The following is a 121,896-nucleotide window of genomic DNA, read 5'->3' on the forward strand; positions in this document are numbered from 1 at the left end:
AGAGAAATCCTTTCTTGAGAAAAATGTATTTGTAGACGACGACAACTCGACGTCAACCGACTTCGAGGGATCCGGTGGTTCAAAACAGCAGCAGCGAATCTAAGTGTCTGGACGGCAACGATGGCGAGAAACGATCCGCAGACGAGGCTCGGACAGAATACCATTACCTCGTGTCATGCAAAATCAAGAAAAAAAATACTCTCGCCACCGAGGGACCAGACAGGCGCGCCAGTCGACCCTATGAGCTGTTTGTATAAACTTGTATGTATATATTTAGTTCAGCACCTCTGTGAATTGATATCGAGAGGACATTCGATAGGAGAGAGCAACGCGGAAACATCCGAGCGATTGAGAGCAGTGCAGAATACGATCGAAGATTCCATAACGAGACGACATGAATCAAAAAAAAGCTTACAAACTATACGAAGGAGCCACAGTCTGAAGCGAAACTGACCGAGAGAGACGAGGAAAGAGAAGAATGTGTGTAGAGGAGAGAGTAGTAGAATATTTAATAATTAGGTATTACCCACTTTAGTATCAGTTGGCATGGCTCCGTGAAACGATCCACAACCTTCCTCCCCGAGGCAAACACGTCCGATTGAGAGCTCCCATCTCCTCGTAGAGTATCGGTGAAGAAATCAAACCGAAATTCTCAGAAAAATCTCGAGGCGCCTTCCTGCAGTTTCGATCACATCGTTCCTCCTTCCCTTGCGGAGATTCGCATCTGAAGGTATGATTTGATGTCGAGATTCCCTCTTGCCTCTGGAACTGGAAGACGATCGGATCTCTCGCCAGCAGTCTCTTCGTCGGACACTCCGAGAGCTGATAGTATTGGACGGCCGTCTCCCGTCGTCGACCAAGAGATACGCTTGACTTGCAAGGAATAAGGAAACGAAGTGTATTTATTGGAGTTGGTCATTCCGTACAAAGTTGTCGACGCCGCCGAAAACTGTCCATGCGATGAACACGCCGAGAGAGCACGAATGTAAGTTTTGAGACGGATCCCCAGAACAAAATTCCCAAAGCAGAAATCTCTGACCCCTGTCCCGATGATCAAACTCTGCCTGCATTTGACGCCGTCGATCCCGTCCATTTTCCACCGGTGAAGTTTCCAATTGTAATATCTGCGAATGTGTTATCAGTTATGGAGGAGCGATCGACGAACATCGATGAACCAATCAAACCATCAATGGAATAATAAATGCATATCTCTGTATTGTCCTCTAGGAAAGCAACTCCTGGTTTTCTTATCCGGCGGGGTCGACTTCAGTGATTCCCCGATCCTGCCCAAAGTTCGGAAACTCAAAATGAATCTATGTAACGGTACACGAATACGCATTGCTCAGAGTGCCGGATATTTTTCAAGCAATCGGCCGCTCCGTAAAGGACTGCCACGGGAGCAGCAACAGAGACGGCTAATGTAGGGACCGAACGAATAAGGTACGAGAGGGGACCGAAAGAGGGCGCGGACGGGGCAACGTAGGGTTGGGGGTACGCTCGTACGTACGAACGTACGCTGCGTGGAGAGGACTTTGTTGATGTCAATTCGTCAACGAACGGCTGCCGCTACGACGTCAACATGAGTGGCATGCAGCGGATGGCACTGGAGAGGAACTTGTTCCTGGGCTGTCATCCGCTAGTTCCTCGAGCCAATCTTGCGAGTGGGAATCAATCAGGCAGTCAGCCGCTCGGTCTGTCGATACGTCCGTCTGTCTTTCGGTGGCTCGGTGGGCCCGTCCGTCGGCCAGCCCGTCTACCGCGAAGGCAAACGCGCTCATCGACGAAGGTACAATGGCAGGTGGGCACCCAGCTCATCAGAAATGTCGCGGGGCGAGAGAGCACACTCATAAGCATCCTGGGCGTGGCAGTTCCCTTTCGCTCATACCCCGAAACGCCATCGTCGTCAGCGAGTCGACGAGCTCGACGCTCCGGTCAGAACTTCGGGGTTTGTTGCGACCAGCTAACACATAGAAAACAATGGAAAACTTTGCTGTCGAGAGAGTGGGCCGAAAGTGCGGGCCGCGTGATCCGATCGAGGAGCCGCGAGATGAGCTCCTTCGAGGCTATACACCGGGCCAGGGCGCACAGGAGGCCAAAAACAAACTCTCAAGCAACGATGTTCGCAGCCGGCGGCCCACACGGGAACGGTCGCATAAATGGCCATCCAGAGTGAGGGACGGCCGCCTCAGCGGGTCAAGACTCGGGAATCGATCCTCTCTTCCTCCAGAGAGGCTTCATGGTAGCTCTGCAACGCATGGGGGCTTTAACAGAGGGTCTCGAGCGGGATTTTCCGCCCCCGGTGTCAACATCGTCGTCTGGATCGCAAATCGGTGGAAGCTCGGCCGGACGGAGTGAGTAGCGGTGGCTTACGGATAGCGAGAGGGAACAATGCGTCATGAATCCGCACAACGACGTGTTCCGAAGTCCAAAAGCAAGACCGATGGATCTGTGAAAACTTATGAGACACAACGACAGCCTGCGAGGTCTCTCTAGCTGGTAAATTCCGCTTCATGTTCTATCGATAGAACTCCGTTCGACCGTCGGAATTGATGGCGGTTCGACGGGGAGCTCCTCTTACGAATGCAAACGCTTCAGGGATGATTCGTAATCGCCGCGGGTTTGAGAGCATCTCTCCATAACGGCGCTCACATGGTCCACGACGACTTGGACAAGATCGTAATCACTGCTTGATCATGTTTTGATTCCGTGTCCATCCTGTATCCTGTCGGCCGAGCACCGGATGACGCTACACGAGGGAAAAGGAAAGCGAATTTCCAGACCACGATAATGGCGCATCGTGGGCAAATCACCAGTGAGTGATACGAATGCTCGCGACGCGAAAATAATGACTCCCAGCCGCTAGCTCTCAAATTCATGTCTTGCTGCTGCCGGGGCGCGAATTCCGACGCCTGTTCTGATTAACTATGTTTACGTGTAATTGACGATAACGGTCGCATTTCCCGCCGCGTCGAACGCATTATTGGAGCGCGATGACTATCGCGGACACTGATGTTTTTTTTTGTTGCTGATGCGTCAACAGTGATGCCATCGTCCAGTGAAGGAGTGAGTGCCGAAGTTGACGTAGCTCAATTTCAATTGATATCCGACCAAGCCCTGTCCACCTATCTGTGTCCGCGTGCCTGTCCATTCGCTTGTTGGTTCGCGTCCACGTGTGCGGTCGATCGGGCAAGATTGACTTCTCCATTTCGGATGTCCCGTTGGTCGCCGTCGTCGTCTTCTCTTTAGCGGCACGCAGTGAGTTCACCAGAGCCGAAGCACCGATCGTTCTTTCTGCTCTTGCTTCTTTGCCGTCGACGCTGCCGCTGCGGTTTTTGTTGTCGTTGTTGTTGTGGCTGGCTCGCTTTTGTCTCCAACATTCCACAGATGGTCGCCACCATTTTTGGAATATTTCCTCTGCGTTTTCGTTTGGTGATTTTGACTTGCCATTCAGGTCGGCGGCTCCTGTTATGTAGCCGAGAGCTCGGTAATGGCCACCGCCGTGAGGCCGATTCGCAAGGCAGGCATTCACGGCGCAAGAGAGCGATTGAGGCGGCGAAGACAAGCGGACCTCAGTGTGAAAACGTGAGAAGTTTTCACTAGCGCAGCGTTTGTTCGAGGCTCGACGGAGGAGTTGTTGCGTATTATTCCGCAGGTCCGGTGTGAAGATCTGCGGCTCGTGGCTACATAGTTACCAAAAGATCGGAATCATCAACAACAACGATGACGAAGAAGATTGCCACCAAGTTGATATCGATGAGGACCACAAATGACGGCTGTCAACCCATCACTCCGATCAATGCCTCGTCTACGGATCTTGAAGCTAAGCCAAAAATGTTCTTGCCTGGAATCTTCACACTGACGAGACGGATCGATCGAGCATCGATTATTATCGAGGCTCGATCGCGAAGGAAAATAATATTCATACTTCATTCGTTCCGTTCCGGGACTGCTTTTCACATTGAAAATACTTAATTCAACGGTAATTGTCCGAAGCATCTGAAACTTCTCATTTTACACTAGACCTCGATGTGATCTGTTCGATTCGCTTATTCCTTCCCAGACTGGCTATTCCGAATCGTCGACACCGTCCCCACTGGCGTCGAATATCGAGTGAATCCGCCGGAATCGGTAGGTTGGTGCCCTCCGTTCCTGATAGAGCCATTAGGAAAGAATCGTCTCACTCCCTTTGTGAGCCGATCGGGAGAGTTGGCGAGTGAATTGTCGGGTATGATTGAAAGATTTCACGAACTCGATCTTGCCTTGTGCGCACGGCACGGGTCCACCCTCCAGAAATCGCTGAGAGGGAACCTGGCTGCTCGTTCTCTCGAGAGGAACTCGGCGGGGAGGGACTCGGGGCAATCAGAGGATGTCACGGAGGAACACCGATAGAAGCCCACTGTCGGGAGCCTAGCGTGCCGATAGGAGTTTGGATCTGAACACGGAAGAGCATATCAGAGTCAGAAGGCCAATCTTTTCTTTCATCCGGCAGCCGCGAGTTTCAATTCGATAACTGGAGCATATTTCAAAAAGTTACGGCATTAGAGGGAGAAGCTCCACGGATCGACGGCCGGCGTTCGCGTTCCCACCGGCGAATGAGAGGAATGAAACAGCAGCAGCCGCGGCGGGGGAGAGCCTCCTTCCATTGAATTTCTCACAGCGCCGCGAATGGAGTGTGCGTCGTGTGCGGTGTGTCCGCGGTTCCGTTGCTGCTAAGGAGAGCCATTACCTAATGAGGTGAGGTAACCAGCCGGCCAAGCAAACATCCAGCGCACCCACCAAAGCTTCCTCCGAAGGCATATCAGTAGAGCACGTTGGAACCCACGGCGCCGGCGTGGACCATGACAAATGAGCTGAGCGCGGTCATGTCTACGACTGCCCCGCCCTGACGGTCTCCGCCGCCGCAGCAGTCGGACCTTCTTCGTGACATCTGTGGCACGATATGACGTTGCAAAGTTTCATGCCGACGGCTTCACGACCGTCTCCTCAGGGCGAAAGTTGCGCCGCCGGCGCTCATCATATAGCGGAGCGTCGACGAGAGCGCACGAGGGGAACCCCGTCGGTATCGCATCCTCAGAGGAATTGGAAAGATCCGATCGCGGTGCGAAATCAAGGCTTGATTTCTAACCTGCTGGACCGGCGGGGGCAGGGGTAGGGGGACGGTTTGGGCTAAGTCAGTGTTTTCTGCTCCACGGTCGCGGTTCGATCAACAGGAGCTTTCGTGTGTTGGCCTTCCGGGGTGGGTCTCACGAACAAGCAGCCTGTTAACGTTAAGCCTAACGCCCCTCTCGCATTAAGACACTATTACGCGAACACGCCAGTTCGCTGGGCCAACTTGGTTTTTACCCCTTCACAGGTGGACCTACCCCTTTACTGTTCTGCGACTACTCTCATGCTCTCCGGCACTGGCCTGAGGCCCTACCGATTTTCGGCTCGGACGTCCCTTTCTAGCAAGGAATTTCTTCTCATCATCGTTCCCCCGACGCCACCTACCCTTACCCATTTCCCCGAAACAGAAAATTCCTCCTGAGCCATGCAGCGATTGCTAGCTCATGTAAACTTTCTCCAGAATCGCACGTGTCTTGCACCATCGGAGCGAACGTGCGAGAGATAAGGACTATTAGGTCGGAGAGAAAACACAAGTTCCGGGCTGACTTCGAAGCACAATGTTTCGTTACGCATGCTCAGCGTTGACTTTCGTGCTGTGTGCACGACCGACTCTCCACTCTGTTGACACGATCCGTCATCCGGTGTGACGGCGCGTGGGTCTGCATACAAAAAACGCGGACTCGGTACCTCACAGTGAGCTTACGATGTATCATTGAGGACTCCAATAAGTGCCCTTCCGCGAATGCTCCACACTCGAGTCGAGCCGTTCCTGCGGAATCCCCTTGAATTATGCCAATCATTGTGAGCCCGGGAAAAAATCAAATCGGCATAGGTGCGTCATTCAGCTCGCGATAGGCGATACGGTGTGCGAGGGTTCCCAGAGCTCGATTGTATTACGCCCTCACAAAGTTGAATGATGGCGTAGATACGACTCCAGAGGCGAAGAAGGTCCGTGGGGTCCGTAGTGCAACTGCGTGACCCCATCGACGATCGAATGCTGAGCGCGCATGCGCGCTCACCATGCTTACTTCTCTCTGGCTTGCATGGCCCTCCTGAGACCTCCATTCATGTCCACTCTTTGGTCGGTCAATCTATTGCACCGTTTCGTTCGGCTCGGGCTACTCTGTTGATAGACTTCAACTCGGTGGCCACACGATACCACAAGCACGCGCGCGCGACTCCACAACCGAAAACTCTGGTCGAGCGGGGCCACGGGAGAGAATTGGAGAACGTCGACCGGATCGACTGGTTTGTGGAGCCCTCAATCCCGCTGGGGTCGAGTGGCTATTTTTCCCGCGATCGTTTTAGCCAACCAATCTCGGCAATGATGGCAGCTCGCTCCTGGTGGCGGTCGCGTTGGTGGCCCCGTCTTCACGAGATTATAGCTTGTGGTCGTGGCCTGCCCGGTAAGCCGACTTCATCTGGATGGAAGTGAGCAGACACCGAAAGTGATGAGCTGCTCAGGGTGACGTTATACGACCAGCTGCATCGCTCTCACAATACCACAGAATCAACCATAGAGACCACTGGATGGGGGAGAGACAGGGAGCGAATGTGCCGAGCGAGGTTATTGCTGTAATCCGTACACCGCAGTTGTGAACTCGACTGAGTTCTCCGAATGGAGGAATAATTCTACCAAGACGTTCCGTGGTCTTTTTCAGTTTTTTCCCAATTCTGGTTCACGCATAGATAATTCTCCAGGCGCGGCTGCATCGGCAGATCAGCGGTCCAATGTTCCGTGCTCGCTCGAAGCGATTTCGTTTGTTTTGTTGTATATCCCAATAATCATGATCATCTTCACGTGTGTAAGCCGTGATCCGTCCAGGGTACACGAGAAGTAGAGAGAAGAACGACGCCGACTCCTTGCCTTCGGAGCAGCTGGTTTAGGATCCCTGGCTGGCTGGATAGAGAGGAGGCAGTCGGGCAGCTCAGGATAGCCGGGCTCAACTCATCACGATCCACCGGCAGAGCTCACCTCTTATTCTATTAGCCTCGATAGCGCCGACACAGCCTCCGATAAAAACGCTGGAGCATTCGTTCTTCGTTCCTGCCATCATTATGATAGTCATGATACTTTCCATCATGACTCTCATTCCGATCATTCTGAGCAGCACAATCGACAATAGACGCAGCCCCAGCAGAGTCGAATCTTGGAGATCCCTCGGAGATCTGCGCGCGGACTCCATCTCGATATTCGGGTTTCTGAGTGCGCGACTTCGCCCGGCATAGTCGTATGGGGCACCCGCGGTAGTCAGATTCACCAGAAGGGGGTCCCGACAAACCCATAAAAAAATCATAGGTATACATCCGAAGCTAGCTTTTTGAGTCTGTAACCGGTCTGGATCCTTTCAATTTCGATATATTAATTTTTTTTCCTCATAAGCGAAGCTCTCGACTCCCAGTTGTGTTCGCAGACAGACGGCTTCCCTCCCGTCATCAGTTCTCCGAATTCACTTGAGCGAGTCGGCGCGTGCCATGAGCTCAGTTCACAGGTGGGATGTCATGACAGCGACAGACTCGTCTCGGACGCTCCATATTGTTGCCGCTGCCTGACGGCCGCTGCTCTCTCAGCCAGCCAGCCAGCTAGTTCGAGTCAGTCTAATAGCTTTAATGCAAAGCTGAGTTTTCTCAATTGAAGAGAGAATAGGAGAGTCGATCGGCGGAGAAACTCAGCTAGCAAGGAATTCCATCTGATGCGTTAACGACTGTACCGAGGCAGGTCCCACTCTGCTTGATGGAGGCGTCATGTTCCTACAGCAGCTCAAACCTATGAATGGAGTCAATTGCTGTAGAACTGCGCGAGGAACAGCCATGGGTCGGATGAGTTGATGCATAGTCGATTGACTGTGCGCTCGACAAACTGCTGTAAGTCGAGTTCGGAATGAATGCTTTCTACGAATAGTAAGCTGTGATCGGCTCATCGGGACTCCACGCGCGAGCGAGATGTACCACATTCTCTCGAGCTGCCCATTTTTCGTAGCTATACTCGGATCCAAACTGTTCCGACAGCAGTGCTGGAGTTCCATCTTTGAAACATTGTCATCACCGGCACGCAATTCTACGACCGCGCTACTAATTTACGACATGACTCTTGTACGAGTCCTACAAGAGTCACTTTCACCGCCGGCATTGCAGGGAGTTCTTCAGATGCGAGGTCGTTTAGCGTAGACGTCCCTGTGCGGTTCCGAGAACTCCCCACACTTAGGAGTCACTGTGAACTAGTGACTGGTTGCCGTCGCCGCCGCCGTCGATGCTGCTGCTTGTGTAAATCTTAGCTGTTAACGTTACTCACATCTACAAGCTTTATGGCGCTGAGTTCGTCGTCGAAAAGAAGAAAATCACTCCTCTGTTCAATCGAGAATTGAAAGCTGGCGGAGAGAGGAACGAGAGGAGAAAAAGAAAAACCGCCGACTAACCGATCGCTTTCCCAGCATGTTAGCCGGAGAATAACGTCGTCCGTCTTTATGACCAGTCCTTTTTCAACAGACGACCGCGGTTTTCTGCTCGGCTGTCGGTTGCCGCGACGATCGGTCAGTCAGTCGGTTGAGAAGTCTGAAACTGACAGCTCCTTCGTGTTGACGTAGTTCAAGGGTCTCACTCGCTTCGAACTGCATTCATGAACATCACTTAGGCCACGAAAACAGCGCGCGAAAGTTTGGCGGGGGATGCCCCGTGTATCAGGCCCGCCTGTCGGTGGTGGGTATCCTCAGATTCTGTAACTATAATTTCAGAATTCACGCATTCATCCTGATCGAAAACGCTCGTTCACACAAAGGAACATCTATGTTGAGATTTTAATCGAATAAATTGGTGTTAGTCAAGCGTATCTCTCTCGCCTGGAGTTCCCCTGGGAGGAATCGTCCGCTCACGAGGCTGAGTATCTGGGCCGCCGAGCATCTATATCTAAGGTATGCCTCCGGAGCTGAATTTCGAGCGCCGAGGTATCCGGTCGCCTTCCCGTCGAAGTTTCTGTCAGGAAGGAGGCAGCCCGGATACGCCTTCACCCTAGTCACGGTCAGTCGGAGTAGTGCCGAGAAGAAGAGTCCCGAGAGAGTACCAAACTCTGAAATTCAGCGCTAGTCCAACGAGCTTATTTCGGTGAGGATGCGCGCTTGGGACTGGATGAAAGAGCATCGACTGGCTCGCGCGAATGGCGGCGCGATTTCAAGGGTATCCTCGTTCCCCCAGGACGGAAAGCCAGTGCTGTGACTGAAAGTCCGCCTGATTTTACAAGATGAACGTCCTCTACAACTTGTGGATCGATGGCAGAAACCGGCACGAATGACTCCGACACATCGTTGATTTCGCATCTAGGATCTGATCCCGGCATTACCGCCGCAGCAGTGTCGCAATCTGCCGACCTTTCGAGTGGAGCAAGCGGCCGTACTCGATCGCTCGCTCGGGGAGAGCTCCTAGAAACGGAGTCTCGCAAGTCGACTCGCGCTTCTCCTCCCTATGGATCGGTATTTCCGGTTCCTCTAATATCCCGCTTGTCACGGCAAACGGGACCCGTCGTGGAAGATGCCTTGAAGTTGCGAAAATTTCTTCCCCATCATTACGGGGGGGTTCGAGACGCTTCACTCTGGTTTCGCTTAGACGTTGGGCTAGGTGCTGCTGCAAGCCGTAACATGAAGTGGAACAAGTTTGTCACCGGTGCAACTTCCTCTCTTTTCATTGCAGCCTCCGCTCATTTGAGAAGGTAGCGCGACGATTTTGGCACTTAGCATCGGCATCACTAGCGGACGCCGCTGCGGCAGCAGTCATGACAATGCTTCCGTCGCATTCAGAGCGTTTCGACAACGACGCCGGCCCCGTCACGCGGAATTATGTTTCAAAGAAGACCAGCGACGACCGGAATGGAGGAAATGGCCAACAGCCGAACTCGCACTTACTCTCTACCGCGCACACACACAAGTTCACACGCCGCGAATAAACACGCGCAGCAGCAGCAAAAAGAGAAGTGGCCAGCAGCCCGGTCTACTCGCTCCTCCCAGCGCGTCCGAACCCGGAGCTAGTCTTCGGAGGTTTCGCCGCAGAAGACGGTGGGGAAGACCATCGCTACCCCATCACGACTCGGCAGTACCGCTTCAGGATTCCTTGAGATGAGATTTGTGACCATCTCAACTCAATTTTATCTTCTCTCCGTCGAGAGAGGAAAACTTCTGCCTCTCTGTCACGTCCTAGAAGCTCTGCTCCCATCGATACGTGCTCCGGTTGATCCGAGAGGATCGAATTTAATATTTTCCTCTTTTTCTGAGACTTTTTCTGAGTTTTCGTGCTCAACTCGAATGCCTTGGCGGCGACCGTCGCTGAGTACAAACGAGCAGTGGCACGAGTTTTCAGAAATGCCTCAAGACAGTGATTGTGGAACGCTCGTGCGGAACGGCACGCGAGTTCCGATTAAGAAAACGAATCGTGGCGATAACTCCGTTGGCCAAATAATTAGCAACACTTGAGAGCTTAAGCGGTGTCTAGGTTAGGTTGGGCTACGCCGGAACAAGTCGGAAGTCGGATTTTATCGTCGACAGAGGGAGAAATAGCTGAATTGCTTGACAGAAGCCATAAGTCAATCGAGGCCTCATTGTGGAAAACGCATGGACTACTACTACCGGCACCGCTGTCGGTTGGCTGGCTGGCTGGCCGGCCAGCCAGTCGGTCGACGGCAAACGTCAACGCAGCCGACGACGCTGTCGTTGGCGTTGAGGCACGCCCGGCTGAACACATCGGATCCCGATCGTGCCGCAGATTCATCCAGTGACTCCTCGAGAGAAAACAAGAAGAACGAAGCCGAAGACGAAGTTCGAACGCTCCGGAGGAACTTCGGAAAGTGGTCGCGTGCCACCATCGACAGTGACCGCAGTGAACTCGCGTTCAGAGAACTACACACATGAGCACCCCGCTATCGAATGAGTGGTCATTCCTTTCTGTTTCGGGCATCGATGCGTGAAGCCGTCTGGAATCCCTGCCTCATAGATACTCATTCCGGAATCCAGAGCGTTCCTCTAGGGGTCGTTCATTGTGTCCCGACAAGATTCACGGCACGATGATCCTCCTTCCGGATGCTCGAGGCCGGTAATCGCTTGATGTTAATCGATTATCATTCATGGAATGTGTCGGAAGGTATTTGGACTTTCAGGAGCCGTGACTTACACCAACAAGCGTTATCAGGACGGAGCTTTCGAGAGGCTCAAATTGTGCGCTATGTTCTCGCTCATAACCTCAACGAACGTTGTACCGCGTCACACGGAGGGACTCCGTCCAGCATCGATCTTCGCCTTCGCTTTTAACGATCGACGGTCAGAGTGAGCGTTCCCGAAAATGCTGGAGATAGACAGTTGAGCGGAGGAAAATGTGGAACCACTCAATCGACATCATTCTTCACTCCGACTCATGAAGCTAGGGTTGCCTTCTTCGCAGTCTGAGATTCTGGCAACGAGCAATAGCTTCGTCTCCGAAAAGGGCAAACGTTTTTGTGTTGATTACCGGGTAGGGCTTCTTTCGCCGCTGGTCTCGCGTGCGGTTCGTGTGTCGCCGAAGCAACAATGGCGGTCGCCACCGCCGCGGACGTCGCCGCGCGCTCTTACTGCTCGAATAATAACGACAACACAAAACAACAACAACGACGACGACTACGGCGCAGGCAACGTCGAATCATAAAAATTGAAGAAAATCCAACAAACGGACGCCTACGCAGCCAGTCAATCTGACTGTCCGTCCTTCCATCCGTCAGTCACTCATCCACTCATTCACTCTGTCCCTCCGCTCACCGAGTCGCTGCTCAAAGGAAACGGCGAGGATTAGTTGAGGTGGATGACGCTCAGTTTTCGCTTGTCGTGGGAAATTTTCCCACGAGGAGCAGCGGATCGCACTGTGCACTCGGCCATTGAGAAGTATCACCGTAGCCCCCGCCGTCACAGCTACACGTACCACCAACAGCTACGCGAGGCAGTCAGCCATACGTGTCGAGCCTGGGGCAAGGCACTCGCCTACGAAATAAGCATTGTCCCTCCATTCACCTACACACAAAATGTGTCCACCATCTGTCTTCCGAACAACTCATTCAACTGGCTCTAATTTCATCATGCTTAAATTCACTTCAATTTCTCGGAAGGAACCCGAACCGAGACTGAAGAAAACGTGGGAAAACTCTGTCGGGCTAAGGTTGAAGCCGCGCCCGAGAAGAGAGAGAGCTCGTCGAAAATCATGTCGATGTGACGGAGGTCCTGATCGTCCCCGCTTCCGGTAATGCATTAGATAACACATTTGCAGAGCCCAAGTATCCTTCATCACATTCCTCTCGTATCACGTTGCTGAGTCCGGCTCGTGAGCGGGTGCTGTACGTGCTCTATGTCGCATCCGGGAACCAAGTGTGGAGCAGCCGAAGACCGACACGCTTCCGCGGAAATCACAACTAGGCGAAGCGCTGTACCAGGTGAGAGTTTGGTGGAGGGTCGGTAAAGCCACGAGGAAGCTCAGTGACTTTCGCCCATTCATCAAACACTCCTTGTCGGTTCCGTCACTTCAAAAAATTAATCGGCTCTCCTCCCAGTTCCTCTCCATGGTCTAGGAAGGCTCAATTTTCCCCCTCCGTCCCACTTCAGTCTATGCCAGAGTTTCTCAATCAGTACGATGTCTGATTGTAGTCCCGACTCGGGCCCTCCGAATCACCGTTCATTCCTGCTCTCGAATCTCTCTGCCTGGATGGACCCCCACTGGAGACTCGATCCTTCCCTGCGTTCGCTCTGTCTGAACGAAGGGCGAAGCTGCAGCTACCTTTCAGCAGGTTCTCTGCACGAAATGCGGCATACGAGCCTGCGGGAGCCAGGCACCCCAATCTATTAGAAACGAATGCGATAAGATGAAATGCTCGAGGAATATCCGAGGTGCTCAAGTCTACATCGAGTTGATCAATGGAGCCCCAGTCGAGCCCGGACCTCATATTCTCTTGCTATGATCATGGAAGCGCCGATCTTGAGCTCCCCGTGTCCTCTGTGCGGTGCGTCTCCTCACGTTCCTCATATTCTCGAGGATGCTCTACGAGCCCCCTGGAAATTCCATGAACGGTGAAAGTCCGCCAGTGATCGAGACTGAATGGCTTCCAGAGAGACGCGTCCGTTGAAGAGCCGGTTCGCTTTTCTGGAACGATTCGAACCGGAATCGGCGATGACTTGAATCGGAAAATACTTTTGAGAAGATCTAGGTGAAGAGTTGGCTAGGATTCTGTTCCAAAGCGGTCAGACAACAAAAGAGACTCGATGTTTGCCGTGATTCTTCCAACTCAAAAGCCGTTTATCCGAATGAACGATGCCTAACGGGCTAGACCATCGAGCTTCTCGAGTCAAGTTTTCAGTCCAGTGCGCCTTTTCAAAGTTGTTTCCTATGTTCAAAAACTACTGCTGCTTCTTCTGCGCTCGTCTCTGCTGCTGCTAGCGGAGCGGCGCTTGAATTTTGTGCTCTCATAAAGAACGTCGGTTCGGTAATTCTATTCCGACGGGCAGTTGGGGCCTCCCCCGCTTCTCGGGGAACAAGTCTGAATCGGGACGAGACAGGTTCACCTCAAGAAAACGACAGGAAATCCACCCCATTTGACGTACGAACACGGCAGAAGCAGCGCACGTGCGATCCTCACCGACGATCGGCGACGATCGAAGATGTCTTTCGCTCAACGGTTGCTCATTTTTGGCTGTCGTTGTGGGACACGAATTTCGTCGCTGGCAATCGAAATCAAGTCCGAGTTGAAACATGAGGGATCGGGATCTTCGTGTGCTCTGCTAAAAAACGCTTCAATATTAGTAGGTATTCACTGACGAGCACTGAGGGTTCCATGATACTGCTCTGTTCTTGGGCTGTGTCATTCCTTGAGAGGGAGGAGGGGGTTTTTCTCGAGAATTCATCCCACTGGGTGAGTCCGTTGAAGACGCTACGTACATTCAATTCTCGGCTTCTAAAATGAGTCCTCCTCTGGACCTGCGCGGCGCAGTATCTCTAATCCTCCGAGGCTCTGCCACCGAGGAATTCTCTTACAGGCGAAGGAGCATGTTCAGACTTATGGTCCGGTCATGGATATCGCCATCCGGAGGCATCCCGTTCTCAGCCACTATCATCGCTTCAGATGCGTCTCATTGCGAAGAGTCTCAAAGAAAATCCAATCTCCGGCCGACTCAGGTCCCCTTACATGCCACCTTGAACAGCTCCTGCCGTGTCTCACTATGGCACCGCGCGCTGAACTCGACAAAGCACGGCCGGAACGCTCATTCCCCCTTCCCCGCACGTCGGCTCAGGTACCTGGACTAGAAGGAATTATTTGCAGATGGGAATGAGGATCAAAGCCCCTTTTCAGCAAGGTCTTCACTCTGAGGGGAGATCCGGAAGGAGTCTGGAGCTGATATTATGTGCACGACGTTCCCGGACACGCAAGTCGCCTACGCTAGGAGAATCAGATGACAAGCCCCTGCGTGATGGAAAGCTAGAATCACTGGAAACGGTAGTCTAATATGATGGATTCACAAGCTCATCGATTAGGAATCATGACGGACTCGGACTAATCCTGAAGATTCGAATTCCGAACACGGCCTGGAGACTCAATTACATTGCGCATCGAAGGCGGAGCTCAGGAGGAATCGGAAGGTCACAGATTGAGACTGGGTTTTCAGCCTCCGAGATATCCTCAGGATCCTGGAGGATCTTCGTCTAAAACTTGCGTTGGGGATCATCGCTCCGAGGTGAAATGCCCCCATGGTGCAGGTTGGAATCGGATCATGGGCGATTCGGACGCCGTCTGCTCGTTCCACATGGGAGTAATAGGTAGATCGAGGCATTATAGGGTTGCGGAAGGCTACTGCACACAGATACGCATGAATCTCCGGTCGACGCGCTAAGCATCTGTAATGGTAAGGGAGTGACACCAAAGGATAAAATCAGGGGCTGAATAAAAATATCAGCCCCCATCCGAGACATTGTGGAAGGACCACATCGCCTACATGAGTCGAGTCCGCGCTTCGGACCGCTTGCGATGGGGTCCAGATTCAGCGAGAATCTCTCATCAGCCTGAACTTCATGCGAGGTGCGAATTTCAGCTCAGCTGCAACGAGGGCTGACGTTGAGGATCTTCGCGAGGTCCCTCTCGTCTCCGCCCCGGGACTCTCGAGTCTCGCAGAAATCGTCGGAGTCGGTCAGCGACTCCGACGCGGCGCCGCATTGACGTCGAGGGATCGTGTATCTGCCTGACTCGACCCGTCATCCCGAGCAGGGACTCACATGCGACGCACACCAAACTCGCCACCGATAGAGTTGCGCAGATCAAAAGGGAGGGTACGATGTCCTCGAAGGGCATGGCGAGCTCTTTCCCGGGTTGGAGATCTTCGAGCGTGAAACACTTGTAGTAGGTGGCAGGCTCTGTGGAGTAATCGACGTTCTCGCAATTCTGGCCGTTATACGAGGGCGATAGCTCGAGGCTCAATGTCTTATTCAGCATCTTGAAGAACTCGTTCGATTTGACGCTCCACCGCTGAATCAGATACCTCCGATGCAGCAGGTAACGCGACAGGAACAGCTGAGCGAGCCGGAAAAACGACAGTCCCTGTGGATCCAGGAGAGAGCACGGTATCATTTTCTGATCGTCAATAACCGTCCCGATCAGCTGTAGGATCGTGGCGGGAACTGTCTCATAGGCCGATTCCAGGGAATACATCCGGATATCTCTCAAAAGGAATTCTTGGAGCGGTCCGAAGCCATTCACATTTTTACAGAAGATATCGCCGCGCAGAATGATACCGAGATTTTCGGTAAGAGATGTTCTCATATCGTCAGAGACCGTGTAACCCACCGTCTCATTCGACGTAGCCTCGATGTTCCCTATCGCGCATCTTCGTATCGATCTCGGGATGCCCTCTGGCAGGGCTCGCATTGATGCCAAAAAATTCCCTTGGAAGGCAGACTTGATGACTTGAAGCAAGAGGATCCAAACTCCTACGACTAGGAAGAACTGTTTGGTCTTTGTTCGGGTGGGAAAACTCACTGGGTTGAGTGCCGCGAGCAACAGGCGGAAGAACATGATCCCAGGATCTTCTTTCGCGAATCGCAAGGTTATCGCTGCTATCAGAGCAATCGAGATCATGGGGAGCCAGATATCAGGTTGGAAAATTGAGAGAGCCACCTGTCTATTTTTGCTGAGCGATGGTATTCGTGCCCAAGCTTCGTAGTTATAGGACGATGAGAATCGGATCTTGTTCGCGATTGAAGAGGCCACTCTAGGATTCGAATGCCAAAATATGAGATCAGCGGAATAATTTGAATTCTGTGGATCACAAAGTCTAATAGATGTCATCCATTGTTGAGAACTAGACGTGGCAACATCGTATACGTCGAAACTCTCAATACGGAGCTCTCGCATGGATCTCCGCCCGAACTTTAGGCGTCCGAGCTTGACACGGGTGGGATATCCGAATCCATCCACGAAAAAGTTTAGAAAATGGTTGTACCGTTTCTCGATGCCGTGATCGCTAGTGTAGAGTTCGAGCTCTAGGCTCCGTCTATTCCATTGAGCGTAGATCTGCGTAAACGACGCGGGCATCCGCTGGAATGTTCTCAGAAACGACAGGAAACTCTCTTTGAGACCGATCCAAACGAACGCGAAGCTGTGGCTGGGTATCAATTTATTCGTGAATAATGCCCGGACCCGCTCATTGAGCGCCGGTTTCGCGTTGCAGCAGAGGCCAAGGTGGAAACGGTCCTCATCAGATCTGGATAGGAATGCTTTCGCGTAGGAAGCCATTCCGTCCACGTAATCATCAGGGAAAAGACCTTGCGACGCACCTAACTCCTTGGGTTCCTCAAGACCCAGAGAGACCAGTGAAGCGATTAGAGAGCGGATGAATTCCGGTTCCAAGACGCAATTCAAATCGAACAGGAGTGGGGCCCCAGTGCTCGAGAATTCTGAAAAAATGTCGACCACCAATCTCTGTAAGGCCCGGTCGAAGTCGCCGTCAGAGGCCGTCACGTGTAGCAGGCTCGCGAAGAGGACAACTGTCAAACGAAACACTTTCAGCATGCCGAGAAGAACTTTGAGCGGTCGCTCGAAACTCGAAGCTCAAGACAGTTTGAGGCTTACTGAGTGTGATTGGGCTGATGTCCAAAGACTCGACTTCTGGCATCTTTCTCACCCACTGGAGCAGGCAAGGACAGTCGGTGGTCGAAGGCCGGCGGAGATATCTGAGCACTGGACCGACGAGGCTCAGCTACGACGCCTGCCATCACGACAGAAGATCGCACAGTCGAAGTTCTCACTCTTACCGAGAGTCGCTGCAGTGACTTCGATCCCTATGCATTTTGATCAACGATCACAGAGGAATGAATGGTCCGACGAATCGATTTAGAGGCGTCGGCATGAACGGGTTCCGGCACACAATGGCAGACTTTCATTCCTTTTGGTGCTGGAGTCATGAGTTGACAATCATGTGAAAGGAATAGCCTCGACTCCGTATTCTGTCTCATACTCTTCAGGCAGTCTACGAGTCGAGTTCAAGGAGATACGTGATTCCAGCCGAAGACCAACGGCACATGAGAAGTCAGTCGTCGCGTAAGACGAAAAGGAAGATGAGAAAATACTGTGTCCCATCAGTGGAGCTTGGCTGGGTAGTTCGGGGATGGGCTAAAGGGGCTCGAGCCGCTGATGAGGCCTTTCGCAGGATCATACGAGTTGCGATGTGAGAGAACACGTCCTTCTTTGTCCGCTCCTCTGATGTTTCCTAGAAGAAGTCCGCTTTCGATGTCCGCTCGCCGTCGACCCGATTCCCACGCGGACATTGTCTTTTTTTCGGGGAAAACATGTCCTTTCATATCGCAACTCTGATTATACCTGAATCTGTTGACCATCGTCCGAAGGAATTGGATACTGGAATTCGAGTACTCTTCTAGAACCGAGCCAAGCGAGAGGATTTTTGCTCCCGCCAGCGGACTCTCTCTATGGAAGACCGCGCAAGAGCGGATCAGACAGATCACATCAGACAAAAATTATATGCTTCGCCCGTAGAGTGGCTCTGCCGAACCATTGCCATGACGGCGAATATTCGGCAGTCCGGATATACGAGCCTATCGCTGCCAGGGAGTTGAAAGGGACTGCCATAAATGATTGAGCCTGCGTCGCTACGCCTCGCCGAGATCGATCACGAGGTTCACCAACGAAAGCCCCATTCGAGAAGAGAATATCGCCGATTTCCGAGCTCCAGAGACGAGGGTCCGATTGACTCGAATTCTCCGAGTGATTCATGATGATAAACAATAATCACGAATCAATAGATCAATTGACCTAGAATCAAGTCAGGCATTGGAAACTTGGAGACCCTTTCTCCGCAGCTGGAAGAGTGAAAGGAGTCTCCCTGGACTCCAGCGTTCGAAGCCGAACGATTCTCGAGAGTGAGTTTTTTCGAGAGGGAATGGGCGGCGGAGTGAAGCTCCGAGGAGGATCGATCCTCCCCGGCAGCGATCCGGGGAATTCAGAAACTCGCCGGGAGACCATCGATGCAAGACAGGAATCGGCGGGAAATGGTCTCACCCGAATAATATCGAGAGTACGGCATTATTCCAGGAATTGCGGCTCGGTTCCCGCTCAGATATTCCTGGTTCGACCATCCCAGCCAGATCATCCTCTCACGGTTTACGGTCGTGATTCTCAACTTTTCCCTGCCCGTGCAAGCCTTAGAGCTGTCGAAAAAATCCGTGCACTCCAGAAACCGACAGCCGGCAAAGCGAGACATGCAATAGGTACTATTCACCGGCGAAAAATTGTACTTTATTAAGTGAAACCTCACACAGAGTACTCTGATAGGTGCAGTTCGGCATGGCGCATGTCAGAGCCTCGAGCTCGAGGAGATTACTGAACTCGGATTAGACTCGTTTCCCTACACTACGACGCCGACGTTGGTTTCGATTCCCAGCATCCTATCAGCTCTCTCCCGTGGCTGAGATTATCCTCGCAAGCTCGGATAGCTATGGACGTACACTCCAAAAACTTCCCGGGCACACCTGGAAGTCCCCTCACTTGCAACCGGTCGAGGACCTCTGGTCTACGGCGGCCAATGTTGCAGAGCCGTCGATTCCCTGCCATACTCTACCAATAGAAGACGGGAAATCCCGCCAGAACCCTCGGAGACGCTGAAGAATTGGATGATTCGTGGTGACGACTATCGCCAGTGATCGACAATCCATACACAGCCTTCAAGATTTCGAATCGTCGTTCAGATTCTCTCCCTGAACACGAGAGACGCCGCACACTCGGACAACCTCAGTCCGCTTTCAGGCCGGTCTTGATGAACTGATGCAAGCTTTGATAGTTCCACGGTCTGTCGACTTCGTTGAGATCCGAAACTGTTTCCAGGATTCGTGTCAACAAGTTCGTGTCGATGTGAGAGCCGACGGCGGCACTTATTTTCTTCTCGAGACCTCCGTTCGAGTCGAGGCTCTGTTTCATTATTCGCGAAACAGGCACAAGTGGGGCATCTGCGACTTGATGGGCGAGCGACTCGTTCTCGATTTCACTGAGATCCGGTATGTGATCCATGCCGGATTGGAGGGGACATTCGGTTGATGATCACCAGCCGATTTCCTGACTTTTGTTATTCACCGTCGTCGGGGTAACGACAGAGTTCTGCCGGCGCGAAATCTATGGAGGCACACATATGTGCGCCTCGTTCACGCTCCGAATCTAAGACTCTCCGTGGGATATGTCCAAGCAGACCTCAGCATTGAGCCATACCCTCGGAATACCCGACGATGAGGAGCTTTGGTCGGCTGCTTCGATCTTTCCGAGGCCTTGGCTTGTCTGATCATACGTTTCTCGGCGAGGGCTTTGCCAACCCTGTGGTCTGCAGAACGAGCGACACAGCATGCTTGATGAGAGCTATTCTTAAGAGCAGATCGAGGGAACGTTGCATAATGCCTCGATTATCGCCCTCCAAGCGCTTTCACGCTCCACCTGCATCTACGATCGGACTTCCGAGCTGGGGGCCGACCCTCACCCACAGAATTGATATTTATTTCGCATGTAGTCTACGGACGAGCCAATCCGTCGCCGAAGCTTCGCCTTACAAGTCGTGTCATGTGAAAGGATCACATGATCTCACGATCTCAACTTCGGAGAGCCATACTCAAAGTTGAGGCTGCAGAGCGCTCCTTGTCGCTTTTAGAGAGCCTGACAGTAAGTGGGTCGTCTACTTCCGTAATCCCCACGCAGAAAGCGGTGGAGAGCCACTCAGTGAGCGCCCGTCACTCGAGATGCCCTGTTCCCAGGAGGGGCTCACCCTCAAGTCGCAGCGTCGCGACTCGCGACGCAGTCTGACCCGTCGCTGCCGTTGTCGGAATTTCGAATGTTGGCGGCTCGTCTCAGTCAGTTCGCGCTATGCTTGCCTCCTCTCGAAAACTTCCTCTTCGGTGCCTCGCATTCGTCTGCTACGCATTCGCTCCTGTGGGAAACAAAATCACGAAGAGCGCTCCGTCCCGGTCTCGACAGATAGACTCGGTAGACAGCACGAAGACAGCTGATGGTCCGACACACGGGTGTAAGGACTCCGAAAGTGGGCAGGGATCCGCGTGAACATCACCATCGTAGACACTACGGCATCGTCGCCGCGCAAATTTCGAAATAATGGTGAGTGCGTTTTTCGTTCGGGGCCCGACGGGGCTCTGTCTCTGGAACTTCCCGGCATCTCTCCGCTCCCGATCGATAACATTAGCTCCCCTCGCAGAATTCCCAACTCAGATGTGAGCCCTGTGACAAAAGGTTCGACGGCGTCATACCCTATCAACAACATCTCGCGTCTGAGAAGCATTTGAAAAAACTTCGTGCTCTGGAGTCTCCGAGCCTGGTCAGTCAAAGCGCACAAGTGAGTCATCCTCTACCTCAGCTTGTAGAATTCAACAAAGCTTCCTTTCGGAAATCCCGTGAGGTGGATAATTGCAACAGGGAGGACAAGGGAAAAAAATTGAAGTATAGCTATTGTGTCGGGACTCCGATTTTAGTATCCGCTTTTGTTCTCCGATATCACCCGTTGATCATTGGTGAAATGTGTCTTTCGTCTCAGTGAACGATGATATGGCATGCCCCTGAATCTTCCGACACGTCAGGGGAGAAATTTCGATTCATAGCTTATTATCCCCTCTCCTTTTGAATACCCCCCCAACCTAATGCCAGTATTTCGATTCCGAAGGATGTGAACTTTCTCCATTGTGAACCTTGTGGGAAAAAGTTCGCTGGACAAGTTCCGTACAATCAACACATAATATCGGAGAGACATCTCAAGAAAATGAGAGAGTCGGTATCCGTGCCGTCGAGCAGTATCTCGGTGAGTGTTCCACTTCGGATATCGCAAGCCCTTGTCCCCTTCTACTCCTTATTAGTCATAAAGTAATAAGTAAGGTGGTCAGCCCAAGCTGCGGGACGCGCGAATGAAGAGAGATGAAATTTCCTTGGGCTGAGTCGATTCGAATTCCAACAGACCCAATCTACTGCGGAGTCGAGCTGCCCTCTCTGTAATGTCACATTCGAGAAGTCTGCCGATCTGTACCAGCATTTTGGCACGAACGAGCATCGAGTCCGGTCGGTGCAGAAGGCCACGCAAAACGCAAGGTAAGGAGAGAGATCGACAGAGGATGCCTCCGGCCACTATCGCCGGTTCCGAGGTTCCCGCGGAGACACACCGCCTTCTACTATTCTTGCATGATATCACAGATGCCTGCAATATGAGAACTTCGCTCTGATGATCTCTTCTCTTCCAGTCCCTCGGGGCTCACAGCCGAACAAAAAGAGGACAGAGATCTCCTGATACGCGTTATCGCAAACCACAATCGTGATTTTCTCGTTTGTCCGGCTGATATGCCATTCATGGATTTCGTGGCGAAACACAACATATTTTCTTGAGCGGAGACCGAGAATTCGGCTCTGATGAAAAGGAAACTCATCCGAAGTGAACCGAGGAGTTTCCAAGATCACAGTGGAGCCTCGGTTGTACAAGCTCTTAAGAAATTCAGCTCCATTGTGGCAATTTTTTCGAGGGAGAACTCTGTCATCGATCAAGCTTTTAATGCTTCTTCATGGATCCTCGGTGGTTTCAATGTTGATTTTATTGACGATTCTTAAAATTAGGATGTCTATCGTCGGGGTGAATCTTTGCGAAGTTGATATGAGCGAGCTTGTTTCGTGATAAGAAAAATTCTGTACGAAGCTTCAAGCATTAATGAAATGACACAAGCAAGGTTCTACTGTATCCCCGTCGATTCCGGCATTGAGCGATCATCATCGACGGCTCTTGTCATTGGAGCCGGAGCTGGACCGCCGGGTGACTTCCAACCCCGCGATACGCATCCTGCGTCGTGGGAGGAACAAAAGTTCAAGTAGGCACGGGCTCTTTCCAAACCCATGGAACGGCTCTTCGCGGTATACTTTCCAACGACTTGCTCTGAAGCTAGAATGAGGTGCCATGGATTCCTTCATCTTCCCCTCCGTATGGATATGAGGTAACGTTGTTCAAGAAGAAAGTCTTCCTGTTATCATGATGATCCGATGGAATCACGGGTGAGGCGCTCAATAAGTAATCGTTCGACATGAAACGACGCCTCGAGTATTTTCCAAAAATAAAGATACAATGGACTTCAAAAATTATTAATGCTCGCGTTCGTTTCTCACGTCCAACTCGTGTCGATTTATTCGTCAAACATTGCGTATGTACAAAACATATTAATTAAGTAACATTGAACATGACACCCTTCGAGGTGAAATTCAAGAGCAACTGTAGAAAATCATCGACATCCAACTGACGAGCTCGTTTTTCCGCGTATTCTCCGAGACAATCCTTGACGAGTTGTTTCATGTCAAAGCTTGCCGGGAGACTGCGATTCTTCACCGAGGCCAAACTCCGGTAGTTTTTCTCGAGCATTTGCAGAACTGAGCCCTGCGTGAATTCTGCCGCCAAAGTTTTGTTCTTCCGAACGAAACACACCCGGAGTAGGCCGTCCCAAGACGTGTAATCGATATTAGGAGGGGGATTCCTAGGCTCGAGTCGGATCACTGCTGATTCGACTTTGGGCGGCGGTCGGAAATTATTCTTGCCCACCTTCATTATGATGTCTACTCGAGCCAGGAGCTGAGTGTTGACGGATAGTCTGGAGAATGACAGTCGACGTTACGGTTGAGCGAAAATCTTTAGAACAGCACCCCGGAGCTTTCTCGCAGGCTCTGCGTGCGATCTCCGCCGAACATATAAATCCTGACCGGGAGCTCACCTAGAGTAGAATTTATCACCGGGCTTCGCGACAAGGCGCTGAGCGAATTCCTTCTGGAACATCAAGATTGCACAACGGAAGAAGGGTCGATGGAGAAGGAGCTTGAAAACGAAGGGTGAAGATATCTGGTAAGGCATATTCGCCACGCATAGATCGAAGAAGGGCAAATCATTCCTTATGACATCCCCGACGATAATCTGCAGTTTCTGCTGCAATGGTGTGCATTGCACACGCTTCTGTAGTTCGGCGACCATTCGGGGGTCGACTTCAAAAGCTACCACTTTCTTCGCTTTCTCCAGGAGTCGTACGGTCATGTTTCCTGTGAAAATTCCAAGACTGAACTTTTCGAACCCATTCAAGACAACTATGATGCAAGTTTCGAGCAGTAATCATACGGGGGGTGAATCGAGTGACTCATCGTTATCGTAGCCTTACCTGTTCCTGGACCGATTTCGAGAACCACGTCCGTACTACGCACAGCTGCTTTCTCGACCATTGACTGAATGACAAGAGGATTTTTCAATATATGCTGGCCCAGACCGGTATTGAATGTCAACTGCTGACTGTTGGTGACAGTAGAGCCGCTGCCAGTCGTGCTCTTCTTCATAGCACCCCCACCGGCCGAATTTTTCGAACTGCTTTTCAAACGACCCATCGTCGCAACGATTCTAGTCCGGCTAGAAATCAATCTCCACTCTGAACGTGGTGGAAGCTAGAGAAGAAACTACGGCGAAGACGAGCAATAATGCAGGCAGAGCATCCGTAGCCTTTCTCAATAGCACAACTAACAGCGAGCGCATGACCATCGTGGCGCCGTAACAGCGAGGCGCTCTCCGCTCAGAAACCAAAATAAAGCATGCGAAACATGGCGGCGGCGACCTCCCCATCAGGCGGAGAGCAGTAAACTTAACTGTTTGTTATATGCGGGAATCAGGCCCGAATCTAGCTCTCATCCGGGGTGTCCCTCATGCTCCATCGATCCGCCTGATTTCAGCGAGAGTAACGTTCGACTGTGAGAGCGGATCGGAACGTGAATGATTACGGGGCTGAAGTCCCTCGAGGGCTCCCCGCCGATTTAGCGGAATATTTTGTGTACATTCTCATCCCCGGAGCGCTTGAAAAAAATCCGTCGTCATCGTGAATCGTCAGCTGGTCCATTCTGCTCCATTGGAACGAGTTTCCTCGTATGAGTTGTAGTGCTCGTATCACTCGCTGATATGGGAACACCGTGAGGAATATTCGCCAGATGGCCGAAGAGTTCGAACAAACGGGTCTCCTCGGCCCGAAAGAGTGGCTCGCGATTCTAGCGGTCGCAATCGCAGTGTATATATACCGGAAATTCCAAAATGCTCTGGCTCCTTCATCCGGGAGTGTCGGGAACAATTCCGCTACCGCTCAAGCAATTTCCGACGATGACATCCGGCGGAGGAATATGCAAGAAGCTCGGAGGAGACTCATTGAGGAAAGCGAAAGGAAAATCGAAGAAAACCGCGAAAAGTTGAAGGTAGGCTCTTCCGATTCCCCTCAAGCGTTGAGCGGCAGTGTCCGCGAAGTTCCATATACAGGGAGTCCGAGGAAGGTGACGAATCTCGAAGGTTCTATGTCTATGCTTACAGGAGAAGGAAGAACAGAAGCGCCGTGAACAGATCGAACGCAACGAGAAGCTTCTCGATGTAACGAAAAAGAAGCCGCCCGGTGACTCGAAATCCTTCAGAAGGGAATACAACCCCCTGATGGGGGACGGTGGGTCCTGCTCTTGGCGACCAGCGAAAAAGAGCTCCGCTAGGGGAGGATGAGGTTAACCGAGGGTGGTCGGAAGAGCAGCCGTAGGTGATTCACTCGGGCAGAGATGAGGTGTACCCTTTGTTGCGACCAGATCTTGCTGCAAGCAGCATCGGTATTCTGCCAAGTGTGAATTTTCGATGGAGAGAACCCAACGAGCTGCAAATTCCCCCACCAACAATGCGACCCGTGGGTCGTTCCGGGGTGGAATATCCGCGAATGTTATGATGTCATTGCCGTAAAGGCGTAAAGTTCAGGCAATGATTGATGGTTCACGGTTCTCCGCCGCACATCTGTATATAACTTGAATTTCGAAATCTCTCTGTGGTCACGTAACGCCAAGGATCTGAAGGGTCGCTTCGTTCCGTCAGTTTTCTCGCGAGAGAAACTGATCGCTACCCGTCATTGGAATGAGCCTTGCTGTATATTAACGAAGGGTGGTAACTCCTTTCCATGCGGAATACACTGTTCTAATGCACAAAATCGCCGGAATCGTGGAACTTATTACGATCATACGATTATCGAAGACTCTGTGATTTACAATAAACAAGCTCTTCTATACTCTCTTGTGTATTCGGCTCGCCCGGAGCGAGAAATCTCGCAAATGACTTGAGATTTCCATCCGTCATTTCCTCGAGGATCATCCCATCAAATGATTTGAAGTCTTTACCCTGGACAACACACGGTCGATTATTGTGTACATTCGAATGCTAGAGGAAACCACAATCTTGTCTGCGAATTCTTTTGTAAAATTCCAAGACCTGCGGGTCTGCCCGCACGGTTGATGACTTGAAGTCGAGTACTCTGAGTCCTTGAAGGCTCGAGGCGCGAGAGAGCGCGACGTATGCTTGTCCGCATTCGAAAACCTTGCCCAGACTCACTTCAACAGCGTCCAAAGTGAGACCTTGACTCTTGTGAATGCTTATCGCCCAGGCGAGCTTCAAGGGGATCTGTTCTCTCGTTATCGACGAGCCAGCACCACCTTTGACTATCCATTTGACAGGCTCCACCGATGTGGTTATGCCCTTCTTGAACTTCACCAAGGGCAATTGATTCCTATCGAAACCTACGACGACTCCTCGGCTACCATTCGCTAAACCTTCGGAGACTTTGGTGTTTTTCACAAGCATGACTTGGGTGCCGACCTTGAGTTTGAGGGAACTGCTCACGGGAACACAACTATCTAGGAAAGTCTTCATGGACTCGGGCGAATCCACTGCTCTGTAGGTTTTGCTGGCGCCGGGGAGTCTACGGAAGAATTCTTCGTTTATAGCATCGACATCTATGTTGTGCGTCGAAAGCTTCGTTGCCAAGATCCCATCTGCGTCCACACGATTCTTGACGCTATCCGAGAGAACCTTCGCGCAATACTCCGAGCATCTGTGAGGGAAAACGATTATTGGCAAACACCATCCGACATCGATCCGGATCCTTCCGGAATGCATGAAACAGAATAGAATAGCATGCTCTCGATGCTCCCACGGGATCGTGGAAGTTTCCCTGTATAGAGACCTTCCTTGATACGTGCATGATGACTCACATTCCGAGCCGAATCTCCCGAAGAATCGAGACAAATTCTTTGTCTTTCTGCCGATGCACTTCTTTGAGCTCGTAGATTCTATTGATGACCTCGTCCCAACACGAGGCTTGGAAGACGAATTTACGTTTCCCCGTTTTATTAACAGGGGGAAGTTGCAAGAAATCTCCCGAGATGATCAATTGTATCCCCCCGAAGGGTTTCTCGTTATTCTTCACGGCGCGCGCGATCGCCTCCAGTTTATCGAAGTAGTCGCCATCCAGCAAGGAAATCTCATCTATGATGAGATGCCTACATTTTCTCCAATTCGAGAAAGCCGGACGCTTCTGAAGTTTTTCGACTAGAGTTCCGACTGGCGAATCCCCGACGCCGATTCCTGGAAGAGAAGATTATTGTAAGTCATCATGGGAGTTTCCTCTACTCGGGCTGAAGCCTGCCGTCCATCCGGTCCGATCTGCGAGCAGCTCACCGGCGAACGAATGTAGCGTCGATCCTCCGATGTGCGTCGCAGCAATTCCTGTGCTAGCAGTGACGAAGGTGGAGTCTGGGGGCAACATGTTGATTATTCGCTTCAAGAGAAAAGTTTTCCCCGTTCCAGCAGATCCAGTGAAGAAAAGAGAACCACCGGCTTTGACCAGATCGAGGACCTCACGTTGTTCCTTGGATAGCACTACCGTCTGTGCTGCGAGCATGCGACGTATTGGAGTTCCCTGAACAAGAAATGACTGTTGAGAGGATCTACAGCGATGGTAACAGAGCATCAGAACCACAGAACAATTACCTAATTACGGAATGGGCTCCGTGGCCCAAGTCGAACGTACCACTGGTATGTTTTCTTTATCGTCGGCCGAGACGGTTTTTCTCCGCTTCGAATTCGGTGTGACGCCGGACGAGTTCTTCACCTTTCTTATCAGGGCCCCGTCTTTCGAAACGACCAGAGGTGATATATCTTCCAGATCTTGTTTCCTCGATAGAAGTTTCTCCCGAAGCGATGCCTTCGGTCGATCCGGGGTTACGACCGAGCTCTTGATCGACAACATCTTGACGAATGTTGTCAGACTGTTGAGGAAAGTTCGAGAGAGTTAAGAGATCGTTGATCACAAGCCCAACCTCCCTGAGGGAACTGAAACAATATTCGATAGCTGTGCCGGCTCTGCAAATAAACCAACCTTGCTGCCGAGCAGTTCGCGAACAGGAATCGCAGAGATTCTTGTTTGAAAGAGAGAGTCATCTTCCCTTCACTGACGAACTTCTTATGAACGGTGAGATTATCACTGGTCCCACAAAGAACGAGGGCTTTCGGCAACTTCTGGGCCTCGATTCGGACCTAAGCATGGGCTCCGCTTGAGAATGGGATTTAAGCTAGCTACCATGGATTAGGGTGCAACGTATAAGGGGGCTCACCATGATGTCTCTCTGCGAATTCCTGCATATCGAAGCCGTAGCCTCTGGGAGAGGTTGACGCGAGGCAACCGACCCATTCGCGAGTAGGCGCTCCAGGACGCAAGTCCCCTTTATTGGACACGGCGTGATGGTCAGAGTCATCGCGACGAAGACTTCACGTCAGCATAAAATCACGATCTACTCTCAGACATTCATTTGCCCCGAACCGGTAAGCTACGCGCACAAGGATCTGTCAGTCAGAATAACAAGCAACTCGATTTCTCTTGAGGAGAACTCCGAAACACAAGCACTTCAGAACTCCTCTCTCAATTGGCATCGAAATGTAAAAACGCACTCTCGACCTAATCGAAAGGTCATGCGAACAATCATGGACCCCTCGGAAAACGATTTCGAACACCGAGTCAGCGAACCCGCCAACGGCCATTTAAAGTTTAAACATCCGCAGCGGATGGTGGATGGTGGCTCAGCTCCAGCAAGATGGCGGACCTTGGCGGTACGACCCGACCGCGGTGCGAGCTCGGAGAGAGGCCACAGTTCTTGATCCGCGATCAGTCAGAACACAGGAGACTCTTGAGAATACTGCGGGATATCGGAATGGTTGCATGGAGTCGTCAGCTGAAACAGAAGCTCGCTACGGTGCCGATGATCATCTATGTACCTAAAATACCACTTAATCGGAACGTCTCGCGCACAGCCTCCCCGATTCTCCTGCATAATTTGTTAGGTCCTCATCGTTCCGCAACCCCTACGTAAAGCTGTGCTCCACAAACTACACGTCGCGCATCCAGGTGTCCGGCGCATGAAAGCGCTCGCACGGGCTTACTTCTACTGGCCAGGAATGGGCAAAGATATCGAAGGGTTGGTGAAGAGTTGCAGGCACTGCATCCAACACGCCGCAAATCCGCGCAAGATACCGCTGCAGCCCTGGCCCGATCCAAAAAGTCCGTGGACTCGAATTCATTTGGATTACGCCGAACCTCAGAGAGGAAAAATTTTCCTGGTCATCGTTGACAGCTTCTCCAAATATCTCGATGCGGCGTGGATGACTCAAGCCACTAGTCAGACTCTGATTGCCTACATGAGAGTCGTGTTCCGACATTTCGGCCCACCACAAACGATTGTTTCGGACAACGGGCCGCAATTCGTTTCAGTGGAGTTCGCAAGATTCTGCGAGGAATTCGGAATCACCCACCTGCGTATCGCTCCTCGACATCCGCAAAGCAACGGCCAGGCGGAGAGGATGGTCGCAACGTTAAAGAACGCGATTTCTTCTGATCCGAAGTCTCTGGATGAAGCGGTGGCCGCTTACAATTATACTCCGTGTTCCGCTATCGGTGACTTAACACCGGCCGAACTGTTTTTCGGACGCAAGCTCCGAACGCCTCTCGATTCCTTCCGCAAGGAGCCGGTCTCGGATTTCTCTACCACCTCTTACCAACGACGTATGAAGGAGTATTTCGACACCCAGCATGGCGCGCTTCCACGTTCTCTATCATTGGGAGAGGAAATCACGATAGAGCTGGCCAATGGCTCCCGGGTCCGAGGTGAAATCAGCGGTTTCAGGGGCGACGCCTTGGTTTTGGTTTCGGTGGACGGGAAAGAGCACGTACGTCACAGGAACCAGGTCTGGAAAAGGGCTCAGGGCGCACCGGAACCTCTGAGCGTGGACAATGAGGAACTTCAATGAACAACAATCAGCGAAAATAGGCGGACTCTAGCCCAGACTCGGTTTTAAGAAGGTCTCCCCGTCTACTTCCCCCGGTCGATTACAGGCGACTTGCAGGACTCACTCCCTCGGGAGAAAGGGAGGAATGTTAGGTCCTCCTCGCCCTCTATCGATTCCGTTTCCAATAAAAAGGCTGATAACTTCGTTATAGAAGTTATTCAGTAGTCCAGACAGTTGATGCCACGTCGTTACTTCCCTACCTCTAAGGACAGAACTCAATATAAGGCTGATAACTTCGTTATAGAAGTTATTCAGTAGTCCAGACAGTTGATGCCACGTCGTTACTTCCCTACCTCTAAGGACAGAACTCAATATAATTCTCCGCAGCAATGATCTAACGATAGAGAAAATCCCAGGGGAGATGGGTTGGTAGAGAGAATCTTTCGGCAGCCTTTGGAATCCCCCGATCAGAGTATCACGATGCCCTCGTATTTTCGCGGGCTCTGTTGCGAGCCTCAATAGAGTGCGTTTTCGGACGAATTCGCTCCCCCGCGAACGTATTGAACAAAATTGCAGACGCTCGTCAATCGACCCGCGACAGACTTAAGCGATAGCTCCTCATGGCATCGATTCTCGGGAACAACAATCATTGCCGTCCGAGGTCGGCCCCAGCGAGGAGTCCACCCCGAGGATCATTGCTCCGCCGATTACCCCCAGAAGTTTGAACACCGCGGCTCAGGGCTCCCTCCTCTCCCATTCGACGGCCATATTTGTTTACTTCCTCGTACATCTGCGAATGCCGAGAAACGAAATCGCAGTCTAGGAATACTCTCGGTAGACCTGTGTGGATTGGATAATTCTCCGTTGAGTGAACCATGGAAACTTGCTGCGAAGTCTTCGTGAGGTTGCCGTCGAGTGGCGTGCTCAAGTCGGTATTGGTACCTCATGGCTCTTGTGTTTCGGACTTGCTCAGCTCGGTTTCAGCATCACCTGAGGGTGGTTCGGAATACTTCGTCCTGCAAAACGGTTTCGTCAAACATTGTGACGATGAAGTGCGAGGCAACGAAACCTTCGATCTATGCTGCCGCCTTCGAGGTGGCAAAGGTGGCTTCGGATCGATGCTCCGAGCCATTGGTGCGCAAATAGAGAAAACTACGAATCGTGAAGCTTGTCGTGATCTGTCTGGAAGGCGACTTCGAGCAATAAACGACGAGAGAAGGTAAGCCCGACCCGGACCGTCATAATCGACTCACCAATGTTCGGACCGAGAATTGTCAAATCTCTTGCGAAATCGTCAGTTTCCTGCATTCCGCTAACAATGCATATTCTTCCTCGTAGAGCTCGACACTACGCGAGGCTGAAAGCTCAGAGAGAGATTGAGCGAGAGCAGAAAAGGAGGAAGAAACTGGAAAGCCTCGCCACCTCCAAACCTCACCATGAGTTCAATGATGAGCAATATCTAAAAGATCGTGTAGAGATCCCCGACCGCGTCGAAGAGGCCGTCGAGCAAGCTTTCGCAGAGGTAAGTGAGAAGAGATTATGTCGAGGAGAAGAACCTCGCTCTCGATTCCGATACGCTTCATTCGAGTCCCGCCTAATTCGGAATTCTCCTCAGGCCTCACCTGGCCCGTCAGGAACTAAAAGAGCAGCAGATGAGGCGTGCGCCGCCGCCTCACCGAAGAAGATCAAAGGATGGATGGGTGACCTCGAAGGATTCGAAGATTCGGACTCGGAGTCTGAGAAAGCTGACAACGATTCACCTTCGTCTGGCTCTGAGGCGAGAGCGTCAGTTTGACGCTCGGCTGACGACGAGCGATAACCAGAAGACTCCCCCGGTATTCATATCGCTTCACAGAAATTGATGTACATTCATGAAAGGAACCTGACGGAGGTGCCAGCGAAACCACAACGTAATCTAATAAAAATATTTTTCCTGTATAAATCGTCTCCCCATGCGTCTGAAGGGCGTATTCTAGATCTATCTTGTTCTCCGAGAATTCAGGACGCTTATCTATTCCGAGCCTGGCTTACCGATCTCTCCATCCCCGGAGCCTGTGCTCCGATCTTTCTTCTTGAAATAGAGGAAGGTCCAACCGCCGACTCCCCTCGCTCACTTTATAGAAGACCGAGGGCTTATTAGCATATAACTGATTTATTAGTGATACTTCCATTTATAATGAGGGTCGTTTTCCGTTTAGGATCGTATAGAAATCGTCGCCGGTGGGGTTCAGTTCGTTTTTGCTGGTATAACTGTTGTCGCCACAGCTATGATTCAGACTGCAGACTTGTTTTTCAGTATTTTTTCAACTCGCGCCCCTTCCTTACTTTCTCAATCTTTCCCGTGGTTCTCGTCTGTCATCTTTCCATTGATCATCCGTAATAGGCCAAGCTTCGCAATATGGCGAGCTAATGATTTCTCGAAAATCGATGTCATTTAGTGTAATTAGTATAATCGAATAAACAGTAGTTTCCACGCTCTTTATCAAAGTACGACTATTCCAGAGCCAATGTATAGATCGGGAGGAAGGGAAATCGCACGTTGGCACAGATAGATTCGATTATGGAGTACTTGGGGAGGTTTCGGGCAGGAAGGGACTCAGGTCGAGAGAGCTAAAGAGACTTCGCATTATCAATGATTGTAAAAGACTGTAAGTCGAACAAGAGAGATCGTTCCAGCCAGGGGATTGCGGAATGAGACTCCTTGCGGAGGAATTGCTGCAAAAGCTTTCTGAGGAGAATCACGGCGAGTCTGTTCCCTTCCTATACACTTCGAGATCGAAATCAACTTCGACTCCCACTCGAGCTGTGACGACACGAGTTTTGACGGTGTTCGTAGTTCGGCATCTGCAGCCTAACCATGAATCGATAGATCCTTGTCGTTTGAAACTCTCGTCTGTAGTTTTAGCGCCAATCGGATATGCGAATGGTGGATTTCTCCCTGTTAGAATTCACTCACATGCATTCACGACCTTACACACACACTTTCACTTCCTTGCAATCATTCGTCGTCATACAGTCTTTTTGACTCGTACTCGATAACTTTGACTCCGCCTACGTCAATTTCGGTATTCGTCTCTCCGCTTCGAACATCAATCGTAGATAATAATAATAATAATTATTATTACACAGGAATCCACGTTCGCTCTCTAGACGGAAAAGCTGATAGACAGATTAAACACGCTGGTCGTTATATACAGAAGTCGGGGAATGTGAGCACAGGATGTCACCAGGAGTTCACAGATCGACGAACTTCAAGCCTGTAAGTGTCCTGCCCGTAGCTCCGATCGGTGCGACAGAATCGAAATGATCATTCGTTCGTCATCGTAGTTTTCCCTCCGCACGTATTGATTCCATCCGATCTTGACTACATCCGCACAGTGATTCGTTTGTCGACTCTCAGAAATTACATCGAGAAGAGAGCTGGGTCCGTCTGGATCAATAAAAATTCTATTCGGACTCGAGCCTATAGCAAGGACGATCTCGGTCTGGAGCCTGCGGATGATTGCCGCCAGTAATCCCAGGCTCAAGTTTTCTTCGAAGAATGAGGGTTTTCCCCTTCTTCGCTTTCGAGAAGAGCCGATTCGGCTATACCACTCGGCTGGTCCGCCGTCAGCTCAGCCTACCGCCGGATCTCTCAAGGATTTTTCGTAGCTCATCAATCGAGCGATTGCCAACTGCCGCGAGTGGTCCCAGCTAGTACAGTGTTTCCAATGAAAGAGCTCGAAATATTTGATTGGAACACATCATGGCATCAAGCCCGATCGAGTCTCTGAGCAGGGAGTCAAGCACTTTCCCTGGTCGGTTTGTGTTTCCACGGCCGGGGAAAAAGTTGATAAAGATTTCACAAAAAAAAGCTTCTCACTAGTCTCTGGAGTTTGAACCCAGGTCTTGATGGGGGAAGGCGGGAGATACAAACACCCGTCGCGGGCGTGGAAACTCGCTGGGAGCCGTTGCAATACGGGCTCCGCGAGAGGAGAAAACGATGTTTCAGACCACGCATACTCTGACTGAGTTCAGTCGCTTTTCTTTGTTTGATTTTGTTCCAACTTTCCTCATCCGAAAGAAAAATGGAAATGTTTGGGACGACAACGACGACACCGGACCTGGCCTCACACTACCACAGTATAATACACTGTACATGGAGAAATTACGGTAACCGCAGAACTTAAAGGATGGCCCAGCACAATCGGACAGCTCACCCTCACGCTTGACCGCGCATAGTTTCGCATGATCGCGTCAGACAATTACATCATCGATTCGTTTATGGCTACGGTCGGCTCCTATTTGTTGACGATGCCTTTTGATTGCTGCCTCTTCTACCGTTCCCTGTGTATTCCGTTCCTCGCGAGTTGTCTCCACCTCTTCTCGTCGGAAGCAGATTCCACGAATCAATCGATTGATGTGGTGATTGCACCATCCTACGATATTCGGTCGTGTTTTTTTTCAATTACGTTTGCGTAATTGGCTGCAGAAACAGCAGCCTCGGCGTTGGGAAGCGGCGGGAGGCAAGATGAAACGATCTCGAAACTAGATGACGATGGGGCGGCATTCATCCGAATGCACGCTCCCTGGCACGCTCTCTATGATTTGTCCCGCCCAAGCTCCAGGGCGTTGTTCCACAAGTTATTCGATCAGCATACGATCATTCATTCATCCAGTCAATCAATCAGTCAATCAATCGATCAATGTGAATATAATTCAAACAACCAAAGGTACGTCTACGGTATCGGTCGGTGGAGTTTCCACTCGGATGCGCTCCGTCGACATCCAATGAATCAATTAACCAATCGACCCTCGAGTCACGCAGACGCTCTTCCACACTATCTATTCCGACCGTATGTACAGCGTTTCTAATACTATCGTAGAGCTATTTGTTCGAGATACAGGCGACAGTTCTCTCGTATACGCAAAGAGATGATTGCTGTGGCACTCGAAATCCGCACTCCGAACCGTCGACTGCGTCGGAGCGCTTGCCCCATGAGCGTTGCCACGCTCGCAATAAATTAATGTTGTGCCCGACACGGTGGTCATCCCTGGTCGTACTCTCATCTGGGAACGATGGATGTCGCTGGACGCGGATATTCTCGATAGATTCCCGTCCGTGACTGATTAGGGCAGAAAAAAACGCTCGCTCGTCAGAGCTCCCGTCTTTCTCATACCCAGGAATCACCAGCAACAGGGCCTTCTCCGTTACTCGCTGTTACCACTTGCGGATGATGATAGCCGTTGGTACTCGGAGTTGGCGTTCCAGGAGGTATGAGTTGATGAGTGCTCTCACTCGTTGACGGGTGCGAATCTCGAGGCAACGTTCCTTGGCTCATGTTCATCATCATCATGGGGCTCATGTGGCCGCCCATGGGTCGATGTCTAAGTTTCTTCTCGCGATTCACTTGCGCGTAAACCGGCTCTCCCGGCAGCGGACCAGAATGCACTTCGGCGAGTTGATGCTGAAAGATATTCGTGAGTTACACATCTAGCTCTCAATGGGAGGGTAGGGTTGAAACCTTTTCTGTAGAAAATTATCAGGGCACGATGCAAGGGGAGATTTCCCCCGAGGGGGAATCAATCTCTTCAGGAGAGACACAAAATGGACAAAAAAGAAACGTTGCGGGGCGGGGACGACGGTCGCGAAGTTGAAAAGGAACGAAAAGTTCAAGGAAGGGATGGGTATTTCGGAACCCACCACAAGGATTGCGGATTTCACAGAAAACATTTTTTGTGGGTCCTCCATCTTGGGAAAGAAGAGCGTCTGTCTCGGCGGAGGAGTGGAGCGGTTCTCTTCGGAATCAGAGAGATAGGAGAGAATAGCTGGCAGCTCAATCTTAATTTTGTTTCGCGAATTTCCCTGGTTTCAGGGGGGTGAGATGTCCGGAGTGGATAGCGTTGACGATCAAAGTTGAGCATTGAGATAGATGCTGGACCAATACTCCTGGGTTAGCCTAGTTGTGTAAGACCAGGTCGGGAAGCTGTTAGAAGCCGGGTGGCTGTGGGTCCCCGGAGGTTAATATTTTTGACGTCCAGAGTTCCCCGATTTCATCGGTCAAGGTAAATCCAGAGCAGCGTGCGAGTTAGGAAACGGGGGTTAGCTCGAGATGCCTTTTTTCTCCGCCTGAAAGTTATCTACCACCCGACATACATGTCGGGAAACGGGCATATACACCTCCGTATATCAACGTTTCTACGTTTGAGGCGAACGTCGATTTCGTCGCCAAGCACAGGGACACGAGAGAATATTCACGACGTGCCCTTCGGCTTCAGCCGGTATTAATCTCCTTGATGGAATTGATACGTACCGGTCCTGGTGGGAAGATTTGAACTCCGCCTACCGGGGCCTGGCGATGACCGTCCTGGATGGAAAGGTTGTGCATTTCCGCCAGGGGCATCTCTTGTCCCTGGTGGTAGCCCACACCCTGTGGCTGCGGATGGCCTCCAGCATTGTTATTATTGTGATGTTGTTGCTGCTGAAGCTGTTGTTGCTGCTGGCGATTGAGTTCACGACCGGCTCCACGAGGAAGCGTACGATCCTCGTAACGGGTGCCACCCTGAGAACTGATCGGCCTCGACAGTGTGCTATAGTTGGCCCCACCCAAACCAGTGGAGGGCCCCGCAGCCCCATTGCCGCCGATGTTCCTAGTAAGAAAGTGGCTCTCCCGCCAACCTGCGCCTTTGTACGCTTCGCGCAACTCGACGTGTTGCCACATGTTGAACAGTAGCTGAGAGGAGAATTTCACCACGCGTGGAGAAAACCTCTGTTTCTGCTTGGTGATGTGAGTGAGCCTGGTGACTCCGCCGGCTTCCAGCAGCGATCTAGCAAAATCAGCGTTCTTAACAATCACTTCGTTCAACGTGGCCAGCACCGCAGCCACCGTGTCATCGGAAGTTCCCATGTCGTGCTGGGGATTGCCGTTCGGCAACTTCTGCACTAAATCGCTCATGGCGTATTTGCCTGCAACGAGGAATCGGATTCACTTGTAGGTAACCATGGGACTGCCGAGACTGTTCGCTGGATTTGGGAATCTGATCTGGATGATGAGTCATGAATACTTTTTCCGAGTAGGATATCATGTAAACTATGAGATATACATACATAATATATGATCGCATGATCATAGGTCCGTATATTGAATGCTTATAAGACCTATCTATGCATGTGTCACATGTATTTGTATACAAAACAACTGATGAAATATTCATGGAAGGAATCCTGATGGAATCAATTCAATCATATTTTTCTTGACAGAGAGAGGCAGAAATTATAATTATCTCGATCCTCAATTAATTAGGTCAGCAGAGAGATACGCACCAATTAGTTCTTTGTTCCTTTGATCCATGGCCAAGTTTCGGAGCGCTGTCGCAACAGCACAAACTACGCGATCGACTTCCATTCGGAGGAGTTCGACAAGGACGGGCAAACCACGGTCTTTGCGGACCGCAGCTCGGATGTCTATAGAAGGCTGCCAATAACAAGCGGCCAGGTTTTGAATAGCACCGGCCGCTGCTTCCAGTGTTTCGGGGTTCGAGCACTCGGATAGCAACGAAAGGTACGGTTGAACAACGTCCGGCTGCCACAAAAGTCCCATTCCTGTCGGATTCGATGATGACGTATGAGCCGCTATCTGTTCGCTGGAATTGCTCTGTTGAGATTTTTTCTTCTTCGCTCCAAAACAACCCAAGCTCTCTCCGACTTTGAAAGCAACGGACGAGGCTCCGGATCGACCCGTCGTCGCAGTCCCGTCTTGTAACTGAGGAGGCGGTTGTTTATCGTATTCAGGATCTTGAACTTCTTGGCACCTGAGATTGGGAGGGAATCGAAAGCGAGGTTAGAGCTCGAGTCAGTCACCACGAAACAGTATCGAATGACGTTGAATAAATTTCTCGCGCCCAGCGCCGTATCCTTACCGGTATGATAGATTTCTGAGTATACAAACACAGTTTTCCACGCTTTTATTATCCATGTCGTTTTTTCGAACTGCGGTTCGGACGAGATGCAGAAGGGCTTCGGGAAGTCCTTCGCATTCCCGGAGCTTGCGTCGCGCATACTCTCCTGCCGAACTGACATTACGCAATACCCCGGACGCGTTACGGAACACGATCGTCCAGTAAATCTCTTGAGCTGGCTTATCTCCGCCATTATGCGCAATGGTTGCTCTATCCCAGCCCGAGAGTGGGATGATGACGTGTTGAACGAGCACTTTGAGAGCATCATCGATTATCGGTCTCTTGAGTTCATCGCACGATGAAAGGTTCCACAACACGCACGTAACCAGTTCTCGGATCTCGTTATCTGGCGTCGATTGCAGTAATCGAACGAGTGCCGGAATACCACCGGCGTTTCGTATAGCCCGTTTGTTCTCGTCGTTTCGCCTCCCATAAGAGAGATTTCGTAGAGCTCCACAAGCGTTTCTTTGAATTTCGCCTATGGGTTGCGAGAGGAGTTCGATGAGCGGTGGAATGCCGCCCAGAGCACGGGTTTTCTGTTTCATGTTGTCGTCCATGTAACATAGATGTTGGAGGTACGCCGCTGCGTTCGAGCGTACGACATTGTTCGGATGATTGAGGAACTCAATCACTTCGTGAAGATCGGGGTCCCTGAATCTGACTCCTCCTTCGCCCGCCTGGGGAGCTGCAGGAGGTGGGGGTGGTTGGCCATCGAAAGGAGCTTGGCCATAGGGGTCATAAGAATTGCGCTGGTCAAGGTACCCGCCTGGATAACCTTGCTGATAGTACAAGGCCCTGTAAGGAACATTTCGTTCATCAGTTGCTGGAACCTCAGCAGTTCACCCGTACGGTGGGAACTCTTCTGTCCGTCACCATATGCATTGAGTTTCCAAGAGACATCACTGGCTTCAGTCGATGCTTGTGCTAGATCGGGCTGGATCGGATCAAGAGGGTGTGACTATATTCCGCTTCTTCTTTCCTCTACTGTCAAATCTATGTACCTCTGCTGAGGGGTAAGCAGAGTGGAATCGAGCTCGTCGTAGCCCGACGTTGGTTGTCCACTAGCGGTGGAGAACATTCCAGCGGAATGCGAATGAGGAGGAGACTCAGAAATCACCGATGTGGGCGACGATCTTCCGCCCACGGAAGGATAGTACTCGTACTCCTGAACAGCCGAAAAGAAATTGACGTCGTTTAGAGAGAACCAATCGGCAACGATAGATGAATGGATGGATGGATCGATCATATTCGAAGATACGCTCCGCCGTTCAGGAAGGAATTTCCTTTTCGAACCTGGAAATTCGTCCCGGGAGGGTAATTCGCGGAACTTGGAGGAGGTGGCGCCCGACCGTAGTAGTCATAGTTGGCAGGAGACGGTGGCTGTCCTTCGAAGTAGCTCATTCCGTCCGGAGCGCCCTCGATGAAGCCCGGATGAGACTGTGACGGATACTGAATGAAATCCGTCGGATTTCCCGCCGCAAACTCCAAATCTACAGCTTGACCATCGGGCCCAATGTGACGAACCTCTCGCGTCTTCACCAACTTGGTGACGGTTTTCACCTTTGGAAAGAGAAAAATCCGTATTTCCGAACGAACGATCTCATGGGTAACGTCCTAATGAAAATCCCCTGACAGCAGCAACGTAAGTGAGTCAAATCACAAGCCAGAGATCGGTCCCTGGCAGGAGGAAATCAGGACTGGGACCTGGGTCATGCTTGAAGCGTTTCGGATGAGAGACGGAGGGGAAAGGAAAAGGTTCAAACGCAACAAACTCAATCCACGTTTCCTGATACATGCGATCGGAGAATCGGAAATTCCTGGTCTTCCCCCAAAATAACGGAGCGAAATCAAGAGAATGCGAACAACCGAACGGCGAGACAGGATCCTGAGGCGGGAATACCTGTTGAGTTTTTATCTCTTGCTGAGTCCGGCTGATAAGTTGTTTCTCGTGACCGACAAGAGAAGCTGCAGTCAAGTGTTTCTCTTCGAGCTGCTGACCTCCACCGTTCGAAGAGGCCGTGGCCTGAGACGACTCATACGAGTAGCTGTGCTGGACCTGAGGAGGCTGCGACGGTCCGTCTTGCCTGGAGGATGATGTCACGGGGTGAGGCACGAACTCTTTGAAGTAGGGCACGCGCAAGTCAACACATCGACGCATCCCGATCGATCGAAGACTAGCGATCTACGAGCGTCCTAGCGAGCCTAAGAAGCACAGGTCCGACGGGGGTCGGGTTCGGTAGGTCGTCGGTCTGCCCGTCCGTCCTGCCGTTTTGTCAACTCGATTGCTCGATTCTCTCTTCCCGCTGATTGGGCCCGGGAGAAGAAACGCTCTGACCCGAAATCGGTAGGCAGACAGACGGATAGATCGACAGTATCGAGGATGGATCCATCCACGGATCGAAATGCGTGAGAGGACACGGAGATGAGCTCCGCTCTCACTGGGAGGCGTGTCTCCATCGAACATGGCGTGGAGACGGTGGAGGAGGATCGGAAGTTTCTCCACGCGATCTTTCATCAGACGATTTCCGCTAATAAGAGCGTTCGGCTTCAAAATATTCTCTCCAGTTGGCTCCGAGCAAGGACTGAATGCAGCGGACGACGGCACCGGCGTCGTGGAACACACCGGACGGATGCCCCATCGTTAATGGTGTTGATTCCTACGTTAGCCACGAACATAATAAGCACAACAACCTGAATAAACATCGTCATCTGCCAAATGATATACGCCCGAACATTGGTATATGAAGCGAGCTCGACAGCGAGCATGGCGTGATGTTGCGTCGCCACTCGATACAGTCATAAATAATCGAGGAGAGCAGAACAATAGCAGCACGTCCTTCGCTCGTATTTCAGCCGTTCCCTCGGAATCCGATTCGAGATTCTCAGCGTCGCCCCGAATGTGTTCGAGCCTCACGCTCAGTTTCCGGCGCCTCGCGGTCGGCCTTTTGCAAAGGTTGCTTTCTCCTATGGCCGCGGGTGACATTCGACGGAGGGAAATTTCACACTTCGTTCACGTGGAAGGCTTCTTCGGCTCCCGGTCAGCACTCGCCGGATCGCACCTCCTTCCTAAAAGGCATCGAGCCCTTCGGCCGAGGCGGTCTGAAAGGCGCTTACCAGATCTGCGGCCGCATCGGTTGCTATGGCCCATGAGTAAAAGAATCCATGATGGCAAAAACAGGCGTTGGAAGAAAGCAGCCGATCTCTTTCCTGGCCTCTGGCTAAGTCATGACAAATGGACAACGGTCCACATCTCGCGAACACACCTCCGAGAGAGACCGAAAAGACCGAAACTATTACGTCCGTGGCCGGTACCAACGTTATACTGTCGATGGGCATGTCCACGAACTTAATTGCAATTTCGTCGGTCATCATCTCAACTGCGGAGACACGATGACACGTCTCGATAACCGGTGAAAGCGTCGCGGGGAAGCAGCGCGTTCCAGCGGAGAGTCGACCGACCGACCACCCGCCCGCCTACTCACTCACTCAGAAAAAGAAATAGTGGTTCTAGCTATAAGCGACCGACTGAGGCTCGAACGTCCGTTCCTTCACAAATCCCACGAGACCATTCCATTAGTCAAAGCAACGGCTCCTCAACTTTCGTTCTTGGATTTTCTTTCCCCTTTTTTTCCATACGACACCGAGGGACGATCGCTTCTAAACCCAAACTGCGTCTCGCGAATCGTCGTCTAAACGCATAGTTCAATTGTGCTTAAAGGTGTCAAGTTTGCCATCAAGAGTCGACCCGCTCGGTTGCGGTGACTCGCGAGCTAAGTCATTCAATTGGGAAGAGAGTCCGACGCCTTCTTCCACGCCGAGCTCATCAAATTGACTGCTCCAGCGAAGCTTCAATATTCCCTCCACAACTCCCACCTCATTCAATCAACTTGACGAAGCCACCGAAAAGTTCTCTTCGTTTACCTCGGGAGAACGATGTTGATTACATGAATCTAAGCCGCTCGAACGGCTTAAATGCATCTTTCACTAAGTAAGTTTCGAACCGATTATCTGACGAGGGTTTTTCTGGGTAAAGAGTATAGACGGACGTCCATACTGGCGATCGAGCATTGGGGAGTTGCCACAATATAACTCCTTCTACGCTACAGCTAGAGTGATGAGACGAGGAATGCATGGCAACGCATACCGGATTCGAGGAGCACTAGAGGGGAAATATCGACAAGAAGACAATGCTGAGCTGTTTCGAACTTCCTAGCGATAGAGTTCCTAGCTAGTCGGGCTGAAACTTACACGAAGCGTTGAAATTCTTGCGTTTGATCGGGGTAGAACTTCCTACGGGGGAACATCCAAATATTAGAGTCTTGAGCCTCGAGACTCTAAAGTCGTTCGAAGCCAATCTCTTTCCGGATTCACGATAAAACAAACGGAAAAAACCGAGGAGCCAAATATCGTGATATTCCATCATACGCTTCCGAACAATCCGGTAGCTCATGCGATCATGCAGATCAACGGAAAAGAAGCAAAAAACGAGATCGTTCCGGGACCACGAACGTAAAATATGCGCCATTGGTCGAGCCGATGTGCTACGCGTCGGACGTCCGTTCGAAGGACTCCGTGCTCGTATAGTCCATCATTTGTGATAAGCCGCTCCCGTCTGTGCGCGAATGATACCTCCAACGAGAAAGTTCAGAGCGATGACAGCCGAAGCTGTTGCAGCAGGAGGCTAGCTCCGGTGCTGGTGGCCGCCATACAGAGGAGTAATTCTGTTCTCCCCTCAAACGTCCAATCTTCTTCTGAAGTTGACAAGCATACAGGGGGGCAAAGTTTGCGAGGATGATCGACATGGAGTTCCCGTTAATTTCGAAATTCAATCTAAATTCACCACACTACGCAATCATCAGTTCGAAAGGAGCCTCTTGGTCATTCTATATGAGGAGAGGCCCAGCGAAGAGCCAGGTAGGTCCGCCGACTTTCCGAGTAGGTAGTTTTATTCATATGTCCCACCGCGGTGGAGGGGACGGCGGAATCAGAGAAGTGCTTGGCCCGGACAACCTGATCCATGAAAGAGAGCCTCCACCGACCGCTCCCGACCCGCCTGGGAGGAATTCAGTGGGGAATTTTTTTCTTCGAGAGGAATTATCCAAAACTTTTCGGACATATCTCATCTGTTCGAATGACGCATCGAATCCTCCCGGTTAGAACTTCCTGTTGGAGTGGTGCGCTCGAAACTCGAAATTTTCGCTGCCGCGTCGATGGAGAGATCTTCCCTATCCATGTATTGCCGATATATTCGAACTCCCCCATTGTGTACTCGACGAACTCTCGAAGCGAAAACCCGATCAAAGCGACCCACCAACCGATTGACGGCATCCGGCACAACTCAGCAGGGATCCGAATGGAAGTATTTTCTCTCTCGGTATTCGGAGCTAACCAGAGCTGACCGAGGCGAAGAACTTATACTTGAAATGTCTTTGACAGGGGCCAAGGTGTGTCGAGCAAAACATGTTTGACGAAGCGGACGGCTCCGAATTGGAAATACAACAAATACAAACGTGACGTTGTTGGGCGTGTTCCATCGCCGATTTCGGCTCTTTCGACGGAACCAACATGTATTTTCTTTCATCGATACCTGTGATCATGACTCATCTCATATCCCATGGTGCCACATCTCAGAGACGAATTTCGGTCGGCATAGGGAAGTCTTGGCTGATAATGCGTGTGGAAGTCGCAAACTCGTTTCTCGGATCCCTAACGGGGAAAATGTCCGATCCGAACTCGCCCTGAAGAAACTCAAAGCTGCCGGAGCGTCGACAAAGCCTCAACATCGGGCGTACGGGTTCCATCCTGATTTTCAGCAGCATTGGAAGCTTGGGTTCCCAAGACAGCGGGGAAAGAGCCCGCTGAATCTTCTCCGAGACCCCACTGTCGCCGTTCAACTCCAGATCGGAGACAAGGGAGAGATCAGGGCAAGAAACGAATCCGGCTAGATCCGGAGAGATTACCGGACTCCCAGCCGGAATTCTGCCAGAGAATGAATGATCGAAGGATTTTTAGGGTCGCCCCTTCACTGGCGAAGAGAGAATATTTCCCTCTCAGTGACTTCAGAGGTGAGGAAAATCCATGGTGGAGTCTCCCGGAAAGCTCCACGGAAATCTAAAGTTGCCCTCCGAATTCGGGAATCACGAGCATCCTGGAGCCGAGCAATTCCCAACTCTGGTGGGGCTCGGCATCATTAGGTTTTCCCGTCGAGTCTGCCAATTTTTCTGCACTACCCTTGATCGATTGAGATCCCTCTGGATTCCACGAGCCCTAAATAGAACGCATCGCGTCTCGCAGAAACATTGCTCGTTTTCTGTCTGGAGTTTTTTCCACGCCACCAGCCAGGGCTCAAAGTCGCTCGAGGAGTTCGAACGATACAGAAGCAAAAATTGGCCGCTCGGAGAAAGGAACAGGATTTCGCAATACACCGCGAGAGATCTCCCAGGGCATCGGCACCTCTAACTGGAGTCACTGATATCGCGCGAATCGGCTCCTGGCTCCTTAGGAAGGCATCCGCGATAGCCATGAGCACGAGATCGTAAACTCAGTCAGCGTCAGAGTGAATACCGAAGCGCTCGGAGCGGGAGCCGGAATATGGACCACCGAACTAATGAGCAATAGATGCAAGAGACGTATATTTCTCCCTATACCGCTTCCACGCTAACGCCCACCCGTCCATCGAGCATCTATCCACCGCCAAACCCGCGTCCGCCATCACACTAGCTCACGGAGAGCTGCAGAGCTTTCTGTTGTGTGACGGGATTACGGCGATGCCTCGTTCGCTGCTCCACTTGGAGCGGTCCACAGCCCAGTCTCCACCCAACTCCTATTGCTCAGTCCGCTCGCTTCCTACCTAAAATCGAAGGGTCCAAGAACTCCTTTCTTCGTTTACAGATCGGTAGGCTGACTACATGACGGACGCGAGACGGACGGACGGGCGGGCGGGCGGTCTGACCATCGATCGATCCCATGTCGAGTGCAAAGGTACGCGTCTGTGTTTGTCGAATTCTCCCGGAATTCAATGCATAAAAAATCTCCCGTGGCATCAGCTGCAGCATCGGATAGGAATTCACGGATCCCTTGTCTTACTCGCTGAAGCGGAAAAAGGGTCTTCGCTCGTAAGGAGCTGCAGGTACTCCGCCGTAGGCCACTGGAGTTCGGGGCAGAAGTTTGTATTGACATGGACTGGCCCGGAATGCTAAGTGTCTTATCGGCTATGCAAGCATCCACCGAACCCGTTCCCCGGCGCTTCGGTAACGGCTCAGCTTCTATCTTCGGCTGACAAGCGAGAATCAGTGCCGAGTTTGGATGGGAGTCGAGCAGATGAGCTTGTTCTGGTTTTGGAGAGAAAAATAGACAGAGAATATTCTCCGCTCTGGGCTTCGGGTAGAAAAGAAACTCGTCGTGAAACAAGATCAATGGAGCAGAAACGATGGACAGCCCATCGCTCCGACGCGTATGCGCGTCACGAACAGATCCGTATTGTCGATACTGACGTTGTCTCGTGCGGCGGATCAACGGCTTAGATCCGACAGCGTGCTAATTCCTTCGGAAACCTCGTCAAAAATGTGAAAGGCTGAAAAACCGCCAGCCAACTCGGTCCATCGTAGGCGACAAGCGGATGCACGCATGACACTCAGCGACGTATTCGTGCCGGTCGACCACTCGATCTCAAAACATTATCCTTCCACTGAGAGTCCCTCGAGCAGACGGAAAGGGAGAGTTGTCAGGAGCGGGCAATCGTAGCAGGAAAACGGTCAAAGTTGGCTTCATGGTGCAGCGGGACAGAGGGACTGCTTCCCGGCATGGGTGTCCGAGCGTACCAGGCCGACCTTACTTATTCTTATGTCGACTGGGAACCTCAGCATCTGCTGACAGATGGGCGCGACGAAAGCACCACGAGCAGCAAATAATAAGGAAAGAGACCGGCGTATCGCCCGTATGACCCACGGCGGAGAATATCGTAAGAGGATCCACTCCGGAACATTCGCTCGTGAGCTTTCGAAAGGGATATGGTCGCGCCGCCTCCGCAAAAAGGTTCCAGCCAAGGTTCCCACGATGAGGGGGACCAAGCCTCCTTCTGAGGGATTTCTGATTTCCACAGGAATCCTTACGAACACAGTTCACCCCGAACACGAAAGGAGGTCTTCCTCCTCGAAGCTCCCGAGTTTTGTCAGAAACAGCGTGACCTCCGAACGAGAGGGAGCAGATCCCCATTGGAACACTATTGGAACACTGTATCTACTAACTTACAGACACGTCCTGAAATTGTCCTTAGGGACGCATTCAGAAGACGTTCGGGCGTGTTATCAATTTGCAGATGGCAAATTCCGGCTCCGATTCCTCGCTGAGAACGAACACACGCTCCAAGAATCGAAGTTGGCAGCCACCTCTTCGGTCCCGTCCCTGCTTGCCGCTTCTCGAAATGTCTAGTCTGCCCTAAATGCCTCTGTTCTCCTTCGGCGGAGTCTAAGCGGAGCCGATCCGCTACATCGCCCCGGCGCGATGACGACGCTTCGGAACCCCCTCCGACGGCCCCTGCCGGGTAGTCAGATCAGGAGACTGTTTTTCTACAATCAGCTCGCTAACTTTAGTCTCTCGACTTCCTCTGGAGGCAGACGCTTCGTTCGTCCCTCTATTTACGGATTCCTTTCAGACCTAGTCAGGCGTTGCGATTGAATTTTCCGCGGAGCATGACATGCACGCTCCGACGTTCATTGCAACGATTAGTACGCATTCGTTGGGAGCGGTCTCCCCGCCCGGAAGAGGTCCATCGGCACGTGCGGACGCTCTCCGAAGAACGTGATTTCAAACACGTGGTGATGACTGACGAGCGCCCTCAGAAAAAGTAACCGGTCGTTGCTCCTCTCCGCACTCGTTTGCAGGTGGCCAGCGATGGCTGCCTGTTCTGCTGTTGCCCCGCAGGAGCTCCTGGCTGCTTCATCCGAGAGCGAAAGTTGGAAGTTTTTCGGGGAAATAAGGTCGTCGTCATGACTTGCTCCAGACTTTGGCGAATGAGCGAGCGAACAGGAGTCAGGAAGGAAGAGGACGGGGACTTTTGATCCGATGATGCTCCAGCGCTAGCAACGACCAGGCGCGGAACTCCGTCGACGACCAGATGATGTCTTTGGGGTCTTTGGGTAGCGACGATCGTTCGTTTCGTCTGTCCCGTCTACCTCGTTTCCCTTCCATCGAAAGACTTGGTCCCGGGGGCGGAGGAGAGCTGGTTTGCAATGCAGATAACCCCCACAGGGCGTTTGACAATGCAGCGAGCCAGCCAGTGACCGTCCATTGATCTGGGCGTCCTCGCGCTCATTGCTGCGTCCGCGGGCAGCGTGTACTGGGACAAATCGCGATGAGGGAGGCTTCTGAAGTTGTCGAACTCATCGAGCTATCCGTTCTGGGAATGGAGCCGCTCCGCAGTTTCGACTCCGGATCCCTCCGTTTAACATCGGGGACCTCTGACCGAGTTCGCAGACAGCGATTCGTTCCATCGTCGAAACAAAATCGAGCGAGCTTCCCAAAGCTCACACGAAGTGGACGGAATAATCGGGAGCACGCGAAGACTCGGCGAAAAAACACTTTTGCGATGCAGACGCTTCCTCTAGGCGTGGAGGGTAGGAGTCTGCCTACGCACACTCGGGACTCGGTCACATTTCTTCCGGCGGAAAAAGTTCGTTGCCCAGCCGCTAGACCGATATCGGGATTCTTGACATGAGGCACCGACGCTCGCTTCCAGTCACGCATGCTACACATACCAGACCGCCGGGCGTGGTCACGCATCGGAATCCAGCTACCTATCTGATCCTAAGGAGGGCAAGCCGACTGACGGACTGACTGACTGACGGACTTGAGCAGCTTCGAACAACCGCATCAAACGACATTTCTTGGGTCGAACGTTCGACCGTCGTCCTTCCGGTTTGTTCGAAACAGATACTTGCCGCTCAATCGCAGCTTGAGATCTACGCGAGCAGAGAGTGATTTGGTTCCTCATTGCGTCGTCGTCGACGGCGGTCCCATGCAGATTCAGCTTAGGAGCACACGTACGCTAGCTTATTTTGAGCTGAAGACACGACCGTCGCGTCGTGGAGTCAAAGGGCCGTTGGAACGTCGCTCGCGTATTCGTCGGCGACTGCTCCTCGGGACGCTCAGCACGTTCTACGGCGACGTTACGGAGTGCCGGTCGTCGTTTGGAACATATTTCCTCTTGGAACAGTCCGCGTACTTGCAGACGGAGGAGTCTGCAGTGAATCGGCTAACTTTGAACAATCTGGAATGGTCGGGCTCACAGACCCGTGAACCGCACCTGCGACTCCGGGCTGGTTCTGATATTCTTTCGGAAATTTGTTCCTTTGGAAAATGGTCTCTCTCCTTACGCACGGCAGCAGGAAGAGCCCGAGCTCTCGCGTGATATCCGATTTGACGTCTCCGATGCTCGACAGACGTCTAATTAGCGGAATTGATCGATTTCCTCCGGTGGCGGACCGAGCCGACTCGGAGCTGCGGACGGGCTTGAACCCTGATGATCTCAGAGAGGGGAAAAACTTCTGAGCGATTCTCAACACCGGAAAGGTGTTGAGGGAAATGGGAGGGTCGATGGTGGAAATCCTCTTCGTCCCAACTCGCTCCATTCATTTGAGAGAATGGGATCCGCGGACCTCGACCAGACGTTCGGTGTTGCTTATTTCTCCTCAATATTAAGGCATCACCCCTCCGGTAGACATGTGTCCAACGGCGAGCATTAGCCAAGTCGCGAGGGATTGCTTCAATGGCGCAGGCTCAGGACGGCAATAATAAATGGCAGTTGCGCGGTTCTCACGGCAGTTGCCTCCCGATGCTATCCATTCCAATCTGTTCCTGGGTAACATGTGACGCGACATCTGCCGTCCAGGATTGCGTGGCGTGGAAAACATTGAAATCTGCTCGTTCCGCTTGCAGCACCGACGGTAATGTTCGCCTCGCTCGGAGGGCCGGGACGCTCGGTGGTCGTGTCCGTGCCGACGGTCTGGACGATGGCAGCATGGGATGTGGCCCTCAGGTTTCTCTCCTCTAAATCCCCGAGCGAATCGCGGGATAGCGATAGCGTGGGCTGCAGACAGCCGCAAACAATGACAATCCAGGAAGGACAACAAGTGTGGAATCCAATTCGGAAAGCTTATCGGAGCAAAAACGCCTAATCATGGCTTCGTGGATGAGAACAATCGGAGAGAGCTTCACCCAACGCAAACAATCGTTTCACCGATCTTATCGTTCGGCCATAGAAGCCAATCGAAGCGACACGGACTGGCGTTCATCAGAAAAACATCACCCACAGCACCGTGTGCGGACGAATCAATCGCAGGGCCGACATCGTTCCGTACGTTCGTCAAGGCAGGGGAAGGATGAGCTTCGCGGGGGAAGTTTCGTTCTGTGTTTTCCTGACGTCATGCGTTGCCTTCCGATGATCTCCGATGAGCGATTTCAGGGAACTCGATCACGCTCGCGGAATTCTCCAAAGCCAGCTCCGCGAGATTCACCGACGCGACGGTCCTTCAAGAATCGAAGGAATATCGATTCCGCGAGGGAATATGGAAATTCGGAGTCCTGTTCTGAGATGCGTTGCCCACGGGATGCGAAAATGTCGATTTCGGAGAATGACGTGAGCATTTCGAGTTCACACATGCGCCGGAGGCCAAGCCGAGCTCCTTCCTACCTCGCGAGATTCGTTCCCAAAAAGAAAAGGTACCGCCTGGTCGCCATATCCGTCGAGATTATCATAGGTCGAGTCCGCTGATCGACCCCATCGGAATAGAATTCTCCATGAATTTCGTTGAGATGACTGAAAGTTCGCTAACATACGGGCGGAGGGGGACTGGTCTCTGAATGTACGGTCTCGGGGGGCTATTTATTCAGATTTACAGCTGCTCACGTCTTTCGGTCGCGTCTCGACCGCAAACGCCGGTCATAAACGTCGACGCCCGGCTCGTTCACCGACTGCGCGGATGACTCGAGCAATTACGAGTAGTCTCTTCTTTCCCGGCCGAGTTTCCCGTCAGTGGTGCTCGCGCACTCGTTGGAGTTTTGCGGTTTCGTCTCCGCCGCCGCCGCCCTCAGTTCCCGCGTTTAACATCCCCCCACTTGCTTGCTTGAAGCGAACAACAACAGAGACCGGTCACACGCGCCCTAGGAACTTAATGCCGTAAGCCGGTGAGAGCGAAATTAACAGCACTGAGCGTGTGGAAAAAATGAACGGCTCCCTCCTTCTGCTACTCGGACCCCACCGGCGAGCGCACTCTTATGCCGAGGCAACAGTCACACATACATATGTACATTCGTATCATGAGCGCAAACCACGCACTGACTGAGTGGGTGAGTGAGCGACACGCTGACGGTGACTGACGATATAAATATAGGTTATGAACATTCGAATGCATAGGAAGACATGCACGCCACACGCCACTCGGGTAGACAGGCATAAAATTCCGCCGCCGAAGTCGACACAGACTCGCTTGCGAAAGCCTAGTGACACGCACTACGGAATCGCTTGAAGCGAGCCTCGACTCGTTCTCATGCGAACTTCCCGGAATGCAGACGAAGCAGCTTAGTGCGAATTGAAGTGCGAAGCGCGAAAGCTTCAGAATCGACACGCGCTGAACGCAAAACAACGAAGGGAACACAAACAATTCGAATATGGAAACGGTACGGTGATGTTGTGATTACCTGTGCACTTGTTGGACCACCTGACTCGTGACAGATTTTTGTTCTTCTTTCACCTCATGGGTGACTGTCACCGCTCTGTCACGGAGGCAATGTCAACGGATGCGGGAAAAAAACAACGAACAGAGCAAAGAATCGAAGCGGGGTTCACGGTGTCATCCACGGCATAGAGAGAGGTCAAAGCGAAATTCGCCGCGTCAGATTATCAGGAGTATCAAGCCAGACCGACGGATCACACCGGAGTTCCCGGAGATGAGAGAACGAAGTGGAAAATGCGAACGAATGCACGAGCGAATGAACATAATGACGGTCGCAGGTGGACGCAGGTGGAGCCACGGTGGAACCAGATGTTCAGGAGACGACAGGGATGGAGGTCAAGATGAAGCCGGCAGCAGCAGCAACATCAATCGTTTGCGGGTTTGTGGACACGACGTCATACGGACAACATCGATCAGTGCGGAAGATGACAACAGTACAACATCGAGGGTGGAGGCGTTCAAGGAGTGAGGAAGGGAGAGGAGGAAAGAGTATTATGTTGGTTAGTTTTGATTCGTCCCTCTTGTTTCCTCCAGTGGTCACTATCTACGTGTGATCTGCCACTTATGAGAAACAAACGGAGAGCTACGACGAGGAAAAGAACGAGATGGAGAGAGAGGTTCGAGAGGAGTTCGATTAAGTTGTCCAGATCCGAACACGGACGATTGTCCCAAATCGGGGAATTCGCTCCCAGATACTTCTGAGACCCAGCCATAGCAGGTGCTGGAAGGGATCGCCATCTGCTGTCACGGTTCTGCCCTTGCCGTCGTCGTCGACCAACGGCAGGTGTTGAGCCGTTTAAGGAAATCGCTCTCCGAGAGCTTAGCAATCGAACATGATCTAGAGCAGATTTTCGCTACCGCGCGCTGTTGACCTGTGGCGAATTCGGTGCGAATCGCGCCAGGCTACAGCAATGTCGCGAAGCCGTGCTCTCAACTCTCATTCTCCGTGTTCTCTTTCGACTCCGGTGTCGTTTTCTCTCGAGAGACGTTCTCATCTCGTGAACTCAGTACTCACATATGATTCTCGGCCATTTTCTCCGGTATCAGTGGTCTCCCATTCTAGCTGCCGCGTCCCTCCGGGCTGGAGAGCTTGAAGTCGTCAGTCGCGCGACCCTGGAAAGGAAATCACAGTTTAGTTGGAAGTTGAAAAATATCAGTCGAAGTCCGTGACGACTCCCGTCGCAAGGACTGCCCCCGAGCGTCGGCGAGAACGGAGGGAGAGCACACAGCGATTTGATGGGCTAACAGCCAGGAGAAGGTTATGGTGGAAAACCGAACTCGGCGAGCGCAGAAACGAACTCGGAGCGGGGAAGCTCGGCAGTTTCAGGAGCTACTTCTTGCCGTCTGTTCCTTCCACGATTTCAGCTGCCGGAAAAAGAGGAAGGAATCTCACAGGGCGAGTGTGGTCGGACTCGGGCCCCGCAACGCCTCAAACTGAAGTTTATTTCCACCTTCTCCTCTCTACCCCATCGAGACAAATCTTCCTGAAATTTACTTTCTTCGATGCTCCTTCAAAAGTATGGACTGTCGAGGAGCCGAGCCATGGGCATAGATCGATGCTCAGGAGCGACGACGTATCATTGTTCTACATAGAGTTGCAGGAAATGTCATCAATACGGTCTCACTGCGTCCGACCGAGTCCGAGAATTCGATCCGAAGAGGGATCCGCGGGGGTCGATTGCTCGGTCGAATTACCCTCCGGACTCTCGACTCAGTGTTGACTACCGAGAACCGAATGATCTCGAGCTATTTCAGCGACGGAGAAGACTCCCGGTTCGGGAAAAGGTGAACATGGGAATTAAGCAGAAGCCGGCTGAATGAGCTACTCGTCTCCGAGCAAGGGACTAGAGCAAGGGAGCTCGCGAGTGAATACCCGATGGGTGAGCAGCAATCCACTTAATCGCGCTTAATTACGGCGAACAATTCAGAGGATGGGGACAATGTCCCAATTCTAGTCAACGGCGCCGACGGGGCCGCTGGCACGATGCACTGTCACAGAAGAGCAAGCCTTTTCAAACAACATCAACAACAATGACGGCTGCCCGGACGGTCGTCTGACGAGCTGGTCCACCGACTGCTTGTCCGGTAAATCAGTTCATGCCGGAGCATGCCTCCTACACGGAGCGTAAGTCACAGAAGGAACAGTGGGCGACCGGCATATCAGACGCCGCCGCCGCTGTGGTCGCTTGTTTCTCGTTTTAGTGTTGTTAACTAATCAGAGCAGAAAACATCGGGTCGCCGCCGGTGAAAGAAAGCGAAAATACCACGATGGGATCTAGCCGCGGAAACGACAAATACGGCCCGCAACATTCCGACCCGGCCCGACGGGTAAGCGGGATCGAGATGGAATCGGAAATCGCAACGAAAAAACAGCAGATCGGAGATTGGAGCTATGAAACCGTGTTCAAGACAAACGATTCTGCTCATTCATCAGGTTCTGATAAATGCGGGGAATGCACCACGGCACGGATTCTTTTGTTTTGCTTTTTCGTCAGGAACTCAGGACACGACCATTAGACCGCTGCGGAAAACCGCGGAAGGTGAGCGAATGATTCATCAGAACGCAGAATATTGGAACGGGGAACAGCAGACTCGGGCCGCCGTGCCGTCCGCGCAGGAATGTCTCCTCACTCACCGGAGATTTCCCTGCATAATATTCAGGGAAAAAAAATCTCCCGAATTCACCGTCACAATTGTTTATTGTATTTATTTCTGCTTGTTGCATTTTGCGTGAGTGCGCTTCAGGTGGCCGCTCGTTGTAATGAATTGTAGTAAGCGACCGAGCGGCACCGACTGCCTGAGCAACAGATAGGCAAAGTGAATCTTACTCGCCGACGAGAGCCGTCGACGAATAAGCCGCTCCGCCGAGCGTTCTGACAAACAGTCGGCCGAACAGCGTGACAGTCAACGGAACAAGCAACAAAACGCTCCGGAAAGTCTTCAGTGTCCCAGACAACGAGTGGACCTGATGGATCACATGAGCGAAAAACGCAACCCACTGGTTCCGACCAGACGAAAACGCTCAGACAATGCTCCCAGCTTCTCGACCATGCACAGCTCGGCGGAATTCCGGAATTCCGTCGGAACATATCGACGAGCCGGCTTCCGACAAAGATTCGGATCGTACACTCGAGCCAATGAGTTCAACTCCGGCTCACGGGTAAGCGCTCCCGACAAGTCGTTTCCCCATTCGAATATCATTAGGTTATCAGTGCGATGTTGTACCATCGATTAATCATTTCTTCTACAAGATAAGCATCTCTTCACGTCCATCAATTCGGAGATAAGAGTGAAACAAGCGCCACCAAGTGAGCTAGCCCTGTCGAGGTTTACGATCTGCGGAACCGAGATCGCCAAACAAACCCTTCGTCAAGCTAATGATGCTACCTCGCGTGTGCAAAATATTCACGATAATGAGAGACTCAACGTGCGTGTACGAAGATTGAGTTCGCAACCGAGTTCGCCGAACACTGTTCGCTTACTGAAAAACGCTCTGGCTGCGGGCTCGACACGTGAATCATACTAACATCGGACGCTTGCGGAGAGCCCGTTTCGGACAGTTGAATACGATATGGGTCCGGGGGCACTATTTCACAAATAGGCCGAGGAAGACAATTTTTTCCAAAATGATGGAGCTCTCCGCAGCGATGTCCACGAGTTGCGGAACAACTCGAACGAGCCCCGCAGCTCCCTGCGCTCGGACCTCAGAGAGCTCGAGTCCCGAATTATAATCTCTCCGAACTCTGAGAGTGAGATAATTCGCCCGGGGAAACGAGACGGAGCAGATGACGACGAACAGGAGCTGAAGCAGACTCCTTTGACGTGCGACCTGATAATATCGGCTCCTTTTGTTCAGGGGCGGTGGTTTCCTCTGCTTCTTCCCTACAAGAACTCAATCTTCTCCCGTTAAGCCTGAAAAGCATTGGGCTCGCCTTACGGTCTCTAGTTTCTCCGGTCGACTTCTTCACCTTTTATTGGCGAGGGAAGAAGTCCAATTCCCTTCAGCGAGCGTCCTAGCGCACGCTTAGAATTAGAGCCATCAAACGTAGCGCGATGGAGGCGAAAAAATACACCGAATGGGGAACGAAGAAAGGAATCAATAAAATTGCAGCTGCTGCGGCGGCGTCGTCGTCGGCCACGACCGCTGTCCATGTTTATTTATAGAGCCGCAGGTCCTCTACCACGCAGAGCGAACGTCGGTGGCTCTGAACGAGGACTCCGCTCTGCGAAACTCTCTGTTCCCTTGCGGTGAGCGGAACTTGTTACATCACGAAAACGGTCCCGCCGTTGTTCTGTCTGGAATTCATTCCGAACGGCTGACCACGGAAGGCGGCTGGTCTCTCCGCGGCGCACAACGTGTTGCCCTGTCGTTATCAGTGAAACAGAAATGTAGGAGTTCGACCCGGGCAAGAAGAGGCTGCGCGGTCGTTGCTACTCCTTTCCCGGGAGCTCGATTCTTGCCGCGCTCCGCGGCTCTCTTCGTCGTCGTGGGCCGGTTCTTTTCTTTAGTCGATTGCTTTATTTCTCTCTTTTCTTCACGGCAAGCCGTCACCCTCGGCTATTCCGAGACGTGGAGATGAAGCCCGCGGCGTTCTTGTTCGTTGTAGCGCCGGCCACCCCTCCCTCTGCTTGCCCTTGTCCTCTATTCGTATGCAAATCCGACCGGAAATATGCAATACACAATGTAGAAAGCCCGACGGTACCTATCGATCCGCGTTTCTGGCAGTCAGCTGCTGCTCCGTCTGTTGGCCCGCCACCCGGCCTGCCCCAGTCGGTAGGCAGTCACTCCGAGCAGCCCCAGCGTCGAGGAATCCTTCCGGTTCCAGGACTCACATCGTTCCCGTGGGTTCCGGGCTTTTTCGCGAGCATCTCGCAGGAAAAGCTCGCACTGCGAAAGTGTTTACTCCGATCACTCCCCTTATGCCAGACCTCTCTCTAGCTCTAAGACAAATTATTGTAAGGTCTCGCAGAAACTTAATCGGGACTCCGTCTCTACTCTGATGGTAGATCGTGCTTGTTTGTTTGTTTGTTTCTTTCCTGGAGTTCTTGAACGAACTCTCCGCGGGGTGTCGATCGAAGTTGCAGCCCAAATGAAGTCTCTGCCCCTCCTTCGAGACGCCTGCGTTTTTCCATTTGCAGTAATTCTGAGCACTGTTACTCCGTCAGAGCTCGATTTTCGAACATTCCACAAAAAGTGAAAAACCGCGCCGCTAGCACTAGCGAGTTCACTCTACGGGAATAATCAGGATCGGAACGGTGAGGAAAAAGACTCCCATCATGTCCGTAGAGTGTGTCGCGTCGTTAACGAATAATTGACCTGGATTCTGTACTCGGAACACTGCAGCAGAGAGCGTGAACAATGAGGAATACGGCGTACCGTAAGAACGAGAACCCCTTGATTTCGCAAAATGCCTGCAGTGGATGAATCGGAAAACTCTAGACAAATGCCTCCCCAAGGTGGCGACGCTAGGACAGAGCAATGATTGGTTCCGAGTTCCGAGAGTCTGATTTCACTGGACAGCCCCAGGAGATGGGAGACTCCGTATTCTGGCAAGGAGCTAGTGTCCCCCACGCTATGCGGAAACCGAGCCCTTATCAGGATGCATGAGGAAAGTGAATCGTTCAATCTTTGGATGACGGAATCGATCCGCAGCTATGGAACGATTCGCCAGGACGAGAACTTTCTCGAAATTGCTCCGCTCGGCGGAAGAAAATGGACTCGTGGAACGAGGCGAGCGCTGGAGGAAGCGTTCGCATATTCTCCGAGTATCTCGTGTCAGCATGACAAGATGTTGGTCCTCCTTGATGGAGGACCTATTGAGAGTCCAAGGCCGAATATCGCTCCCGAGCAGCTGGCGAGCTAGCTAGAGACTGGGATCTCTCCTCCCGCCTCGTCCCAATCATGACGCTGTCGTTGCTTTATCACTTCTTGGCCTCATCGTACACCTCTCGAACAAATTTCATCCTCGGAAGCGAAGCAAGATCGGGGAATCCACGGGAACCTCAATCCAACCCGGCCGCCTGGAAATTCTTGCGTCTCGACCCCCCTGTGCTGGCCATGCTCCCTAGCAGCCCCCACCCATTCCTCCGGCAGAGTACTTGAAAAATATTAATTCTGTCCCTTTTTCCATCCCTTCCTCCTAATTTTGGGAATTTCAGCTTTGAAAACTACGGGAGTTTATTCTGTCCGTGCCACCTCGGAAAACAGCGGAGTCGCCAATTCAGTGGCTTCCGAGTTGCTGAGCTCGGCGGTCCAAACGACGCGCGACGGTCGAAATCGACGGAGGGGTAACGAGAGAAGCGGCGACGGACAGAGAATAAGTCGAGACGGAGGAAGGAGCTCCCTAATCACGCTGATGGAACAGCGCTGCGGATGGAACAAAAACGTTGCATTCCAATTCGCTGCTCTGCGTTTACTCCTCTAAGAATCAAGACTCAAGGAGACCCCTGGTGCAAAATTTCCGCCAAACTCCGGAGGCGTCGACCTTCGAGGGATACATACACCGATGGACCGGACCGTGTCGCGCGGCAGGCAGCCCCAAACCTCAAACGAGACGGAGCGTTGTCGCGTCCCCGGGAAAATACAATGAATAGAGAATGCTCCTGATGAAACTACTCCGCGCAGAAAATCAGTCTTGGGATCCTCGCCCGACTCCATGATCACGACGAGGAGACGAGCCCCTCTATTTGGAGTAACGTCACGTCGACAGGCCCGGAGCTTCTATTGCGAGAGGAAACTGGACCGTGGCTTTCGTTCAAGGAAAAAATTCCGAGCGACGAAACCCTCGGAAAATTCCACCGCACACCTCAGTTCCTCGAACGTGCGCGGCTAACGCTCGGTAGGAGAGGAGCCGATCAATTGATCGATGTTTGCGCTACGAACGAGGGCAGTATCCGGAGTCACGATCGATGAGCGTCTCGTTCCCATTCCTCACGAGTGTCGCACGACTCCGAGCACTCTCCCTGTCGAACATGTCGTCTTCCTCGATCATAATAATGCGACAACGGTCCTGCATCCCACCGAAAACCTGTACTTCCGCTTTTCCGAAACCTTGGAAACCATCCCGTTTTCCTTTCGTATTTTGCGCAGGACACTGGCGGGATGGGATCTCCCCGGGGAGGGCGAGTCTCTTCCACGGAGTCCTTCCGTCGTGGCCGCTGTTCTCGCGCACGCGATGACTATGAAGGACAGAAAAATACCTAAGTTATTTTCAGCGCTCCTCATCGCCGATTCCCACACCTTCCTGCAGTGAGCCTTCATTGCACGAGCGACCCGGCGAGGATTTCTTTCGCAGGAATAATGAGCTCTAGCGTCTGACCTCGGGATCTCCTCGGAGCTCATGGCTGTCGAATCGTCACCTGCGCGGCACCGTGAGTCCGACACGGGAGATCAGAACAGTCGACGTGTAAAGCGTGTTCTCTGCATCATTTCTCGCTTGTTCCGAGTCCACCGGACCAGGGACAACGGCAGAGAACCTATAGACGGCCCTAAGGACAGTTTCTGGACGACGCCATCGATGTAGTGATCGGCTTGGCGAGGGCATAGGGACACTCCATGACTTGATGGACCGACGTGACTTGTGCGTAACTGGAGCATTCTTTCCCTCGTCAACAGCTGACCCGTTCGAGAACATCTATACTCCGAGAAGCATCTTTCTTTACCTATTTATGGCCCCGGCAGCCTGACGTCGCTCCCAGCCTGCTGCACGATGGACTTCGAGCCCGGCGGATCGCCGAGCGGGGCGGGGGCTCAAAGCATCATAAAATGAAAAGGACATCTACGTGAAGCCAGAACCGATAGCCAGGGCTTCAGCTTTTCTGCCGCGTTTTTCCCAGAGGGGGATCCATGTATGTATGAACGGCCGTTCATTGATCTCGGCTCTCAGTGCGCGCGACTCGATCCAGTGCGGAGGTCGCGAGCTCTCGACATTCCGTCGAGGAAGGGCCAGGATTCAGAATCTCTGATTTCAAGGCGCGAATCTCACTCTCGACCAGGGGCAGAAGCCCAACCTTTCACGTCGCACACATCGTCGCTACGTGGGCACGCAAAATCCTCCGATACTGCTTGTGATGGAATAAATCACTCAACGCGCTGTCTATGTAGGTCTTATTCTACTTCTTCCGGCAATGGTACCGGTGAGATTCAAGGCGAATGCGGGGAACTGTGCGGGGTTGGTGGCGCATTCCCTAACAACGTTCGTTTGCTGTTGTCGTGATTGCTCAGGAACAAGCTGTGTGAAAGCTCGCTCAAAACTCTCCGTTGGCTACCGAATGGCTCTTGCCCTCCCGCTACCCCCGCCCCTGCGCTCGGTGGCCTGTCATCCCGGTTTGCTGCTCCGGTGCGTATATTGCTGCCCACTTCTCATAAGGGGCCTGAGAAAGCAGAGATGCCTCAAATTCCAGACGCAACTTCTCCGTGCAGTGAAGAAGCGCCGGAGAAACAGCAGCAGCGACCCAACCGTTCCGGCGGAGTCGAGAGCCTCAAAGATTTTGGATGAACGAGTTCAGGATGCGATATAAACTTGCACCTTGCGCGTGTCGGCAGGACTCACGAGTCGATGGGAGGCGCTCGAGTCTCCCGGTTTTGATCTGGACTCCAAGTCATGACCGCAATCCAAGTTCCGATTTGTATTGATGGAACGAATGAAACTCTTTTTTTTTCTTCCTCGAGCGGAGATACTTCGTGAGCTTTTGAGATTCGAGCAATGAGACTTGATTGGGCTGGTCGCGCTCAAACTCTCGGACATTATTTTCCCTCGATCGACATCTCCTGAGAGAGGAGAAAAACTCTCGAATTCAATTGCGCGCAAATGTTCCTCAACGAAGCAGTCGCGTCGGTAGAGAGAATATCCCGGCTGAGCTTCGACTGTAACTAATTCACACGGAGGGAAACGCTCGGAAGGGAAACGGAGCGTCCAGATAGAGCGCACATCAAAGCGTCATCGGCTCCTCCCTGCAAACTGTCTGATTGAGATGCTGCGCGACTTCAATCGATCCCGCGCTGCCCGAACGTAAGTTTGTTTGGCTGAATTTCCCGACTCGTACCGAATCTATCCCAGTGGCTGTTGACAACTCAGAACGACCTCACACTGAGCCCAAAGGACGAACCGTCGCGTACTCCCCGTCGTTCCGTAGACATCTTGTGCCGAGGAATCTGATTGGGCTCAATGCAGGACGCGAACGAGCATGTCTCTCTCGAAGTCCACGAGACTTCAAGAAGGAATGGGGGAGCTTGATGGGTCATGCACGATCCTGACTTGTGATCTAAATCTCTCAATCGTTCACCAATTCGTGCCTGAAGAAAAGACTACTTCCAGCGAAGTTGCTTCGTTGATCTGCCGTGTCCTTTGCATTCGAACGGCGCATGGAATAAGTTCAGTTACTGCCGCTACAAGATCTGTTGTTGCTGTCATTGTTATTATTGTTTCCCGACTCGAATCCCGATTGAGATGCTAATTCCCTCCAGGAAGAAGACGGTTTTGACAGCGGCTGATTAGTGACGCAAAGCCGGCGACGCACGGTGCGTTCCGAAGCAGCAGCAGCAACGGTGTCTGTAGAAACCTCCGCAAGTCTTTGAAACCAAATAAAACTCAATCCTGACGGTCACGTCTCGTCTCACAGACCATCGCTGGAACTGCGGCTTCCGCCTCCGCCGACTAGTCCCGCCCCCCTCCAGCGATGGGGATTTCCTCGATCGCGACCTCGGCGTGTCTTCTCGCGGAGTCAGACCCATTAGCCGAGACGACTCAATCAATTTGAACGAGCCAAACAACGGAACAACGAGCTCGCGAGGCCTTAATTCGGAAATCATTGCATTCCAGAGCGTTCGTCTCATTGAGTCAACGATAGGATTCATCGGATGCTGCGGTCTCGATGACCACTACGAACTCGTTCAGCGCGCGATCGGACAACACGGTGTCGAGGGTCTCCCGGTTCCCTGAAGAGTCTCTCTCCGAGTGGTTTGACCCGTCATTCCGGACTGCGGATCAAGTTTTCCGAATACCGTTCTCCCGTTCGAGAGATCCGGACTGCCGGACTGCGAACGAACGGAGAGAACAGTCAGCACGTCGACCCACTGTTATTTCTTGTTCTACTCCCTCGGCCGACCGAGGGCGAGACCGAGAAAAACAAAGTTTCTTCAAAGTAAATAATGTATCCTCTCGCCGGATATGGGGAGAAACTCGCCGAGCGATCATTCCATTCATCGATTGCTAGGAAACTCGAAGCTCCCGGTGTTGAGCCACCCCTTCTCGGGCCGGAGGCTGGCTTGTTATGTAAACACGGGATATTATCCGTCGCCGTCCTTCCGTAGCCAATCCCTTCATCACCTAACTCGCTCGAATACTTGTCGGTCCCCATGTCCTGCAAGCGCTCGCTCTGGACCGGCGCTTGGCGTGCGTGTCTAGCGAGAGAGCCAACTCTTCTTAGTTAGTTCTCTCTTCACATCAACTCACACCGACGAACTTTGTAAACATTCGGAAGCGAGCGTGCACTTGGCAGATTGCCCAACTGACAGACAGCTCCACTCGGTGGATGCCCGAACGGCTCGCCCGAGGCTCGAAATCGGAAGCAATGCTTTCTGGTCATCGCTCCGTAAATTATCTAAGTTAATTGCTGTCAGGGAGCCAAGAGCAGCGCCGCGGAATCCTTCATCGAAATATCCACAAGCGTTGAGCTCACATTGGGACTTCTCTCCGCTGACGGACACCCCGAAACCATAGGATCCGGGAACAAATCCATGGGAATGTCCCGCTGAGGTCGCCCGGAGCCTCTCCTCGACGGGGACACTCTGGACCGGAGCTGTCTGGGTTTTTCGGCGTGATCTCGCTCCCCACCGGGGAACCAGGGACTGCTGGCAGTCGCGTTACGTTCGTCGATTCCGAGGTGAGCTACGGAGGACGAGCGAAACAGGGAACACAGGCTACGGTAACCACTCCCAGAGGATTATCGACGTAGCAAACGATCGCGCAAGCCCTACGGACTCGTGTTATTCCGGTCTAGTCCGCCGCGATAGATGATCGAGGCGAACTTCGCTCCCGGTGCAGCGTTTGTTGTTCTTTCGCATTCTGACGGCTCTGTCACTTGCGACGTTATTCGGCTACGGGACTTACCTCACGTTGCGGACCGTATATCCGAGCTCCGTTGGGCTTGGACGCTACACTCGACGTAATCCTGGGCACATAAAGTTACATTCACTATTGATTCGCCCCGAACTCGAGTCTGTCGTGGACTCGGACCATCCAGTGTCAGGTGCACACCCGCTGCTGCTGCTGTCGCCGCCGCCACCACCACTACCACCAACACCACACTACTTCACTGGCTGTTTGGCGAATTGCTCGACTCTCGAGTGCGCGTTGGATCGACACGACGGCGCTAGCTGATGTAGCCGGGCATTCAGAGCGGCAACTCGTAACAACGGACTCGAGTGAACGATCTTAGTACGCTCAGATCATCATCACGCAACATTGGCACGGTGTCCTCTCCTCACCACCGCGGCAGCCGAAACCTGAGAAACCGACACAGAAGCCACCCAAAGCAAAAGACTCCATTTTGAAGGCGGACAGCGCCCCCTGGCGCCTCCGGTGTCAAGTGCGGCCAGAAGGCGCGCCTAGATTCGAATGGAATGCTTCGAATTTTTTTCATTGTCCAACTGCCCGAGGATCCGATGTGCGTTTTGGCTTCACGTCCGCTTTGATTGTACGGCGTACTGTACGGCGCTTGCTTGCATGCCCGGGAATGCTCGAATCGCTGCGTTTTCGGGGTCTATGGGGGGAGCGTTCACGGGAAACGCGGGACGGAATTCCCCATGGATTCTGCCGATAGGAGAGAGTAGGCGATGATCTGTGCTGAAATTTCCTTCGCGACTTCGGGCGATCCCTTCCGATCCTGCTATTACCGTAACCGTGATCCACAGCATCAAACACAGTTTTCACGCATACTAAGGCGATCTTGGCTTTTTTGCGATACGGGCTTTCTCTCTCAGCCCGAGTCGCTTCTCGTACACTCGCGCGCGGCAATCGGAACTCGTTTCGCGGCTATCCGTGCTGATTTCCTGGATTATTGCGAAGACGTAAATCGTCCAAGCCTTCCGAGACTTCCCTCGATAAGATCTCTGTGTTGACCTCGCTTAAATTCCTACAGCCTTCTGTTATCTCACTCAAGATGTTGCCATCTCTGAGGGCATTACAAACGATAATGATATGCATATGTATGAGGTAGAATCCATTTGTAGCATACACAAAGGATAGATCCCTCTCCTTATGAACGGGAAAGAAGACAAGATATCCTGGGCCTTCAGTGAGGCGGTGGAGATAGGGAGACGCCGAAATTCCGCCTCCTAGAGCACCAACTGCAGAATTGAGTTACTTCGATCGCATCTTGGTCCCGAAGAACCGTGAAGAGGCATCGATGTGGTATCCCCCTGCCCGGGATAGACGAGGGTCAGACTCCCTCGATCGATTCCTTAGAGTGGCACATTCTTCGGAGGGCATCTCGATCCAAATTAAAAATTGAGAAGCTTTTGGGGAACGCACCGAATTTATTCATTTCTAAATCAACGAGTTATTCTTCTGGCTCTGCAGTCGGCGCTCGAGCTCGTCCCGCCGGCGCGTTCTGTGAAGGGGCTATGAGGAAAGGTGTTTTATCCAGAACCAGTCTCTCAAGAGACGGTGGACAAGACAGGAATATCTCGGTGATGAAGCTATTCGGTGGTCGTCCTCTGGGTCCTAGATGGTTCACCTGCGGAAGAAGACGAATGAATGCTCCGCTCGTGTCCAGCGACAGTGAGGCGCGAAACCGACCTCAGGCTACGCGGGGAGAGCAAAAACGAAGACTGACAATCACGGACGCTCCCTATTCTCTCTCACTTCTCGAATTCCCAAATCTATTTCCCAAATGGGAGAAATCGATACTGACCCCGACGAAGAGTTCCTTGATATTCGCCCGAATGTGGTCGATGGGCATTTGGAGCCGCGCGATCGGTACCGTGAAGGCAGCGTAGTCGGGCTCGTACAAATCACCCGAAGCCGAGAAGAGAACCGCTTTGCGGTGGCGTTCGATGAGGTTCAGCACATCTTCACTGATAGCGTCTGTGTTCCCCAACCGAGGCATTTGCTTCTTGAGAATGTTCTTCAGCGATTGGATTTTCTCATACATGTTGAGATCGCAAACGACCGTATCGAACGAAGCTACGTCAACTTCACCAGCCTCTATCTTCTTGACCAATTGCTCGCCTCCCGCCAAATTGGCTCCTCTTTCCAATGCCAAAGTAGCTTCGTCCGGTGATTTCGTGAAACACAGTATCCTCGTGACTTGACGTTTGTATTCGAAGAAATGAGGCAGTAGCAGGGAACCCTGTGGTGATTCAGATTCCTCTTAAGGGGCTGGAAATACCTCAGACCCTGCGACGTGTTTCTGTTTCAGGGCACCAATCGCCCGGAGAGGAGCCGGGAGAAGCTCACTTACCGAGATCTGATCCACGAAATGACCCCTCTTCTTCGACGTCATATCAAGTTCCACGGTCGCCATAACTAATGAGTTCGCATGATTGTACATCTGCGGGTGGAGGACCTCTCGATGCATCTGGATACATGACTCTAGATCGAACGTTGGTCGCACGACTTCTTTCAGCAGATGCACATCGTCAGAGTTTATCTGTTTCGGCCAGTCCTTCTCTGTGTACCTTGAAGATTCGTGATCGTCTTATTTTCATGAGCTCGATATGCGGGGAATAAATCCGTCCTGGATAGCTCTAACTCACCTCCGACTCCCTAGAACCGTTCTTTTGAGCTTCGATTTCTGGATCTCGGCGAATGTTTTCTTCGGTTGTTCGAGCTTCTGTAACTTTCGGATCCGGTTCCTCTTCCTGTTCTCCGCAAGAATCTTGAAGTACTTCTGTGTAGGGTAGCCACGAACTTGTTCCACGTACGGGGTCTGCACCGCGAGCGACAGCAAACCCGAAGAGGGCTTTCGAAGCCCCTCGAGTAAACCGCGCAGCATGCCGACACTCATGTTTGTTGTTGGGAACCGATCGACGATGAAGCGGATGAGCGTAGTTGGAAGAGCCCGAGCGGTGCTTCGTGTGCTGTGTGGGCTCTTCTCGAAAGGGCGTCGTTGGATACAGGGTTTCGGGGAGAGGAGCGCGGTCGTTCCCGGGAGTGACGGTGGAAAGATGAGAATCCATGAATGATTAGGTGAGCTTCCGACGGGGATAATTCCGAGTGCATTCATCGAGAGGAAAACACTGTTCGGCAGAGTCGGCCATGAAATCCGTCTACTACATTCGGTACTACAATGGTTTTCCCTCAGTGATTTCCGGTCTTCTCAAGGGTCAGGAGTAGCTACCAGCGGAAGTCAATGTACACTCGAGAGAGGAGTTGGACGACTTGACGAACCGCAAGCTGCAAGACGACACAGACAGGAACGAAGGACAGGGAGAACCTCGGGAGGCATATAGAAAATGGGATATATAAAAAAAATATAGAAAAATGATACAAGCAAGCTCGAGAGCGGCTCCAATCACCTCAAAACTGAGAGGACCGCGGAAAAGGAGCTCGACCGTCAGGGTGGAGGGGGTTACCATTTCGACTTATTTTGCGGTGTTGCCTTCTCCCGAAATCCCCTCAGGTGTTCGGGTTTCCCGTGCGCCCCTTGGAGGCCTTGCCCAATTACTTGAGCCTGGTGCTGTGGTTCTGCGAAGATACTGCGACTTGCGGGGACGCTGCACTCGCCCCCTGCGTGATCCAACTGAATGTCTATATCAGACGCCGCAGATGATTCGGAGGAGAGCCGAAGAGTCCAGTCTCTCTCTGTACCGCTGTCTCTTGGGACGAGAGGCAGGAATGCGTCGAAGGGAACGAGAAGTTTCTGCAGTACGCTTTCTGCTCGACATCGGGCGTGCTCTCCGACCGGGATCCGATAATGGCGGGACGAGCGTGCCCATGTCATCCTTTTCTTCGCTCTCGTCTCCCTGCTCTCCCTCCGGTCACACCGCAAGAGACCCCAAGGACCTGCTGAGCGAGGTTTGGGTCGGTGAGCAATTGCCAATTAATTCTCACCTGGCATCCGTACAACGAAAGGGGGGGACCTCGAGCTCGAGCTCGAGACCTCTTCTAGATCCGCCGGAAACCTGACGCGATGAGAATCGGATGGGAACTTCCCCGCGAACCCACATGGAACAATTCCCCCAGGGTAGCCGCTTTCCGGATTTGAACCAGCCACCACCCGAACGAAAGAGTGAGGTTTGACGAAGTGAAGGCTTACTGTGCGGATCTGCTTGAGCCGTGCCGTCTTCGTAGACGTCGTATCGAAATTGATCCCATGGATCTTGGAGTGGATCAGAAATGATTTACTCGAGAAATTCGAATTTCCCGCACAAGAGCGTTGTTACCCGGGGTTCCCAGGCAGACTTCATCGCTGACTGGAGATTCCTGAATGCCATTCCCGTCATTGCGACGCCGACGTCGGAAGATTGGCCTCTCGATGCCGCTTCTCCGGACACTTCCTAACCTCTGGAAGCCCACGGAGCGAAATCACAACGTTCCACGGAAGGACTTGTCGTCGCGAGGCCATTGGATTCACATTGCAATTTCCTCCTGCAACACAGGTGTTTTATTAAAAGCAGAGATATCCCTGAATTGCGAGCCCGGAGGAGCTGGGTGGCCAAGGAGATCAAGCCGAACGTTTATTCGCCAAACACGCCACATCTGACTGCGCCAGAAACGGTGATCGGAGTAGTTTTGTCTAGTCTTCGTCAGGAAGTTCAGCGTCAGCACCTCCGAACTAAGCGTGCATCGTTATACATTAAACAGACTCCTCCGATACATGCGAACTGATAGCGCGACTTTTCATGGATGCCAAGAGACCCTCTGACCCCCTTTATTAGTTTGCGCGAGGGTTTTAAGGAGCTTTTACTCCGTGGGAGTGAAACTACGGGACGAGCTCCGTGAGATCAGAGGATTCTGGCTACTGGCCGCTGCGAATCCTCGCAGGCTCGACTGACCGACCAAGAGGAGGTCAGGCTGCGTGGAGTCTGACGAAGCCTGCCCTGTAGAGGGTATGTGGGAGCGAAATGGGAGCGGGACATGCTCCCAGGGAAGTGTTGGGGCCCATGAAATCGAACTGAGGAATCCAAGGTTTCGGAACAAAAAGATGATCAGAGTCTTGTTCGGTAGGTCCGGAACTTTATTCGGAGAGTCACTCTTCTTCAATAGCGGTTGCGCTATCGGTGCCGGTATGCCGCTGTCGGTATCCTGTCAGTCCTGCAGACGTTCCGTAGTGTTGATCAATCGGACGACGTTGTAGCGATCAGACCCTGGTTACCGTTGAGGATGACTTCTTCGCCGGATAGGAAAAGCTTGGTCGCTCCATGACAGCCAACGATGCAAGGTATTCCGAATTCGCGGGCGACGACGGCTCCTGGGAAGAGGATTCAATATCGAAGATCTCCGACGCGAAACTTCAGCCTCTTCCGTCCCTATATCCTTCACCCACCGTGAGAGATGAGGCCTCCGAGCTCTGTGACGATCCCGCTTATCAGCGGGAAATAGGGACTCCAGCCGATATCCGTGGCGTAAGTGATCAACACGTCCCCCTGTCGATGCACGAAGCGTCATGGTCATGAGTCATGAGACTCTAATCTCGCTGATTTCCGTAGCTATTATGAGAGAGGAGGCGGGAGGGACATTCTTCAGACACTGCGAACCTTCTGAATTAAGTGAGCATCTTCGAGACGAGTGATGACGCGAGCGGGCGCGATGACCAATCCTTTCGAAACAGGTGTGCCTTTCATTGAACGTGCCCCCGTCGGCGGAGTTGTGACGATTCGAGGTGAATTAGTCTGCGGCCGGCGTCAAAATCATCCTCTCAGTACATCAAAACGGAGATCCGTCGATTCTTTATGCTTTCAGACGCCGCTTTCGTCGACGTGAAACTTACGGGAACGAAAGGCGGGCAAGCTACGATCTCGGGATAGACGTCCTTAGCGGCCACCTTCGCGTTTTCCATACGATGCATGGCTCGCACGATTAATTTCGGGTTCCTAGAAAAACGAGTTCACTATTCGCGACTTTTTTTCACCTTTCCTTTCGAGCCCGAGCCAGCCATTGCTCCAGGAGCCTCGGAGTTTCATTATGGCTACCCGAATCCACCAATGACCGCACCTGGTGTCGATCAAGTCGAGTATTTCAGGGGGACTGAGGAAAAATAGCAGGTCCTCTTCGGGGAGACGCCCTTCTTCCACCATCCTTTTCGCTGCGGAAACAAAATGGGAATGATATCGAGAAACACATCATTCGAGATAGGCTGGCGGAGCATGTGAAAGTCTCACACAAATCGTCTGAGGAATAAAGATAATCACCTAGATGGCGGAACGATATTCGGAATTGATGATTGCTCTTGACCAGACATGACTTGGCTCGTTCTCGGTAGGCTATACCGTTTCTGACCCGATGCAGAATGAATTTCAAAGCCTGCCTGTAGTATAAAGACTGAAGCTTTCATCGATCCTGGGTCGAACGGCCCGCGACCGGTCGGGTCCGAAAGGTCTACTACTAACTCCCCTTGTCCACTATGTTCGATTCCAGACCTTTTGAGCCAGGGGAGTTTTATGGTCATCCTTGCAACGATTTCGTCGACTGTTAGATCTTCTCCGTGTTCTGCACGACCTGAATTCGTTGCCACCATGGACTGCAAGGTTTTCACCAGGGGAAGCGGTTCCATGCCCCAAGTTTTCGTGACCAAATCGAACTTCGAAAGAATATATCGCTTATTGGAAAAGTTCCATCGATGCATTCGGGTAGGCGTCCGATAAGATTTTTAGGGGGCTTCTGCTCAGACCGACCTCATGCAGGCATCTGTGTCCGTGTTCAACGAGGAAGTCCCGGAAGAGCCTCGCGCTCTCTGTATCTCCTTCCTCAAGCACCTTGAGCGCATCACTGGGATCCATCTCATTGAATCTGATGAAAATGAAATATTCAAACGGAATTTCTTTCCTTGTCGAATCCTGGGACTCTTGGGAGGAGAATTCCACTCAGCACCACAATTGGCCCTCAGTCAGAGTCTATCAGAAGGTCTTCTCACTTCGACCCATATTCCCGATGGAGATGGAGTGCGATTCTCTGCAAAGACTGAGGAACTCCAGCGCTGATAATGTTGTTGCAGGAAGAAACCAGAGCGGCGAAGTCGGCAAAGACATTCAAAGTCCAATCTGGAAGAGTCAACTATGTAGTACTCGAGTTTGCGACCATTCTCCATGGTTGTCATGCTGACGCAGACCGAAGGCTGGTCCGTTCGGAGGGCTCTACTGTGTCAGGAACTTACCGCCCTCCGCTTTCGCCAGGAGAGACATAAGGGCGACGTTGCTCAGGGATCCATAACAAATAGCCTGAACGTGAGTGTCTCCGGCCTGCGGAATAATGAAGCTTGGAAGATTCGAGTTTCCTCAGGTGTCTCTATTATTGTCCAGAGGATGACCAATAAGTCCTCACCTCCGAGCTTAGGTGAGGATCGCTCAATGCTGCGATATAGATTTCTCTCAGATCTGTTTTGTTCAAGGCCTTCGGCGTATACCTCGCTATCTTCTTCTCCATCAAATCCACGCTTTTCGAGGTTCGCCAGAACACGGGGATGAGGAGAGCTAGTCCAGGAGTCGGTCTGTCCTGTGAGCGATGAGCGAAAATAATGTCTCCTCCGTGGAGCCATCCTCTTCTTCCCATCGAAATACTCCGAGGAATTATCGAACATTCACTCACGGTACAGAGATATTTCTTCTTGTTGGCGCTGCTCCTCACGACGATTTCGTCGTCCATCGACCTACCACACATCGCGATGGAGAATCCTTTGGAAGAAACGTCCGCCGCCGAAAGGTCACCCATATCCTGAAGGGGAGGACAGAGTTTCCAATCACCGGAGCAGGATGGATTCTTAGCAAGACTCTACCCATCGGAGGGTTCAGACGCATCGACTACGAACCGAGAATGTTTGAAAGAATGCCTGACTGTGGTGAAACATGAAGAGCGACTGTCTCGAGAAAGCATGCTCTCCATAATCAATTCCGTTCTTCTTGGCTTTGATCCGTTCCTGGATGAATAGCGTCAGGAAGAGGGTCTGAGTCAGAGTCGATATACTCCCGCCGAAAACCTCACTGGAAGAAGCGGTGTTCCCCTTGAAATTGTTCAACGACGAGTCGCCGATTCACGAAAAATCCATTCGGTGAGTTAATGCTCCGGGATTCGATTCGCTCGAATCAATGACGTACCCGACGTTTGCCTTGGTCACAGAGTCGAACTCCCCGACGAGACCACAGTCAGCTTCGTGGAACGCTTCGAATTTAGGGTCGATATTGTCGACCGAGGTCACCGGTCTGGCCTGGAGCATATACAGCTCGCCCTTCGGTTGCCGAGAAGAATCAAATATTCGAGCTCGTCTACCATTAATCAGACTCCATTATGATGTGAGTGTCTCTTGTGAGAGACCCCGCGAGCAGAACGAGCAGAGTCTTGGCAAAGATTCGGTATCATAGCGAAGCATCATCCACGTTCACGGACTCGGTGCTCAACGATGGTACCTGATAGAAAGCCCATTCAGCGTCGCGAGGACTTGCGTACTCCTCTTCGAGGAGGATGCCGATCTTAGCCAACTGCAAAACCTGATCTTCTGTGAGAGATTGTTCCCGCGAGCGGTCCTGTCCAATGACGTCCTCGGTCCCTCCGGATCCTGCGGTGCAAGTCAGGGTTGAAAACTTTTCCATTCCTCTGATCATTCTGCAATGGTATCCATTCGCCTGATGCTCCGAACCTTTCATCACCGTGGAGAGATTTTTCTGTCCGAGCTGAATACTCTCAATCGCCAGGCTTCCGCTCGATTCTCTTCGGACCGTAAACGTATCGGGGTCTGCCGAAGCCGACACGACGCTCTGGAGGATAACGCTCGACTCAGGTGTGTCAGGCATATTGGCTCAAGTCGATAAACATATCACATGACCATATGTGTTTTACGATTGCCCCGAATTGTCTGAATCCATGCGGATTTCTCCATTGGGACTGGATTCCCTCACCTCACCCAACCCGAAATTCGCGGTAATCGAGAGCAGCAAAGGATTTGCTGTGATTGGATCAACGGTGAACATGACGCCCGAAACATCTGAGGGAACCATTTGCTGAATGACGACACACATGTCAGCGTCGATTGGCTGTCCGTAACGTCTCTTGTACTGGACGGCCACGAAGCCAAATTGACTAGCCCAACACTTGGCTACGGCCGACGCAATCGCTTCGAGGCCCACGATCCCCAGAAACGTTTCCATTTGACCTGAGAAGACAAAACGCTCAAGCGGCCGAGTGTCGTAGACATTCCGAGAGACTGTCGCTCATGGTCAAAATCGAGTGCCGGAACTCACCTGCGGCGGACATGTTTTCGGAGTCTTCTCCGCAAGCAGAGGATCGAACAGCGAATTTCGTGGTTGGGAGGTGCTCCCCGAACGTCTTTCCAAGTTCTGCGCGGATTTCCGCTAGAACCTCGTTTGGCAGCGTTCCTGCTGCCACAGCTTTCCGCGTTCTGGAGGGTAGGAGAAATTCGAAGGATGTACGGAATGAGTCGCGACTTATCCCCCACGGATTTCCCTCTCTTTGTGACTCACTCATCACAGACACGTTGCAGATCTTCATTGGAGGGCTGTGTTCCGCAGAATCTGACCAAATGTTCGATTTTCCGACGGCATTCCTGAGACCCTACGAAAGCTCTGTACGCTCTGGTGGTGACACAGACTCCTCGAGGGACGATGAACTACGGAGGAGCTCAATTAGAGTTCAGATCGAGAGCCAGCGGTTCTGATCTCTTTTCCGAATCCTCCATCCTCGTCATGCTCGCAACTCACGGATTTCTTCGTTTTGGAGATATCCGTCAGGACTGCGAGGCTACTTCCTTTGCCACCTGTGAGAGGCTCTGCCATGCAAAGGGGATCGTCGAATCGGACCACATATTTCCGCGATTCAACCTCTGCAACCCGCCCGAGGAGGGTAACGTATTCCGAGACTCTAGGTAAGTGCACGTCACACGGTATGGTCCTGGGGGAGAGAAAACGATGTAGAGCTCAGTCAGAAGAGAGAAAGAAATGAACTCGTAGTTAGTTTACGCCAGCGGATTTCCGCTCTTCGAACAAGACCCGGTCGCAGAGGCGCGCTTAGAGGGAACGAGGGGGGGGCAAGCGGGGCATGCCCCCCTCTTCTCTTCCCCCTGAAATTATTTTCCGGTCATCATTTTTTTTTAGTCCACATTAAAAGTAGACATAAATATGCTGATTTTGATGCGTTCCTCCTTTAAATATTGTTCTTGAGGTATGCTAATTGTAAGTCGATCGCTTACTCATTAGCGATCGTTATGAGAGCGTTCCCCACGTTCCCGTCGTAGTCGACCCCGACAATTTTGGCGCGGAATCTGAGCCACTCGGTGCCGAGGGGCTCGATCCAGGAAATCTCATCAAGCGTGTCTTTCACGACGAATCTCAAGTTCTTGAATTGAGCTGAAACGTGGAAAAAGAACGCAACATTCAGCTCGGACAAGATATTTCCCATAGGTAAGTCATCGGGAGGGCTGCGGGACGCCACGCCTCGGAGGGAGCGCGCATAGTTCTAGTCCTCTTCTCTTGTCGTATGAGTGGGTCGCATAGATGTGCCAAGTGTTCTACCCGCGCCGATTCGGAAGTGCTGTGCACCGATGATGGAGTCCGCAGAAAAATTCTGGACAGGCCGCTGTTGGAAGGCTGGATAGTTCAGATGACCGAAGAGCAGAGTCGGAGAGAGATGCTTGACGCTCGCCTCGTTGAGATCAAGGCCGAGCCCATTCTGAGAAGAAATGGTCGATTAGCCGATCCGATGATCACCGAGCGGGCTCATGATCTTGCATCGAACCGACCAGAAGAATCCGTCCCGAGAATCACATTATGATCTTCGATAGCGACATTTTTGTTTGGCTCTGCGTGCCACACTCAGCACCATGACGTGATTCACCTCAGTATACGCTGTGATTCGTGCTTTCAGTTCGACATCGCCGGTGTCCCGTCCAAGTCTCTGTCTCCTCCTGTACCCCCAGAGATAGACCTCATCTTCGAGTTCCTCCACGTAGATTTTCCCCGTCAGGGAGAATGTTTGCACATATATATCGAGCTTCTCCAGTGATTCGAGTTTCGCACTGAACGGGAGTTGCTTCGCGAGAAAAGCGTTGTCGTGGAAAACTCGGTAATCCCCGCAAGCAGTAATGTGGTTGCCACTAGAGAGAAGGATGAACATCGTATCGAGACAGCATAGGTTTGAATCGTCAAAACTTTCGAGGAACGCTCTTCAGGAGAGCATGATGGCGAAGACAGCGGAGAACGATTGGCAACTTTTTCCTCTGTTCCGAACGGGGTAGAAGTCGGGGCCCATGCTCAAAGACTAGGGTTGTCGACACTACTCACACGAATATCGCTCTGAGATGGGTGGCTTCGTTCTTAGCGTTATGAACCACCCCGTTGAAGGAGATCCTGTATCTTCTCATCGGCAGGGTGCTTTCGATGCGTAAACCTCCAGCGACGAAGCTGTCCGACGTACTTCGGTCAACAACGACACTTTCAGCTTTCCAGGAGCCTTTGTCCCCCAGGCGCACGAGGAAGGACATCGAAGCATATCCTAGAAATCCCCCGTTTTCATGAGATAGGTGGACCTTGGGCCTCATCGTCCATGGGGTGCGCGGAATCCGGATTGATAGAACGACAATGCGATTTGACAGAATATTCGGATTATAACTCGTCGTCCACGGTGAATCCGATTCTCTTACCGTTGCCGAGTCTCGATATCCGTGCGAACAAGAGCTGTCGTTTAGAGTTCTGGAGGAAAAACTCGATGACATCTTCGCTTTGGCCAATGTCGAGTTTGGGGTACTCGTATTCTTTCTCCGGGTTCGAAGGCAACACTCCGTACTTGAATGGGTCCTGCGAGTGCCAATCGACCAATTTGTTGAATCGATCTTCTCGCTGATTCTTAGTCGCCCACAACCAAACTCTCCATAGAAAGTACCGAATCGTATCGATCATTCTGGCGACACTTCACTGATCAAGTGGCGATCGCTCCAATGTCAAGAGATACAAGAATGAGCGGGATTGACTGTCTGTCCGCCTCTCTCAAATTGTCAACGACGAATGGAGAGGCAGTCTGTCCGCTTGATCTGCTCACCGAAACACCGAAGAATGATCGGCAACTTTTCCTGACCTTGATGGGTCCTCTCAGCCTGCGTGTAGAGCTGACCGGTGTTCCTTAGGCCTTAGGCGATATGTTCGAAGTTAAGTCGAATTCATCTATCAGACAAAGTCCAATTCTTACAGCTTCGCTGGGAGGGTGCTGCTGTGGACACAGGGGGATGAGCCGACTGAATTCTGGGGGAACCTATCTGAGAAGCAGCTAGCACAAGGAGGACAACGTGATGACTTTCCGTGGCTTCAGAAATTGCTGATCGTTTATTTTAGAGCGCGATAGCGCTTCGTCGAGACCAAGGAATCGGTGGAAAGCGCTTGGTACAAGGTTGAATGGATCTACTTATTTATTTAATAATTCATCTATTTATTTTACTTTAATAGATTACAAGTTCGAGGATGTGAATCACAAGTTTTAAGAGTATTTACGATGCATGCCGGATTTACGAGAATAATTAGCGGTCGTAAAGAGGAGGCGCGAGTTTTCATTCAGGACACTCAGCACTCAGGTCATGAATAGTGTCATCTCATAGTTTCCTCGTTGAGATTCGGAGACGTGACGGCGAGTCCGGAGATTGATAGAACCCGTGATAAGCTCCTTGTTCAAGTCCGTTTCATATCAATCACTCGCGAGACTCGGGGAACCGTGTGAACTGCCTAAATATATCTCTCGAGCACCGGCTGGCTTTGAGAGGGGCCACATTTTCATTGCTTGATCCCCATCCACACAGATAGTGTGGATATCATCGAGGGACCATCGTTGGTGTGTTGAAGCTTGGGATCGATTCATACTTTCTAGTCTGTAGGTCTCTGTGTCTTTCAAGCGCTTTCAGGTCTGTAGGAATGTACTGTACTGCGATTATATGAATGTCGGAAGAGTATCGGATTCCTCCGGCGGCGTCGCAGGTTGGCTCAATCAGAGGGCTCTGAGCGGAGAGAAGAGGTTGGGGAGCGGAGAGAAGGAAGAGGGATCGAGCTAACCCTCACTATGAAAACCGAAAAACGGAAATCTCGCCTCTACGGCGAACCCAATGGGCTGATGTCCTGAGCGAGGAGGGAAGTCTACGTATACGGAGGGCGATGAACGGGGACCTCAGCAAAGGCGTAGACCGCATCGGTCACAGAGTCGAGGCGCCGTGGCGTGGAGTCGTATCCGCCATCGGGCAGAGCATCAATGAATGATCTCGACGAGGAGTATCTTCATCACCGAGGAGCTCATTCGTAACATTTTGGTGAATCGGGTGGAAGAGCGGACAAGTGAACAATATAGGGAAGCTCCAGGGAAGATCAAGACGTGAGGTAGTGAGGAGACCAAGGTAGTGAGGTCTCGCGGTGGGTGAGACGGTCGCGAAAGAAGTGCCAGGTGCGGTGCGCATCCGGGGCCTCATCGAGGCGATCATAGATGAACGAGATTCTGGATTTGTAATTCCACATGAGTTTAATCATTCGTAAGGTCTGATCATGAATGTTTTATTATATTCCAGCAATCAAATATATTGTATCCTTATGCGTCAAGTTTGTAAATATTCATTCATTGTATCCTGATCGGCGTTTCCTCGTTTGAGCTCTATCATTCGTTCTTATTATCCCGCTCGCAGACAGGAGCGAGGAGCATACATCATACACGACACCGGTGTTGTCGCCGAAAACCCCGCTGGAGTGGCTAAGAGGAAGTCGTTGAGACTGTTCCGGCGTTCCCGTCAAGCATAATTTCTTCTCCAGATTGGAACAAATGGGTTGCCCCGTGGCAACCGACCACGCACGGTAGACCGTACTCACGGGCCACCACGGCACCTGAAAGATTTATCGAAAGACATAGTCGTGGGTCCCGAAGAAGATCTTGAAGCTTGAGTTGCATACGAGAGGACACGTTCTTTTTTGTCCGACTTTAATTTGATTGGAGGATGGAAAATGTCCTCTCATATCGCAAGTCTACCCATGAGGAATGTCTGACGATGGTTCTTCGCGCCGATGCATCAACACACCGTGAGAAATGAGACCTCCGAGCTCCGTGACCACACCACCGAGTAGGGGGAAGTAAGGACTCCATCCGATATCCGTAGCGTAAGTAATCAGAATGTCGCCCTTTGAGAGAAATCAGATTTGAGTCCATCGATCGCGGATTTGGAACACCCGTGGAGCCCCGAGCCGGCCTACACATCGTGGTAGACAAGAACCATGTGTATTTTGATTACTTTTCGAATTTCGTGCGCATCCTCAAGTCTTGCCACAACTCTGGCCGTGGCTACGATCCTCCCTTTAGATACGGGTGTGCCTTTCATCGACCGCGCACCGGTCGGAGGAATCACAAGCTCCCGAGTCATGTTAGTCTGGAAGACGATTGAACTTTTTTCGTGAGACGTAGAATCTAAAACGCAGTGGATCTGCCTATCGGGTTGAAGCCCGGAATCCAGCTGACTCACTGGAACAAACGGAGGACAGGCGATATGCTCGGGATAGATGGCTCGAGCGGCTGTGTCGGCGTTTTTCATACGATTCATGGCGCGGACGACCAAACGAGGATTCCTATCGTGTCGGGTAAGTGACGATGTATTTTTGTAAGAAGTCATGAAGTCGATGATCACTCCGTCTAAATGGCGGTAGCTTGCTCTTAGGAGCTCGCGTGGTAACCTCAAAGCCCAAACCTTGTGTCGATGAGTGTCAAGATCTCATTCGGAGAGAGATGAAACAGCAGATCTTCATCTGGTAGTCTCCCTTCTCGCACCATCCTCTTAGCTGGAATGGATTCGGAAAACAGACAGATTGACATGAGAATCGATTGAATGGAGGAACCCCTCCCGCGAGGCATCTTGAACCCTCGACTCGTACCAGCGCTCTGGTTTTGATCCTCGTCCAGGAGTTTCGGTCGCGGCTGCCAGCAGGAGACAAACTACATATAATCTAGAGCAGTTCCTCTGAATGGACACGAAGGCAAAGCTTGTACGACGATGCTCGGTCTGTATTCCCGACAGAGGTGGAATAGCTCAGCCCAGAGTCCTGGGGGATTCATTATTCCCTCTCAATGCGCCTCGGGATGGATATTGTGCAGGGACTGCTCAGGAGACCCTGATTCAGGGGCGTTTCGAGGTTCTATACTGATTGAACTCACCAACAAGTCGGAGGTTCAGTCGGAGCTTATGACCGCCGTCTATCATTCCAGACTTGGTGCGCTCACGCAGAGCGATACCCTTTCTCACATGGGACAGAATAAACTTGAGGATTTGCCTGAAATTCGGGGAAAGCTCTTGCGTCTCCAGCCAACCGTCAACTCCGTAGATTCCAATACATCAATTTATCCAAGTCCGCCTCGTGCGCCAAAAGCAGTGGAACCCCAAGTCTCACTTCTTGAACCAAGGTAGCTCGATCTTCATTCCTTCGAGTAGCTCTTCCACGGCGATTTTCGGCTTCTCCCCAGTGCTCTTTGGGTCGCTGTTAACCATAGATTGCAGTGTTTTTATCAGAGGTAGGGGATCCATGCTCCATGAGCGACTCGCAGTGTCGAACTGGAACTCAGAAATCAGTGATCAGGTTCTTGATCACTTCAGTGAGATTCTTTCCGACGTCGCTTATGGCGGAAGAATCGCCCAGGGGGGAGGGGGAAGGAAATCGAGATTTGTGCCGCTCACCTCCCGAATACTCCGGTGTCCATGGCGTAGAAGGAACTCACGGAAGAGTGCCGCGCTCTTCGTGCTTCCTTCCCGCAGTAGGCTCAGAGCTTCCTGTGGATCCATGGATACGAACCTGGAAGAACAGCTTGGGTTTTGGATTCTCCGTATCGGGAGAATAATGATCGGTCCTCATGGTCGGACCGCTTCCCAAGCGGGAACTCGAACGAAGCGAACCCTCTACGAATCGAACTAACCTTGAGCCGTAGTCGTTACTGACCGCACAAGCGATTTCGTGGAGTGACTGCGGTACCCCCGCGCTCAGAATGTTATTGCATGAAGACACTAACAGAGCGAAATCCGCGAAAACGTTCGTGGTGAAGCCTGCGGAATACGATCCGTGAGCTATCGACTCGGAGATGTGCTTTGAAGACTCTCTCTCGAACGAGCCGGATCCTTACCTCCTTCGGCGTGAGCGAGGAGCGAGAGAAGGATCACGTTCATGAAAGAGCCATATTTGATGATTTTCATGTGGGAGTCATGAGTCTGTAAGTTTTCGATCCTGCTCAATCGACCGCCTCAAGCTCATTTAGGACGAGAGGACTCATGCATGGCACACAAGTCGTTAAATTCACCTGGGACAGGAGGATAGGCTCGCTGAACGATGCGATTAGCATCTCACGCAAGTCAGATATCGTGTCTATCCTCGATTTGTATTTTGCGAGCATCGCTTCAGTATCCCGCGTAATCTTCTCCGACTTCAAGACGATCGGGACGAGCTCCGAAAAGCCCGGCTGACGAGCTCCCTGGAACGACATGACTCATAATAACAACGGCTATTTTCATCCAATCATCCGGGATGCGGTGCGGCGTCGCCCCAGCCCGAAATCAGTAGAATAATAGTAGCATTCAAGCATCCGCTAAGAAAGGCTCCCCGCATATTCCCCAACAAAATTTGCCGATCGGGTTCGCACATGCCGTAGTTTCTGCGCGAGAGATGCTTCCTCTCTACTCCTGAGGCTAAAAAATCCGCCATGAAAAGATGGACATTGAACATTGAGCTCAAAGATGGCAATGTGAGACAGCTCTGCCGCTCCTCGCTGCAGAGAATTGTAGAAATCCTCACCGGGCACCTGTACTTTGATTTGTTCCTGTTGCTCCTGATGACGATGTCGTCGTCGATGAGGCGTCCTGCTATCGATATGGCGAATCCTTTGGACATGATATCATCACCAGCAAAGTCGCCGAACGACTGGAAACATGAAATCCATGGCGAATCCGTTTCGACATTTCAATCTGATGAGGAACGCTTGATCAGACTGGGGAGTTTCCGGTGCGGATCTATTCCGAGCATACCGATGATGTAGTGAAGAAACACTGGCTGTGATGGAAGCAGAGGACTTCGAAACGTGAACAGGGATGTCGACCGTAATCTGCCCCGGCCGCTTGGGCCTGTAGTCGATCTTCGAGGAACATTGCCGGCATGATCGCTTGCAGCATCGTGGACGGGCTCCCTCCGAATACTTCCCTGCGAAAGATCGTCCTCCTCATCGAACCGTGCGAGTACTCCCGGGGGCGCAAGGCCCCGCCCAGCCATCTGATTCTTCGCCTTCTTACCCTATGTTAGCTTTCGAGAGAGAGTCGAATTCCGCGGCTAGTCCCCCGTCGCTCTCGTGGAGGTATTCGAATTCTGTGTCAATATTGTCCGTAGAGGTAACGGGTCGCGCCTGCAGCATGTACAGCTGACCCTGCAAGCGAAACCACCGCTGAATGTCATTCGTTCCGGTGACAAGAGGACCGTCGATAGGTTGCCTGCGTCTTTTCCGGGGATAAATCAAAAAAAGGCTCAAGGTCACCGGGAGGATTCACTCACTTCGTGAAAAGCCCACTCGATGTCTCTGGGACTAGCGAAGTTATCCTCGAGGAGGAGGCCGACTTCGGCGAGTCGTAAAATTTCCGCATCGCTCAGACTTTGTTCCCGCGAGCGGTCGCCTCTCTGCACGTCTTGCGTTCCCCCCGATTCTGTCGAGATCAGAGAATGTCTAATCAGGAAATGTACCTGATCCCTGTACTGATACGCTGATGTGCATCGATGCGACGCTGATGCGGATTGATATCCGTCCGTGGCATACAACCTGACAGGACGGTGGATAAGTTCTTCAGGCCGAGCTGCCTCTTGTCAATGGAAAGGAGGCCGTCACCGGCCCGTTTCACTACGAAAGTGTCAGGATCAGCCGCCGCGGAAACCACGCTCTAGTGGAGAAGACAAAAGACAACAATCTGAGAATCGAGAAGAACAAGAAGACCAGAAGAAGTTTCCTGCTCTCAGGCTCCGATCGAAGTCTCCTGCCCAAACTTACTTCTCCAAGACCGAAATTCGCGGTGATTGACATGGACAACGGATTCCCCGAGATGGGGTCGACGGTGAACATCACTCCAGACACATCAGATGGAACCATCTCTTGAATCACTACACACATGTCCGAGTCCACCGGTTGACCGTAACGGCGTTTGTACTGTACCGCGACGAAACTGAATTGGCTCGCCCAGCACTTGGCCACCGACTCTGCAACCGCATCGAGACCCGAAACGCCCAGAAATGTCTCCATTTGGCCTAGAAAGGGAAAATCAGAAAAATTAAAATCGAGTACCTATGTGATGTCTGCGATGAATCACGGGAAAGAATGATAGGCTCCAATTCCTCCCACGGGAGGCTCAATTCGAGCGAATAATATTTAGCTCACCTGCCGCGGACATGTCTTCGGAATCTTCCCCGCAGGCGGATGATCGGACTGCGAATTTCGCCGTATAGGCGTCAGAACCGAAGACTTTCTCTAAGGCGAGTCGGATCTGTTCCGACGTCTCGGAAGGCAGAGCGGCCGAGGCAACAATTTTCGTTGTCCTTGAATGTCATCATCGTATTCGAAACTTTCTCGGAGCTCATTGGTCTTTGCCTCGCCCGCTCACCGAGCGAAGAGGACTTGTATGACAGAATCCTTTGACTTTGGACTCACTTCTCGCATTCGCCACTAAGATCATCATTGCTCGGTCGGGTTCCACAGAATGAGACTAAATTCTCGATCGCTCTACTCACTCGAGATGAACTCGCGAACTTCCTGTACGCTCGAGTTGTGACACAGAGTCCACGAGGAACCGAAAACTGGAACGATACGAGATCGAAGATGAGATGACAAAAAGCGCTACGTAATGAGGGCTCTCGGAAACGGGGCTTCACGGTCTAGCGTTTCTTTCTCGTCCCTGAATTCCCAACAGAACAAACCTTCGTAGCATTTTCGCGGGATATGTCGGTCAGCACAGCGAGACTGCTCCCTTTGCCACCTGTGAGAGCTTCGTTCTGGCAGACTTGTTCCGTGAATAGGAGTACGTGTCTTTGCGAGCTCTTCGCCTCCGGAGCACCGAGCAGTCGGACATAGGGTCTTACGATCGGAACCTCGAGGCTGATGGCGGTCGAGCTGCGAAGATGGACGACCTTACGTATTCATTCTGGATTGCTGGCTTAGTTCGGGAGTGAACTGCATGGTTCCCTCAGGATGCTCTTTTCCATTCCTCCACTCACCCCTCCTTAGAGACCGAGAGACCGTATCCGGGGTTCCCATCATAGGTGAGCCTGACAATTTGGAAAGTTTGTCTGCAAGAGGAGAACAGATCCTTTCACTGCACCTTCGCACAATGAGGAAATGCTGATCGGTGTTTCAGAGCCACATCTTCGACAAGCGCGGCGACGGAAAACTTCGTTACCTCATCCATTGACTCCCTCGCAGCTCGGACCAAGCCGCGCAGTCTATTTGTGTCTTGATGCTCAGGCGAAGATTCTGGTGTTTGTCTGAATGGGATTGGATTCCGATTTTCAGAAGGGTTCACGGATTATAGCCGGTAGAGTGAGGGAGCGGGCCTTACCTGCGCCAACCTCGAGATCGCTTGCACCGGTCAAAGAACTCACGGAGCAAGATTCCACAGGACGCTGTTGGTAAGTAGGGAAAGCGAGATGGCCGAAGATGAGCGGCTTCGTGCTCAGGTTGTCCACACGAACTTCATTCAGATCTAAGCCGAGACCGTTCTGCGAAAAGCTCCTCCAGATTGATAATAGTAGTTCATGGAGCATCGACAGGATTCTCCGCATCTCCTTTCTTTTTCTTCCATTACCGGGTTCGTTCAGCTCACCTTCGTGTAGAGCGTGATGCGGGCTTCTTGTTGCACTTCTGAAACTTCTTTGCTGAGCATCTGCTTGCGACGATATCCCCAAACGAAAACTTCTTCTTCGATATCATTGACGAACACTTTGCCAGTGAGTGAGAATGGTTGCACGTAGATATCGAGTTCCCGCAACGAGTTGGGGTTCGCTCTGAAGCTACTCTCTGCCAACTGTTTGGCGAGGAATTTCTCGTCATGGAAAACCTTGTAGTCGCCCAAACCCGAGATGAAATTCCCGCTGGAAGAGCAGAATGGAAATTCGGGATGAAGCCGGCGTGGGATCAGCCTCGGGGTGGGATCGGGCTGGAGAAATTAGAGTTCTCATGGGGTCACATATCTATCGACCGAACGAGTTTCATGATTGCATTTCGCTCAGGAAATCGGGACACTCGTGTCTTTGAGGCTCGACAGAGGGGGTGAACTCACACAAAGACAGCTCGGAGGTGGCATTCATTATCGTCGTCGTCTCGTACAACTCCATTGAAAGATACTCTCCACCTCTGTTTCAATTGTATGATCTCGATTCGCAGCCCCGCGGCAGCGTAGCCATCGGACCAGCTTCTATCGACGGATACACTGTCCGATTTCCAAGAGCCCTTATTGCCGAGTCGAATGTAGAACGACATCGAAGCGAGCCCTGTACGAAAGGAATTCCAGCATCACTTCGTGGCCCGAATGAGCCTGGAGTCTCTCCCTAGGACGGTCTCCTGGCCTATAGGTGTCTGAACAACCCACCGTTCCCAAGACGGGAAATCCTGGCGAAGAGGATCTGCTCCTTGCTATTCTGAGCGAAAATGTCGATCACGTCTTCCGTGTGCTTAAGTCGAAGTTTCGGTTGTTCGATCTCTGCTTCATCAGGCCCGCAGAGCAGGCCATATTCAAACGGGTCGTTAGAGGTCCAGTTGGCGAACTTCACGAAACGATCGACTCGACGTCTGCGGGTCGCCCAGAGCCAGATTCGCAAGATCACGTACGCAAGGAACGTAAAGAACATTTTTCATGCGTTGGAAGTGGAGCTTGCGAAGAAGGTCCGACGGCTTTGAAATCTCTTAAGAACACTTTTTCCCGGCGTGAGGAGAAGACTCCCGCTCTCCCCCGACTGTTTGACCTTGGCGACGGATGCGTCTTTTTTTTTCATGCTCAAGGTCGAGCCTCTCTGGTTTTCAGCTCCTCGGACGGAGACGGAAGGCCCTAATGATGGAATTGCTTCGTTTGCAGAGTCATCTCGTCTCCGATACGCTATGATTCGCGATCAACGAGAGGAGGAAGGAAAATACTATCTGAATATCAGCACTAATGTTCAGCGAACGACGAGCTGAATCGATCGAGAAAATAAATCCATTTCCCGTTCTCTTCCTGTTGTTCGTTGGAAAGAATTACCGTCCACATCGCGTCGCCCGGACTTGAGGGCACCACAATCTCTGGGCGAATGCACAGAGCAGCTCCTTTGTCTAGTCACGCTCAGCAAAGGTTCGGGCACTCGGCCTGTGGTTTTGATCCAGATTTATGATCCAAGCTGAGAGGTTGTATAACGGGGTTGTCATTCGAAGTTCTTATCATCATGGTAGCTGTCATCGCGTGGTCGTAAATCAAGGTTTTCTCTCCCGGAAGCATGGGGCTCTTTCACTTCCGCGACCTGTTTTCTCCCTCAGAATTCCCCCGCGTTAATTCTGAATTGATCTAGTTCTGCCAGCGAGAGGAGCATATCTGTAGCGAGATCATTCCCGATTGAGTAACTTCTCAGGCATCGATTGCCTTCTCGGAGTCTCTGGGACTGCGTTTGAGGCGGTGATTCCCACTCTGCGAGAGACGCTTCGCATGGGCTGGGTAGGGGACTGAATCAAGATTCCCCCGTCTGATTCAGGCTTCCCAGGCTACGCAAGAGACTCTTCGACAACGAATTGTTCTCCCGTCCGCATGAAATATCGTCCCCCGTCGTTCTGGCGTTTGGCTGTCAGCGAATTCGAGTCATATCTGAGGCTTAGTCGATGGGATATCACGCCTTGAATGCCTATCCGCCTTTCTCAGTATCCATAGGCGAGTTCGCCTCCTTCCGATTTCGGGCCTTGGATTTTTTTGTGGCTTCCGAGAGGCCGAATTCTGGCGTTCTACGAAGAGTATTGGTTCACGATCCAGAACCCTACCAAACCACCACCCTGTACATTAGAATTATTCAAACCCTCTGGCCATGGGTACAGGATGAGCCTTCCCCAGAGGCTTTTTGAACGGCATTCTTGATCAGAGCAGCATATCCCCGGGTATATCTTGCTCCTCCGCCTCCTGTGGGAATCAAGGCATCGACCTGCGGCATTGAATTTCGCTCCATCTCCTGGATTGTCCCCAGCGAACGATCTTTCACGAATCGGACTGCTTCTGTCATTTCCCGAAAATGAAAGCCCGATGTGAGACTTTGCCCCCAGGTAATCTTGGCTTTTCGCGAGCTGACACTGCTATTTCGGTGCCTGTGATGCCTCTCGTTTATGGCATCCCCAAGCCGTTCGGGGCCGTTGCGTCTGCTCCTTCTGAGATATTTTACTGCCTGAACGGCCTAGCTCTCTGGTTGTATCAGTCCGCGATCCATGCGAAGACGATAGAGATCTTTGGTCCACCGCGATCATTCTCGACGCCGGAGGGTCGTCGAAGGAATCTCGTTCCTAGGAGCATTCTGTTGGCATGTCACTCGCGGTCCGAAGTCCATTTGGAAGATTCGTCCCGCGAACAGGTAGGGAACTCAGTCTGGTTATTTCCTCACCGATTTTATTTCCACCGAAGCCTCGAGTGAGGCAGGTTTGGACATGATATGATATTCGTGATCTCAGCCTATCAGACGTTGTATACGATCCTAAGTGATATGATTATTGTACATCCTCTCCGCTGCGCGATTCGCTCCTCTTGGGATCCCCTGCCGCGTAGAGGGGCGGTGCAATCGGATCAGTTTGGCACGTGGAACCTTACTCCGTCGGTCCGCTAGCGGAGAGATTCATTCCAGTGACGTATTCATAGAGCTCGTGTTCAACGAACTCGTCAGAAGGCTTCGACTGATCCTGGGGAAGGAGAGGAGCCGATCAGTTTCATTCTCAATCTGAGATAGGGAAATGGGAGCTTACCGTTGATTCTCTAGCTGGAGCCTTTCGTCGATATTTCTACATACTTGATCTTGTTCCGGAACGCCTGAGTGGTTGACATTTTCAACGAGTGGTGCTGTTCCGAGTAGAACAGGTTGAAATCAAAGTTCATCCAAAGGAATTGAACCATCTTGTCGTCCTCGTGCTCACTCAGGATACGCAGGAATTCTAGCATGCTCGTCTGGAAACGAACTTCTCCGTCAGGAAAATTCCCTGATTTTTGATCTCATAATTATTCGGGAGTTCGATTCTACGGAGTCTTGCTCACCCTGTAACGCTTGATTCGTGCATCGCATTTCGCGAACACATTCAGAAGGGTTCTTGTCGAGGCTGCGGTCTTGCTCGGAGATTCGATGCCATCGATGAGCAGACGGGTCAACGAGTGTATCTCATCCATCTCCACGAACAATATCCTGCGGAAGAATGAACTCGAATCACGAGGAGTCCGAATCTGATATGAATCAGATTGGCTGGTCGGATTGAGACGGCCAGAGATATGGAGCCCCCTACCTGAGATGCGTTCCAGCGAGATCGTCGCCTTCAAGAAAGACTCCTCTGAGAAGATTCTCCACGAATTCGATGTGCGCGTTACTGAGATCATCCACAGAGGTCATGGCATCGATCCTGTGCTCCAACTCCACCCAAGCTGTGGTGACAACCTTGAACAGGGGACGTCGATCAAAGTCTGTTCTTCACTATCTAGGCTGATATTCGGAAACAAACCGATGGGTGACCGCTCTGCCCCGGCAATCTCTGGACAGAGCGAAGATATTTTAGGCCAAAGGATAGAGAATCACTCTGCGAAGATGAAGCAACTCACGTGAGAGAAAAGATATGATTCTAGATTGAAAACAAAGTTCATGATCTCGTGGAGGAAGAGACGACTCTGAGCTAATACACCTGCGATTTCAGGGGTTTTCGCTCTCAACCTGGAAAGAAAGTCGCAGAGTTCAGCACGGTCTGCTTCCGAGCTCCGACATCTCATGTACATATACGCCATTGATCGGAGGATATCGAGATCGATGCGACTTACATTTGGAGTTCCGCGCTCAGCTCAGTGAACAAGTAGGAAAACTTCCTCACTCTGAAGAGATGTGCGAAAATGCGATGATACAAAGCGAAGGAATCATTTCGGAAAACCTGTCGAATCGGTCAAGACTCAAATTAAAAGGCTAGTCTCTGGACCCGCTGTCGCGGGGCTTTTGAATCTTCGCCGCAGATCGATGGATCGAGGAAAACTCACGAATGACAATGGCTCCTGGAGCTTGTAACTCAGGCCGAATCCTTCCATCAAGGGAGCGTCCTCTCCACCCGCGTTGAAGTTCACACTGATCAGCGACGCTGCTTCGAGCTCCGGGAATTCCGGCAGGAGCCTATAGATCATCCTGGTGATCTCCGAGCGTTCCACTTGGCTCCTCGTGCTATCGGCGAATTCTCCGCTACTGGGGACGTGAGAAGAAGTCAGCGATGCCGCAAGGGAAAAATGTCAGGGGCAATCATCCAGCTCTCAGACGGCTCGACCATCTCGTGAGCCTGGCAACTGACCTCAGGTTGCTCAGAAGTCCTTTACTGAAGACACCGTCATATAAGAGCACGACATCACGAATCAGCTGTAAATCGCCAGAGCGTACGGTTGTAGGGTATATCGTTCCGAAGTTTTTTTTCCATTCAAATCATCGCTCGATTCGAGATGTATCGGCGCATGCTCGATAGAGTATCTAAAATAGTAGTTTCAAGTTGTTCCCTCACCGATAAGTGGGTTTTGAGGTGGAAGTTATCCAGAATCACAGTTTTCATCCGGTCCATCGTCAGGCTGTAAGCGGACCTCAGGAAGTCCTTCTGACAGGCTTCATCAGTGAAAATCGTTTTGAGTCGAGACTGGACATCCGACACGTTGTGCACGTCGTCAGCCTCTTTCAAGAAAACCATGGCTTTGCCCACCGAGAGGATCTGTAAGGGAGGAGGAGGTCCGTCGATCAGTTCCCGAGACCTGAATAAGCTCTTCCCCAGAAGCATCGAACTCGTATTGATCGGAATCGAGTGGATGGAAAGACACGCTCCGGAAACGCTTGCCTCACCTTACGGGTGTCTTCGGTGTTGAGGTAGGCGGGAACGTATTCTTTCTTGATGGCGAATTTCTCGTACCAGAGATTCGACACTCCTTCCCGACCGACATTGTGAATGAAGAAATCCCAGTGGGTATTCGACAGATCGCCTCGTAGCATCCAAGAGTGGAGCATTTCCAGCCAGGGTCGGAGCACACGTTCCAACAGCCCGTTCACCAATTTGTAGTAGTCGCTGTTCGTCGGCGAGCAGGCAGCTTGTTCGTACAGAACATCGAGCACCTCGTTACCATTGATTACTCTGACGTTTTCGATGAAAGGCGCGCAGACAGCAGCCAATCGGTGCATCAAATTGTCCGGCTGGAGACAGAGGTATTCCAACCGAGCGAGACTCAGCTGGCCGGCGTTCGCCATTTGTTCCAACAACGCGACCAACCTTGGGAAGCGGATGAGAAAAGCGTTACGTCGAATGAAAACACGGTCGCGACCCAACAATTATTCTGATCATGATTCAAATCAACGGGATTCCCACGTCGTTTTCGGAGCGACTGCCTCGTGGGTCCCGGATATTCCCGGTAGCACTCACTGCTTGTGCCGTAAGAGTTGCTGCTCGACAGCCTCGGCTAGTCTCTGCACGACCAGTGATTTGGATTTGGCGGCGAGCTGGGTGAAGTTCGACAACCTGACGAAGTGCTCAGCGACTTCCCCAGCCATCGCGATCCTATAACCCAATTGAGTACTGACGATGCCGACTATGGTGAACGATAATCGTCCCTCGTCGACCTTGATGGAGATCAGATCCGATCTTAGACCGACAAGGAAATTCAGAAGACTCTTGAGAATCTTCTTGTCAAGCTGCTCATCTCCTGCGTCGATCGTAGGCGGACATGGCGTCGACAGGGGCCGACTATTAGAGCGGCCAGCTGTAACGAGATAGTTTTTTATTGATTCGTCGCGTATTCATCGGTCTTCCAGAAATTCGAACGCCCAAACCCGGTTCGAGAGGACGGAACGCGAACCTTTCTGTCGACGGAATATCTGGATGAGTCTATCGTTCTGAGCCGGCTGAGGTAAGCTGTTGTGATTCGTGTCGTCGATCCCCGACGTCAGAGTGAGCAAAAACGAATGCAGAGCCGTGCGATTCGAGATATAATCTCCTTTCGCGTGGCATTTCAGAGCCAGTTGACTACTGAGCTTCAGGAACCTATCCGCGGCATCCTGTCCCTGAGTGCGAATCACTGAAAGGAATTGCTATGCTAAGGATTTCCGTCGGCGAGATAGTAGTCTCGAACTTCAGAATACAGGGGCTTCGGAGAGAGAACACTCACAATGCTCTCTGATCCTCTCTGTATACACATGTTCGTTCTGGATAGACTCATCGAACCCGGTCGCCTTCCTGCGAAGCAAAAAAAACGCACGACTGTAACTCATTGGTGGAGGTTTCTGACACTTCCATTGTCTTTAGAATCGATGGATGCATCCATTCTCACAGACAATGAGCTTGCCGCTAACCCACCTTGTCTTGAGAATGCCTATTGCTTTCTGGAAGCGTTTGCTCGCCGTATCTGTGGAAAATAGTCGAATATATTGGAAAAAGGCTGACGGCTGATCAGTTATCGCAAAATAGAGAAATGTCTTCCACTATCTTGAGCAGCTCTTCTCCTGATCCCTCCATCGTGACCTCGGGACGAAAGTCGCCTCCCGAAATAAAATGAACTTCTTTCCCCCTGCCAGCCATCTGACAGCGCTAGCGCGAGAATCCAACTGACAAGCCAAAAGCAAGAACAGTCATAACGGTTTTTCAAACCGAGTGGTTGAAGCTTAGCCAACTTTCTCGTTTGCGTCGGGAATACTTCTTTCCGGAGACTCTGTGGTCGATCGGGATGACATCTTGCCACAGAGCCTCTCCATCCCACAGGGGTCCGATTAACTGATAGCACTGGCTCGCAATATACGATGAGCGCCTTGACGCTGGTTAGCATAGGTACATCAGACTCAACTAACCTTGATCCGGACTAAGGTGGGCACACAGTCTTTTTAGGAACTCCTGCGTATTGGAATCCCTCTGAGAGGTAGTCATCCTGTTGCCAGAGTCGCTGAGACTATCAGACGATCCGAGGCTCCCGGTTGCATCCTCTGAGACTGGTGAGACCATCGGCTCATCATTCAACTGATCCCGCGCGCTTCCGCTGCTGTAAAATTTCCGAAGACTTCGCTCACCACCCTGGCGCGCGCTCTTGGCTGACATTACCCCGGAGTCCAATCTGAGGATGGGTCGGAGGAATCCGCTTTGTAAACATTTCTCGATCGAACGTTTGAGTGCTTATCACACGTTCGACGGAATACATCCTCGATGTTACAGGTGCACGTTCAGCTCACGCTTGTACGCGTGCTTGGTCGATGCTCCAGTGCTCATTGGGAGGACAAGGCGCTCAGAGTCTTCCAACGATGGGATGATGCGGAACCCAATGACTTGAATGAGGAGGTACTAAGAACTCACTACGCCAATGATACGAGTCATTATTGCGCTTTTTTAGGGTGCGCGAACGATGTCTCAGGTGCCAGGCAAGGATCATCGACATCATCTCGCTCACCCCTCTCTCTCAACACTCAGCACTGTGAGAGAGCTGTGAGGGGCCTCACAGCGAATTCAAAATTTCCGCCTGACAATGTTTGTCAACAACGGAGGCTTTCTCGCAGGAGGAGAGTGACACCGCAGGAAGCGGCACTTCTTATATATGGACTGGGAGTAGAAGCATTCTACGCAGCGCTTTCCGGGGAACTTGTGCCGTTGTATCCCGTATCTTAAGTCAGTTATCCGTCCAGGACGTCACCTGGAGATGGAAGACGCGGAACTCGCTCGTATTCGAGCCGAAAGGATGGCTCAGCTCCAAACAGCAAACGCACGAGACGGCGGGGAAGACACCTCCAGAGAGGAGCAGGCAGAGGAATATCGGAACAGAGCGGAGCAAATGAAAAATCAAGCTCTACAACAGGTTGGTTCTTGCATGGACTCTGCGATGCATGATTCTCATTCCCATAATTTGGCTCACTATTCGAGTCGAGAAGGGGATCTTGGATCACGACCCTTTGATTCTTCGTTCAGATATTGACTCAGGAAGCACGAGCCCGTCTTGCCATGATTGAAATGACGAAGCCCGAGTTGGCCGAGCTCGCGATCCAGTCCGTTCTACGAATGACAGGCGGTGGCCGGAGTGCGGTCAAAATTTCTGATGAGGTGAGTCCCATGCGCAATCGTGATCCCCAGTCGAGAGTCATGAGCTATCAATGAGGCGCCGGCTATGCCGTGCTCCGTATGCTCACAGCTCTGTGGAGGAAATTCAATCACAGCGTACGCATTCTCAGGATTTGCGCGGAATTCTGGAACGGCTCTCTTCAAGCACGCAAAAGAAAGAAACGAAAGTAACTTTCAACAGACGGAGGGCTGGTTTGGACTCGGACGACGAAGATTGGTGATATCATCTGTATAATAATATTGATATTGATACGCAATAATAAATGGAGCTGTCTCCGTAGATCGTCTTTTCTTCCTCGGGGCGATTCAGTGGGAGCTTGCCATGCGTTGGCTCGAAGCCCGATCCGCTCATTTCCCATCGCTGCGATAAACGAGAGTTCCGAGTATCAGTGGAGCATGAGATCATGGAGCCTGCGAAAGCGTGAGTATTGCCCGCATATTGTCGGACGCTCCCGCGGAGCCGCATCTTTCCGAAGGAGATTCGGAGAGTCGGCGAAAATGTGGGAAGCCCCAAGCCATTTTGGGTCGGAAATTTGATTGGTTGTCTATGGAATCATGTTCCTGAGGGGAGTCAGCGGGAAGAGCGAAAGAAACCCCTCGGTAGTTCGCGGACAACAAACAATTTATTGCATTCCCTAGAATCTGTATAGCAACACTGTACACAATAGAAACAGCAACAGACTAACTTCACCTGTTGGATGAACAATTTTATAGTTTTCCAATGCCTCGACACTACTTTGGGAGGAGAAAGAACTGTTCTCGTTGCTTATCACCTTGCCATGCGCGCCAACCTGAGGCGCAACTCGCAGGACAGATATCCGACACTCCACCGTTCATAAATTATGAATAAATTAAGCATGAATCCCAAGAAGGGGGTTCACTTCATCACAAACGCTTCTTACCAGCTCGAAGGTATCCGAGCTCATCCGACACGCTTTGGGGAGTTTTGGCTGGGAGTATTCCTCTTGTGTTCGATCAGGAACACGGAGAAGAGGATAACGGCGATGCTCATCACGTACCAGGAACTCGGGTTGAAATGCTTCGGAAACAGAAACTTGTTGAAACCTGCGGTAACAATGTAGGTGACAGCCGACACTTGGAAGCGCACGATGTTATCCAGTTTTTTCATCACGAAAGAAACGCAGATTCCATTGAAGGCCGTCAAGACTACCGTCAGAAGCACCAATGCCGTCAAGACCTCCGGAGTCTTCCGATAGTCGAAAGCTGTAAAAGGTGAACTTCCGATACTTCCTCCATTCTTGTAGCCGATTGAGAAGGAAATCTCTAGATTGACAGATTGGCAGTTTCCTCACCTTTGCGCTCGAAGACGAATCGAGATACAAGCGCCGGCAACAGTGAGATCAAGGCAGAACCGCAGTACAGGTGAGTCTGGTTTCGCCACATGCCTGCGTCGCCTCCTCTCTTGAGAACGACTTCGGTGAAAACTCCAGCGGTCGCACTGAATAACGAATTCAGCACCGCAACGCCGAGCACAGGGCCTAGGATCGTACTGAAATCAGCACCCACGTCGATTTGCGCTAGACCGACCCCAGCGATCAGTGTCAAGCCTCCGATGTACTGAGTTGCGGTGATCCGCTGTTTCAGGAAGATCCGGTATATCAGGAGCAGGATGACGACTCGCATCTGACACAATACGAGCCATGTCGCGGGAGTGATGTAATGTAGCGCCAGGAAGAACAAGTTGTTGGTGAACGCGTAGAGGAGACAGGGCAACGCTATTCTTGCATCGAGGTGTTTGAAAGGATTATCCCCGTCGAAGAACAGGTGTAATCCGATCACTAACGTAGCTTTGAACAGCTCGTTGACCGTGACGACTATCGTGGTGTCGACGGGGTAAACGCCATCGTTGAAGTGTCTCATCGAGTAGGAGACGCACGTCCTCCCGACATCGGTTGCGATCAGGAGGATGCATAGTATCACGGAAGTCGCACTCAAGAGGGGCACTTCCCGTGAGAGCGGTTCCTGGTCGCTATCAATTGAGTTTATGGCTTCTACGGAATCTTTGCTTTCGATTCCGAACCCCGACGATATCATGGCCTGGTGGGTCTCGCTCTCCCTGTCGAAGAGACAACATGAGCTATGAATGAACCTCCGATCGATAGGAGTATGGATCTCGATCAAGGCTCTAAGTGCGACATTCCATGTTCACTTTTCCAATAATTTTTGGCCGTCTCAGGGAATCATCGGATATCGACCCTCGCTGCCTCGGGAGAGCCTCACGAGGATTTTCGTTTTCGGTCACTTTCTCGAGAGGAAGAAGTCGATTACTTAAAGCGGAAATCCGATTCTGAACAAAATCCCAGGGACGGCTCTCCCAGTGTGACGAAGGGGTCGCTGACGCATTCGGTCTCCATCGGGGTCCCGAAGCCCTGACCGATCAAGGAGTGGGCAGCTCTCTCGAGATGAGTCTTTCGTGTCACACGATTTTCAGTCACACGCGAACTTTTGAGTGGAGGCTGCGTCGGCCACGATGACCATCCGAGCCAGTCAGCGTGGAAAAACCCAAAAGAATACTGTAGATCGAAGAGGGCTCTGTCATCGGGGTAACCTAGTGACCTCGAGAAGATATCTCAAAAAAAACAATTCGATGAGGGACAGGGAAGGAAATGAAGCGACGTTGACTGTCGGAATTCGTCGCGGGGCTCCGTCCAGGTCGCCTCGATAGCGGGAAGGAACATGCATGCTCTTACGTACCCTCCATCAGCGCGCACGGTGGGACTCGAACAGCTGATAGAGGTGTTCTCTCCGTGTCTGTTGCCTCAGGACAGAAGAGCGCGAGTTTGCCGAGGTAACCGAAAGATGGCGCTTCGGGCCCCGTCGATGGCAGCTCGCCCACTGAAACATTGGGCTTTTCTCGTCTCGGCGCTTCAGATGGTTCTGGGCTCCGTCGCTGCTCTGATGTCAAAATGGCGGCCCACACCTTTCGAAGAACAAGTGCCGGACAATGAGAACAACGGCTCCAGAGCGTACAGGGCCCTGGATGCCGCCGGAATTTTGACGATGACGCGTTGCTTTCGATATTCTCACATTGGTCACCGATCGCCACAATTCGTTAAGCGGCCCAACAGGCCCTCTCATCCCGAAAATTGCTGCTGCCGCCACAACTGCCGTCGCCGCCGTCGCCATCCCGGATATCTGTGATCGAGCAGTCCAGCGTGGAGATGGTGTTCGGTAGATGCCCGTGTTTCAAGGGCGAGACCGAGGATATCCAAGCACTGGACTACTCGCACTGCACTTTGGATGAAGTTCCCAATGAGGTGAGGGGCCCTCACCGTTCCACTGCTGCTCTTCGTGCGGCTCATCCGTCTGCACTGTCAGAGCGGAGAGCAGAATGGGCGGGCTCCTATCTGGGGCATCAATCAGCTGTTCCGAGAGTCTTAGCGCTTAACGCCAAGGAGTTCTTGACCCATGTCGCCAGCGTACGAGCCATGCTCAAGCCAAACCAGCGATCGGTGATCACTGAGAGCTCAGCTGTTCCTTTCTCAATCTCTCTCTCGTCGACGAGGCGTTCGGTTGAATCCGGGGAGATTTCTTATTATCCTTCTTTCTTTTTATAGATTTTCAACTATGAGCGTACTCTGCAGGAGCTTTGCCTAGACGCTAACCAGCTTGGTGAGTTGCCCAGGCAGCTCTTCTACTGTCACGCATTGCGGCGTCTCACCTTCCAGGATAATGACGTACAACATCTGCCTGCCGCGATATCATCGCTCACCCAGCTCACTCATCTAGATCTAAGTCGGAACAACATCTCTGAAATTCCCGAATCAATTCGCGGATGTGAGTATTGGCGACACTTAGATACCGATAGCGAATAATCCATTCTATAAGCGTGCAGTCCCGTGTCGTCGAGACAATTGCAAGCACTCCGGACCTTCCGCGCGATGAGCGAGTCATCCGCAATGCAGACCCGCAACACTCTGGTGTGCAAAGTCTTCGCTGAGAACACGAGCAGCGCATTGGATTCTCATGGGTTGAGGGCCACGAATAGTCAGGATACAATGTAAACATCGTTAGGTAGACCTAAAGTGTACCGGACCGGCTTCCGGATGACTGTTTGTGCATGAGCGCGAGCAAAAGGTCAAAAGCTCACCTAAGCGGCTTCTCCCGAGGCTCTGAATTCTTCTTCAATCGAGAAAGAGTTGAAGACTCTCAATCGAGGAGAGCTTCAACGTCTGAGACCGGTAGAGAGGTTGCGAAAAATCCTCGTCTGGGGCCGCCAATTTACGCTGATCGAACACGTTCTCGGTTCAAACCGAATCGGAGGGGGGAAATTCGCTGTCGAGGTCAGCCGTGCGACTGAGTTTTGTGCTCTCCCCCGCTTGGTTCCCAATGTGGGAACCGGCATCCTCGGTTTTCACTTGGCCTCGGGGGCCGTGATGGAAAGTGGTACTCATAACACAATAAATGCGCTCATTTCATTTCAATGCTCGCGGCTCGAAGTTCTTGCTTCGGCGGTGATGATTGTATCAGCCTCTTGATTCGGAAAACTTTTTCGTCGGCGTTGAATGATCGTTGCGTCGAACTAAAGAAAAGACGAGAGGATTCTCTTCTGCGTTCCAATGGAGCGAAATGCCGAAGGGGTGCGAGAGCCATGAAAAACCTAGAGCAGCGAAGCGAGAGGAAAAACTCGACAGATTCTCGGATTCGGATGGACAGGGGCAATAAAAGAGCGCTGCGATTGTATTCCGAGCGAGGGCTCCGAGGGGATGCAATAAATAAAAACCCTTGGAACACCGTGTGTATTGCAGCTTGTGGGCGATTTTGTCGGAGAGAGCATTTTATTTTTTCTTCAGACGAAACGGAGCGGTCGAATGAACTCTAGAGAGACACAGCGTTGAGAATTTATTTTCCCGCTTCAGGTAAACTTCTTTCGTCGGTGGACGCATCGGTGAACCCGATATCGAAGCTGCCCGAGAGCTTCACGCAGCTCGTGAGCCTCGAAGAGTTGTATCTCAATGACACTCTGCTTGAGTTTCTCCCGGCAAATCTCGGACGTCTCAGCAAGCTGCGTATCCTAGAGTTGCGAGAGAACCACTTGAAAGCGCTCCCAAAGTCCATGGCAAGGCTGACTCAGTTGGTCAGGCTGGACATAGGACAGAACGATTTCGTAGATATGGTGAGTAGGAGTTGGGAACGAACGAGAATTGGGTGGAGCCCTCGACCACGCAACCATCGGGATTCTCAACCACGACAGTAAACGCCAAAAAAACATCTTCCCCGACGGCTTCGCCTGTGTCGATGCGCTCCAATGATCTCGATCATGCAAATATGAGTCTCATTCGGGATAGGAGAGCGCAACGTATCAGAGGTCCGCCAAGTCTGCGGCCGAGCCGCGTCGATGGTGGGACCGAGAAAAAAAACCATCATAAAAATAACAATACTCTGATAGTCACATGAGAGACCGCTATGCTGCTCGCTTGCATCTGCGCAGCGTCAGTCTCGTTACGGGCGTTAATTTAAGGGGGGACAGCAACAGCGAGCCAGCCAGCCAGCCATGAGCTGGCTATGCAGTCGGCTGTCCGGCCAGCCCTTCGAGTCGGGAGTTGTTGAAGGATATTTTTAGCAGGAGCCGCCCAGGGCAACTGGGCCATGGGACTTCAATTCCCAGACGAAGCAGCAGAGGGAAGGACACGTCGGATCCAATTTTCTGCCAAGTTCATGCCGTCAAATGAAGTTCCGAGTCATTCACCGACTGCTTCGTTTACAGCATAATTCAGCCCGATGAAACGCCTCTGTGTGACGGCGGAGAACTTCCCCGATATATTCTGTAGATGGGGAATCGCGGGTACTTCGATCTTCCCGGTGTCGAGAGGAACGCGCGAGGGCTTCAGATTTGTTCCCCCGAGAAATCGATTAGCTGTTCTCCCGACATCGAATGTGGAGTAGTCGAGGTTCGATATCTTCTGCCTCCGGCTTTCGGGAAATCTGCCTAGCCATGCTGTCTGACCCCGAATGGTATTTCACGACGCCTCTTGGACTCGGCGGGATGCTCCCCAGAGATAGGAGTGGGATCGCATGCGAAGAACCCATCCATCCGATGATAATTAAGTAAATCTTCGGCAGTAGGATATCAAAGTTCCCAGAGGTTGTCGTTATGGAGATCCTGAGTCGAGATTGGTAGAAGTGCAGAGGAGAGAAAAGATACCGCCTGCCACGAATATCCTCTCGAATAGGCGCGAAAGATTTTTGAAACTGATTAGAACTGATATTCAGCCTCCAAGCGTCCGTCGAGGTCAATCGCGGATTCCGAGAATCATTTCGATGCGTGAGTCCACAGCGAGACGAGATGCTCTGGCCGAAGTTTCGCTCGACATTTTCTCCAGCGATCGGCAGGAGATCTTCGCCCCAACCATGGCTACGGGAACTACAAATATCAATTCCTGGTTGGTCGACCCTTTTGATGGAAATCACTATGGATTCCTTAGCCTATGGAAAAACTCAACGGTGCATTTCCGTGACACAAAGAGCTTGACGGGATTTGACGAGCCTCTACATCAACACAACCGAGATTTACAACACGGATGGAGCAGCTCCGACCCACTACAGTCCTTGGATTCGAAATTCCCACAAGCTCAACTCGGTCCTTCGGATGCGCGGAGGGGAGTGGGGATGCGCGACATGAGAAGACTCCATAAGGCAAGAAAAGTCCTTCTCCCCGCGCGGTTCTGATCGAAGCGTAAGCACGCTCCAACGCAGCTCGGTTTTCAAGTTGGAAGCAGCCGCAACTCACCAGTCAGGTTTCGCTGGTTCGGTTCCGGCATCGGGAACTTCCATTTTGCCCGCTTGGGCCTTCGAGCATAGCTAGGATATCGCCAGAAAGACACGAGTGTCGTAGTGTATCCGTACATGTATCCGGGGAACACTTCGGAAGTCGATGCTATATGAATCGCTCTCCTGACAAGCGAGAGGGTTATTCGTAGCACAATACTCTGTGTTTGAAAGCGATACGCATCGGTCGCCAGAGCGTCGAGATGAAGCATTAATTGCGAGAAATTTCGCATTGCACCGCCGAGAGATCCAGCCGCTCGAAAATTGGATCCCGCGCGGGGGAATCGGAAGCATTATTTTCAAACGATTCCTCTGCCGCATACTCGAGCTATGTCGCCGCCGACATCCGATGCGAATTCCATTCTTCGAGCGGAATTCTCCTTCCTCTCCAGACGCATCGAAGCCTCTTACGGCGCGGCATGATGCATAATAATCAATCCGGAAAACACCGAATTTCCTCGAAGACTTCCCTGAACCGATCCCGGGTGGAAACTTCTATCGATGAGCTCCGACCCGTGTTAGCTCACTCAGCCGCCATCGAGAAAGTGATTGGAAGCTCTGACGGAGGCATTAGCGAGTCGCTGTTCCTCCGAAATTGACTTTCTCAGCGCTGTCGCTACTCTCTCGGCGGCACGCGGCCGCGCCAATATATTCATCATGGCAGCGGTCGGTTTCCTCCGGAGCTCTTCTGGGGAAGGTGCGGACTCGGGGCTCTATTTGCTACAAAAGTTGCTTATTCGCCCTCGTGCCTATTCTTAGACGATCCTTCTAGATACGATACCACGAAGCTGAGGATTTCGTCCTCGAGGAGCCCGAGAACCAAACGTCGGCGAGATAAGAGATCGATCGTTGTATCGCCTTCGAGGCTCTGAGTTTAGAGCTGAATTTTGTGCTCCTGTCGGAGCCCAGTCCCCGTATTCACTGGATTGATTTTTCGGGAATCGACGAGATAGTGTAATGTAATTCCAACTAACTTGGGTCGGGACTCCACGTTTCGGACGCGATGGAGACTCATCGCGGGTATAATCTCGTCCTGAGAGACTTTGTTCGCATATTCAATTTCCCAGACGAATGTATCGCGCTCCGCTCTTGCCGCTCGAGCGGTAGAAGTCAGCTGACGCACATCTCGAGAGCGGCGCCATTTGAATAATATCCCGCCTCGTAGGACACCGTCGACGACACGTTTCTGAAACCAATGCGCCTACAAATATATCGAGTTCAGGAGTGAATCCAACGCCTCGGACTCGACGAAATCCGAGTTCTGAGTCTTAGAATTCACAGCGCGTGGGAACGGAAAACTCTACTGGGGTGACGTAGCCGCTGCTCTGGAGTCGCTGGCTATCACCCGTCCACGGAGATTATTTGTCGACATGCTCATAGCCCACCGTCGACCTCCGGCAACAAGAGTATCAATTGATCGTCAATGACGTCCATTCCGGGCGGAAAGACCCCGTCCGACGACTTCGCAGAGTAATGACAAATTATCCGTCGAGAGCGACTAATGACGGTGTAGCAGATCAGTTTGGAGATGATCAATTTGCATCTCGGAACAGTCTCCTGCGCCAAAAACAGCCGAGAACCTTCCACCGTGAATGAGGCAACGACGAGGCATGAGTTCATGCTCACCATGAAGTGTCAAACGATGTCCACCCTACGGGCCACACTAGTCACTTGGAACGGCCCAGGTCTCGATCCGGGTCTGGATTCCCGAAATAATTCATCATTGAGTTATGAGTAATCGGATTGAATTTTCGCATTTTCAGCCCGAAGTTGTAGGATCACTCGTCTCGTTGACGGAGTTGTGGTGTGACAGTAATCGATTGTCGTACTTGCCGGGCTTCCTTGGAAATTTGCAACAACTCCGGTATCTCGATGCTTCGAACAACCGGATCTCGTGCATTGAAGACAACGCCTTCAAGAACCTCACAAATCTGGTAGACCTGACCGTTTCTTCGAACCGTCTCACCCGTTTTCCGGAGACGATAGGCAAACTTACCAAGCTGACGACGCTCCGAGCTGATGATAATCAGCTCCTAGGCCTTCCTGATTCCCTCGGCTACTGCTCGTTGCTCGAAGAACTCATCGCAAACGGGAACCACATGGAATATCTGCCTGGTGAGTTGGAGAGGCTCACGGAGAACGGAACGGAGTTCGGGGTGTCCATCCCCGACCCGTTCTCTCGATTTTCTGTTCAGAATTCAAATCCTGATCTTCTCAAAGGAACCATCGGACTCCTCCGACAATTGTCGCTGCTGATGGTGGACTCGAATTGGTTGGACGAACTACCCGCCGAAATTGGCTCCTGTAACGAACTGAAAATTCTGTCCGCGAGGGATAACAAGCTCGTCGATCTTCCGGACGAGATTGGTCATCTCTCAAATCTCAAGGTTCTCAGCGTGTCTGCCAATCGTTTACGGTGAGTGCGATCACTGACGAAATCAGGTCGACACAAATGAAGCACAGGGGCTCGTCGCGAGACGGCGTCTCTTATTTTCCTCTGTCGAGTTATCAGGACGCAAGAATCCGTCCTGACTTGATGACGATTCGATGCTAATGCCCGTTGCAGATATCTCCCGGCAACGCTGACAAGGCTCAAGCAGCTAGACGCGCTATGGCTGTCGGAGAACCAAACGAAGCCACTGATTCTCCTTCAATCCGAAGATGCAACCGGTCAAAGAAGACTTACTTGTTATCTGCTCCCCCAGGAGGGTGGATACAGCTCCAGCAATGAACGGTACTTGTCTGTTGATCGTTATCTATGTATTCCGATCTCCAGTCTATTCGTTCGAGAGGATCAGGCCGAAAGCTCCCGAGCCTTGAGCCTGTGGAGCAGGCGTTTGGAAAAAAGACGGTAGTTCTGTGATCTCTGTCAGGCGGAGATCCGACGATGAATCGCGATGTTATCTCCACAGCTTAACGCCGACGGAGTCTGCCGACCGCGAAAGGGAGGGACGTATACAGTTTCTTGGCGATTCGTTGGGCAAGGCGGGGGCGAAGCTCGTGCGTTCGCCCACCCCTTACCCGAAAGAACTTCGTGCACGTCACATGCGATTGCTACAAAACCGCCAAGGGGGACAAGCCTCTGCACAGGACGGCGCCGTGACACAGCAGCCGTCCAGTACTGGGAATCTCCTGGCCCAGTCACCCACGGGTCAAAGCACGCCACACCACACATCCAGCCACGTGACTATCGCCACGGGTGAGTTTTCCGTTCCGATTCTATTAATTTCGGATACGCAAAAAATTCCGCCCCACATCCCAGCATTCAGCTCCGGGAGCTCAATTTCGATTACGAATTCCTCAGACCCTCCCGAAGTGATTTCTCCGCCGGCCAACGGGACCGTCAAAGCTGACGCGGTTTGAGGTTTTGTTAAGAAGGTTGTGCGTTGAGAGCTACGAACGGCAAAGCGTGCCGTTCCAGCTGTACAGGCGATAACAACGTAAGGACTCCTTTGATCGGGACTGAAGACAAGCGATTGGTGATCGCGGACGGCCACAGCGAATCGCGCTCAATTCTCTCCGGCTCAACTAGAACTATCGACAGCAACCTAAATTAAGATGACGGATATCAGGGCGAGCACGAAACGAAGGGAAACGGCGTTTTCGGCGAGGGAATCGCTGAGATGCCGAGAGCGCGTTGAAGAAGCTCGACACGGGGATTTGCCTTCGTGTTCCGAAGGCGATTCTTAATTTGCTCGTGATTATTTATCCGATGGCAGCGCCAAAATGAGGGATTCCGATCCAGTATTAATCTATGAGGGTATGACATGACGTGTACCTTGAGTCGAGTGTATCTTTCACAGAGGAGATCCAATAACGGCGTCGCCTTTTCCGCGATGCTCTCCTAGGTGACACAATAGTATGTAGTTCTGGAGGCTGCCGACGCAGATCGCTTTCGGGTGGCTGATCTCGCAACACTTTAATTTATCCATGTCTAATATATATATATACATACATAGATCACTAAACACTGTTTCTCGTGTAACGAGGCGAACGCGGTACAGGTATCGTTGTTGGAAACATTTGTTGTTTTTGAGCTTCGCGCAGCAGATCGATGACGTAGCTCGTTCAGCCCGGGCCCTGAAGGCTGTACTCGAAGGTCCCCGGAAGAACCTTTCATTTTCCTCGTCGACGAACCGTCAGTAAGGTATTATGCCCATGAATAGAAGCATAAACTATCAGCGAGCGCTCGGTACAACGAAATTTCCGTACATTCACTCGGAATTACTACTACATGTGTGTAGTGTGGACGAAATGAAGGTTGGTGAAGTAGAAGAGCAGACTCGCGTCGAGCTCTTATAAGGCCTTATCCTGTGACACGTTTCCGCTCCGCATGAATAACTGGTTCAAGTACAAAAGAGATATCCGTTTTGGGAGGTATCAACTATCCAATATATTATATCCGGGAGCATAACACATCTCACACGGGCACAGGTAAAATCTGGAGAATTATCGCCGTTTCCATTGGAACAAGGGTAGAGCAAAGCTCAAGTTTCTATGCAGGTTCCACCAAGGGCGAGAAGAAGAAGATTGCTCGGGATCTATTTCAGTGCGCAGTATTCAGAAAGCTTTAGACTTCGGGGGAGCGTATCCGATGAGACTACGAATCCAGTTCTTTCCGACTGCGAGCTATTTCTCGGCCCGGCGTTTTCCATTTGATCGACTTATTGTCGTATGCGACGCATTCTCGAGACCGGAGCTTACTCTCGATGTGCCATAAGCGGAGCATATTGTCCTAATGCAGGCGAGAAAAATTCGAATTGCTTCAGTCTTCCCCGCAATGATCCACATGGTTGTGTATCATCGCAAATTCATGGAAACAATGGCTACGAAAACGTGTGATAAATATTTCATAATCTGGGCGACATGATCCGAATATCCTCTTCCATTATACGTCGGGAAGCAATGTACTCCTTGTTGGACGTCGGTCGGATACTTGATGGTATTACCCATATCAGGGGCGGATCCAGCTTTTTTTCTTGGGGGGGGCAAGTCATATTTTCAGGGGGGAAAGAGCCGAAAATGATGACGCGCCACCTCGCGGCCCATGCTTTTGTATAGGGATCGAAGATTCTTGGGGGGGGGCCATGGCCCCCTGGCCCCCCCCCTGGATCCGCCACTGACCCATATGGCTGTGAAGTTGCAGATTTGGTCGAACGCCAACATTCGATGTGGTAGGCGATTATAGGCTTTTTTCGGATGACTTCAGACCGGCGAGAAGACTTGGGAATCCTCGACCCCGAAAAACAAGGGTAGAGCCCAAAGCGGTCTTGATTTTCGATGGAGAGTGAAGAGGCAAGTCTGGATCTGTGAAACGTCCCTGATGTGCATACATGCTCTAATTAATTGAGTCCCTTAGTCCTCCGGCTGCGACAAGCGGCGTACTAAAGGGGGAGTAGCTCCATGGTTGACCTATGGGACGCAACAGAACGACCTTTGAGTAGAACTTTCTACATGAATGGAAACTCCTGATTCCTACCGAGTACCATCCGCTGGGGGGAAATGAATTCGAAGAATCAGCTCTCGACCAGAAATTCTCGATTAGGAACTCGTACAAACCAGACTAAGTTAGCAACCCTGTGATCGATTGTTGAATGGAAAAAATTGAGACACCCAACGCCACGGCGCGGCGTGGTGAAGGGCTTGCAATGATCGTAATGTGATTCCGGTCATTGGGACGACGGCATATTCCGTATTAAACTTAACGGTCTGACCGATCGCAGTAATTTCCACATATCTTTAGAGGTCTTTCACCAGGGAACAAAAATCTAGTCATAGAATAAGGGTCGATGTATAATGGAAAGCGTAAGCGTTCAAATAACGTCCAACAAACTAATGTTTGAGCTGCCCTGATTGAATTCGGAACTCTATCAGATCCACACATATCAGCGTGGAAAGCCGGGAGATCATACAACCCTAGCATCGAGATCATGGAATTCGAATCGAATACTGTACTCGAGTCATCCATATCGTGATGCTAAAAAATTTGGGCTTTTGCCAATCGAGAATTCGGAACTTGAGAAACAAAATATGAGAACCGTGAACCTTGTAAAAATAAAACACCTTTTGCACCGCCGATGAGAGTTTCGTTTCTCTGATGGATGAGATTAGCAAAGAGTAAAATGTGCAGGAAAGAGAGCGCACCCTCGATTTCTTCCCATGCTTGGGATTTATTCGGACTTCCACCAGCTAAAATAAAATCTTTAAGTCGCATACATAACAGTACATATTGAATGATAAATGACCACTAGAACCGAAGTTCAGATACTCTCGGTTGAACAAACATGCCATAGAAATTCGTCATCTAGCAATAAGTTACGAACAGATTTGTGATGGGATTGAACAATTGAGCTCCTGCTCCTGGTGAAGCGTGATCAGTTCATCGAAGAGGTACAACTAAAGACAATCGAAGGCTGTGACGCTCGACCAATGCGGACCCGTTTTCAGTTTTACGACGAGAGGCACTTGCAATGCGGCAGCGTGCTCCATCTTGAATCGGACTAGTTGTGAGACGGATGACAAGATAGCCTCATTCACCTGGCAAGCGATCGGATGGGAAATAAAATATAATCCACGAAGTATCTCCGCTGTCGTGCGAATGGAGGACAAAAAGGAAGATGGAGCCAAACGAAAGGAGGAGATCGACTGACCTCGAGGATGACTTCATCGTGGAGCTGCATAACCATGAAAGCCCCGCGAATGGGAATCTCCCGAGGGTCTGGAAGAGATACCCTGGTCACTCTGGCCCCGAGTCTTCTCCCTCAAAGACTCGTTAGAATGAAGGTCAAAAAACCCAAAGATGATCGGTACGCTATGGTTGAATTTCACGACTGAAGCGCCATCATTTCTTACCCAGTGCAGCGCGATGCGGTCGAGAAGCGTCGGGAAATCTTCTCGACAGCTCAGCGTCGATTTCAATCAAGCAGCTCTTCAGGAGGTCAGCTGCAGAGCCTTGAATTGTCGAGTTCACCGCTTGTCTCTCGGCCCGCGCCTTTTCTGCAGCTTTCGAGGAGTTTATTTGCGGTAGATATCTACGCCGACCCGACATCGTAGATATATAGCCTGTCCGTCGGCAATTCAGAATGATCTCACTCGTGAATTTCGATATACCTGAAAGCTATTCAGTTGACGGTTCTTCTGATCTATATGCACCGAGAGAGCAATTATTTTACGTAATCCTCCGCTGCAATACGAACCGGGGAATGCGGTATGGAAGCTCCTCAGGAAAGCCTCGCCTTCGGCCAGCGGCACGCCCAAGTCTTCGGCAAGACTTTTGACCCCTTTTCCATATATAATGCCATAACACAATTCTTTAGCTTGCTGCCGGTGCTTATCCAGGACCTCATTCGCTGGAATCTGCCGCCATTGTGCAGCGACCTGGACAAAAATGTCCGTTTCTGGCTTTCGAAACATCTCACACAATAGAGGATCCCCCGATAGATGCGCAAGCAGTCGCATCTCGAGTTGGGAGAAGTCCGCGCTAAGTATCACAGCTCCCGGCATGGGAACGAATGCCTTGCGGATGAGGATATCGTGATCAGCTGATCTGAAGTTCCGCGCCATGCTCTGGAGATTCGGATCCTCGAGCGCCATCCTACCGGTCATGGTGTACGGCGTCGATCTCGTGTAGATCCGGTGCTGCTTTAGCTCACTGTGGAAGCTCTTCGCTCTCAAAATGGGATACATATCCCGAGCTAGGATCGAGGCGATTTTTCTAGCGTCAACGATCAGTTGGGGCAACTCTTCACCGTCTTCGGAGAGTTTCAGGAGGATCGATTTCGACGAGAGCTTCAAACTTTTTGGTTGCTCGCGTCCGGTGATCAGTTTGAGCCGGACCAGTTTTTCCTGGAAGATGAGACTGTTGAAGGACTTGGAGGAAATCTTCGCGCGGTCGTATTGGAAAAAAATTCCTGGGTGTCCCGGTCCCAATGCTGATTGTTCCCCACGACCGACCTTATAAAGCGAGTATATCACTTTCGTGACGTCGACTGCTGAAGAAATCTTGAAATTACGTCCAGCGTGCGTCATCATTCGCGTTTCCAGCTCAAACTGAAGGAGTCTGAGAGCGTTGATCTGCGCTTCACAAATTTTGTCGTCGTACCTGATGAGAGAGAATCCACGAATGAGTTACGCGCAGTGCACAATCCCAACGAGCTCCCCATGCACAGAGCGTCTTGATGAATCATGGATCGCAGCGGGAATCATTATTCGTCGATCGCTTACCCGAAACCGTTCAAATCCATCTTTGCGAGTACCCAACAGATTTTCATCTCTTTCGTGAAAATGTCCCTCGATATCTCCTTGGAGTTCAGAGCCGATTTCAAAATACTCATGAGCTCAAAATGGACACAAGCTTTGAGACAAGACGGAGGGATCTTGAGCTTCTTTTTCAGAATCTTCAGAGCTTCCGGGAAGTATATTTTGCACAAATTTTCAAATGTAGGCTTGTAGATTGAAGAGTCGATCAGCCAGTGAGCAATGCATGCGTCCTGTGTAATTCGAGAAAAAGTCCATATTGAGCCTCCCACTGTGTTTAGATGAATCTATGCAGTCAATATACCCACTAGGTACGGTGACTCGTTCTGGAAAATGCGACGAATTGTTGGGGGGGGACGCACCTCCAGTCTCACGAAGTGGCCATCCGGGAATATCCCCAAGGCCACCATCAAGATTTTGAGCTGGGTGATACAGTCGAACAAAATGATCGTATGGCGACCCTGGAATAGCTTTGTGAGCAGCCTCAACGACGGGTCGTCTTTGTTCTTCAAGGTGAAGTGATACGCCTCAGCGCAATTCATGGCACAAACAAAACCGGTGACTCGGTTGTTTTCGAAAGTCAGGGCCGGAACGTCCTCTACACTCTGGGGATGGACCAGCATCGGTCCGATACGGACCCTCTCCTCATTGGGTTCGGTGTCTAGCACTATGGAGATCCTGGAACGCAGGAGGATGATATTTGGACCGAGAATTGCTGAGCCGTGGCAATGCTCACCACTCAGGGATTCCACAACTCACCTTCCTCCCGCGCTTTCTATCTTCTGCAGGAGCTCACTTTCCATGACATTTCGGAAAATGAGGATTTTTTCTAGAGTGGATGAAGTCACGTCTTCTCTTTGACTGACAGAAGATTCTGAAGAAATACGGAGTCTGGAAGCAGAGGAAAGAGGCTCTGCTAAGAAGGTCGACTCGTAGTAAAGGCTCGAACAATCCATTCTCTCGTACTCACTCGAGGGACGCCTGCTCCGAACAGGTCGACTCCTTGACGTTTCTGTTAGGGGTACCGTTCTCCCCGTCGGAGAACAAGTCGCTGTCCGAATCATGACTTGACACAGATTTCGTCATGTCACCCGTATGTGTGGGCGTACATAAAGTAGAGATCATGTCCAGCGTGTCCTGGGCTTCGGGATTAGGCACGCATGCGCTCTGGTTGGGTCGTGAGAGACAAGTCAGAACACAGTCTAAATCTGCAGCACTATCGTTGGGCTGCATATTAGCGATTTTAGTCTTCTGGGTGATGCCGTCCATTTGACTCGAGTTGAAAATCGCTAAGGAATCCTCGACCCGTGGCTGGAACTCTTGAGCCTCTTCCAAGCTCCGCCGCACTTTTTTCCGGCTTGTACCAGGCTCGCCATCGCTCAGCCTCTTGATGCCGCCCGTCCTCAGAGACTCCGAGAATGATTTGGCTTCCTCCAATAGCGTTTTTCGTTTGCTTGGAGTCAAACGGATCCCTGAGAATCATAGAAACTTGAATGAAGGGAGAGGTGGTGATTCGGGCTGGACGATTCGATTGAATGGTGGGCTTAGGGGAGACCGAATCTCATGGGAGGAAAACTCACTCGGAGCAGTCGTGTCGCTTGTCGAGACATCCGCTGGAATCGGATCAGGTGGCCGGGGGTTACCATCGGTGAGTATGCCGTCGAACAGAGAGGTGTCCGTGGTGCTATTCTGGGTTTTGACCCCGTCGAAAATGGAGTCTCCAATCGACTCACTCGCTTTGCGCTCAGAACTCGTTCGAATGTCGTCTGCCGCGTTCGGCGGAGACAGAATGTCGTCGAACAAACCGGAGCTCGCCGTATTCGACAACACGGAGCGATTACCCTCCTTGGCAACACCCTGTCATAAGACGAGTCAGTCCACTATCGCAGATGCATTTATCTCTCGTCAGAATTTCGAGCTGAACTCTGGACACCAGTTTGAGCTGGACCTACCTGTATGGACACATCTGCGGCCGAAGAAGACTGGTTGGGAGTGGAGAATAGTGGAACTTGAACTCTATTCGACGCTGGGAGAGAAACTTTTGAGCTACTCCTGGGGACATCTTCGCTCCGATCCCCCTGATCCAGACGATCTGAGTCCATTCCCCCGATTGGATCCTCGTGATCCATTGCGGCTTCCGAAGTTCGAGGACTTCCCGCCTCCGAGGACTTTCCGTCGGCGGGAGGCATGCTTCGGTTCACTCGATCCTCATCTTTTTGGAGTTCTTCGACATCACTATCCTCGATTTCCGAATTTTCGCCGGATTCTTCCGTGACTTTCGGGAGAGAGTTTCCGGGATCTTCTTCGATCCCGTCGGATTGCTGATTTTCGTGGATTTCGTCCATTGGTTGGGAAGGCTCGCATTTTTCAATTTTACTCTGAGAAGGATTCGCAGGATCCTGCGTCTGCTGACTCAAAGGCATTTCTTTCTTGTCGAAGTCTACTTTCACACCCAACCAATCATGTAAAGTCTTCCTGGCTTCGTCGATGAGTATTCTTGCTGCTTTCCTTTCATTCAACGAGTCGAATCCGTTCAGGTATATCCAGCGGACTTCCGAAGAGCTTTCGCCGTTGCTGGAGAGAACAGAAAGATTAAGAATGGATGGAAAATCATTCGAAAAGCTGTGCGGTTCTCTTCACGTCAGTCGTCAGTCTGGAAACAAGAATATTTCAATACGATATGAACTTACTTGGTTTGGTAAGCTCTCGCGTTCCTAAGGGCGCTTTCGACTTCATGAAGCTCTGCGCGAGCCACTTGCGGCAAATTTGTGAAGCCCGCGTTGAAAAGTATCCTAGCTACCTGGAATTTCCGTTCTCCCTGATTTAGATACCTGAGTGTCTTAAGACTTTTGACCTGCTCCAGGATATCTGACTGACCTGTGCCGTCATAGGGACTAATTGCAGAAGCTCACAAAGCTCTTGTTGAACCCCGAAGTGTAGTCGCTTTTGGAATTGAGAAATGAGCAATTCCAGATTGTGCCAACCCAAACGTTTGCAGAATATCGAGACCATTCCTGAATTCCGGTAGCGGTTCCATGAGATCACGTATCAAGGAGGGATCCAATAAAATCATTTGAAGAAAGGTTCCGTGGGGTAGACAGAATAGAGCAAAGTCTCTCGATTCCTCAAATCAAACCAACTTTCATTGGAAAACATTGATCCAGAGAAGGAGATAGGAGTTACCTGCGAATGTTGCAGCGCTCTGCTGAAGGTTTTGTAGTAAACCTTTCTGGAGGCCAAACTTTTCCGATACTTCTGACAGAGGAACTTCCTGAACGAGCTCATTGAGGGCCAATGCGACGTAGAATCTCTGATGAAGAGTGACTTTCGAACTCATTTCACGCTTCGATGCAGCAGCCTGCCAGAAGAATCAGACGAGTTAAGAAACCGTGAAGAAATCCCTGTCAGAAATGCGACCTTCTGTCGGAAACCGTTCTTGGCTTCCGCCGTCGAATCGCTAGTGCTGAGACTTACTCGAATGCACTTGGAAACGAAAGCCGGCTCAAATCCTATGACTTCTGCTACTCTTTTCCGATCTTCCGTCAAGGCGTCATATGTTTCCATTAGTCGCATCCAATCGATAGCTGCTTGTTCGCTGATGAAATACGGAGTCACCTGAGAGCAAATTGTAGCCCGGGATTATTTATTGAAGCTGATCCAAAGTTTCGAAACCGTGAGTAGGATGGTGGATAAGTGCGCGAAAACGATCCTCGGACTCCACGTGATTTTCAAGCTCGAATGATGATCCGTCTCTCTGACTTGCCTACCTCGTAGATGATATGGAGGTCGTTTTCGAGGACGAAGCTCTGTCGTGATTTCTTCAACTCTCGTAAAACTAAGAGCGCCTGATCGGGGGATAGACTGCTGGCCAGTACAGCTAAGCCGAGTTTGGTGGGGGTCACCCTGCCTTCGTCGTCCTCGGTGCAGACCTGGATTAGAGGCTCCGTTAGTTTCGGATGAACACTGTATATGTCAATACAGGAACGATGTGCTAGTCGGACGAGGGCGGTCGAGCATGAGCCTCACGCTTATGAAGTCGTTTTTGACGAGATAATCGACGCAGTCTTTCGCAGATGATGTCGAGCCGTCGTCGTGATCTTCAATGCACTTGCTCGAAAAAGTGCATTCGATGTACGTATCAATGTCCTTGAGGGATTTCACTTTCCCCGACGCGATCACCTCCATGATGGCTCTCTTCAATCCTGAAGATACGGAGCCTCGAGAACTCAAGCAACTCCGAACGGGGTGGAGTTTCATCGTCGCCAGCCTGGTTGCCTGTGCGCGCTCATTCTCTTTGCACATGAGTATCGATTCGCCTCGCTCATCGATGCCTGTTTAGAACCGAGATCAGAAATTTTGAAAGAGCGGCTCGAACGACAATCGGGAGAACGATATCTTCAGGTGGAATGTCGTCTCGACCTTTTCGTCCCGCGCGACCGATCATCTGCTTGTAGGTCATGACGTCGAGGAGCTGCCTCCCGAAAATCGGAGTCCTTATGATCACTCTACGCGCGGGCAGATTCACTCCAGACGATAGGGTAGACGTCGCCGTCAATACATTTATAATTCCTAGAATCGATAGAATGTATGAAGAGACTCCAATTGTTTTCGAGCAGTTCGTGGACTCCTGGGACCGAAGATCCACTCACCGGCCTTGAAAGCGTTCTCGATGATGTCGCGCTCATCGAAGGTCAGTCCTGCGTGGTGGAAGGCGACTCCGAAAGGGACGGTCTTCTCAAAAACTTTATCCAGACCTGCTGGCGACTGCTTCAGTTGCTCCAGAACGTCCTGTAGGGGAATAGAGAAGTTTCAGCAAGTGATATTCGCCCTCGACGACGGATCGCACGTCTCTACTCGACCAATCGATACCACTGAGTGAGCATAATGAACGAATGGATCAGAATCTGATTGTTGGGAAAACTTGCCTGAATCGCTTGTCTGTTATTCACTGCGCGGAGCTTGACTCCCAGCTCGAGTAAATCCGGCGGCACGCTTTCGGGATCTGGTGGTGGTCTTCCTACAGCTAGGAATGCCCTCGCGATCTGTTGGCTCATGGTTTCGCACCAAGCCTTCGTTGGAAGAAACACAAGAACTCCGAATCCCAATGAGACAGTGTGGACGATCAGAGACAGCGCGCCGTCTACGTCATCGACAGGGAGCGGGAATCTCAGTAGCGGAATCGAAGCCTCGGCGGACGTGGTGATGTCTCGGGGTGACTCGGCTCCAACCTTGAGGCATTCGGTCAGAGGAACGGGCCTGAAGTCTGTTGTATAGAGAGCTGCGTCCAACCAGCCGGCGATAAGGTCCAAGTTGGGTAGCGTTGCACTCATCCCGATAATCTGTATATCACAATTCTCGTTTTGCCTACAAAATATCAAATCGATCCTCATGTCAATTGATTTTTGTGTTCCATGAAGGACCGGATAGGCCGACAGGATCGTGATCAGGGAAGAGGGAGCGCGAAAATCAGGACAGCCATCAATGAACATGATATCTTTCGGAATACCTCCGGTAGAAGATCAGCTTGGTCAACAGCAACTCGAGGAGGTAACCTCTCTGGGACTCCCCGAGCATATGAAGCTCGTCAACCACAACGCAACAAATCTCATCGATGACGTCTTCCTCGAGAAGCTTATTGATGAGCGCGTTCGCCTTCTCAATCGTGCAAACAGCGATGTCGACCGATTGGAAGCCTCCGACGGGGAGATGGCTCCCCATGTATCCTCCGACCCGAATCCCACCCGATGAAAACATGTCCTGGAATCGAATTCATTGTTCGCGCAACTTGACCTTTCAGCAGTTTTCTCTTCTATCACAACAAGATCTCATTATTTCGAGGTAAACGGTGTTATGTGCGATCGAGGTTCGGTTCTCACTTGGAAGTAGAACATCTTCTCTCTGGTGACGGAGACGAAGGGTAGAATCATTACCGCTTTCTTCCGGGTTTCCAGAACCTTCTTCAGCATCAGCAGCTCAGACACCAAGGTTTTACCAGCGCTCGTTGGGGCAGAATAAACCAAGTTTTTCCCTGAGTGATTGTCAAAACGCAACTCAATTCTGAGGCAAAAATCTACGGTCCCAGACCACCATCTTCCCAGAGGCTTTTGAGACCGGGGTCGCGGCCAATACCTTTGAGGACTCCTTTTGTCATCAGGCACTCCACCTGCCATTGGAACATTTTCCGAACTCCCTTGCCCTGGTAGTTATCAACCACGGCGGATGGTAGACCCCAGAGACTGATATCACGAAGCTGCTCCACGTCATGAGGACCTGAAACAATAGATCCCACACGAACGATGATGTTATCCTCTTTCCAGAAAGCCTCATACACATGATTGAAGTCGGCCCTCCGATTCGCTCATCGAAATGGCTCGAGATGGCAGCTTCCAAACCCGCCGACGCGTCCACGGCGCAATCGTCGAGACGGTCGATCGAGAATTCTAGGTATCGGGTTTCTCGGTAGATTTCGAGTGAGGGCCGCGATGGTTTGTTCTCTCACCCAACTGAGATAGACTCCTCGAATCGTAATTCATTCTTGCGTTGCTTCCTAGCGATTGCTCCGCGGTAGAACCGAGGGAACTCGTAGGGAGAAGATCGAATATCGCAGCTGCCGAGGGAGCATTCGTCGCGCTTGCGGCCGCGAGCGCCGAATCCCAAATAGGGAACGAACTCCTCAGTGGAATGCCGGGTCAGCTGTTCGGCGCGCCGCAGAGGACAGAGGATCAACACAGTCTGCAATGTTTTGAGGACGAACGTCATCGGCGCGACGACGACCCCGTTCGGAGTTCGGAGGAGCGTCGCGCGAGATGATCCGTGCGGCCACCGGGAGGTCTTTAGCTGGATTCTTCGCGCATCAGAACCGCCTTTCTCTTCAACGTGAAGGTTCGACTGGATTCATGGTCCTCATTGGGGGAATGTCGCACCCTCCCTGTTCCAGTCCATATCAGTCCGGAATGTTCGAGTTTTTCTCACTCTTGCGGCGCGTTGTGGGAAACGATTAGCCTCCACAAGCCGATCATTCCGACTTTCTCCGGAGCGAGAGTCAGCCTACTGAATAATGCTTAGTCATCTGTCATCTCTCTTCCGCCAGTAGGTCCGGGGTAGAATTGAGAAGAGAGCGGTATTCAATTTCGAACTGAAGTTCCCGACCCGACGTGACCCGGAGGACCGCGTCACAAGAGCGAGCTATGGAATTCTCGGAGTCGGCAATGACCATTACCGGCGTACCGCGTACCGCCGGCAATCATCTTGAAGACTCTCGTGACGACATTTTGTCGTGTCAATCGAGGGATAGCAAGAATTCAATCGCCATTCGATCTCCCCCAGGAATCTTTCGAAGCTTATGCCTTTTTCATGCCCGACCAAAGGAAGGGTCACCAGGGATCTCTTCCGCGTCTGGCGGCTGCATGATATGCTTAGCGACTTCATCGATTGAATCGGATCGGTCTCAGTCAGAGAATTCGTCCTTGCGCCGCCGACGCAAACATAGCCTCCCATCGATGCTAGTCGGCACGTCGACGGATGAATTCTATTCGCGGAATCGGAATTTCATCCTCGCGTGATTTGCCACAACAACGGACTGCAGCTGATGGCACTGAGTCCGACTATCCGTCTGTCCGCCGGCCCGCCCGCCTGCCTGCCCGCCCGTCGGGGAAACTCGTGCGTCACGTGAACTACGTTGATTAGTGCCCTCAATAACAGTGTGGGCTCCGCTTGGAGCTTCGACGGAGCGTTGTTGTCAAACAAATTTTCGAAATGCAATTTTTTCTTCATAGGTCTTTCGCTGCGGCATCAATGGGTTTCTGATTGCGGCTTGCCCGCTCCGAAAGACATCATGTCCGTGGTCGCATTGACACAGTGTATCAGAAGTGACAGCTCCAAGTGACGACTGATGCCGCTCAGCGGAGCGTCGCTGCCGGCGCCCTGAGGCATCTTGGCAAAGCTCCGCAGCGCTTCATGCCCATCCGCAGAAACACGGCTTCTAATGAATGAGTTCAGCGCGGATGCTAATCGACCAGGTCCATACCGTGCAGCGGATTCGTTACGTGAAAACTGTCCCACTGCCGCTATCGCGACAGATTCTGAAGCCTCTTTACGATTTGGTGAACGTGACTCGGTCGAAAGCCGGCCGTCCGTCCGGCATGTTTGGGAAGCTACGGCTATTTTTTTTATCTACAATGAAACGCTTCGGCAACGCCATTGTGCGAGAATCCCTGGTAGAATGAGGCGGATTTGAACAAATTCCACGCTTGACATGGAGTTATTCCGTGGAGAAAGGCGCGCAGTCGTTCGCGCACATGGATTCGGCCGGGAAGAATGACAGACAGCAGAACACGAATTTCTGCGACCATTCTGACTTCAATTCCAAGCTTAACCCGAGTCGATTCGTAGCGGAAATGTCACAATGGAGGGCGCAGGCTGAAGCAGAGGGGGAAGGCAGCCGCAATCAATGACGAATGGGATTCTCATTCGTACGGAGGTCATACAACGAAATCATCGTCGACATACGCAGTCAGAATGCACTTTCCCGTAGATCTCGACTTGAATGCTTGCGAACCGAAGGACTTCTGAAGAGATTCGATAAGAATCGAAACGTTGACTCGACCGAGTTCCTTCCTAGTCCAGATCCGGGAAGAACTCATTCAGAGCGATATCGACTCGAAGATTACTCCGCCGGAATTCCCTCACGAGTCCGGATCGATAGTTGGTCGGACGGCATTCATGGAGACATGAGGTGCGAACTCAGTCTCAGTCGGGAGGGAATGCTGCGAAGATATTTTGCCGCTTTGAATGCTTCGCTGTTGGCGTGTGGGCCGAGTTCCTTGTCAGAGTCCTCGGTTGCCTAGGTAGTCGCCGCCGATCGGTGGATCGATGCAACAGTGGATCGATGCGGTCTCTTCGAGAGAGCCTCGGGCAACGAAGACAGCTCCGCAGTCACACGAAAAACGTCGATTCTACAATAAGAATCCGCTCAACAACAGGCCTCGCTGTTTTCCTGCCGGAGATCGGTTGACGTCACTATCGCTGGAGCGACTCACCGAAGAATGCGTGAAATTCTCTCCGATGGAGGAATCGTGTTCGATTTATTCTCGATCGTCACAACGACCATCACGTGCGAAGGAATTCCTGAAATTGTGAACTCGGGCAGACTCTCGAATCGTCCTCATCTGCGTTTTCCCCACACACGCAATAGTTTTCTCCCGTGACATCGGCGACATTCCTGACAAGATGTACGAATCCAGGCACCTTCCTTCCCAGCTAGAACGTCTTACCTCAGACCAACCTTGAGGACAACAAACAAGGACCTTGACGCAAGCGACCTGGACCTGCATGGGCAGGTCGTCGGAAGCCATTGCGTCATTTTTCCGATCACTTGGCGAGCGCTCGCGGAGACATCTAACTGAGTCTCAATCGAGCCCACAGTCACTGACGGAGGGAGAATGAACGGAATGGTTGGGATTGCAATGACAGGCCGCTTGAAGCCGTTTATTGATACCTCCATCACTGGAGGAGACATTCAGGAATACAAATACATGTACAATACTTTTGATGGAGATGGAAATTCAGCATTTCTACACATATATGCATGAAGCAAATTCACAATCAGTATTCGGAGCTTATGAAACGGAGAGACCATCTAAATGGGTGAGATATTCAAAACGTAAATGAACCAAGAACGATATCCTGCTCCTTCTCGCGTTTGCGGAGAGTTTTCAGAGTCAGAGCAATCAGTCATTAGCTTCATTTCGACGACCTGGCAAGTGAAATTAGTCGACACCGGCACATTTTTGGCTTCGATTTCAACAAAAATGTGCTAGTGCCAAACAACGCACTGCCTCACGCACGGTGAATAATTAGGGTCTGACACCGTTCTCGACCGATCGACAACCTGAATCCCTCGCAGTTTCCCGCTGTCCTCCGACCCGGGCCAGTCATCCTCGCCGCGAAGCTTCAGCGTTCACCTCTGCGTTAATTACTTTTTTAGGGTGCGTACGTGCAGATGATTTGTTCACACGTCAGTGCAGTGTTGGCGACGGATAATTCAGATTTTCGGGGTTAGTTTTTCAAGGGTTGAGACACCGTAGTGAATCATTTCCATCGTCATGGGTCCTGGTATAAACGAGCATCGTGAAAACCACAAACCGAACGAGCTTCCGAATCAAACTTACCTCGTAAACAAAAACTTTCTCTCGGAATGCAGCGAAACATAACAACGAAGGAATTTATGCCTCAGAAGGCACTACAGAAGCCACAGATTCCAAAAGTCAACCGTGAATTCTTGCAGTGCCATTCGGGGCAAAAAACAAGCAAAACTGAGAGGAACGAGAAGAAAGCCTCCGCAAGATGTTGGTCCGCTCGGCGGCGTTCGGGTGTTTTGACCAGCCGCCAAGGCACCCCCGAGCAAGCACCTGAGAAATCAAGACCTCTTCAGACACGTGGTCTCATCAGCGATGACGATGATTATGACGTAACGGCGATCGGGTTCCGTTCGCTACGAGTTCCGCCGCCGCCCACTCACTTGTATATTTACATGACGTTAACCACGTGGCCTGCTGATGCACCCAAACGGCCCGTCTGCTGATAACGATACATACCTGAAATGAGGCCTAAGGGGTCTGAAGCCCATGAGAATGGAAATTTATTTGAACAGCGTACGGATTTGTCATTCAGGAGAAGCGAAGCTCCTGAAGCGGTTTTGTCAAGGCGCTGGAGCGCCACAGGTGTCGGCGAACTCATCCCTGAATCTGGTGGAAATTCGGAGCCGGCGAAACGCAGGAAGGCAGAGCAGTAGAGGAATTCCCTCGTTTCGGATCGGCTCCGATGATCTTCTCTGTCATCACGAACCTCCCTCATAAGTGCAGTGCCTCCGAACGCTTTGAACAACTTCACGTCCAGATGGACAGAGAGCTGGCCGGCCGGCCATGCGAAAGGTGGGTCGCTCGGTCTTGATGAGAGAAGGGATTGTAGATCGGAATCGGTAGTCCTCATTTGACTCCACTCTACGATAACCGGAATTTCTGTAAATCTCTCCGCGTTAAATTCTCACCCCTCCATGGAATTACGCAGAGGCTGTCCGAATGTTGACGTAGCATGTGCACGGAGAAAACGGCAACACACAGAACGGAGACGGGCGATTCTTTGTGTAAGAAGTTCCGATGCCGGCGGCCGGCGCGGCGTCCGGTTCTCACGAGTCTCTCAAGCGAGACACAGTGTTTTTTTTTCTTGTAAACTCATTCCATTTTCCCCGCGTACAATTCTATTACGGACTTCGGCACCGTGAACGACTCTTGATCCGGTCGCGATAGCGAGCCGTGGAGCGTTGATAGTTTTCTCGCGCTCGCTCTCCTCCGAACGGCATCGAAATGCAACGCCGATCAGGAGTTCAGAATAGGGTGTGCGAATCCCGGATTGACGCTATGTAAATTAGGAGCCACGGCGGTGAGCAGAGTTTTTTCCTCAATCTGTCACAGAGATATCAGCAAGCAGCGGATACAGAAGTTCCGCTCAAGGAAGGACGGAAAATCGAAAGACGTGACGGAGGAGTTCAGAAAAGCCGAACGAAAAGACGGAAATTCCTCTCGGGAGAACGGGCTCACGATGATGAGCAAATGCAATCGGAAGTCATATCGGACCGAAGGCCGGATCGTCAGCGTTGATTTTCGTCCCGCTCAGTGGCGAATTCTCGACCTCCGAGTCGAATGTTTGGCTAGGTCTCGTTTCTCACGAAGAGAGCTAGGCTCAAAGGTTCCTTAATATGCCATTCGTCGATGGTGTTCTTCGGTGGTGTTCTGCGCTAGGCATTCGCCTTGCGCTCCGAAGCCATGGAGCGGCAAGGTACGTGAGTTTTCAAAATATGTTTCCTCCGTAACTTCTCGACTTGCCTATTCCTCGGATGCTTCCTCGGTGGATGGTCCGCTCGGCTGACTCGTGATGGCTCCATTTGGTTCAATTCTTCTCGCGCAAACACCGAGCCTGGCTGGCGACGGCTCGCTCGCTCACTCAGTTCATTCCATTCGTCGTAGCCGTTGTCGTTGGTACTTGCTCTTGCTTCGTTTTCTGTCGATGTCCCTGCTAGGGTTGGCTTTTGCTTTTTGCCCGTCCGAAGGGTGGATGGATGGATGGACAAACAGATCGACGGACGGACGAACGGACCAAACGGCAGAGTTGCCTGATGCTGCTGCCGACGACGACTTCACAACTACTACTACCACCACCGCCGCCACTACTACTAGAACACACAACGAGATAGCGGCGGCAGTGAGCGTTCATTTTGACCGTTCTCGACGACGACGTCGTAGGGTTTTTCCGCGGCTGTCCTTTCTAAGCAGAATATAACAATTCAGGCATCCAAACAAGCGAGCAAGATCTGGCGTGCACTAGAGGAAACGCGGCGTCTTTCGTACCGTCCACCCATCGATGTCGAGGTAGATCGGACCACGTCGCCGACTTCTGTCGATGACGGAACTTCGGCCGAAACTCCGAATTCTCTCGAATTCCATTTCGAGTGTACAGATTCCTTCACCTTCCTCTCTGACCCAAAGAGATTCGACTCACTCCAGAATGATTCGAGAAGTACATCGTCGACCTTCCGCGGATCGCTCTCGGATTAATAATCGGTGGTATTTGAATTGATCAATGAGCCACTCGATTCACGAGAAGCGGCGACAGGAGAAAGCGAAGCCCCGTTATCGGCAACGGTTTCGGTCGCTAATAAATCAGACGACTAAGCGCGCACCGCCAACACGAAGAAGACGAAAAAAGTAAAAGCGGCCGCGGCAGACGAAGAAGTGAATGAAGAAAAACGATGAGACAGCGACGGGTGCGCCAATATAATAACACTTTCGCTTCAGAAATAACGCGCGCGAAACAGATTGTGCCGCACACAGAGTTTTTCCTTTCTGACCACGGATATCGACACCTGATTTTCTAATACCGTTCTCTCATCTGATGAAATCACCCATTCCGATGGAAAATTCGCGATGCAACGCTTCCATTGAATTCTCATCGAAATTTCCGTTACTATACCCGAAGGTCGAGCACGCCAGAAGTCTCCCGGGCGAAGTCTGGGGATCTGGGTCGGGAAATGGCTAGCGGACGCCCGATCTCTTGCGACGGTCAGGCTCGGCGAGTACACCGCCATCTCCCCGATGACAAATGAGACGTCATCGAAACCCTGCGGCGAACAGAAGGCAGCATTTAAGACATCAGAGGAGCAGAAGGGGATGCCCTGCTGTGAGGTGTTACGATGTGTGAGACCGTAAGAGTGAGTGACGATTCCCTACGTTGTCGCTACTGTTGCAACGACCAATGTGACGAAAAAATCCGCAGCGGCCGCGTTGACCGGATAAAGTGAGTAATCCCATGATTCTCCAATCAGGAACCAAACGAGGAAAACCTACGGAGACCCCGCGGACGGCCTACGGCAACCCCGTTGACTGTCTATGTGGCGGTGGTATTGCCGAGCAGGGTAGCCCCATCAAACCGTGGTCTCCCGTCTCTGAGACGACAAGGACCGGAGGGTATCCTCGAGAAATAGCTGACCGGACTCCGGCTCACACGCTCAAATATTTTCCCCGTTGCTTGAAGACAAGGGGAAATCTGTTCGCCGGTCAGTCCCCGTGGGTCCCCAGCTAGCTCGTCATTCGCATAGCTCGCGGGCTGTCAGTGGTCTGACGGATTCCGTTTGCGGCACTCCGAATTGCGGGACGAGGCAGGCTGCAGGAACTATCCTATTTCAAGATCAGACTGATTTACTGTGGAAGCGAGTCGCTGGCTTTTTTCCAGAAGACAGAGTAGGAGGCGGAGACGCTTGAGACGAAGCAGAAGCCGGCCTGCAACACCATCAACGACGGCGAACAGGGAAGGCGGCAGAGAAAGAAGTGGCCAAAATTTCAGCTGGCTGGCCGAAGTGCATTTGAGCGTGAGAACACACTGAGCAACGGAAAGCATTCGTCTACTCGCTCGGCCACCGAAAGACAAAAACCACCACTCAGCTTCAAGAGTTCAACTGTGATTCACCGGCCCGATCAAGAGACCATCCACGAGCTTCAGAAACCCGATCGATCGGGACCAGCGAAGCTTTCGCCCAGTCGGAGACGTACGGACAGTTTCGTGCATGGATCTTCAGAAGCTCCGTCTGCGGATTTCGTGGGCGATGCGCGATCCTCGTTTTCGGACCGAGCAACTCCTTTCGAGTGCAGGTCTGTCCGCCTACAGAGCGCGCGAACTTGAGACGCGATGGGGAAAACGGAACGTAACAGGAAACTCCGATCCGCCGGCAAGAGACTGAGCGAGCGAGCGGGCCAGCCAGGCAGCGAACGTACGAGCGAACGAACGAACGACGAGCAACGGGACGCCACGTAGGGACATCTGCGGACGGTTGCAGCTGCCATTTCCTCGTCGAGGGCCCCCAACTAAAGTAGATATGGATCTGTGCTCACAGCTCAAACAACTCACTGGCGAGCGAGGTTTTGGCGGCAACAATGGCACTACGACAGAACCGCTGAATGGGATCCACGAATAAGCTAACGTACGATCCAGGAACTCGAGGCGAAAAGCGACGATCAAGCTTGAAAAGCGCTTGCCTGGTCACTGTGAGCCGATCGAAAGGATCATTCCTATCGTGGCCACTGCGGAATCTGAATCTACGACCTCCGTGTCTTCGATGAGTGGAGCGACTCGATCGATCACTGTTACGAGCGCTTAAGCAATTCCCGAATAGAAAAAAGAATCAAAAGAGTTGCTGGAATACGATCAGACGAAAGGAAAGGATTCGTCGAGGGATTCGGAAAGTATACGACTCAGTCGAACCCTCGAACCCCCGTCCACCCCTCCGTCCCCGACATGATGTTCCACTATCGGTGGCAACGCCCATGACAGCGATGAACACGATACGTGGCGGTCGCGTCGGTGGCAGCCGCTCCGGGAACTTGGCGGGAGACGCCGCGACCTTTCTGTTGTGGGATCTCTGAACAGCTGCGAATAACTCAGTTCCGCGCGCTCGATGCTCCCTTGCCTCGCTCACGACGCTCAATGGACCGATGCATGTCTTGACCGGCTTCGTTGGGGAATCGCTCTGATTTAGCCGTTCGGTCGATTGTCGCTGATCTGAGCAACAAAGTAGCGGGAAGAAAAAAGCCGGGAGAAGAATCGGCGAAAAAAAAATGACAATTCCAAGCTTGGAGGAATTTCCCTCAAACGGAGGAAACAATGCGGCGCTCTCTCGATCTTATCCGTTTTGTACTTCATATATATTATTATTATCCTCGATGTCGGCGTCCTTTTCCAGAGAACAAGAAGAACAAATTGAAGCACAGGCAGAAGAATACCAGAACGACGACGACGACGACTAAGTGTAAGACGAGGAGACCGACGTCGTCGACTACGACGGCGACCATGAAGATGTGATGTTGATGATGAGTATGATTTGGTTTGCGCGAGTAGCAGTAGCGGCAGCAGCAGCAGCAGAAGAAGCAGCAGCAACGATTACTTAGTTGTTTTAGAATCGTTCTCTTGTTCGACAGACCGAAGAAACGAATATAACGACGGTGGCGGCGGTAGGACGGACCGACAGACGGACGGAATGATGCGTGATGTTGGCGAATGTTTTTTCGAAAAATCACGGCGTTGTTGATTCGAGTGTTGAGTGTGTAGCTTCTCAATCTTTGCCTCCCGAGCAAAACAAGATGAGGTGAGATAATCGCCGAAGACTAATTTAATATTAGCACACTTCAGCCAGACTGTGTCTAGCTAAGTCGGAAGAGAGCAGCGGACCTGAGAGCTACAGCCCCGTATCATTTTTGTTGAACAGCGAGCTGGTCGGATGAAAGAACGGATTGAAGTGCATCACCGGCGGGGAAGCTTCGGCGACGAGAGCACCTACAAAGTTCAAATTATCCGCTCGCTGCACCCGTTCGTCTTATTTAGGGACCAAAGACTGCTTGCTTGGGTGGACTTCTGTTGGCACTTAGGCAACGATGAAACGGGTCGGTCGCTCGAGCAGGCGGGTAGGCAAGCAAGCAGGCGGCGCACAGGTAGAAACACACACGGCAAGAACGGGGGAGGATTGACCGAGCGACCGTTCGTTCGTTCATTCGTCCGTCCGTCACAGCATCCGTCTGTCGGCTCGTCCTTCCGTCCATTCGTTGACTCGTTCGCTCGCTCGTCGGATCACCGGCTCGCTCAGTCGCTGGCTGGCTGGCTGACTGACTGACTGGCCGCTCGGCTAGGTGGAATCACGCTTCGGTGGCCACGTTTACTGACTCGACTCCCACAAGTCCGAGCTTGCCAGCCAGTCGGCCTGGCTGGCTGGCTGCTTGCTTGGTTGCCTGCAGGTCTGTGCGTCTATTTGTCGGTCCGTTCGTCTTTCCGTCAGCTCCCCGTCGTTCTGCAACGCGATGGTAGAGCTGACCAGCAGGCGAGCAAGTTTCTATTTCAGAAAGTCTGTTTCTGTTCGTCTATCTGCTTCAGTGGCTAGATGAGCGGACAGACGGAGCATGCATGGCCACTCGTTCGCTCGCTCGTCCACCCGCCCGCCGCCGCCGCTTGACGTCCAACGGAGCGAGCTGATGGCGGTGGTAAGGTAGGCAAACGAGATACTACTAACGTCTCGTGTTGCGACCGACGACGGCGGCAGCGACCGTATGCCGCACAGACTGTCGGATCTGAGCAAGTTCAAGAACAGTAGCCATTGCAGCGGCATTTTCCCTCTTGCCTGTCTGCCAACTGACTCTTCTGCACGGCTTCTCGGCGGTGGCCGCGCACTCCCGTTCCTTCCCACCCGCTACCTTGTCTTCAGAAGGAATTAATGCGTGAGCGAAGTAATGCGGACGAAGGCTCGCTCGTCCGGCCACTCGTCCGGCTCTTGACTCGAGTTAACTCGCTTGGCTTCGCCGCCTGACTCACAAGTGGAGAACGCTCGAGCGAACGCAA

The 121,896-nt window shown here is 51.7% G+C and overlaps 15 protein-coding genes across 16 annotated transcripts; 6 read left to right on the plus strand and 9 right to left on the minus strand.

Moving 5' to 3' along the window:
* The first annotated feature begins 20,562 nt into the window (after positions 1–20,562).
* LOC100908719 (uncharacterized) lies at positions 20,563–22,670 on the plus strand. Its single transcript, XM_003739868.2, has 5 exons — positions 20,563–20,749; positions 20,847–20,984; positions 21,309–21,443; positions 21,597–21,727; positions 21,877–22,670. The coding sequence occupies exons 1-5, from the start codon at positions 20,747–20,749 to the stop codon at positions 22,016–22,018; spliced, it is 549 nt and encodes a 182-aa protein (XP_003739916.1). The 5' UTR covers positions 20,563–20,746; the 3' UTR covers positions 22,019–22,670.
* Positions 22,671–22,781: 111 nt separating this feature from the next.
* LOC100908865 (probable dimethyladenosine transferase) lies at positions 22,782–24,203 on the minus strand. The gene is made up of 3 exons (XM_003739869.2): positions 23,815–24,203; positions 23,380–23,698; positions 22,782–23,259 (listed from the first exon to the last, which is right to left on the minus strand). Exons 1-3 carry the CDS (start codon positions 24,032–24,034, stop codon positions 22,839–22,841), a joined length of 960 nt encoding a protein of 319 aa, XP_003739917.1. The 5' UTR covers positions 24,035–24,203; the 3' UTR covers positions 22,782–22,838.
* Positions 24,204–24,507: 304 nt separating this feature from the next.
* LOC100909006 (selenoprotein S) lies at positions 24,508–25,590 on the plus strand. The gene is made up of 2 exons (XM_003739870.2): positions 24,508–24,883; positions 24,996–25,590. The coding sequence occupies exons 1-2, from the start codon at positions 24,626–24,628 to the stop codon at positions 25,173–25,175; spliced, it is 438 nt and encodes a 145-aa protein (XP_003739918.1). The 5' UTR covers positions 24,508–24,625; the 3' UTR covers positions 25,176–25,590.
* A 281-nt stretch (positions 25,591–25,871) lies between these two features.
* LOC100902052 (ATP-dependent DNA helicase PIF1) lies at positions 25,872–28,294 on the minus strand. The gene is made up of 6 exons (XM_029110505.1): positions 28,103–28,294; positions 27,868–28,025; positions 27,523–27,757; positions 27,168–27,408; positions 26,702–27,074; positions 25,872–26,592 (listed from the first exon to the last, which is right to left on the minus strand). The coding sequence occupies exons 1-6, from the start codon at positions 28,241–28,243 to the stop codon at positions 25,872–25,874; spliced, it is 1,869 nt and encodes a 622-aa protein (XP_028966338.1). The 5' UTR covers positions 28,244–28,294.
* A 646-nt stretch (positions 28,295–28,940) lies between these two features.
* LOC108863679 (uncharacterized protein K02A2.6-like) lies at positions 28,941–29,789 on the plus strand. The gene has a single exon (XM_018638138.1). The coding sequence runs from the start codon at positions 28,941–28,943 to the stop codon at positions 29,787–29,789; it is 849 nt and encodes a 282-aa protein (XP_018493654.1).
* A 757-nt stretch (positions 29,790–30,546) lies between these two features.
* On the plus strand, positions 30,547–31,699 carry LOC100909150 (replication stress response regulator SDE2). Of its 2 annotated transcripts, XM_003739871.2 has the most exons (3): positions 30,547–30,987; positions 31,107–31,290; positions 31,384–31,699. In XM_003739871.2, exons 1-3 carry the CDS (start codon positions 30,644–30,646, stop codon positions 31,561–31,563), a joined length of 708 nt encoding a protein of 235 aa, XP_003739919.1. In that variant the 5' UTR covers positions 30,547–30,643; the 3' UTR covers positions 31,564–31,699. The 2 variants fall into 2 exon arrangements, with proteins under 2 accessions (XP_003739919.1, XP_018493669.1); XM_018638153.1 differs by having other exon boundaries at positions 31,107–31,693.
* Positions 31,700–34,329: 2,630 nt separating this feature from the next.
* p120ctn (adherens junction protein p120) lies at positions 34,330–51,469 on the minus strand. The gene is made up of 10 exons (XM_029110499.1): positions 51,453–51,469; positions 50,403–50,477; positions 41,955–41,996; positions 39,607–39,790; positions 39,000–39,266; positions 38,708–38,871; positions 37,668–38,501; positions 37,072–37,559; positions 36,062–36,714; positions 34,330–35,215 (listed from the first exon to the last, which is right to left on the minus strand). The coding sequence occupies exons 1-10, from the start codon at positions 51,467–51,469 to the stop codon at positions 34,922–34,924; spliced, it is 3,018 nt and encodes a 1,005-aa protein (XP_028966332.1). The 3' UTR covers positions 34,330–34,921.
* An 11,486-nt stretch (positions 51,470–62,955) lies between these two features.
* mRpL1 (mitochondrial ribosomal protein L1) lies at positions 62,956–64,509 on the minus strand. The gene is made up of 4 exons (XM_003739872.1): positions 64,197–64,509; positions 63,902–64,118; positions 63,353–63,790; positions 62,956–63,175 (listed from the first exon to the last, which is right to left on the minus strand). The coding sequence occupies exons 1-4, from the start codon at positions 64,445–64,447 to the stop codon at positions 62,999–63,001; spliced, it is 1,083 nt and encodes a 360-aa protein (XP_003739920.1). The 5' UTR covers positions 64,448–64,509; the 3' UTR covers positions 62,956–62,998.
* A 2,156-nt stretch (positions 64,510–66,665) lies between these two features.
* Positions 66,666–71,384, minus strand: LOC100902341 (putative phosphoenolpyruvate synthase). The gene is made up of 20 exons (XM_018638140.2): positions 71,310–71,384; positions 71,073–71,218; positions 70,833–70,990; positions 70,491–70,744; positions 70,232–70,349; positions 70,002–70,150; positions 69,693–69,823; positions 69,407–69,578; positions 69,187–69,312; positions 68,923–69,093; positions 68,756–68,840; positions 68,516–68,642; positions 68,277–68,391; positions 68,022–68,182; positions 67,794–67,909; positions 67,597–67,687; positions 67,373–67,475; positions 67,140–67,274; positions 66,929–67,028; positions 66,666–66,853 (listed from the first exon to the last, which is right to left on the minus strand). Exons 1-20 carry the CDS (start codon positions 71,382–71,384, stop codon positions 66,720–66,722), a joined length of 2,667 nt encoding a protein of 888 aa, XP_018493656.2. The 3' UTR covers positions 66,666–66,719.
* A 3,937-nt stretch (positions 71,385–75,321) lies between these two features.
* On the minus strand, positions 75,322–82,469 carry LOC100902626 (uncharacterized). The gene is made up of 26 exons (XM_003739910.2): positions 82,211–82,469; positions 81,902–82,112; positions 81,446–81,713; positions 81,182–81,341; positions 81,023–81,107; positions 80,841–80,912; positions 80,544–80,736; positions 80,278–80,423; positions 80,008–80,165; positions 79,624–79,877; positions 79,399–79,516; positions 79,137–79,285; positions 78,881–79,011; positions 78,620–78,791; positions 78,390–78,515; positions 77,899–78,069; positions 77,725–77,809; positions 77,521–77,647; positions 77,285–77,399; positions 77,001–77,161; positions 76,768–76,883; positions 76,304–76,394; positions 76,082–76,184; positions 75,854–75,988; positions 75,644–75,743; positions 75,322–75,452 (listed from the first exon to the last, which is right to left on the minus strand). The coding sequence occupies exons 1-26, from the start codon at positions 82,467–82,469 to the stop codon at positions 75,322–75,324; spliced, it is 3,837 nt and encodes a 1,278-aa protein (XP_003739958.2).
* A 1,986-nt stretch (positions 82,470–84,455) lies between these two features.
* On the minus strand, positions 84,456–88,980 carry LOC100902771 (gamma-tubulin complex component 3). The gene is made up of 15 exons (XM_029110507.1): positions 88,668–88,980; positions 88,180–88,228; positions 87,992–88,059; positions 87,683–87,901; positions 87,250–87,586; positions 86,679–87,099; positions 86,350–86,550; positions 86,146–86,210; positions 85,844–86,039; positions 85,634–85,740; positions 85,421–85,529; positions 85,111–85,259; positions 84,869–85,013; positions 84,627–84,781; positions 84,456–84,519 (listed from the first exon to the last, which is right to left on the minus strand). The coding sequence occupies exons 1-15, from the start codon at positions 88,909–88,911 to the stop codon at positions 84,456–84,458; spliced, it is 2,529 nt and encodes an 842-aa protein (XP_028966340.1). The 5' UTR covers positions 88,912–88,980.
* Positions 88,981–89,352: 372 nt separating this feature from the next.
* Positions 89,353–90,196, plus strand: PDCD-5 (programmed cell death 5). The gene is made up of 3 exons (XM_003739874.2): positions 89,353–89,659; positions 89,770–89,901; positions 90,030–90,196. The coding sequence occupies exons 1-3, from the start codon at positions 89,504–89,506 to the stop codon at positions 90,138–90,140; spliced, it is 399 nt and encodes a 132-aa protein (XP_003739922.1). The 5' UTR covers positions 89,353–89,503; the 3' UTR covers positions 90,141–90,196.
* A 645-nt stretch (positions 90,197–90,841) lies between these two features.
* On the minus strand, positions 90,842–92,659 carry LOC100902921 (UDP-galactose/UDP-N-acetylglucosamine transporter srf-3). Its single transcript, XM_003739912.1, has 3 exons — positions 92,635–92,659; positions 91,233–91,996; positions 90,842–91,143 (listed from the first exon to the last, which is right to left on the minus strand). Exons 2-3 carry the CDS (start codon positions 91,972–91,974, stop codon positions 90,842–90,844), a joined length of 1,044 nt encoding a protein of 347 aa, XP_003739960.1. The 5' UTR covers positions 91,975–91,996; positions 92,635–92,659.
* A 442-nt stretch (positions 92,660–93,101) lies between these two features.
* Positions 93,102–100,071, plus strand: LOC100903065 (leucine-rich repeat-containing protein 7). Its single transcript, XM_003739913.1, has 8 exons — positions 93,102–93,197; positions 93,498–93,717; positions 94,800–95,056; positions 98,472–98,823; positions 98,929–99,124; positions 99,275–99,442; positions 99,621–99,907; positions 100,013–100,071. The coding sequence occupies exons 1-8, from the start codon at positions 93,102–93,104 to the stop codon at positions 100,069–100,071; spliced, it is 1,635 nt and encodes a 544-aa protein (XP_003739961.1).
* Positions 100,072–102,857: 2,786 nt separating this feature from the next.
* Positions 102,858–111,220, minus strand: PolQ (DNA polymerase theta). Its single transcript, XM_018638142.1, has 23 exons — positions 111,094–111,220; positions 110,841–110,992; positions 110,471–110,721; positions 109,890–110,328; positions 109,614–109,752; positions 109,384–109,533; positions 108,991–109,295; positions 108,732–108,893; positions 108,439–108,579; positions 108,148–108,322; positions 107,842–107,978; positions 107,655–107,764; positions 106,917–107,538; positions 106,545–106,821; positions 105,935–106,436; positions 105,724–105,855; positions 105,327–105,642; positions 104,932–105,197; positions 104,662–104,809; positions 103,905–104,553; positions 103,561–103,818; positions 103,359–103,426; positions 102,858–103,245 (listed from the first exon to the last, which is right to left on the minus strand). The coding sequence occupies exons 1-23, from the start codon at positions 111,140–111,142 to the stop codon at positions 103,105–103,107; spliced, it is 5,589 nt and encodes a 1,862-aa protein (XP_018493658.1). The 5' UTR covers positions 111,143–111,220; the 3' UTR covers positions 102,858–103,104.
* Between the last annotated feature and the right edge of the window lie 10,676 nt (positions 111,221–121,896).

This window comes from Galendromus occidentalis, unplaced genomic scaffold (genome assembly GCF_000255335.2).
Source record: "Galendromus occidentalis unplaced genomic scaffold, Mocc_1.1 scf7180000076600, whole genome shotgun sequence".
In the NCBI taxonomy this organism is placed as follows: Eukaryota; Metazoa; Arthropoda; class Arachnida; order Mesostigmata; family Phytoseiidae; genus Galendromus; species Galendromus occidentalis.

Bases quoted from the DNA above. Each gene is read 5' to 3' on its own strand.
- LOC100902341 (XM_018638140.2), bottom strand. From the start codon at position 71,384: ATGGCAGAGCCTCTCACAGGTGGCAAAGGAAGTAGCCTCGCAGTCCTG. The intron at 69,824-70,001 runs GTACCATCGTTG...CGGCAACCGAAG, and splicing joins CTGAATGGGCTTTCTATCAG to GGCGAGCTGTATATGCTCCA. The intron at 69,313-69,406 runs GTTCGTAGTCGA...CCTCCCCTTCAG, and splicing joins CATTCTTTCAAACATTCTCG to GATATGGGTGACCTTTCGGC.
- PDCD-5 (XM_003739874.2), top strand. From the start codon at position 89,504: ATGGAAGACGCGGAACTCGCTCGTATTCGAGCCGAAAGGATGGCTCAG. The intron at 89,660-89,769 runs GTTGGTTCTTGC...TTCTTCGTTCAG, and splicing joins AAAATCAAGCTCTACAACAG to ATATTGACTCAGGAAGCACG. The intron at 89,902-90,029 runs GTGAGTCCCATG...ACGCATTCTCAG, and splicing joins CGGTCAAAATTTCTGATGAG to GATTTGCGCGGAATTCTGGA.
- LOC100908719 (XM_003739868.2), top strand. The intron at 20,985-21,308 runs GTGAGTCATCCT...TCGATTCCGAAG, and splicing joins TGGTCAGTCAAAGCGCACAA to GATGTGAACTTTCTCCATTG. The intron at 21,728-21,876 runs GTAAGGAGAGAG...CTTCTCTTCCAG, and splicing joins AAGGCCACGCAAAACGCAAG to TCCCTCGGGGCTCACAGCCG.
- LOC100902921 (XM_003739912.1), bottom strand. From the start codon at position 91,974: ATGATATCGTCGGGGTTCGGAATCGAAAGCAAAGATTCCGTAGAAGCC. The intron at 91,144-91,232 runs GTGAGGAAACTG...CACCTTTTACAG, and splicing joins ATTCGTCTTCGAGCGCAAAG to CTTTCGACTATCGGAAGACT.
- LOC100903065 (XM_003739913.1), top strand. From the start codon at position 93,102: ATGGTGTTCGGTAGATGCCCGTGTTTCAAGGGCGAGACCGAGGATATC. The intron at 93,198-93,497 runs GTGAGGGGCCCT...TTCTTTTTATAG, and splicing joins TGGATGAAGTTCCCAATGAG to ATTTTCAACTATGAGCGTAC. The intron at 98,824-98,928 runs GTGAGTTGGAGA...ATCTTCTCAAAG, and splicing joins CCACATGGAATATCTGCCTG to GAACCATCGGACTCCTCCGA.
- LOC100909150 (XM_018638153.1), top strand. From the start codon at position 30,644: ATGGAAACTTGCTGCGAAGTCTTCGTGAGGTTGCCGTCGAGTGGCGTG. The intron at 30,988-31,106 runs GTAAGCCCGACC...TCTTCCTCGTAG, and splicing joins GCAATAAACGACGAGAGAAG to AGCTCGACACTACGCGAGGC.
- LOC100902626 (XM_003739910.2), bottom strand. From the start codon at position 82,469: ATGTTCTTTACGTTCCTTGCGTACGTGATCTTGCGAATCTGGCTCTGG. The intron at 79,286-79,398 runs GTTGTATGCCAC...TGATCTCGACAG, and splicing joins CTTATCCACCGTCCTGTCAG to AATCGGGGGGAACGCAAGAC. The intron at 77,810-77,898 runs GTGAATTTAACG...GAAAACTTACAG, and splicing joins AGCCTATCCTCCTGTCCCAG to ACTCATGACTCCCACATGAA.
- LOC100902052 (XM_029110505.1), bottom strand. From the start codon at position 28,243: ATGACTCTGACCATCACGCCGTGTCCAATAAAGGGGACTTGCGTCCTG. The intron at 27,409-27,522 runs GTGGTACGTTCG...TTTCTTGTTCAG, and splicing joins ACGATAAAGAAAACATACCA to GGAACTCCAATACGTCGCAT. The intron at 27,075-27,167 runs GTGAGCTGCTCG...CTTCTCTTCCAG, and splicing joins GACGCTACATTCGTTCGCCG to GAATCGGCGTCGGGGATTCG.
- mRpL1 (XM_003739872.1), bottom strand. From the start codon at position 64,447: ATGAGTGTCGGCATGCTGCGCGGTTTACTCGAGGGGCTTCGAAAGCCC. The intron at 64,119-64,196 runs GTGAGTTAGAGC...CGAATCTTCAAG, and splicing joins ACGGTTCTAGGGAGTCGGAG to GTACACAGAGAAGGACTGGC. The intron at 63,791-63,901 runs GTAAGTGAGCTT...GAATCACCACAG, and splicing joins ATTTCGTGGATCAGATCTCG to GGTTCCCTGCTACTGCCTCA.
- LOC100902771 (XM_029110507.1), bottom strand. From the start codon at position 88,911: ATGTCAGCCAAGAGCGCGCGCCAGGGTGGTGAGCGAAGTCTTCGGAAA. The intron at 86,551-86,678 runs GTGAGGCAAGCG...CCTCCCTTACAG, and splicing joins ACACCGAAGACACCCGTAAG to ATCCTCTCGGTGGGCAAAGC. The intron at 85,741-85,843 runs GTGAGTTTTCCT...CCGATTCGACAG, and splicing joins TCCAGGAGCCATTGTCATTC to GTTTTCCGAAATGATTCCTT.
- LOC100909006 (XM_003739870.2), top strand. From the start codon at position 24,626: ATGGCCGAAGAGTTCGAACAAACGGGTCTCCTCGGCCCGAAAGAGTGG. The intron at 24,884-24,995 runs GTAGGCTCTTCC...CTATGCTTACAG, and splicing joins AAAACCGCGAAAAGTTGAAG to GAGAAGGAAGAACAGAAGCG.
- LOC108863679 (XM_018638138.1), top strand. From the start codon at position 28,941: ATGGGCAAAGATATCGAAGGGTTGGTGAAGAGTTGCAGGCACTGCATC.
- p120ctn (XM_029110499.1), bottom strand. The intron at 39,791-41,954 runs GTAAGTTTCAGC...ATCATCCTCCAG, and splicing joins CAAGAATTTCAACGCTTCGT to GCAAGACGGACCGTCGCAGC. The intron at 36,715-37,071 runs GTGCGTATCTCT...TCCTCGTTGCAG, and splicing joins AAGGAACAAAGAACTAATTG to GCAAATACGCCATGAGCGAT.
- PolQ (XM_018638142.1), bottom strand. From the start codon at position 111,142: ATGTTCCAATGGCAGGTGGAGTGCCTGATGACAAAAGGAGTCCTCAAA. The intron at 107,765-107,841 runs GTCAGTCAGATA...CGGAAATTCCAG, and splicing joins TAGTCCCTATGACGGCACAG to GTAGCTAGGATACTTTTCAA. The intron at 107,539-107,654 runs GTAAGTTCATAT...TGTTCTCTCCAG, and splicing joins GCGAGAGCTTACCAAACCAA to CAACGGCGAAAGCTCTTCGG.
- LOC100908865 (XM_003739869.2), bottom strand. From the start codon at position 24,034: ATGGGTCGTTTGAAAAGCAGTTCGAAAAATTCGGCCGGTGGGGGTGCT. The intron at 23,699-23,814 runs GTAAGGCTACGA...GAATTTTCACAG, and splicing joins CGAAATCGGTCCAGGAACAG to GAAACATGACCGTACGACTC. The intron at 23,260-23,379 runs GTGAGCTCCCGG...GTCATTCTCCAG, and splicing joins GGTGATAAATTCTACTCTAG to ACTATCCGTCAACACTCAGC.